We start from the raw sequence: 144,179 nt of genomic DNA, 5'->3' as shown, positions 1-144,179 counted from the left end.
GATGACTGTATAGTGCAGAGGGTGACAGATGGCTATGAAGCGGTCATAGGACATGACAGTTAGAATTAAGTTCTCCAACTCTACAAATAGCATGTAAAAATGCATCTGGGTGATGCAGCCTTCATAGGAAATGACTTTGCTCTGTGTCCTTATGTTCTGCAGCATCTTTGGGATGGTGGTGGAGATGAAACAGATGTCTACAAAGGACAGGTTGGAGAGGAAGAAGTACATGGGGGTGTGGAGGTGGCAGTCTGAGATGGTGGCAAGAATGATGAGCAGATTCCCAAACATACTGATCAGGAACATGGAGAGGAAAAGTCCAAATATGAGAGGCTGCAGTTCTAGTTCCTCTGATAATCCTAGAAGAATAAATTGTGCCATTCCTGTATCATTTCTTTGCATCATGTGGTGGTGATCACTACTAGGGAAGAAAAAAAGTAGCATGATTAATATCTACCTGTGTGCACATTAACACAGCAAAATGCAATGAATTACAATATTTAATCATCTTTAAGGAATCTACTGTGTCATCTATGATTAGAAATTCCTGTTTAACACTCAAGCTTTTTCCCAAGAGGTCATGATTATACAGTTTTATTTTTTTGTTTGTTTGTTTTCTTTTTTTTTTCCATTTATTTTTATTAGTTGTAGGCTAATTACTTTACAATATTGTAGTGGTTTTTGTCATACATTGACATGAATCATCCATGGATTTACATTATAAGCAAGGTGAAAAGACAGCCCTCAGATTGGGAGAAATTAATAGCAACTGATTATACAGTTTTAAAGCAAATGCCTTTCATATACTCTAAAAATTCATGTTGAGTACCAACCATCTTCTAGGGTAAATGTGTGAAGGTGCTGAGAACAAAACTTCCAACAATGCAAAGTTGAAGAAAGAATATGAGTGAGCCAATGGAAAAATATACATATGCTGTCTCATGTGGTAACAGATGATATGGGGAAAAAAAAAAAAAAAGGCAGGTATAAATTGCCATGCATGTATATGTTACATTTTAGTGATAGTTCAGGAAGATCTGCAAAGAAAGAGACCTGAAGTAAGACAATCCAGAGACATCAGTTTACCTGGGAACCTAGTGTGCCCTATTAGGAAAAGACTCTGCAAAGTACCGGAGGGTAGGGCTTGTTTCAAATATTGAAGACTCAAAAGGCAGCAAAAGTGTCAAGGGGAACAAGCAAGAGCGAGTGTGAGGAGAAATGGTATCAGAGGATGCTAAGGAACAAGGTCTTCCTGCTACAGCTGAACCTTCAGACACAAGGAGTCCCTCATCCACATGTTGTTACTTTCACATTTTTATATTTGTTTTGATTCCTGTGAATTAAAATGAATTGACTCCTTTATTTGCATCTTCTGGTTGACATTATTGTGTCTGTGTTTTAAGGGTAACATTTTGGAGTGGATAAATTTAAGTATCACTTCCCAGAGAATTGCTCGCTCCCCACAACACACACTTACACACATCATGTCTTACTGGGCTTGTTACTCTCTGGCTCTTCTCACTTTTGACCACAATAATTATGAAAGGAGTGATGAAAGAAAGTCATCATCCCTACATTACCTCTGCCCTAGATGTAGAAATAGTACCCAATTCTAGATGGTGTCATGCACTATATTCCACTCAAATATGACTACCTTGTGCTCTGTATTTGGCTTCCCCTGTGGTTCAGCAGTAAATAATCCCCTGCAGTACAGGAGATGCAAGAGACATGGGTTTAATCCCTGGGTTGGGAAGATCCCCTGGAGGAGACCATGGCAACACACTCCAGCATTTTTGCCTAGAGAATCCCATGGACTGAGGAGCCTGGTGGGCTACAGTCCATGGGCTTGGAAAGGGTTGGACATGACTGATGTATGCCAGATGTATGCACTAAAAAGAAAATTAAAAGTAGTTCAAAAAATTGAGAGAGTGAAAATTCCTGTGGAAGAAAATAAGGTCTACCTGTGGATCACATTCCTTAGTGGTTGCCTTGTCCTAGGGTACAGGTCTTGGGGTATGTATACCTCTGTTATGCAGACGTTTCATCCTCTAGGGCAAGTCTGATGGCATCAAGGATCTACACTATCGAGTCCCCCACAACCCTGTATTGAATATTTTCATTCTCAAAGCAAAATTTAATAAACTCAGCTGGTCCCTAAGAGACCACGGAAAAGAGGAAGATTCATTGATTCTGGTAGCTTTCCAACACCAGTTATATTACCTTGATGCTCAAAATACCTCATAAAATATCCTAGGGCAATTTATCAAAGCAGGAAGGAATAATCATTATAGGACAACAGGAGCATTCCAGTAGAAAGTGAGCAAAGGGAATAAGGGCTTCCTTGGTGGCTCAGATGGTAAAGAATCTGCCTGAAATGCAGGAGACCCAGGTTTGATCCTTGGGTCATGAAGATTCCCTGAAGTAGGAAGTGGCAACCCACTCCAGTATTCTTCCTTGGAAAAACCCATGGATAGAGGAGCCTGGTGGTCTACAGGCATGGGGTCACAAAGAGTTGGACACAACTGAGCAACTAACACTTCCAAGGGAATAAACCCACAACTGACAACAGAAAATAGACAATACACAATAATAGATGAGGATTTTAAAGGATAAATGGTAACAGACTTTTGTAAATGATCTTGAATACAAAGCTTTTGATTCAGAAAACTGACTTTTGAAACTCAGTGCTATCACATATTAGCCGTTTGAATGTAGTGGATCTACAGACCCATTCTGAGCATTAATGACCTAATTCAAATAGTGGGGAGAGTGTATCTATCCTCCTAATTTGGAAGGCAAATTTAGTCAATATTTGTAAAACTTTAGCATAGTTCCCTTCTGTTACTAAATTATTAAGTATCACAGAGATGTGAATTTGCTTGTTTTTTCCTTCTACCTTCCAAATGTCTCCCTTGCTTCCCTACCTCTTGGTATTTAAGAATTCCAAAGTAAGATTCCTTTTCATACCCCTCTTTGCATTCTAAGCACAATATTTTCCTGTGAATATCTAATGTGAGGAAAGATACTGTGAAATGTTTGTCTCAAGAACGCTATTGCAAGGCAATATATACTTCCATAGATGTGGCTCTTTCTAATAAAAATGGAAGGTACTCAAATACTTCCCAAATTTAAGAGTCTTTTTGTAAATGTGGATATTTCATTTCCCATGCCTCCAAACCAACTTTTCTTACTCTCCTTAAATGTATAACTGCTCTAACATGCTCTGATTTTACTGGAACCACTTTATGCTCCTCATTGCTTCCTCATCCTCAACCAACTGGCTTTCTATTCCCATCACTTAATTGTCAACACTCATTCTTGTGCTGCTGAGTTCATCAAACACTTCTTTAACATATTGAATAAGTGAATTGTAAGTTAATTAGTCAACCTAGTAAATAACAATGGCTAATATCTGAGCCCTGGTGTGGGCCAACTAGGCTCTCAAATGACCTCAGAAAAAGGTTTTCCACTTGTATTCTCTCTCAAACTTCCTTGAAGTGCCTATAGGACTCTCACACTCACCTGGATGGGGACGACAAGAGGAAAGTCCCCATGTGTATATCCAAGTTCCTCCGTGGATGGTTGACGATGAAGACTGCAGTTCTGTTCTTAGGCAGGTCAGAAGGAAAGAGGGAAGCATTGGTCCTTACTCAGATGTAGGACTCCAAAACCAATGACCATGCCCTTTGCACCCCAAGGTTGTACAGATTGAGGGATTCAGCCAAGGAGATTTTGCAGTTCCCCATGTCCGTTCATTAGGTACTGTTTCCATTTTTACTCCCACATCTGAGCTCAACACTTCCCTGTGGGACACTGTTCCAGTTAGGCAAATTATCCTGATGAGTCTCTTTTCCCAGAAGGATAATTAGAAGTCAGATGAATCTAGTTTTTATTACCCTCTCCCCATGAACTTGCCTGCCTTCCAGAAGTCTAACCTCCTTGCACTTTATCCTTGTGTGTGTTAAGTCGCTTCAGTTGGGTCCAATTCTTTGCAACCCTATGGACAGTAACCTGCCAGGGACCTCTGTCCATGGTATTCTCCAGGTAAGAAAAATGAAAAGGGTTGCTATGCCCTCCTCCAAGGGATCTTGCCAACTCACAGATCAAACCCACATCTCATGTATCCTGCATTGGCAAGTGGGTTCTTTTCCACTAGCACCACCAGGAAAGCCCATATCAACTATACTTCAAATGAAAAAATAACTTAAAGAAGCAAAAAATGGTATTGACATAATTATGTGACATAGATTAGTAATAAAATTGGCAAAAGAGTAGACATGCACTTCACTTCAGTCACTCAGTCATCTCTGACTCTTTGCAAACCCCATGGACTGCAGCAACCCAGGCTTCCCTGTCCTTCACCATCTCCCAGAGCTTGCTCAAACTCATGTCCATCAAGTCAGTGATGCCATCCAACCATCTCATCCTCTGTCATCCCCTTCTCCTCCTGCCTTAATCTTTCCCAGCATCAGGGTCTTTTCTAAGGAGTCAGCTCTTTGCATCAGATGGCCATAGTAATGGAGCTTCAGCTTCAGCATCAGTCCTTCCAGTGAATATTCAAGACTGATTTTCTTTAGGACTGGCTTGTTTGATCTCCTTGCAATCCAAGTAACTCTCAAGAGTCGACTCCACCACCACAGTTCAAAAGCATCAGTTCTTTGGTGTTCAGTCTTCTGTATAGTCGAACTCTATCATCCATACACGACCACTGGAGAAACTATAGCTTTGGTTAGATGGACCTTTGTTGACAATATAATGTCTCTGCTTTTTAATATGCTGTGTAGATTGGTCATAGCTTTTCTTCTAAGGAGCAAGCATCTTTTGATTTCATGTCCACACTCACCATATGCAGTGATTTTGGAGCCCCCCAAAATAAAGTCTCTCACTGTTCCAATTGTTTCTCCATTTATGTCCCATGAAGTGATGAAACTGGATGTCATGATCTTAGTTTTTCAAATGTTGAGTTTTAAACCAGTTTTTTCACTCTCCTCTTTCCTTCATCAAGAGGCCCTGTAGTTCCTCTTCACTTTATGCCATAAGGGTGATGTTCAGCATATCTGAGACTATTGATATTTCTCCCAGCAATCTTGATTCCAGCTTGTGCTTCATCCAGCCTGGCATTTTACATGATGTCCTCTGAATATAAGTTAAATAAGCAGGGTGACAATACACAGCCTTGACATACTCCTTTCCCAAGTTGGAACCTGTCTGTCATTCCATATCCAGTTCTAACTGTTGCATCTTCACCTGCATACAGATTTCTCAGGAGACAAGTCAGGTGGTCTGTGGTCTGGTGTTCCAATCTCTTGAAGAATTTCACACTGGTTGTTGTGATCAACACAGTCAAAGGTTTTGGTGTAATCAATAAAGCAGAAATAGATATTTTCTGGAACTCTCTTGCTTTTTCTATGATCCAATGGATGTTGGCAATTTGATCTCTTTTTCCTCTGCCTTTTCAAAATCCAGCTTGAATTTCTGGAAATTCATGGTTCATGGACTGTTGAGGACTGGCTTTGAGAATTTTGATTATCACTTTGCTGGAGTTTGAGATGAGTGCACTCGTGCAGTCATTTGAACATTCTTTGGCACTGACCTTCTTTGGGATTGGAAAACTGACCCTTTCCAGTCCTGTGGCCACTGCTGAGTTTTAACTATGTTCCTAGAAACAGTGCCACATAGTAGATGTTCAATTATTTGTAGAAAGAATCAAGAATAAGGTACAGTAGAGATGTACATTGGGCTTTCCAGCTGGCTCAGTCAGTAAAGAAACCACCTGCAATAAAGGAGACCCAGATTCAATTCCTGGATAGGGAAGATCCCTTGGAGAGGGAAAGGCTACCCACTCCAGTATTCTTGCTTGGAGAATTCCATGGACAGAGGAGCCTGACGGTTTACAGTCCCTGAAATCCTGAAGAGTAAGATATGACTAAACAACTAATATTTTCACTTTTCATAGTGATTTCAAGATAACTGAATGCAACAATATTGAATAAAAATCTACAATTAACTTCTATAAGGACATAAAATATTAACAATTTAGTGATATCAACATGGGCTACTATTTCAACTTAAATTCCCAAAGGCTTAGAAATAAAATAACTTAAAGGATTTTAAAATGTGGGAATATAGGATTACTCAAGTTACAATTTGTTCACATATTAATATATTTAGATTCAAATACACTTATAAAAGATGAAGGTGATCTTTTTCCAATGGCAAAGACAAATGCTTTCAGGGTGCTCAACAAAGGTGATACAACTTTTAGAAATATGTTTATTTATCATATTTGATAAATATATTGATAAATATGTTTATCAAGAAAGACTGATAAAAGCAATAACAAGTAAGAGATTTCTATGTATATAAATGTATAAAAGGTTATTTATTAGCACTATGCAAAAGAACATTCACTTTATTTTTTGTTTATAACAAGGATTTTCAAGTGACAAGTATTAAAATGACAGTTCAATTATTGAAGTAAAAAAAAAAAAAGCCAAAAAGTAGAAAAGCAATGGAAAGAACACCACATGACTAAGTAATATGGAACTAAAGAGCCTTTTGATGAAAGTGAAAGAGGAGAGAGAAAAAGCTGGCTTAAAACTCAGCATTCAAAAAATGGCATCCTGTCTCATCACTTCATTGCAAATAGATGGGGAAACAATGGAAACAGTGACAAAATTTATTTTCTTGGACTACAAAATCACTGCAGATGGTGACTGCATCCATGAAAATGAAAGGCGCTTGCTCCTTGGAAGAAAAGCTATGACCAACCTAGACAGCATATTAAAAAGCAGAGACATCATTTTGCCAAAAAATTCCATCTAGTCAAAGCTATGGTTTTTCCAGTAGTCAGGTAGGGATATGAAAGTTGAATTATAAAGAAGGCTGAGCGCTGATGAATTGATACTTTTGAATTTTGGTGTTGGAGTAGACCCTTGAGAGTCCCTTGGACTCCAAGGATATCAAACCAGTCAATCCTAAAGGAAATCAATCCTGAATATTCATTGGAAAGACTGATGTTGAAGCTGAAACTCCAATACTTTGGCCAGCTGATACAAGGAACTGACTCCTTAGAAAAGACCCTGATGCTGGGAAAGACTGAAGACAGGAGGAGAAGGGGATGAGAGAAGATGAGGTGGTTGGATGGCATCACCAGCTCAACGGACATGAGTTTGAGCAAGCTCCAGGAGCTGATGATCAACAGGGAAGTGTGGATTGCTGCAGTCCATGAAGTCGCAAAGAGTTGGACACAACTGTGTGACTTAGCTGAACTGAGTAATAAGAAGAACAACATATGACTGAGTATATGATATCAAACATTCTCACTAATACATCTACATACATAAAATAATTAAATTGCATGCAATAATTTTGTGAATAGATGAAACATCAAATTTTTGTTGAAAAGTGTGATCAAATATAGGAATGCAAGCAATCCAATCAAAGCATACAAAACAAAGGACTCTCACAGACAATGTTTTTTATCAAGAAAGTAAATGACTAAAAAAAGGAAATATATATACAGCATCATTGGTAATAAAATAATTGCAAGTGCTATAATTAATAGTAATTTAAGATCTTTAGTGTGCCCATTTTCATATAAAACATTTTATGTGAATATCCAGAGATAGAAAGGATACTGAGATATATAAGTTCCAAGAAATGCTGCAGTAGGCATGTATTTGCATAAATCCCTTGGTCGGGATTTATTTTTGCAATCCTTATTGTAAAATTCAGACTTAAATAGAAGAATGTAGGGAAAATCACTAAGTCATTCAGGTACAACCTAAATTAAATCCCTTGTGATCACACAGTGGAAGTGATAAATAGATCCAAGGGATTAGACCTGATAGAGTGCCTGAAGAACTATGGATGGAGTTTCATAACATGTCCACAGGTAGTGAACAAAACCATCCCCAAGAAAAGAAATGTAAAAAGGCAACATGGTTGTCTGAAGAGGCTTTACAAATAACTGAAAAGTGAAGAGATGCAAAAGGCAAAAGAGAAAAGGAAAGATATATCCATCTGAATGCAGATTTCCAAAGAATAGCAAGGAGAGATAAGAAAACCTTCCTCAATCATCAATGCAAAGAAATAGAGGGCAACAATACAATGGGAAAGACTAGAGTTCTCTTCAAGATGAGTAGAGATACTGAGGGAACAATTCATGCAAAGATGAGCTCAATAAAGGACAGAAATGGTATGGAACTAAAAGAAGCAGAAGATATTAAGACAAGGTGGCAAGAATATATAGAAAAATTATACAAAAAAAGATTTTTTCTGTTGTCCTCTAGGAATTTTTATTTGTTTATTTATTTTAAATTAATTAATTTTACTTTACAACATTGTATTGGTTTTGCCATACATTGACTTGAGTCCTCCATGAGTGTATATGTGTTCCCTATCCTGAACCCCTCTCCGACCTCCCTCCTCATCCCATCCCTCTGGGTCATCCGAGTGCACCAGCCCCGAGCATCCTGTAGACTCTTCAATACATCTGTGTCTCTTTTGCTGTCTCAAATACAGGGTTATCATTACCATCTTTCTAAGTTCCATATATATGTGTTATACTGTATTGGTGTTTTTCTTTCTGGCTAACTTCACTCTGTATAATAGGCTCCAGTTTCATCCACCTCAATGGAACTGATTCAAATGCATTCTTTTTTTTTAATGGATGAGCAATATTCCATTGTGTATATGTACCACAGGTTTCTTATCCATTCGTCTGCTGATGGACATCTAGGTTGCTTCCATGTCCTGGCTATTGTAAACAGTGCTGTGATGAACATTGGGGTACACATGTCTCTTTCGATTCTGGTTTCCTTGGTGTGCAAGTCCAGCAGCGGGATTGCTGGGTCATATGGAAATGACCCAGATAACCACAATGGGTGATCACTTGCCTAGAACCAGACATCCTGGAATGTGGAGTCAAGTGAGCCTTAGGAAGCATCACTATAAACAAAGCTAGTGGAGGTGATGGGATTCTAGCTGAGCTATTCCACATCCTAAAGATGATGCTGTGAAAGAGCTTCACTCAGTATTTTCAGGAAATTTGGCCACAGTGGCCACAGGAATGGTAAATGTCAGTTTCCATTCCAATCCCAAAGAAGGGAAATGCTAAAGGATGTTCAAACTACTGCACATTTTCACTCATTCCACATGAGAGCAAGATCATGCAAAAATCCTGCAAGATAGGCTTTAACAATACATGAACTGAAAACTCCCAGATGGACAAGCTGGTTTTAGAAAAGGCAGAGGAACCAGAAATCAAATTGCCAACATCTATTGGGTTATAGAAATAATAAGATAATTCCAGAAAAACATCTACTTCTGCTTCACTGACTACACTAAAGCCTTTGACTGTGTGGATCACAACAAACTGTGGAAAATTCTTCAAGAGGTGGGAATTTCAGACCACCATACTTGCCTCCAGAAAAATCTTTATGCAGGTCGAGAAGCAACAGTTAGACCTGAACTGGTTCCAAATTGGGAAAGGAATCCATCAAAGGTGTATATTGTCACCATGCTTATTTAACTTATACTCAGAGTACATCATGTGCAATGCTGAACTGGATGAATCACAAGCTGGAGTCAAGATTGCCGGAAGAAATTTCAATAACCTCAGATATGCAGATGGCACCATTCATATGCTAGAAAGTGAAGAGGAACTAAAGAGCCCCTTGATGAAGGTGAAAGAGGAGAGAGAAAAAGCTGGCTAAAACTCAGCATTCAAAAAACTACAATCATGGCATTCGGTCTCATCACTTCATGGCATCTGGTCTCATCACTTCATGGCAAATAGATGGGAAGCAATGGAAACGGTGACAAACTTTATTTTCAAGGGGGAATAAAAGCTATGACAAACATAGACAGTGTATTAAAAAGCAGAGACATTACTTTTGCTGACAAAGGTCCACTTAGTCAAAGCTATGGTTTTTCCGGTAGTCAGGTATGATTGTGAGAGTTGGACTATAAAGAAGGCTGAGTGCAGAATAGATGCTTTTGAACTGTGGTGTTGGAGAAGACTCTTGAGAGTCTCCTGGACTGCAAGGATTTCAAACCAGTCAATCCTAAAGGAAATCAATCCTTAATATTCATTAGAAGGACTGATACTGAAGCTGAAGCTCCATTACTTTGGACACCTGCTGTGAAGTCTGACTCATTTGAAAAGACCCTGATTCTGGGAAAGATTGAAGAGAGGAGGAGAAGGGAACAACAGAAGATGAGACAGTTGGATGGCATCATCGGCTCAATGGATATGAATTTGAGCAAGCTCTGGGAAATGGTGAAGGACAGGAAAGCCTGGGTTGCTGCAGTCCATGGGTTCTCAAAGAGTCAGACGCGGCTGTGGGACTTAACAACTTGTTCAGGACCTTTCTAATTAATATGAAAACCAAGGACATGGCTTAGCGAGTGAACATCAGTAACAACCTACTATAACCTACCTTAGAATGTTATTGTGATTGTCTGCAAAAATTTTTATTTGTGATGTAGTCATAAATAAATGTAGTCATCATACAACATTTATGATGCAGTCCCCTTATGCACTTCATCCCCCATTATATTAATGATACTCAGAAGGGTTTAATGTTATGCTCAGTGAAAGTGAAAGTGAAATTGCTCAGTCGTGCCCGACTCTTTATGACCCCATGGACCAAAGCCTACCAGGCTCCTCCATCCATGGGATTTTCCAGGCAAGAGTACTGGAGTGGGTTGCCATTTCCTTCTCCAGGAGATCTTTCCAACCCAGGGATCGAACCCAGGTCTCCAGCATTGTAGACAGATACTTCACTGTCTGAGCCACTAGGGAAGTGTTCAATATTTTAAACCAAATAAGAGATAGAGGCTTGATTGGAATCTCTCAGGAGGCTCCCAGTTTTCAAACACTGGAGCAGTGATTTTCAACCAAGAGTGATTTTTCAATTAAAGATATTTGGCAATATTTGAAGGGGTCCTACTGGACTCTTCTGATGTACAGGACATCATTCAGTGCTAGTAATCATACTTCCCAAATATCAACACTGAGAAGCTGATGAAACCTATTCTAGACTAGCACTTCTGAATCCACTGCTTCACAAATTACCAAGGATTGTATTTCAAATGTAAATTATTATTCAGTAGGCCAGATCAGGGGCCTGGGGACCTGCATTTCTAACAAAATCCTAAGTGTTATTTGATAGTCCAGGTCCTGGTCTGTGGATGTCAATTTAAGTACCAAGAAAGTAGTTCTGTGTTAGATTCAGGTGTAAGTAGTTTTAGGCCTTCACCCAGAATCCTCCATTCTTTCTTAATTTTGAAAGAAAAGATTTTTGATCACCTTTTAGGTAGTGATAAACTTTGTGTTCGATTTTTTATAGAAGTATTAAGTGACATCAAATCATATCTATTAGAATAAGATTTTGCAGTACTCACAATAAGATCCTCCAAAAGATGTCTACAGGAAAATCTCAAGAACCTTGGAATAGCCTAGTTTACATAACTAGTTTAATTACAATAGCAGAGGAAATAAGGTTGCTCATCATTGATCTTTATTTAAGAATATTAGCACAGATATCCAGGTCAGACTAATACAATTACGATGATTTTTCTAACCATGCAAGAGAGAGTAAGAGTTGGAATTAGAGAGAGAGTTAAAATGCCAGGCACCTGCATTTGAATATGGAGCAAGTACCCTGAACTATGGAATGGTGGTGGCCACTAGAAGTAAAACAGAAAATTAAATGTAACCTGTTTTGTAGTATCCATAAGGATCATAGTCTTATAGATATCTAAATTCTTGCTCAATGAGACTTCAGGCCTCTGACCTTACAGAATTTTGTGACAGGCACTTTTTTTAACACACAAGTGTGGTAATTTGTTATTCTAGCAATAGGAATCTAAAATGTATTTGTCCAATCATCACTATTTCTAGGAGCTCAGCTAAAGATTTTCGATTCACACAATAAGCTTCTCTTAAATAGGACATTTTGTGTTGAATGCCTACCATATATAGGAGGAAATCAGAGTCACCTTAGAGATCTTTTTCCCATTAGCTGATGCAAAGAATTTTTTTTATCTAAATGTAAATGTGGCTCTGATTTTGAGGCCTTTGAAATTGAAAATAGGAAAAGTACGTCATTATTGAAATTAATAACCTAGTTTAAATCTTTCTGTTAACATTTCTACATTCTAGTTTATGTTAATTCAAGCATTTTTTTTTTTTTCTTACTTCTATCCTTCCAACTTTCTCTCAAGTTTTCTTTCAACACAATCGGTAAGATTACTAATGAGACTGTGTGCAATACATGTATGTGAATGGGTTTATTTCAGAGAATGGTGTATACAGATGCAGGCACATATAAACATATATGTACTCCGAACCTTGAACATGGTTTGTGGACTCAGCAAATATTTCTATGCATTGCATACATACCTCACAATATCCAAGTGAAGCTAGAATTTATTATCTCATATTTTCTTATGAAATAAAAACTGAGGCTTAGTTCAGGTCAGGTCAGTTCAGCCACACAGTCGTGTCCAACTCTTTGCAACCCCATGAACCGCAGCACACCAGGCCTCCCTGTCCATCACCAACTCCCGGAGTCCACACAAACCCATGTCCATTGAGTCAGTGATGCCATCCAACCATATCATCCTCTGTCATCCCCTTCTCCTCCTGGCCTCAATATTTTCCAGCATTAGGATCCTTTCAAATGAGTCAGCTCTTCCCATCAGATGGCCAACGTATTGAAGTTTCAGCTTCAGCATCAGTCCTTCCAATGAACACCCAGGACTGATCTGCTTTAGGATGGACTGGTTGGATCTCCTTCCAGTCCAAGGGACTCTCGAGAGTCTTCTCCAACACCAGAGTTCAAAAGCATCAATTCTTCGGCGCTCAGCTTTCTTTATAGTCCAACTCTCACATCCATACATGATGACTGGAAAAGTCATAGCCTTGACTAGATGGGCTTTGTAGACAATGTCTCTGCTTTTTAATATGCTGTCTAAGTTGGTCATAATTTTCCATCGAAGGAGTAAGTGTCTTTTAATTTCACTGCCGCAATCACCATCTGCAGTGATTTTGGAGCCCAGAAAAATTAAGTAAGCCATTGTTTCAATTGTTTCCCCATCTATTTGCCATGAAGTGATGGGACCAGATGCCATGATCTTAGTTTTCTGAATGTTGAGCTTTAAGCCTACTTTTTAACTCTCTTCTTTCACTTTCACCAAGAGGCTCGTTAGTTACTCTTCACTTTCTGCCATAAGGGTGGTGTCATCTGCATATCTGAGTTATTGATATTTCTCCCAGCAATCTTGATTCCAGTTTGTGTTTTCTCCAGCCTAGAGTCTCTCATGATGTACTCTGCATATAAGTTAAATAAGCAGGGTGACAATATACAGCCTTGACGTACTCCTTTTCCTATTTGGAACCAGTCTGTTGTTCCATGTCCAATTCTAACTGTTGCTCCTTGACCTGCATATAGGTATCTCAAGAGGCAGATCAGGTGGTCTTGTATTCCCATTACTTTCATAATATTTCACAGTTTATTGTGATCCACACAGTCAAAGGCTTTGGCATAGTCAATAAAGCAGAAATAGATGTTTTTATGGAACTTTCGCTTTTTTGATGATCCAGCGGATAATGGCAATATGATCCCTGGTTCCTCTACCTTTTCTAAAATCAGCTTAAACAGTTGGAAGTTCACGGTTCATGTACTGCTGAAGTCTGGCTTGGAGAATTTTAAGCATGACTTTACTAGCATGTAACATGAATGCAATTGTTTGGTAGTTTGAGGATTCTTTAGGATTGCCTTTGTTTCGAATTGGAAAGAAAACTGACCTTTTCCAGTCCTGTGGCCACTGCTGAGTTTTTCAAATTTGCTGGCATATTGAGTGCAGCACTTTCACAGCATCATCTTTCAGGATCTGAAATAGCTCAACTGGAATTTCATCACCTCCACTACATTTGTTCGTAGGGATGCTTTCTCAGGCCCACTTGACTTCACATTCCAGGATATCTGGTTCTAGGTGAGTGATCACACCATCGTGATTATCTGGGTCATGAGTATCTTGTTTGTACAGTTCTTCTGTGTATTCTTGCCACCTCTTCTTAGTATCTTCTGCTTCTGTTAGTTCTATGCCATTTCTGTCCTTTATTGAGCTGTTCTTTGCATGTAATATTCCCTTGGTATCTCTAATTTTCTTGAGGCAATCTCTAGTCTTTCCCATTCTATTGTTTTCCTCTATGTCTTTGCACTGATCACTGAGGAAGGCTTTCTTATCTCTCCTTTCTATTCTTTGGGACTCTGCATTCAAATGGGTATATCTTTCTTTTTCTCCTTTACTTTTCCCTTCCCTTCTTTTCACAGTTATTTGTAAATCCTCCTCAAACAGTCATTTGACTTTTTTTCATTTCTTTTCCTTGGAGATGGTCTTGATTCCTGTCTCCTGTACAATGTCACATACTTGCATCCATAGTTCATCAGGCACTCTGTCTATCAGATCTAGTCTTTTAAATCTATTTCTCACTTCCACTGTATAGTCACAAGGGATTTGATTTAGGTCATACCTGAATGGTCTGGTGGTTTTCTCGACTTTCTTCAGTTTCAGTCTGAATTTGCCAATAAGGAATTCATGATCCAACCACAGTCAGCTCCTGGTCTTGTTTTTGCTGACTATATAGAGTTTCTCCATTTTGGCTGCAAAGAATATAATCAATCTGATTTCGGTGTCGACCATCTGGTGATGTACATGTATAAAGTCTTCTCTTGCATAGTTGGAAGAAGGTGTTTGCTATGACCAGTGCGTCTCTTGACAGAACTCTATTAGCCTTTGCCCTGCTTCATTCTGTACTCCAAGGCCAAATTGTTCTGTTACTCCAAGTGTTTCTTGACTTCCTATTTTTGTAGTCCAGTCCCCTATAATGAAAAGAATATCTTTTTTGGGTGTTAGTTCTAGAAGGTCTTGTAGGTCTTCATAGAACTGTTCAACTTCAGCTTCTTCAGCGTTACTGGTTGGGACATAGATTTGGATTACCATGATATTGAATGGTTTGCCTTGGAAATGAACAGAGATCATTCTGTCATTTTTGAGATTGAATCCAAATACTGCATTTCTGACTCCTTTGTTGACCATGATGGCTACTCCATTTCTTTTAAGGGATTCCTGCCCACAGTAGTAGATAAAATGGTCATCACAGGTAACTGAGGCTCAGGGAAATTATATTGTTAACAAGAGCATTATGAAGAAATTAAAATTTATTGTGCACCGTTTTAAATTATTCACAAGTGGAACCATATAGTATACTCTTAATTTTGGACATTTAGAAAACTGTATACTTTAAAAATGTGCAGTTCTTTATATGCAATTACATGTTAATGAATCAGCTAAAAATTAAACATTTCTAGTGCTGCGTGGTTTAAGGTAATATGTTAAGCACAGGTAGTTGAGTCACAGCTAAAATTGGTTGGAGATAGGAAGAAAGCAAAATGTCAATGTGTTTTATTTATATATTTTACATCACATATATCATATACATATGATATTTATATTATCCATTGACTTTTACTGATTATGAAAGAAATTAGAATGGAGAACATAATTCATTTAGAGCATAGGAAAAATCACATTCATAGGCTGCAGCAATGGAATTTTTTTCAAGCAGAAAAAGATACAATTACACCAAATAATCCTTCGCCCTAGTGATAAACCTCTTTACACACAGACAATGAAATGACATGCACCAATAAGTAAGTGACACCATTAAAAGAAGTTTGCCTAGAAATAATCTGACACAAGTTTTTGCTACATCATAATTAAGTTCCCCTCTGACTCTAGATTTTATAATGTCAAACTCTTACTGAAATTTTTGTTTCATGTACACACCAATTAGAGACATGTTTTTGATGCTCCCTTTTGCCAGTGACTCATGTGGGTAAAGTGGACACTGAGCTACATAGAAAACAGTACACTGTGAGGGCATAAAACCAGATGAAGTACTATGAAGCACACTATCTGTTAACGTCTACAATTTTTCAGAAAGAGCAATTACAGTGGTGATGTTTCAAGATACGATGAGCCAAAATGTGATAAAATGTAGTTTCATATTTTACTCTTCTATGAGATTATGTAATAGGTTTGGGTACAGTTTTTTTTCCATAAGCAAAATTCATGATTAATAAAATGAAAGAAAAAATACTCAGTATAAAGTATTTCATTTCAGAAGAATTTATTCTTAAGAAATGGGTGAAGTCTCATGAGATAAATGGAAATTTACATATATGTCACACAAGAAGTTGAGTCAATTTGAGAGAGTAGAAAAATGACAAAAAAAAACACTTAGATAACAGAGAAAATTTAAAAAAGGATATTTATAGGTAAGTTTAAATCAAAGAAATGGATATACCAGGCTATAAATTGAAGAAGCAATTACTATTATCACAATCTGAACAAAGAATCACAATATCTGCCTATGAGGCTTTGAGTCCTGCTGTCATGGGTATTTCTTCAGTCCAAGGGCAAATGGGCCTATTAAAAATTTTCCATCCCAAAGAACCTTTTCAGAGCCCTCTTTACATCTTTATTTCTCAGACTGTAGATGAAGGGGTTCAGCATGGGTGTGACCACAGTGTACATCACTGAGGCTATTGCACTTGCTTCTGAGCTGTGGGTATCAGAAGAACTAAGATACACTCCTAAACATGTAAAATAAAATAAGGAGACACCAGAGAGGTGAGATGCACAGGTGGAGAATGCTTTATACTGCCCCTGAGCAGATGAGATTCCACAGATAGAGGCCACTATCTTAGAGTAAGAGTAAATGATACCAGCCAGGGGAACGCCCCCTATAATTACAGATCCAAAATACAGCACTGTGTTATTGAGGAAAGTGTCAGAACAGGCAAGTTGGATCAGCTGTTGGATTTCACAAAAAAAGTGGTGGATTTCCAAGTCTGAGCAGAAGGACAATCGCAATATCATTAAGCTGTGTAACAAGGAGTTCAGGACACTAATGATCCAGGAGACTAGAACCAACCATCCACAGAGCTGGGCGTTCATGGTGACTGTGTAATGCAGGGGGTGGCAAATGGCCATGAAGCGGTCATAGGCCATCACAGTCAGGAGAATGTCATCTAATCCTGCAAAGAGAATGTAAAAATGCATCTGGACAATGCAGCCTTCATAAGTTATGACTTTGCTCTGTATCTGGACATTTTGCAGCATCTTTGGGATGGTGGTGGAGGTGAAGCAGATGTCTACAAAGGACAGGTTGGAGAGGAAGAAGTACATGGGGGTGTGGAGGTGGGAGTCTGAGCTGACAGCCAGGATGATGAGCAGGTTTCCAAATACAGTGATCAGGTACATGGAGAGGAAAAGCCCAAATATGAGGGGTTGCAGTTCTGGTACCTCTGAAAGTCCCACGAGAAGAAATTTTGAAATGTGTGTATTGTTCCCTGGTTCCATATGGTGAAGGTGACTCTTGGAAAAAAAGAGAACAACATGACTAATTTTTCATGAAATTCGCATAACTCGCATAGCTGAAGTACAATTATTTCTATTTTACTTGCAAGAAACTGATGTTAATATATTGTATGTAGATAGACCCTCCCTAAGGATGTATCCCCCTTCACCTCTCACCAGATATTTTTATCACATTGTCAGCATACTTTCAAAGAGTTCATGTATTTTCAGTTTTAATGAGAAATTATTTCAGATATTTGAGAAATATTTTATATTGAGGGCCAACATGCTCCAGGCACATATAGGGAATAAGTAGAGGTGCTGAAAAACAAATTTCCCACAATCCAAGGATGGTGAAAGATGATATTCAAATAGATATATTTTATGTCAGAATGTGGAAGATGTTTTATTTTGAAGAAAACAAAAACAGATATAAAGGAGCGAGTGCGGGGGAAATTTATTAGGTACTGAGTGTTCAAGCAAGGCCAACAAACAAGAGGTTATTTGAAGAGATCTTAAGAAAGAGACAGAAGGATACAGTATGACACCAGGAGAAGTGTGTGCCTGGAAGAGGCAACAGCCACTGCAAAGGTCCTGAGCAAGACACTTGTTCCACATGTTCAAATGCAAACAAGGAAGCCAGAGGAATGAGCAGGAGGGGGAGTGACTAGAGATGATGTCAGGGATGCTGAATAACAAGGTGGCCTCTCTGTTACAACTGACACCTCAGTCCACAGGGAATTCCTCCTTCCATGTTGTTCTTTGCACTTTATTAATTTTCTTGCGAACATGTCCTATGAATTATATTAGATCCCTTTCATAGTTCCATCTGTTGATTGAGTTCTGGCCTCTGTGAGCTTCTTATGTCAACTTAATATATGAGTCCAGGTGTCTCTGCTTTAAGAAGTGCTCTCACTTCACAAGGCACAGGCACACACACCCCACAGCCTCCTGAACTACATCACTGGCATGAATTTCTCATCCGGAACCAACCTCCTTGGGCCATGGGTGGTCGCAACTCAAGCTGGTCAGATCAGATTAACTTTCTCCTAAACAATGTTTTAATGGTACCCGGAAATTCTAGTTCATGAGCTTCTGAGAGAGTAACAAAGTTAGGGTTCCTTTTAACTACAACCACTTTCTGCCCTGTGTTTAAAGAAATATAAAAAGTATGGGAGAGAGAAATAAGATGAAGGGAAAAGATGATCTAACAAGCTCAAATCATCCCTGAGACAATGGGACAAAGAAAAGCCTCCTTGGTTTGACAACATTTCAACTTTAGCTACATCTCCTTGATGCCCAGGAAAAATCAGAAAGAAACATCTCTTTTCCAAGGAGAGAAACAGTTATGTCTAAATGATGTGAAAAACCAAAATCATACAGATTTAATTTCCCAAGAGAAAAATAAGTAAAGGTAGCAAACTCACAATTCAAAAATAAAAACACACAAAATATGACAAGTTTCTGATGTGTTACATGAAGCAGTACAAGATGTCTTTCCTGTGCTTTTCCATATGATCTGAACTTTTTTTGTGTGATCTGATACTGAATGAGGCAAGCCCTGTCTCTTTTTCTCTTATGAGTCATAATTTGTTTGCTACTGTTGGTCTTAATGTTTTCACTTTTTAAATTAATCCAATGGGCACACTTCAAATCTAGTTCTGATCTATGACCAACAGGCAAAGGCCTTTCCAGACCATACTCTATAAAGTCACAATAGGCCATGAAAATTCCTTCTTATTCTGGATAAATTTCTTTACATGATTTAAGCCTGAGGACTATATTTTATTTCAGTGTACTGTGACATTGTCTGTATATTGCGAGATGCTTATCATCAGAGACTTAAATTGCCTTGTTCAATTCTTATTTTCCCAGGCCTGTGACTATATTTGCATTTATTTAAAAAACACACAGAAAAAAATACAAATTATGAAATGACAAAATATGGCTAAAATAGAAAACCAGTTAAAAGGGTGATTTCACATAATTGTATTAAAGAAAACTGAATGGAACAGCAAAAGCTGACTGAAACACGATATATGTAATAGGAGTAATTAAGCACTTATGACATGAATTAATAATTAATTTAGAAAAGACCTTGACTCAAGAGAATATAACATAGAATGATCCAGAAATTTCTGGCAAGTAGAAAATGTTTTGCTATTATTTGTTGAATGATTAAGAATTAGGTCCCTTTAGATATGAACACTATCCTATGGGACAGTTGCATCCAATTTGGTTGGGAAAGGCAGGATTGTTGAATAAAAGCTGGAGTAAATGGACACCTATCTAGAAGGAAATTAAGTAGTTCCTTATCTGACACATCTTTTTTAAAGGGACTAAAGACCCCAGTGCAAAAGCGAGCAGTACTCTTTAGATGAATATATGAAAAACTACGCTGGAACTACTTTTCCACTGATATTAGAAACACGGATAACTTTTAACTCAGGATTCCTCAGTCTCTGCACTATCGGACATTCTCTGCCAGATTCTTCTCTGGGGTGGGGTCTGTCCTATAAATTGCAAGATGTTTAGAAGCATCCTTGCCCACCACTTACCCATCATCAGTGTGACAGTGAATAATGTCTACAAATATTGCGTAAAGGCTCCTGGGAGACACAGTTATCCTTGGTTGAGAAAAATAATATTAAATTAAGAATTGCAAAGTACTTTTGTAGCAGTGATATAATAGTCACTTATTGATAAATAATATAATAGACCACCAAATGTCTGAGTCACACAGTCACACCATGTGATATTATACAGATACGGAAATCATGGACCGGCATTATACTGGTTGATTGGAAGCAAGTCCCTGTGGTATTACTGAGAAAGAAACAAAATAGGGACGAATTGTAAAAAACATTAAACATAGTGATGATTTGTCACTAAAATATAAAGACCATTTATCATGAAATCAGAATTATATCTATCCATTTGTGTAAAAGTATAAAAGCATGTATAAGAACACATTTTAGAAAGAGATTTTTCAAAACCTAAGAACTTATGGAACAAAACATATTGGTGAGAGTGCAATTATGTTAAGTATATTGTTTCCTTAGCAGTATGCCATGTGCTAAGTAAGTAATGTCTGACCTCTTGTGACCGTATGGACTGCAGTTTGCCAGTAGCCTCCATCTGTCCAAAGGATTCTCCAGGCAAGAAGAGTGGAGTGAGTTGCCATGCCCTGCTCCAGGGGATATTCACAACACAGAGATCAAACCTGCATCTCTTAATTCTCCTGCATTGGCAAATGTGTTCTTTACCATTAATACACCTGGGAAGCCCCTTCCTGAACAATAGGATGTAATAAAATGGAAGGAAAATCTACAACTAACTGATAAAAAGGCACAAAAGAGTAAGCATTTAGCAATATTAACGTGGATCTCTAATTCAAATCAAATTGCCAGAGATTTGGAAGTGAAACAATATAACAGAAGAACATTTATGAAGTGAGGAAGGAGCAGTATCTAAGTTATAATTTTATCTTATATATAGACAGAGGAATTCAAATACGCTTATGTAATATAAGTCAAATGGTAAAGAATTATGATAAGAAGAGATGCAATATTAAGGAAAAAATTTAATCGGAAGGCCGAAAGGAATAATAAGGAATAACTGATGAGAAACTCTTAATAGAAGTAAATATGTATGAGTTGTCTATCACACTAAGAATGCTAAAGAATTCTCACTTTCCTTTCTTGCGTACAGCAAGAGTTGACACATTTAGAATATTAAAGTGACAAATTATTACAGTAATAAAAATAGCAATAAAGAACAATGAGCAGTATGTACTGTGCAGCATGGTGACATTAGTTCGTAACACTCTTTTTATCATAATTGAAAGTTGCATGAGAAATGCTGGGCTGGAAGAAGCACAAACTGGAATCAAGATTGCCGGGAGAAATATCAATAACCTCAGATACGCAGATGACACCACCCTTATGGCATAAAGTGAAGAGGAACTAAAAAGCCTCTTGATGAAAGTGAAAGAGGAAGAGTGAAAAAGTTGACTTAAAGCTTAACATTCAGAACACTAAGATCATGGCATCTGGTCCCATCACCTCATGGGAAATAGATGGGGAGACAGTGGAAACAGTGTCAGACTTTATTTTTGTGGTGTCCAAAATCACTGCAGATGGTGACTGCAGCCATGAAATTAAAAGACGCTTATTCCTTGGAAGGAAAGTAATGACCAATCTAGATAGCATATTAAAAAGCAGAGACATTACTTTGCCAACAAAGGTCTGTCTAGTCAAGACTATGGTTTTTCCAGTGGTCATGTATGGATGTGAGAGTTGGGTGGTGAAGAAAGCTGAGTGCCGAAGAATTGATGCTTTTGAACTGTGGTGTTGGAGAAGACTCTTGAGAGTCCCTTGGACTGCAAGGAGATCCAACCAGTCCACCCTAAAGGAGATCAGTCCTGGGTGTTCATTGGAAGGACTGATGCTGAAGCTGAAACTCCAGTATTTTGGGCACCTCATGTCAAGAGTTAACTTATTGGAAAAGACCTTGATGCTGGGAGGGATTGGGGGCAGGAGGAGAAGGGGACGTCAGAGGATGAGATGGCTGGATAGCATCACCGACTCAATGGACATGAGCTTGAGTAGACTCCGGGAGTTGGTGATGGACAGGGAGGCCTGTTGTGCAGCGATTCATGGGGCTGCAAAGAGTCGTAGATGCCTGAGCAACTGAACTGAACTGAACTGAAGAGATAGCATATCCTAAAATCTCCCCTCACAAGAAATAAATTGCAGCTATATGTGGTGACAGATGTTAAGGAGATTTACTATGGTGATCATTTTGCAGTATAAACAAGTATTAAATCATTGTTTTGTGTACCTGTAACTCATATATTGTCACAGGTCAAATACCCAAATTCTTTTGGAAAAGCAATGAAGAAAATGTTGGCAGATGTGACCAACAAAATTTATCAGTTCTTATACAATGTCACAAATATATCTATGCATATATAAAAGAACTACATCACAAATTTAAGGTTTTTGTTAGAAAATAATCCTTCCTGTCAAAGAATGCAATTTTAAAAAGGAATAACAACACTCTGATACCACTATATAAAACAAAATAGTTACAGAGACATTTTTTTTAATAGAGAAACACTGCATGACTAACAAATCCGTAGATCTATTTAGCCTCACAGATAATAAAATACTTGGAAAGTAAACCTCCCTAGCATACATCGTTTTGTTTACATAACTAAGTTTTTTTTTGTTTGTTTTCTTATGTGCACACAAGAGTGAGAGAAGATACTGTAATGTGTATGTTGCCTACTCAGCTGTTGAAATTGTGTATTTGCAAAGAGTCCTCAGTTTAGATCTTTCTCCTCTATGTGGAGGCACAGTCCAATATTCTCCATCTTACAATAAAATGAAATGCCCTCACCTCACTGACTGACCCTCTACAGTTAATACCCTATTTGTCTACTCCTGTTAATTAACAAGAACTTTAGACTCATGTTCCACTTTCACTGGATGCAGTTGATACCTTCCATTCATTCTTCTGTTGGACTTCCACTGAAAGTGAAAGTTGCTCAGTCATGTCCAACTCTTTGCGACCCCATGGACTATACAGTCCATGGAATTCTCCAGGTCAGAACATTGGAGTGGGTGGCCTTTCCCTAGCATGACTTAATTGTCAACACTGACACTCTCATTTTCAAGTGCAGTGTTCCTTTTACAGCATCGTAAAGAAAAACATTTTCAGGAAACCCAGCAAACAACCATGGTGACCTCTGCCTCTGGGATATGCTAGATTGGCCCTTGGGTGACCTCTGGTACATTCCTGGCTTCCATCCTCTCTGATCCTCTCCTGCAGTGTCTGTGGAGTGCTCAGACTCACCTATTTGGGAACTCTGTGAGGGAGGCTTCCTTGTGAAAGTCAAAATTCACCCCTAAGTAGCTGATGATGCAGATCCACGCTCTGTCTCCCCACAAGACAACAATAAGAGATCAGGCATTGTTCTCTCAGCCAATGTAGGTTTGCAAAAGCAACAACTACATTCTGTCCAACCAAAGAGGCACAGGCTGAGGGACTGCAGCAGAGGAGATATTTACATCTCCCGTGTCAGCTCATTAGACATGTTTTCCCTTTGTTATTCCAACCTCTAAGTACGTGATTTCCCTTGGAGAAGTGCTCTGAATAGAATGTATTTTTTCTGCTGATTCTCTGTTCCTAAGAGACTCCATTATAAGTCAGGTAAATTCAGCTTCCTTACTCCTGCACCATTACTTCTCCAGCTTCCAAAGCTCTAAGACTCCCAGCACCTCATCACATCCCTGAGTTCAAGTTTTCTAGAAAGTATAATATTGACAATTGTTCTTGAGTAGGTCCTTTGGGTCTTCAATGCTTTGATCTGTTGTGGGAACACAACCCAAGAATCTCTGAATATGACTATTTTTCCCTTTTTAAAACAGGGGATAACTTTGCTCCTTTAATACAAAATTTGGTTTCAAGCAAGTTTTGCAAAACCTAAAAAGATTTCCTTCTTACATCAGAAATGTTTGGAAACATAAGAGAGGTGGGCAGATAGGATCCCTGGGTCGGGAAGATCCCCTGGAGGAAGGCCTGGTAATCCATGTCAGTGTTCTGGCCTGGAGAATCCCATGGACAGAGGAGCCCGGTGGGCTACAGTCCATGCAGTCGCTCAGAGTCAGACACAGCTGAAGAGACTTAGCACAGCACAGCACACATCCTGCTCCTGGGAGTAGAGTTTAACCTTAGGAGTCAATCAGTGAACGTCCTTTACATAAGGTCATTTATGTTACACGCTGATCTTTCAGTCACTATGGACAGATTTTGCCCCCTTAGCTGGTACAGAGAATTTCACTTTTTATAAATGTAAATGTGGATCTGACTCTGAAGCCTTTGGAATTTAAGATAGGAAAAGTAAGTCATTGTTAAAATTAAGGTCACACATTCTACTTTAAATCTTCATATTAAAATTTCTACATTGTTTCTAATTTATGTTCATTTAAACGTTCTTTTTTTTCTTTTTTTTACTTCTCTCCTTCCAACTTCCTCTTATGTTTTCTTTCAGAACAATGGATGGAATTACAAATTAAACAGCGTGTTTAAATCTATCTATGTGTGCATGGGTATTTATTTCAGAGAAAATGTATAAAGATACAGATGTACATACATATTCCTAAGCATGAACAATGTTTGTGGGCTCAGTAAAGTATTTCTATGCACTTCATTCATTCCTCACAACATCCAAGTGAAGTTAGGATTTATCATCTGACATTTCCTTCTGAAAGATAAAACTGAGGCTCAGGGGAATTCCATTATAAACAATAACATGACAAAGAAATTAAAACTTATTGTGCACCCTTTTTAATCATATGCAAATGGAACTACATAATATACTGCTAATTTTTAAAATTCAGAAAGTTGAATACTTTAAAAATGTACAGTTGATTATAGGGAATTACACTCTAATTAATTAGCTAAGAGCTGAAACTTCCTGGCAGTACATTGTGAAGGGAAGTATGTTAAGCACAGGTGGTTGTGTCATACCTAAAATTGATGGGAGATAGCTCCTCTAATTAGGAATAAATTGAAGTGACACATATGAATTAGGAACAGTAAAACTTAAATAAAGCAATTAACATTTCAGAAACCTAGTGATTTCCCTATAAACGAGAGACTGAGCTAATATATAAAAGGAAGAAATTGACATAAAGTGGTCCAAGACAGAAGAGCACTACACTACACACCACACCATGGGCGATCCTTTAAAACAGAAAACAGAGCCTGCCAGCTGACAGCAGACCCAAGAGGAGACAATCGGAACTCAGATCAGCTGCCTGTCATAGAAACCATCAGACAAATCTTCATTATATTAAGCCATTTACTTTTAAGATGACTTGCTATGTAGCAACAGGTAAAGGAAACAGTAATCAAAATGAACAGAACTGGGGGGGAGGGTGTTATAATAATATGCTGCTTTTTTCTAGGCAACTGTTGTGATAACATTCATGATGACTCAAGTTTATGTCAGCTTTATAAAAAAGAGATTCCATTTAGGGTTCCATGTAGGTAAGCAAGAAAGGTTAAAAGGATATGCCTGTTTGAGGAGGATTCTATCAAACAGTTAGATGAGAGCTAATGCCTATCCTTCTAAATCTCTTTCAAGAAATTGTAGAGGAGGAATACCTCCGAATTCATTCTACAAGGCCACCACCTCATAGAATGATATCACCCTGATATGAAAACCAGATGAAGACCACACACACACACACACACACACACACACACACACACAACAACAACAACAACAACAAAAACCTACAGGGAAATATCAGTGAGAAATCTAGGTGCAAAAATCCTCAACTAAAGTTTAGCAAACTGAATTCAGCAACACATCAAAAAGCTCATACACCATAATCAACTTGGGTTTATTCCAGGGATGCAAGGATTCTTCAATATATGGAGATCAATCAATGTGATACCCCATATTAACAAAGTGAAAGATAAAAAGCATATGATCATCTCAAAAGAGGCAGAAAAAACCTCTGACAAAATAAAGCACTCATTTATGATTCAGTTCAGTTCAGTCACTCAGTCGTGTCCCACTCTTTGTGACCCTATGCACGCCGGGCCACCCTGTCCATCACCAACTCCCGGAGTCTACTCAAACTCATGTCCATCGAGTCGGTGATGCCATTCAGCCATCTCATCCTCTGTCGTCCCCTTCTCCTGCCCCCAATCCCTCCCAGCATCAGGGTCTTTTCCAATGAGTCATCTCTTCACATGAGGTGGCCAAAATATTGGAGTTTCAGCTTCAGCATCAGTCCTTCCAATGAACACCCAGGACTGATCTCCTTCAGGATGGACTGGTTGGATCTCCTTGCAGCCCAAGGGACTCTCAAGAGTCTTCTCCAACACCACAGTTCAAAAGCATCAGTTTTTCGGCACTCAGCTTTCTTTCCTGCCCAACTCTCACATCCATACATGACCACTGGAAAAACCATAGTCTTGACTAGACAGAACTTTGTTGGCAAAGTAATATCTCTGCTTTTTAATATGCTGTCTAGGTTGGTCATAACTTTCCTTCCAAGGAGTAAGTGTCCTTTAATTTCATGGCTGCAGTCACCATCTGCAGTGATTTTGGAGCCCAAAAAGATAAAGTCTGACACTGTTTCCACTGTCTCCCCATCTATTTCCCATGAGGTGATGGGACCAGATGCCATGATCTTAGTTTTCTGAATGTTAAGCTTTAAGCCAACTTTTTCACTCTCCTCTTTCACTTTCATCAAGAGGCTTTTCAGTTCCTCTTCACTTTCTGCCATAAGGGTGGTGTCATCTGCATATCTGAGGTTATTGATATTTCTCCCAGCAATCTTGATTCCAGCTTGTGCTTCTTCCAGCCCAGTGTTTCTCATGATGTACTCTGCATATAAGTTAAATAAGCAGGGTGACAGCAAACACGCTTGACGTGCTCTTTTTCCTATTTGGAACCAGTCTGTTGTTCCATGTCCAGTTCTAACTGTTGCTTCCTGATCTGAATACAAGTTTCTCAAGAGGTAAGTCAGGTGGTCTGGTATTCCCATCTCTTGAAGAATTTTCCACAGTTTATTGTGATCCACACAGTCGAAGGCTTTGGCGTAGTCAGTAAAGCAGAAATAGATGTTTTTCTGGAACTCTCTTGCTTTTCAATGATCCAGTGGATATTGGCAATTTGATCTCAGGTTCCTTTGCCTTTTGTAAAAACCAGCTTGAACATCTGGAAATTCTCAGTTCACGTATTGCTGAAGCCTGGCTTGGAGAATTTTGAGCATTACTTTACTAGCATGTGAGATGAGTGCAACTGTGCGGTAGTTTGAGCATTCTTTAGGATTGCCTTTCTTAGGGATTGGAATGAAAACTGACATTTTCCAGTCCTGTGGCCACTGCTGAGTTTTCCGAATTTGCTGGCATATTGAGTGAAGCACTTTCACAGCATCATCGTTCAGGATTTGAAATAGCTCAACTGGAATTCCATCACATTCACTAGCTTTGTTCATAGTGATGCTTTCTAAGGGCCACTTGACTTCACATACTAGGATGTCTGGCTCTAGGTGGGTGATCACACCATTGTGATTATCTGGCTCATGAAGATTGCTTTTGTACAGATCTTCTGTGTATTCTTGCCACCTCTTCTTAATATCTTCTGCTTCTGTTAGGTCCATAACATTTCTGTCCTTTGTCGAACACATCTTTGCCTGAAATGTTCCCTTGATATCTCTAATTTTCTTGAGGAGATCTCTAGTCTTTCCCTTTCTGTTGTTTTCCTCTATTTCTTTGCAATGATCGCTGAGGAAGGCTTTCTTATCTCTCCTGGCTATTCTCTGGAAATCTGCATTCAAATGGGAATATCTTTTCTCCTTTGCTTTTCGCTTCTCTTCTTTTCATAGCAATTTGTAAGGCCTCCTCAGACAACCATTTTGTCTTTTTGCATTTCTTTTCCATGGGGATGGTCTTGATCCCTGTCTCCTGTGCAATGTCAAGAACCTCCGTCCATAGTTCATCAGGCTCTCTGTCTATCAGATCTAGTCCCTTAAATCTATTTCTCACTTCCACTGTATAGTCATAAGGAATTTGATTTAGGTCATACCTGAATGGTCTAGTGGTTTTCCCTACTTTCTTCAGTTTAAGTTTGAATTTGGACATAAGGAGTTCATGATCTGAGCCACAGTCATCTCCTGGTCTTGTTTTTGCTGACTGTAAAGAGTTTCTCCATCTTTGGCAGCAAAAAATACAATCATTGTGATTTCAGTGTTGACCATTTGGTGATGTCCATGTGTAGAGTCTTCTCTTGTGTTGTTGCAAGAGGGTGCTTGCTATGACTAGTGCATTCTCTTGGCAAAACTCTATTAGCCTTTGCCCTGCTTCATTTCTTACTCCAAGGCCAAATTTGCCTGTTATTCCAGGTGTTTCTTGCCTTCCTTCTTTTGCATTTCAGTCCACTATAATGAAAAGGACATCTTTTTTGGGTGTTAGTTCTAAAAGGTCTTGTAGGTCTTCAAAGAACAGTTCAACTTTAGCTTCTTCAGAGTTACTGGTTGGGGCATAGGCTTGGATTACTGTGATATTGAATGGTTTGCCTTGGAAGCAAACAGAGATCATTATGTCGTTTTTGAGATTTCACCCAAGTACTGCATTTCGGACTCGTTTGTTGACTCTGATGGCTACTCCATTTCTTCTAAGGGATTCCTGCCCACAGTAGTAGATATAATGGTCATCAGAGTTAAATTCACCCATTCCAGTCCTTTTTAGTTTGCTGATTCCTAGAATGTCGGCATTCACATCTCCTGTTTGACCACTTCCAATTTGCCTTGATTCATGGACCTAACATTCCAGGTTCCTATGCAATATTGCTCTTTACAGCATCAAACCTTGCTCTATCACCAGTCCCATCCACAACTGGGTATTGTTTTTGCTTTGACTCCATCTCTTCATTCTTTCTGGAGTTATTTCTCCACTGATCTCCAGTAGCATATTGGGCACCTACTGACCTGGGGAGTTCCTTTTTCAGTATCCTATCATTTTGCCTTTTCATACTGTTCATGTGGTTCCCAAGGCAAGAATACTGAAGGGGTTTGTCATTCCCTTCTCCAGGGGACCACATTCTGTCAGACCTCTCCCCCATGACCCGACCATCTTGGGTGGCCCCACACAGCATGGCTTCATTTCATTGAGTTAGACAGGACTGTGGTCCTGTGATCAGATTGGCTAGTTTTCTGTGATTATGGTTTTAGTGTGTCTGCCCTCTGATGCCCTCTCGCAACACCTACTGTTTTACTTGGGTTTCTCTTACCTCGGAAGTGGGGTATCTCTTCACGGCTGCTCCAGCAAAGCGCAGCCGCTGCTCCTTACCTTGGAGGAGGCGTATCTTCACACGGCCGCTCATCCTGACCTTGAACATGGACTAGATCCTCTCAGCCCTCCTGCGCCCAGCAGCAGTTGCTCCTTAGAGGTGGTGTTGCTCCTCTCGGCTGCCGCCCCTGACCTCGGGAGTGTGGTAGCTCCTCTCGGCCGCCGCCCCTGACCTTGGAGGTGGGGAAGTTCCTCTGGGCCTCTGCTCCTGGGCTGTTGCAGCATGGCACTCTCGATCGCTACCGATAACCTTGTGGGAGGGTTAGCTCCTCACAGCCACCGTTTTGCGTGGTCCGTCACAGCCAATGCGCTTCTGAATGGTAAAGTTCTTCAAAAAATGAGCATAGAAGGAAACATAGTAATGGTCATACATGATAAGCCTACAGTAAACATTATTATCAACGGTGAAAAAATGAAAGCATTGCCCCTAAGATCAGGAACAAGACAAGGGTGTCCACTTTCACCACTATTATTCACATAGTTCTGGAAGTCCTAGCTACAGCAATCAGAGAAGAAAAAGAAATAACAGGAAACCATGTCAGAAAAGAAGTAAAGCTCTCACTGTTTGCAGATGACATGCTACTGTACATTTCTACATTTCATGTAGAAAACCTTAAATAGTGTATCAGAAAATTACTAGAGCTAATCAGTGAATGTAGAAAAGTTGCAAGATATAAAATCAATACACAGAAATCACTTGCATTTCTATATACTAACAATGAAAAATCAGAAAGAGCAATTAAGGAATTAAGCAATTAAGGAATCAATCCCATTCACCTTTGCAAAAAAAAAAAAAAAAAGAATTAAATGTCTAGGAGTAAACTTACCTAAGGAAACAAAAGAACTGTACACAAAAAATTATAAGACACTAAGGAAACAAATCAAAGATAACATAAACAGATGACAGATATTTCAGATTCCAGGGTGGGAAGAATCAGTATTGTGAAAATGAATATACTACCAAGTGCAATCTACAGATTTAATGCAATCCCTATCAAATTACCAATGGCATTTTTCACAAAACTAGAAAAAAAAAAAAAATTCACAGTTCATATGGAAGCACAAAAGACCCTGAATAGCCAAAGCAGTCTTGAGAAAGAAGAATGGAGCTGGAGAATTCAAGCTACCTGACTTCAGGTTATACTACAAATCTACAGTTATCAAGAAAGTATGGTCCTGGCACAAAAACAGAAATATAGACCAATGGAACAAGATAGAAAGCCCAGAAATAAACCCATGCACCTATGGGTAGCTTATCTTTGACGAAAGAGGTAAGAATATACAATGGGGCAAAGACAGCCTGTTCAATAAATGGTTCTGGGAAAACTGGACAGCTACTTGTAAAATAATGAAATTAGAACACTTCCTAACACCATACAAAAAATAAATTCAAAATGGATTAAAGATCTAAATATAAGACCAGAAGCTATAAAACTCTTAGAGGAAAACATAGGCAGACACTCTCTGACATAAATCAAAGCAAGATAACCCATGAGCCACCTCCTAGAGTAACGGAAATAAAAGCAAAAGTAAATAAGTGGGGTCTGATTAAACTTAAAAGCTTTTGCACAACAAAGGAAACTATAAGCAAGGTGAAAAGACAGCCCTCAGAATGGGAGAAAATAATAGCAAATGAAACAACTGACAAAGGATTAATTTCTAAAATATAGAAGCAGCTCATACCACTCAATACCAGAAAAACAAACATCCCAATCAAAAGGTGGGGAAAAGACCTAAACAGACATTTCTCCAAAGAAGACATACAGATGGCTACAAATACATGAAAAAATGCTCAACATCACTCATTCTTTGGTTCAGTTCAGTTCAGTTTAGTTGCTCAGTCGTGTCTGACTCTTTGTGACCTCATGGACTGCAGCACACCAGGCCTCTCTGTCCACCACCAACTCTCGGAGCTTACTCAAACTCATGTCCACTGAGTCAGTGATGCCATCCAACCATATCATCCTCTGTCATCCCCTTCTGCTCTCACCTTCAATCTCTCCCAGCATCAGGGTCTTTTCAAATGAGTTAGCTCTTCGCATCAGGTGTCCAAAGTATTGGAGTTTCAACTTCAACATCAGTCCTTCCAATGAACACCCAGAACTGAGTTCCTTTAGGATGGGCTGGTTAGATCTCCTCGCAGTCCAAGGGACTCTCAAGAGTCTTCTCCAACACCACAAAAGCATCAATTTTTCAGTGCTTAGCTTTCTTTATACTCCAACTCTCACATCCATAGATGTCTACTGGAAAAACCATAGCTTTGACTAAAAGGGCCTTTTGGCAAATTAATGTCTCTGCTTTTTACTATGCTATCTAGGTTGGTCATAATGTCTCTTCCAAGGAGTAAGCATCCTTTCATTTCATGGCTGCAGTCACCATCTGCAGTGATTTGGGAGCCCAATAACTAAAGTCTGCCACTATGTCACTCATTATTACAGAAATGCAAATGAAAACCGCAATGAGATATAACCTCACACGGGTCAAAATGGTCCTCATCAAAAAGTCTACAGACAACAAATGCTAGAAAGGGTGTGGAGAAAAGGGAACACTCTTGCACTGGTGGTGGGAATGCAAATTTATACAGCCACTATGGAAGACGGTATGGAGATTGGAGTTTTTCCTTAAAAAACTAGGAATAAAACCACCATGTGACCCAGCAATACCACTCCTAGGCATATACCCTGAAGAAACCAAAATTGAAAGAGACACATGTATCCCATTGTTCATTGTAGTGCTATTTATGATAACTGAAACATGGATGCAACCTAGATGTCCATCGACAGATGAATGGATAAAGAAGTTGTGGTATATATACACAGTGGAATAGTACTCAGCCATAAGAAGGAATGCATTTGAGTCAGTTCTAATGAGGTGGATGAACCTAGAACCTATTATACAGAGTGAAGTGAGTCAGAAAGAGAAAGATAAATACCATATTCTAACATATATATATGGAATCTACAAAAATGGTACTGAAGAATTTATGTACAGGGCAACAACGGAGAGACAGTCATAGAGAACAAAGTTATGGACATGGGGAGAGGGGATGAGAGGGTGAGATATATGGAAAGAGTAACATGGAAACTTGCATTACCACATGTAAAATAGATAGTCAACAGGAATTTGCTTTATGACTCAGGAAACTCAAAGAGGACCTCTGGATCAACCTAGAGGGGTGGGATGAGGAGGGAGACGGGAAAGAGTTTCAAAGGGAGGGAGTATGTGTATGCCTGTGGCTGATTCATGCTGAGGCCTGACGGAAAACAGCAAGATTCTGTAAAGCAATTATCCTTCAATTAAAACACATTAATTACAAAAGAGAAAAAAGGATATGCCTATTTGTAGAAACTTACACCTTTGTCACAGGACTAGATGGGAATTTAAGCTCTCTAGTGAGCCATGATTTTGAGATGTATATATATCTTGTATATCATATAAATGATGCTGATTTATTCATTCACTGTTACTTTTTTGGTTATGACAATTGGAATGGGGGAAATGTTTCTTTTAGAGCATTGGACGGTCCCATATATTTTAGGCACAATGGAAGTTTTCAAGCAGAAAGATATATTTATACCAAATAATCCTTCACTCCAACAATAAACTGTTTTACATACAGACACTAAACCACAGACCTCAATAATTTAATGGACACTATGAAAAAATACTTTGCATAGGAATAATCTGACACAAATTTCTGTTGCATCATACTTAAGGTCCTGTCTGACTCCAGGTCTTATTATGTCAAACTCTGTATTGAAATTGCTGTTTCATGTAGATGCCAATTAGAGACATGCATCTGATGCTCCTCTTTCTCAGTAACTCCTGTAGAGAATGTGACACTGAGCTAAATAGAGAATAGTACCCTGAGGAGTGTAAAATCAGCTGAACAAATATGAAACATACATCTGGGCATGTCTACATTTCCAGAAAGAGAAATTATGGTAGTGATGTTCCAAGGTATGATGAATTAAAAAGGAACAAATTGTGGTTGCATATTTTATTATCCTATGAAGTTATATAATGGGATTGGTTACCGAGTTAGATTTTTCATAGAAGTAGCACAAACTATGATCATTCTTTTAATAAAATGAAAAAGAGTTTACTCAGTACAAAGCATTTCATTTCAAAAAAAGTTATTCTTAAGAAATTGTGAATGCTCATGAGATAAATGGGAATTTACATATGTTTCACACAAGGTTTGAACCAATTTGAGAGAGCAGAAAAATAACAAAAGAAAAAACTTAGATGACAGAGAAGAGAAACATTAATAAAGGATGTTTTTAAAATTGTACATAGAAGTGAAATCGAAGAAATGGAAATACCAAGTATTAAATGAAGAAGCAGTTGCTATTACTATAATCTTAACAAAGAATCTCACTATCTGACTCTGAGGCTTTAAGCCCTGCTATCATTCTTCAGCTTGAGGTAAATGGACTTCTTCTAGACGTTTCCATCCCAAGGAATCCTTTTAGAGCCCTCTTTATGTCTTTGTTTCTCAGACTATAGATGAAGGGGTTCAGCATGGGTGTGACCACAGTGTACATCACCAATGATATAGCACTCGTGTGTGAGCGGTAGGTAGCAGTGAAGCTAAGATACACTCCTAAGGCTGAGCAATAAAATAAGGAGACAACCGAGAGGTGAGATGCACAGGTGGAGAATGCTTTATACTGCCCCCGAGCAGATGAGATTCCACAGATAGTGGCCACTATCTTAGAGTAAGAGTAAACGATACCAGCTAGAGGAACAACCCCTATAATTACAGATCCAAAATACACCACCATGTTATTGAGAAAGGGGTCAGAACAGGCCAGTTGGATGAGCCATGTGATTTCACAGAAAAAGTGATGGATTTCCAAGTCTGAACAGAAAGACAATCGCAAAATCATTAAACTCTGTAACAAGGAATACATAGAACTCAACACCCAGGACACCAGAACCAACAGTGCACAGACCCAGGGGCTCATGATGACCGTGTAGTGCAGTGGGTGGCAGATGGCCACATAGCGGTCATAGGCCATTACAGTCAGGAGAAAGTCATCTAATCCTGCAAAAAGTAAGTAAAAATACATCTGGATGATGCAGCCTTCATAGGTGATGATATCCCTCTGTGTCTGGATGTTCCATAGCATCTTTGGGATGGTGGTGGAGGTGAAGCAGATGTCTACAAAGGAAAGGTTGGAAAGGAAGAAGTACATGGGAGTGTGGAGGTGGGGGTCTGAGCTGACAGTCAGGATGATGGCCAGGTTTCCAAACACAGTGATCAGGTACATGGAGAGGAAAAGCCCAAAGATGAGGGGCTGCAATTCTGGTCCCTCTGAAAGTCCCAGAAGAAGAAATTCTGTGATTTTTGTACTGTTCCCTGGCTCCATGTGATGAAGGTGACTATTGGGAAAAAAGAAAATAGCATGAAGAATTTTCACCCAAACAGACACAACTCACATTACTGAAATACTATATTTTCAATTTTGTTGGCATGAAATTGATATTAATATGTTGTATATAAATAAATTCTCCATGATGTTATATGTCATTTCCCTCTGAATAAAAAGTTTTGTCCCATTCTCTATATATTTCCAAAGATTTCATGTATTTACACTTTTAATGAGAAAGTCTTTCATGCATTTGAGAAATATACTGAGAGCAAACATATTTCAAGCCATACAGACAATAAATATAAGTGTTTAAAAACAAATCTCTCACAATCCAAGGATGATGAAAGATGATATTCAAATAAATATATAATATGTTAGAAGGTGACAGGTGTTATGAAGAAAACAAAAACATGTATAAAGGAGAGAGTAGTCAGTGGCATTATTTTATACCAAGTTGCAAGGGCTGCAAACAAGGAGTTATTTGAAGACATGTCCAGGAAGAGAGAGAAGCACCTGGTGAGATACCAGGAGAAGTGTGTATCTGGCAGAGGGAACTGCCACTGCAAAGGACCTGAGGAGGATGCTGGATCCACATGTTCAAAGGCAAAGGAGAAAGCCAGTGGGGCAGAGGGATAATCAAGAGGGGGAGTGATTAGAGATGCTGTCAGGGATGCTGAAGAGCAAGGTGGCCTCCCAGATAGAGCGGACCCTTCAGTCCACAGAGAATCCCTCTTTTCACGGTGTTCCCATCACTCTATGGATCTAGTTGCAAAGGTTTCCTGTGAATTAAAGCAGATTCTCATCTCTGCACCATCTTTGATTGTGTTCTGACGTCAGTCACCTTACGCATGAGTCCAAGTGCCTGGCCTCTAAGACCTGCTCTCACTCCACAAGGCACAGACACACCATGGCTCCTGGGCTGTGTTTCTGTCACAAATTTCTCAACCAGACCCCCCTCCTTAGGCCAGCGGTGGTAACCACTCGAGCTAGTCAGATCAGATTAACTTTCTCCTAAACAATGTTTAAATGGTGCCCATAAATTCCAGATCATAAACTTCTGAGAAAATAATAAAATTGGGATTCCTTTTAGCTCCAGCCACTTTCTGCCCTGTTTTTAAAGAAATATAAAATATGAGGGGAGAAATAAAACGAAGGAAAAAGATCTAACAAGCTCATATCATTCCCGAAACAATTTGACGAAGAGAAGCTTCCTTGGATTGGCAACCTTCCAACTTCAGCTGTATCTCTTTGATACCCAGGAAAAATCAGAAAGAAATATATCTTATTTCCAAGGACAGAATCAGTGATACGTGTATGACGTGAAAAACCATCCAGATTTAATACCCCAAGAGAAAAATAAACAAAGGTCGTAAACTCAACAATTCAAAAAAAAAAAAAAAAAAAACATAGAAAATATGACAAAAGTTACTTATGTGTTATATGAGACAGTAGAAGATGTCTTTCCTGTCCTTTTCTATATAATTTGATCTTTTTTGTGTGTCTTCTGATACTGAATGAGGCAAGCCCTGTCTCTTTTTTTCTTATGAGTCGTAATTTGTTTATTACTCTTGGGCATAATGTTTTCACTTTTTTAATTAATCCAATGAGCACACTTCAATTCTAGTTCTGGCCTTTGTCCAGCAGGCAAAGGCCTTTCCAGACCATATTCTATAAAGCTTGAGAAGGTCATGAAAATTCCTCCTCTTTTTCTGGATAAATTTCTTTACATGATCTAAGCCTGAGGACACTATATTTCAGTGTACTGTGACATTGTCACTATATTGCAAGATACTAATCATCAGAGATTTAATTGCCTTCTTCAATTCTTATTTTCTCAAAGGTCTGTGAATATATTTGCATTTATTTAAAAAACACACTTAAGAAAATGAGAAATTATGAAATGACAAAATATGGCTAAAATATGAAACCAGTTAAAAGGGTGATTTCCTATATTTGTATTAAAGAAAACTGAATGGAACAACAAAAATTGACTGAAACTTGATGTATACTAGGGGTGACAGTGTAGTTGTTCTGCCGTGTCTGACTCTGCGACCGCATGGACTGTAGCCCACCAGACTCCTCCATCCATGGGATTTTCCAGGCGAGAATACTGGAGTGGGTTGCCATTTCCTTCTGCAGGAATCGTCCCGACCCAGGAGGGAATCGAACCCAGGTCTCCTGCATTGTAGGCAGACGCTTTACCATATGAGCCACCGGGGAAATAATAGGGGTAATTAAACATTTATGACGTTTATGACATGAATTAATAATTAATTTAGAAAAGACCTCAACTCAAGAGAACATGACATGGGACGGCCCAGACATTTCTGGCAAACGGCAGATGCCTTGTTATAATGTGCTGAGTGACTGGGGATCAGGTCCCTCATGAACACTACCCGTGGGACGGTTGTTTCCAACTTGGTTAGAAAAGGCAGGATTGTTGAGTAAAAGCTGGACTAAATGGTCATCTATCCAGAAGGAAGTTAAGTTGTTCCTTATCTGACACATCTTTTTAAAAGGACCTAAAGACTGCAGTGTAAAATTAAGCGGTCCACTTTAGACAAATATACAAAAAACTACATTGGAACTGCATTTCTACTGATATCAGAAACACAGATAGTTTTAAAATCTGGATTCCCCAGTCTCTGCACAATTGGACATTCTCTGCCAGATCTTCTCTGGGGTGGGGTCTGCCCTGTAAATAACAGTTTGTTTAGAAACATCCTTGCCCACCACGTACCACTCATCAGTGTGACAGCAAATAATGTCTATGAATATTGTTTAAAGGACCCTGGGGGAAACAATTACCCTTGGTGGAGAAATACAGTATTAAATTAAGAATTTCAAAATACTTCTGCAGCAGTGATGTAATAGTCACTTGTTGATAAATAACATTATAGGCCACCAAATCTGTGAGTCACACAGTCACACCATGCAATATTATACAGATATTAAAATAATGAACCACCATTATACTGGTTGATTGGAACCAAGTCCCTGAGGTATTATTGAGAAAGAAACAAAAGAGGGACAAACTGTAGAAAACATTAAACATAATGATGATTTGCCACTAAAATATAAAAACCATTTATGATGTATTCAGGATTCTATTGATGCATTTGTAAAAGTATATATGTATAAGGACACATTTTAGAAAGAGATTTTTCAAAACCTGAGAACTTATGGAACAAAATGTATTGGTGAGAGCGCAATTATGTCAAAGGTACTGTTTCCCAGGCAATGTACTATGTGCTAAGTCACTTCAATCATATCCGACTCCATGCGACCCTATAGACTGTAGCCAGCCAGTAGCCTCCATCTGTCCATGGGATTCTCCATGCATGAAGACTGAAGTGTGTTGTCATGCCCTCCCCCAGGGTATCTTCGCAACCCAGAGATCACAACTGCATCTCTTAATTCTCCTGCTTTGGTAGACAGGTTCTTTACAACTAGTACCACAATAACAAATTGAATAATAAAATTGAATGAAAATCTACAACTAACAGAAAAAAAGACACAAAAAAGTAAAAATTTAACCATATTAACATGGATCTCTAATTCAAGATCAAATTGCCAAAGAATTGAAAGCAAAACAATATAACAAAAGAATATCTACAATGTGATGAAGGAGTGGTATATAAGTTATAATTTTATCTTATATGTAGATAGAGGAATTCAAATATGGCTATAGAATATAAGTCAAATAGCAAAGAATTATGGTCAGAGGTGATACAACTTTTATGAAAAGATTTAATCAGAAGGCCAAAAGGAATAAAAATAAAAACATATAAGAAACTCTTAATAGAAGTATAAGAAGTTATGTATTAGCACTAAGGGTACTAAAGAACCCCCACTTTCCTTTCTGGCTTACATCAAGAGTTGACACATTAAGAACATTAAAGTGACAACTAAAGTACTAGGGTAAGAAAAATAACAATTGTTATTGTTGTTATTGTTATTGTTATAAGTTGCTAAGAGACAGTATATCCTTAAAGCTCTCCTCACAAGAAATAAATTGTAACTATGTGTGGTAACATGTTAAGGAGATTTACTGTGGTGATCATTTAGCAGTATAAACAAATATTGAAGCATTATGCTTTGCACCTGTAACTCATATATTGTCAAAGGTCAGTTATATTCAAATTCTTCTGGAAAAGCAATGGAGAGAATGTTGGCAGATGTGACCAAGAAAATTTATCAATTCTTATATAATCCCACAAATACATCTATGCATATATAAAAGAGCTAAATCACAATTTTAAGTTTTTGTTAAAAAATAATCCTTCCTATCAAAGAATGAAATTTAAAAAAGGAATAACAACACTCTGATAGCACTACATAAAACAAAATAGTTATAGAGACATTTTTTAAATAGAGAGACACTGCATGACTAAGAAATCCATACATCTAGTTAGCCTCACAGATAATAAAATAGTTGAAAAGTAAACCTCCCTAGCGTATGTCTTTTCACTTATATAACTAAGTTTATTTTTCTCTCTTAGGTAAACACAAGAGTGAGAGAAGATACTGTAATGTGTATGTTGCCTACACAGCTATTGAAAGTGTATATTTGCAAACAGTCCTCAGTTTAGATCTTTCTCCTCTAGTCTAATATGCCCCATCTTACAATAAAATGAAATGTCCTCACCTCACTGACTGACCCTCTACAGTTAATACCTTCTTTATCTACTCCTGTTAATTAACAAGAACTTTAGACTCTTGTTCCAATTTTACTGGATGCAGTTTACCCCTCCTATTTGTTCTTCTGTGGGACTTCCACTAACATGATTTAACTGTCAACACTGACAATCTCATGTTTGAGTTCACTGTTCCTCTTCAGCATCATAAATAAATATATCTTCAGGAAACCCAGCAAGCAACCACGGTGACCTCTGCCTCTGGGCTATGCTAGATTGGCCCTCAGGTGACCTCAGGTACATTCCTGGTTCCCATCCTTCTGATCATCTCCTGGAGTGTCTGTGGAGCTCTAAGACTCACCTGTTTGGGAAGTTGTTCTCACTTTGTCTGGGAGGTTTCCTGTGAAAGTCAAATTTCCCCCATAAGTAGCTAGTGATGCAGACCCATTTCCTGTTTCTGCACAGGACAGCTAAGAGATCAAGCATTGGTCTCCCATCCAGATGTAGGATCACAAAAGCAGTGAACATGTACTGTCCAACCAAAGAGGAACAGGCTGAGGGACTGCAGCAGAGGAGACATTTACATCCTCAATGTCAGCTCATTAGACATGTGTTCCCTTCCTTACCCCAACCTTTAAGTTCGTTATTTCCCCTGGTGACACTGGTCTGCACAGCATACATTTTTTTCTTCTGATTCTCTCTGTTCCTAAGAGACTCCATTATAAGTCAGATAAATTCAGTTTTCTCACTCCTTTGCCTTTACCTCTCCTGCTTCCAAAGCTCTAAGGCTCCCGGCACCTCATCAACCCTGAGTTCAAGTTTTCTCAAAAGTATAATATTGACAATTGGTCTTGACAAGGTCCTTTGGGTCTTCAATGCTGCGATCTGTTGTGGGAACACAACCCAAGAAATCTCTGTATATGACCATTACCCTTTTCAAAACAGGGGATAACTTTGCTCCTTTAATATAAAACTTGGCTATTATAATTATTGGTTACATGCAAGTTTTGCAAAGCCTAAATTGATTTCCTACTTACAGCAGAAATTAAACAACCCACATGCCAATGCAGGAAATGTAAGAGACACAGGTAGGATCCCTGGACCAGGAAGATCCCCTGGAGAAGGCCATGGCAACCCACGCCTGTATTCTTTCCTGGAGAATCCCATGGACAGAGGATCCTGGCAGGCTATGGTCCATGGGGTCACAGAGAGTTAGATGTGACTGAAGTGACTTAGCACAAGACAGCACACATACTACTCTTAGGAGTTGAGTTTAACCCTTTGGAGTCAATCAGTGAGCTTCCGTTATATACATCATTTTATGTTACACTCTGATTTTTAATAGAAGAAAATTTTAGTCATTCTGGATAAATTTCACCCCCTTAGCTGGTACAGAGAATTTCACCTTGTCTAAATGTAAATATGGATCTGACTCTGAGGCTTTTGGAATTTAAGATAGGACAAGTAAGTCATTATTAAAATTCAGGTCACACATTCTACTTTAAAATCTATGTATTAACATTTTTACATTTTCTCTAATTTATGTTCGTTCAAGCATTCATTTTTTTACCTCTATCCTTCCAACTTTCTCTCATGTTTTCTTTCAGCACAATGGATGGAATCACAAATGAAACAGTGCATTTAAATCTGTGTGTGCATGTGGGTTTATTTCATAGGAAGTGTATACAGATACAGACACATATACATATTCCTAAATTTGAACAATGTTTGGGGACTCAGAGAAGCATTTACATATATTTTGTGCCTTCATCACAACCTCCAAATAAAGTTAGGATTGATCATCTCACATTTCCATCTGAAAGATAAAACTGAAAGTCAGGGCATTTCCATCAATAACATTACAAAGAAATTAAAATTTATTGTGGAGCTTTTAAAATTATACACAAATGGAACCATGAAGTATAGTGCTGGTTTTTTAAATTTATTAAAATGTATGTTTTAAAAGTGTGTAGTTTATTATATTAATAATAGCTTTATTTATAATAGTTTTAGCTACAAAGCTAGTGGAGGTGATGGAATTCCAGTTGAGCTACTTAAAATCCTGAAAGATGATGCTGTGGAAGTGCTGCACTCAATGTGCCAACAAATTTGGAAAACTCAGCAGTGGCCATAGGACTGGAAAAGGTCCGCTTTCATTCCAATCCCAAAGAAAGGCAATCTCAAAGAATGCTCAAACTACCACACAATTGCATTCATCTCACACCCTAGTAAAGTAATGCTCAAAATTCTCCAAGCCAGGTTTCAGCAATATGTGAACTGTGAACTTCCAGATGTTCAAGTTGGGTTTAGAAAAGGCAGAGGAACCAGAGATCAAATTGCCAACATCCGCTGGATCATCGAAAAAGCAAGAGAGTTTCAGAAAAACATCTATTTCTGTTTAATTGACTATGCGAAAGCCTTGACTGTGTGGATCACAATAAACTGTGGAAAATTCTTCAAGAGATGGGAATACCAGACCACCTGACCCACCTCTTGAGAAACCTATATGCAGGTCAGGAAGCAACAGTTAGAACAGGACATGGAACAACAGACTGATTCCAAATAGGAAAAGGAGTACGTCAAGGCTGTATATTGTCACCTTGCTTATTTAACTGATATGCAGAGTACATCATGTGAAACGCTGGGCTGGAAGAAGCACAAACTGGAATCAAGATTGTGGGGAGAAATATCAATAACCTCAGATATGCAGATGACACCACTCTTATGGCAGAAAGTGAAGCAGAACTAAAGAGCCTCTTGATGAAAGTGAAAGAGGAGAGTGAAAAAGTTGGCTTAAAGCTCAACATTCAGAAAACTTAAGATCATGGCACCTGGTCCCACCACTTCATGGCAAATGGATGGGGAAACAATGGAAGCAGTGTCAGACTTTATTTTTTGGGGCTTCAAAACCTCTGCAGTTGGTGATTGCAACCATGAAATTAAAAGACGGTTACCCCTTGGAAGGAAAGTTTTGACCAACCTAAACAGCATATTAAAAAGCAGAGACATTACTTTGCCGACAAAGGTCTGTCTAGCCAAGGCTATGGTTTTTCCAGTGGTCATGTATGGATGTGAGAGTTGGGCGGTAAAGAAAGCTGAGCACCGAAAAATTTATGCTTTTGAACTGTGGTGCTGGTGAAGACTCTTGAGAGTCCCTTGGCCTGCAAGGAGATCCAACCAATCCATCCTAAAGGAAATCAGTCCTGGGTGTTCATTAAAAGGACTGATGCTGAAGCTGAAACTCCAATGCTTTGGCCACCTCATGTGAAGAGTTGACTCATTGGAAAAGACCCTGATGTTGGGAGGGATTGGGAGCAGGAGGAGAAGGGGACGACAGAGGATGAGATGGCTGGATGATTGAGCGACTGAATTGAATGAATTAGTTAAGAATTAAAATTTTCTGGTTGTGCATTGTTAAGGGTAGTATGTTCAGTTCAGTTCAGTTCAGTCACTCGGTCAAGTCCGACTATTTGCAACCCCATGGACTGCAGCACGCCAGGCCTCCCTGTCCATCACCACCTCCTAGAGTTTACTCAAACTCATGTCCATTGTGTTGGTGATGCCATCCAACCATCTCATCCTCTGTCGTCCCCTTCTCCTCCTGCCTTCAGTCTTTCTCAGCATCAGGGTCTTTTCCAAGGGTAGTATATTAATCACACTAATACTAGCAAAAGACAGCTCCTCTAACTGGGAAGAAAGCAAAGTAGTATATATGGATTTAGGAACAGTGAAACTTAAATAGTGTTTAACATTTGAGAAATAAATGTTTTTTTCTTTTTTCTTATAAACTAAAAGACTGTTGTTCAATGTCTAAGTCATGTCTGGCTCTTTGCAACCCCATGGACTGCAGCTTGCTAGGCTTCCCTGTCCTTCACCAATTCCCAGAGCTAGCTCAAATTCATGTCCATTGAGTCAATGATGCAATCCAACCATCTCATCCTCTGCCACCTCCTTCTACTTACCTTCAGACTTTCCCAGCTTCAGGGTCTTTTCTAATGAGTCAGTTCTTTACATCAGGTGGCCAACATATTGGCACTTAAGCTTCAGCATCAGTTCTTCAAATGAATATTCAGTGTTGGTTTCCTGTAGGATTGACAAGTTTGATTTCCTTGCAGACCAAGGGACTCTCATGATTATTCTTTTAGCAAAAAAAAAGAAAAATTAATCAGTATAAAGTATATCACTTCAGAAGAATTTATTCTTAAGAAATGTGTGAGCATCATGAGGTAAATGGGAATTTACATATGTTTCACACATGGTTTTGAATCAATTTGAGAGTTGAAAAAAAAAAAACAAGAGAAATATCTTAGATGATAAGGAACAGAAAAGTTAAGAAGGGTGCTTTTAAACTTTAAGAGAAGCTAAAAACAAAGGAATGGAAATACCAGGCTATAAACTGAAGAAGCAATTGCTATTATCACAGTCTAATCAAAGAATCACCTATGCCCCCATGAGGCTTTGACCCTACTATCATGGGCAGTTCTTCAGCCCAAGGGCAAATAGCCCTTTAACAAACATTTCCATCCCAAAGAATCTTTTTAGAGCCCTCTTTATGTCTTTGTTTCTCAGACTATAGACGAAGGGGTTCAGCATGGGTGTGACCACAGTGTACATCACCGATGCTATAGCACTTGTGTGTGAGCGGTAGGTAGCAGTGAAGCTAAGATATACTCCTAAGGCTGAACAATAAAATAAGGCGGCAACCGAGAGGTGAGATGCGCAGGTGGAGAATGCTTTATACTTCCCCTGAGCAGATGAGATTCCACAGATAGAGGACACTATCTTAGAGTAAGAGTAAAGAATACCAGCCAGGGGAGCACCCCCGAGAATTCCAGATCCGAAATACACCGCCATGTTATTGAGAAAGGGATCAGAACAGGCCAGTCTGATCAGCCATGTGATTTCACAGAAAAAGTGGTGGATTTCCAAGTCTGAGAAGAAGGACAGTCGCAAAACCATTAAGCTGTGTAACAGGGGAAAGAGGGCACTTACGATCCAGGAACCCAGAACCAGCAGTGCACAGAGCCGGGGGTTCATGATGACCGTGTAGCGCAGGGGGTGACAGATGGCCATGAAGCGATCATAGGCCATCATGGTCAGGAGAAAGTCATCTAATGCTGCAAAGAGTAAGTAAAAATACACCTGGATGATGCAGCCTTCATAAGTGATGACTTTGCTCTGTGTCTGGATGTTCCATAGCATCTTTGGAATGATGCTGGATGTAAAACTGATGTCTACAAAGGACAGGTTTGAGAGGAAGAAGTACATGCTTGTGTGGAGGTGGGGGTCTGAGCAGAGAACCAGGATGATGAGCAGGTTTCCAATCACAGTGATCAGATACATGAAGAGGAAAAGCCCAAATATAAGGGACTGCAATGCCGGCTCCTCTGAAAGTCCCAGAAGGAGAAATTCTGATATTTGAGTCTTGTTCCCTGATGCCATGTGATGGGAAAAAAGAAAATAGCATGAATAATTTTCAAACAGGTGTAACTCACATAGCTGACCTTCTGTAATTTCTATTTTGCTGGCAAGAAATTGATGTTAATATGTTGTACATAGATAAACTCTCCTTGAAAGTATACTCCATTTTACCTCTAATTAGATACTTTTGTCTCATTCTCAGCATATTTCCAAGGATTTCATGCATTCACAGTTTTAATGAGAAAGTCTTTTATGCATTTGAGAAGCATTATGCTGACAGTCAACATGTTCCAAATACATACAGGGGATAAATAGAGACACCTAAAAACAAATCTCTCACAATCCAAGGGTGGTAAAAGATGATACTCAAATCAATATAGAATATGTTAGAAGGTGACAGGTGTTATGAAGAAAACCAAATTATGTATAAAAGAGAATTTAGTAGGAATATTATTTTGTACCAAGTATTCAGGCAAGGCTTACAAACAAGGGGTTCTATGAAGAGACATCAAGAAAAAGAGAGAAAGTCCTAGCATGATACCAGCAGAAGTGTGTGCCTGGCAGAGGGAATGGCCACTGCAGAGTAATCAAGGAAGAAGCTGGTCACATGTTCAAATGCAAACAAGGAAGCCGGTGGGATGGAGGAATAAGCAGAAGGTGGGGGTGGTTAGAGATGTTGTCAAGGATGCTGTGGAACAAGGTGGCTTCCCTGCTACAGCAGAACCTTCAGCCCATAGAGAATCCCTCCTTCCATGTTGTTCCCAGAACTTATGGATTTAGTGGCAAAGGAATCCTGAAAATTATATCAGATCATCTTCTTAGCACCATCTCTGATGGAGTTTTGGCCTCTGTCACCTTATTACGCCACCTTAATATGTGAGTGCAGGTGCCTTTGCTTTAACAACTGCTCTCACTCCACAAGGCACAAGTGTACACACAGACCGTAGCCTCCTGGGCTGTGTTATTGTCATGAATTTCTCACCTAGCACCACCTTCTTTAAGCCATGGGTGGTGACACCTCAAGCTGGCCAGATCAGATTAACTTTCTCCTAAAGAATGTTTAAATAGTACCCAGAAATTCCAGTTCACAAGCTACTGAGCAAATAATACAGTTGAGGTTCCTTTTAGCTACAATGACTTTCTGCGCTATATTTGAATAAATATAAAAAGCATGGGAGAGAGAGAGATAAAGTGAAAGGGAATGATCTAACAAACTCAAAAGTTCCCTGAGACAATGGGATGAAGAAAAGCGTTCTTGGTTTGGCAACATTTCAACTTCAGCTATATCACTTGATACCCAGGAAAGATCAGAAATAAAAACATCTCTTTTTCAAAGACAGAAGCAGTGGTATCTGGAGTGTGTGAAAAACCATGCCAATTTGCCCTGTCTCTGTTTTCTTTCCTTTTTTTTTTTTTTTTTGGTTGTGGGCCATTTTTAAAGTCTTTATTGAAAGTGTTACAATATTGTGCCTATTTTTAAAGTCTTTATTGATAGTGTTACAATACTGCCTGTTTTATGTTTTATGTGCCTTTAGCTGTGAGACATGTGGGATCTTAGCTTCCCAGCCAGGGATCGGCCCATACCCCCTGCACTGGAAGGCAAAGTCCTAACCACTGGGCAGCCAGGGAAGTGCCTTTATCTCTGTTTTCTTATGAGATATATTTCGTTTGTCATTCTTGGGTTTAATGTTTTTAGCTTTTTTCGTAAATCCACTGGGAACATCTTAATTCCAGTTCTGATTTTGGACAGCATGCAAAGACCTTTCCAGACCATACTCTGTGAGTCCATGAGGTCATGAGAATTCATTCTCTTATTCTGAATAAACTTCTTCGCATGATTTAAGCCTAAGGACACGGTTCTATTTCAGTATACTGTGATGTTGTCACTATAATGCAAGATCCTAAGCATTAGTGATTTCAGCTCCCTTGTTTACTTCTTATTTCCCCATAGGTACATGGATACATGTGCATTTATTTTAAAAACACAGTTAAGAAAATTATAAATTATGAAATAGAAAGAATGGCAAAAATGTTAAACCAGTTAAAAGAGTGATTTCATATAAGAGCATTAAACAAAACTGCATGGAACATCAAAACCATTATGTTTCAATCGATTTTTGATGTTCCATTCAATTTTTAGCAGTAACAGAACAATCACAACAATCATTAATAATGAATTAATAACTAATTTAGAGAAGACCTTGTCTCAAGATTAACCTCACTGCTATGCCGTGCTGTGTTTAGTCGCTCAGTCGTGTCTGACTCTTTGCAACCTGTAGCCCGCCAGGCTCCTCTGTCCATGGGGATTCCCCAACTTATAGCAATATTGAGTTAATGGTTTCTCCAAATCTGAGACTGTGGAACCTTTGTTGAGCAGGTTCCAAGGGCCTCCAAAGTATTGTCTTATTATGGGAAAGTCTCCTGAGATTTCTAGTAAATTGGATTCTCTTCTCTAACAAGAGAGAGATAGAAGTATGTTCCTTTGCTTAAATACATGAGTATTATAATCCTTGGCTTCATGAGGATTTCAATAAATCAACTAGGACATTTATGCTAGTGATACAAGTTAAGAAGTGTCATTTAGTGTTTCATTTTTTCTTAAACATCAGTTAGATGACATGTTTAGATCTAATAATGGTGCATCATACACTGAGCCTGAAATCTTATGCAGATTGTCTTATTTTATTTTCATGAAGCTTTTTTCGCTGATGTTTGCACTATGATGTATTAACACCTCATTCTACACTTGCAAAAATGGGACTCAGCAGAATGAAAGGATCTGCCTAAAGTTGTGAACAGTACATTTGATGTAAGAGGTATCTGAATGTAAGTGAAAGTCACTCAGTCATGTTTGACTCTTTGCAACCCCATGGACTATACAGTCTATGGACTTCTCCAGGCCAGAATACTGAAGTGGATAGCCTTTCCCTTCTCCAGGGGATCCTCCCAACACAGGGATTGAACCCAGGCCTCTTGCATTGTAGGCAGATTCTTTACCAGCTGAGCCACCAGGGAAGCCCAAATATACTGGAGTGGGTAGCCTACCCCTTCTCCAATGGCTCTTCCTGATCCAGAAATCGAACCTGGGTCTCCTGCATTGCAGGCAGATTCTTTACAAGCTGAGCTACTATCTGGCTCTCAAACACAAATACAGCAGGATACACATATTCTTGAATGAACATCTGTATGCCTTCCTTAAGAAAATGCCTATTGAGTATCATCTGCCTGTTTTCACTAGAATTGTTTGCTTTTTAATATCAAATTGATTGACTCCTTTATGTTTTTGATAACAACCCATTATTGGATATATACATTGTAAATATGCTTTCCCATGGATAGTTTGCTTTATCGGTGGTTTCCTTCACCGATATTTCCCTTCACTTTATTTCCCTTGTCTGAGTAGATACACACAAAAACATTGCTAAGATCACTGTCGAAGAAGTGTCACCTATGTTTTCCTGCAGCTTACTGAATAACTTTGTGACATTATCTTGAATTCTCTATTAGTTTGATAGCAATCTTCCATGACATTAAGATTGGTTTCTGAAAAATTGTCATTTTATATTTTCAAAAATTTTTGAGTGTAGTTAACTTAAAATGTTGTGTTAGTTCCTGCTATACAGCAAAGTGTATCAGTTACACACACACACACGCAGACACACAGCACACACACACAGCACACACACACAGCACACACACAGCACACACACACAGACACACATTTATACATGTATCTATATATAGAGAGAGACACACACAAATTGACACTTGACAAGGAAGTTACGGGTTCAAACTTTTCATAGTCAGAAATCCTCCTGTAACCTGACAGCTATTTTTCTATATCACTGATACAACCAACTGTAATAAAAATAATATAAATTCTCCTGGTTGTGAAGTGTATTTTTAAATGATTAATGCAACTCATAACTATTACTTCAGGGAAATGGGAGAAAAATGCTTTGGATGATATGTGTCATTTAAGAAGCAATTATTGTTAATAAATCTATGATGCACCATCAAGTAATAGAATCTCCAAATGTTTTGACCCAAAGGGAGGAAAATTTTGAAGTAGGAAAAAATAAAAACTGTCTATACATAAGACTAAGGAAAAAACTTAAGAAAGAGAGCTTCTAAAATTGCATAAAAATGCTGAGTTCAAAGATGAAAAGACAAATGCAAATCCCAGGAAACAAATAGGCGAAAATTTTATTCCACAGTGATCAAAAAATTACAGTTTCTGGTTCCAAGGCTTTGAGTTATGCAATCCAGGGGACTAGGGTATTTGGTCTTTTAAAGTTGGCATGAAGTAGAATCTCTTCAGAGCCTCTTTTATATCTTGATTTCTCAGACTGTAGATGAAGGGGTTCAGCAGGGGTGTGACCACAGTGTACATCACCGAGGCAATTGCACTTGAATGTGAGGTGTGGGTAGCAGCAGAGCTAAGGTAAACTCCTAAGGCTGTAAAATAAAATAGGGAGACAACCAAGAGGTGGGACACACAGGTAGAAAATGCTTTATACTTCCCCTGAGCTGATGAGATTTTACACACGCAGGAAACTATTTTAGAGTAAGAGTAAAGAATACCAGCAAAAGGACTGAAACCCACCAGGACAGCTGCAAAATACATCACTATGTTATTAAGAAAGTTGTCAGAAGTGGCAAGTTGTACCACCTGACTGAGTTCACAGAAAAAGTGGGGGATTTGCATTTCTGGACAGAAGGACAGTTGCAGCATCATTAAGCTGTGTAGCAAGGAATACAAGGCAATCAGCACCCAGGATATCAGAACCAGCAGTACACAGAGGCGGGGGCTCATGATGACGGTGTAGTGCAGTGGGTGGCAGATGGCCACATACCGATCATAGGCCATCACAGTCAGGAGAATGTCATCTAATTCTGCAAAGAGAATGTAAAAATACATCTGGGTGATGCAGCCTTCATAGGTGATACCTTTGTGCTGTGTCTGGATGTTCCACAGCATCTTTGGGATGGTGGTGGAGGTGACACAGATGTCTACAAAGGACAGGTTGGAGAGGAAGAAGTACATGGGAGTGTGGAGGTGGGAGTCCGAGCTGACAACCAAGATGATGAGCAGGTTTCCAAACACAGTGATCAGGTACATGGAGAGAAAAAGCCCAAATATGAGGGGTTGTAGTTCTGCTTCCGTTGAAAGTCCCAGAAGAAGAAATTGTGAAATTTGTGTTTTGTTACTTGGTTCCATGGGATGGAGGCGACTACCAGGAAAAAGGAAAATAACGATAACTTTCACTCATACTAATTGACATAGCTGAAATGCTGCAATTTCTATTTAGCCCTCAAGAAGTTCATGTTAATATTTTATTTGCAGATAAGTTGTCTTTTAGAGTATATGTGTATGTTGAGCCACTTCAATTGTGTCTGACTATGTGTGACCCCAAGGACCATAGCACACCAGCCTTCACTGTCTATGGGATTTCCCAAGAAAGAATTCTGGTGTGTGTTGCCCTGCCCTCCTCCAGCGGTTATTTCCAGCACAGGGATTGATCCTGCATCTCTTGAATGGGTACTGCATTGCAGGCAGATTCTAAACCACTGAGTCACTGTGGAAGCCCCTTGATGCTATACTTCATTTCATTTCTGACTAGGAATTTTGTCCCATTCTCATCACATTTGTTAAGAGGTCATATATTCTAGAGTTTTAATGTGATATTCCTTCATTCTTTTGAGAAATACATGTTTAGTGCTAACCACCTTCCAAGAACATGGAGACAAGACGTAGAAACTGATGAAAAGCAAACCTCTAGCAATTCAATGATGGTTATGCTAATAAATGTTATGCTAATAAAATATGATAGAATATGTCAGAATGTGATAGATGCTATGATGAAACAAAGTCAGGTATAAAAGTGAGGTAAGGAGGTGTTATTTTGTCCTGAGTGTTCAGGAAAGTCCAGCAAACTAGATGATGTTGAACAGATTCTTAATGAAAGACAGACACGGAGCTATGCTGATGTCAGAATGTGTGCCTGGAAGAGGGAGCTGCCAGTGCTAAGGACCTGAGGAAGATGCTTGTCCCACATGTTCAAGTGCAAACAAGGAAGCCAGTGGGCCAGAGGGATAAGCAGGAGGGGCAGTGATTAGAGATGGTGTCAGTGATGCTGAGGAACAAGGTGGCCTTCCTGCTACAGCTGAACCTTCAGTCCACAGAGAATCCCTCCTTCCATGAGGTTCCTTACACACTATCAATTTAGCTATAAAACTGTCCTATGAATTATATCAGATTCACCTCTTGGTTCAACCTGTTGCTCTGACCTGTGTATATAAGTCATTTAGCACATGGGTCCTGGTGCCTCTGCTGTAAGAACTGTCCTCCCTTTCAAGACAAAAGCACACACACACACACAGCACACACACACACACACAGCACACACACACAGCACACACACAGACACACAGACACACAGAACACACACACACAGCACACACACAGACACACAGACACACAGAACACACACACACAACACACACAGACACACAGAACACACACACACAGCACACACACACACAGAGAACACACACACATACACACACAGATACACACACAGAGCACACACAGACACACATACACACACACAGCACACACTCACACAGATACACACACACCACACACACACACAGCACATACACACACACAGCACACACACACACACAGCACACACACACACAGAGCACACACACACACACACACACACAGAGCACACACACAGCACACACACACAGCACACACAGACACACAGAACACACATACACAGCACACACACACATAGCACACACACACAACACACACACACAACACACACAGACACACAGAACACACACACACAGCACACACACACACAGAGAACACACACACATACACACACAGATACACACACAGAGCACACACAGACACACATGCACACACACAGCACACACTCACACAGATACACACACACCACACACACACACAGCACATACACACACAGAGCACACACAGCACACACACACAGACACACACACACACACAGCACACACACACACACAGCACATACACACACAGAGCACACACACACACACAGCACACACACACACAGAGCACACACTCACACAGATACACACATAGCACACACACACAGCATACACAGAGCACACACACACACAGAGCACACACACACACACAGTACACACACACAACACACACACACACAGCACATATACACACACAGCACACACAGCACACACACACAGCACACAGCACACACACAGCACACACTCACACAGATACACACATAGCACACACACACACACAGCACACATACAGCACACACACACACACACAGCACACACACACACAGAGCACACACAGCACACACACACAGTACACACACACAGCACACACACACACAGCACACACACACACAGCACACAGCACACACACAGACACACACACATACACACACAGCACACACACAGCACACACACACACACAGCACACACACACACACACAGAGCACATACAGCACACACACACAGTACACACACAAAGCACACACACACACAGCACACATACACACACAGCACACACACACAGCACACGCACACACACAGCACACACAGCCCATGCACACACACACAGCACACACACACACACACACGTTCTGTGTTGTGTCACCATCATACATTGGTCACCAAGATTCACCCTTTTACGGCTATGAGTGGTTACAGCTCAGCAGGTCAGGTCAAATAATTATTCCCCAAAAGAGTATATAATTTTTACTGTGAAATTCCAGTTTATAAACTTCTCATGGAACAATAAATGTGGGGTTCATTTTTGGTATAGTCAATCTCTGCTTAGTATTTAGTGAAGAATCAAATGTATGAGAGGGAATAAAACAGAGAGAAATGAAATGGATATATGGACATTAAGGGAAATGAAATGGATATATGGACATTAACAGAAAATAATATCCAATATACTCAATGATCCCTGAGACAATGCAATAAAGAAAGGTTTCCTTGCTTCATCAACATTCCAACTCCAGTGACATCTCTTTGATGTCTGGAAAAATAATAAAGAAAAATATCTTTTGTTCAAGATCATAAAAAATGATATACTTATGACATGGAACATTTTACAGTTTGAATATCCAAAGAGGAAAAGAAAAAATTGGAATATAAGCTACCAATTCAATATCAGAAATAGACAAAATACAACAGAAGTTGGATGTGTTTTACATGAATCATATAAAGCAGTAGATTTCTGTTTCTTAAGGACTTTGCTTAGTTATTTCCTCTTGCTCATAAATAAGGTCCTTATACTTATTTTCTACTTTTACTGGAATCATTTTATGCCTCCTATTCCTTCTAAAGAGCTTTTCTTGGTGGCTCAAAAAGTAAAGAATCTGCTTGTCAATGCAGTACACATAGGTTCAATCCCTGGGTAAACAACATCCCCTGGAGAAGGAAATGGCAACTCATTCCAGCATTCTTGTCTGGGAAATCCCATGGACAGAGGAGCCAGGTGTCAGACTGTCCCCCAGGACAGTCCACAGGGACACAGAAGTTGGAGCAACTCAGGGACTAAACCACTAACATCATTCCTTCTGGGCTTCCGCTATTGCCATTTAATTGTCAAGATTGACACTTGCAATTTCAAGTGCAATGTTCATTTTATTTTTAGACCATAAATGAGTACATTGCTGCTGCTGCTACTGCTAAGTCGCTTCAGTCATGTCTGACTCTGTGCGACCCCATAGACGGCAGCCCACCAGGCTCCCCCATCCCTGGGATTCTCCAGGCAAGAATACTGGAGTGGGTTAACATTTCCTTCTCCAAAATAAGTACATTAATATTAGGAAAATCAGAAAACAACCACAATGACCTCTGGTCTCTGACCTCTGCAAGATTAGTCCTCAGGAGACCTCAGGTACACATTCCGGGCTTCCATCATCACTGACACTCTCCTTCAGGGTCTGTGGAGGTCTCAGACTCACCTGCCTGCAGATTGAGAGAAAAGGCTTTCCCTGTAGAAGTCAACATTCCTCCCTAAATGACTACTGACGCAGAGATAATTTTTGTCCCCAAATAAGAAAACAGGAGCTGATAAAAAGCAAGCATTGTTTCCCAGACAGATGTAGAACTTCAGAAGCAAGAACCAGGTCCTCCCCAAAGTGGCAGAGACTGAGGGACTGCAGCAGAGGAGATATTAGAGCGTCCTGTGTCAGCTCATTAGTCATGCTTCCTCCAGTTACTCCAACCTCTAAATACATGATTTCCCATGGGGACACTTTTCTGGACAGAATGGATTTTTTCCCCTGCTAATTCTCTGTTCCTAAGACACTGCATTATAAGTTAGGTGAATTTATTTTTTTATTACTCCTTCCTCTTAACTCTCTTGATTCTAAATCCCTACGATTCTCAGCATGTCATCACATCCCTGAGTACAAAATTTTCTTTAAATTGTAACATTCAGGATTTGTCTTGACTAGGTCCCTCAGGGCTTTAACCCTTTGGTTTGGGACAGAGACAAAACCACTGAAATCTCTAAACATTATCATTCTTCTCTTCAAAAAGGGGAATGGCTTTGTTACTTTAAAATAAAACCTCGGTCAATAAACTCCTTGGATGCATGATAGTTTCTCCCAGTCAATTAGAAATTTCCCAGTTATATCAGAAGTTAAGAGCTATCCTTTATCCCCTCACTACTAAATCCTTGTACTGATGACATGTACCATGAACTGTCTTAGCGCATTATATGTGTGTGTGCTGTGCTCAGTCACATTTGAGTCTTTGTGACCCCAGGGGCTGGAGCCTGCCAGGCTTCCTCTGTCTGTAGGATTTGCCAATCAAGAATACTGGAGTGGGTTGCCTTTCCATTCCCCTGGGATCTTCCCAATGCACAGGTCAAACCCACATGTTGCATTGAAGGCAGGTCCACTATGTAGATCAGACAGTAAAGAATCTGCCTGCATACAGGAGGTACAGTATATACAGATATACAGATATATAGACATAGATATAGATATTGTGTGTGTGTCTGTGTGTGTGTAGGTGTGTGCCACAACCTGAGATGAGTGGATGCTTGGGAACCTGGCTGTGAATCACAGCAGAGGGTCAGACATGAAGCAAGGTCTAAGCAGGGCCACAACCTCTATTACTGGTGCTTACATGGACTTCACATCAGAAGCAACCCCAATCAGTGACTCCAGCTGTGTTCCACAGCCCACACCCCTATCCATACCAGAAGTCCATGCAAGTCCCTGCTCCCTGGATTTGCAGCCCATACCATAATGGGAACAGCAGCTCTACTGTAGTGACAAGAGAGCTTCAGACCCAAAGATGCTTCTGAGCAGGGGAGGGCCAACTCTTGGTGGTGCTTACAGAGACAGTGCCTCAGATGCAGTCTGCATCTCAAGCTCTGCCCAGGCCAACAGGTCCAAGCCCCACCACACGTTGAGTGCCTCACACTAGCACTTCTTGCTCCAGCACTGCTCCTCTCTGGGTCAACCAAGCTGGTGCAGGAGTGGGGGAGCACACACTGAGGGGGAACAAGGTCAGCTCAGACATGACCCTCAGGGCTTCTACTGTAGCAACTTGGTACCTATCTCCCTCCCTTTAGGCCAATATTGACCACACATCAAAGAGGAAGCCATACCTCATACCTGATTCAAGCCCTAAAGACATGCCTAAAAAACAGCTAATGAAAGAGAAACAAACAGTTTACCAGATTTGGAATCAGTGCATTAGTAAAATGATATAAAACTCCATTTTCTCAAGCTAAAAAGATTCAAGGAATCTTCCAAAAGAAGTTTTATTTCCAGCATTCACCCTGTGCATTTTGTTAATAAAGGGAAAGCCATAAAATATTTAATTCTCTGAAAAAAGGACTGATGAAGCAGTGATCATGTTAACAGGGAACTATAAAATAAAAACTAGTTAGAACTGAACACTACAATAAAGGAAATGACCAACAGCTAGAAGTAGTTAATAGTATACCAGGTAATACAGAAGAATGCATAGGTTAACTGAAATAGAATCATGGAAGTGACTCCATCAGAAAAGAAAGAAGCAAATTAAAAACAAGAATATTTTGAAGGATGTTTGACTACATTAAGAACACCAACACTGGCATGACTGGAGTGTCCAGGAAGTAAAAGACAGAAGGAGAGATAGTCAAAAGGTATTTGAGAAAATTATGGCTGAAAACCTTCTCAAACATGAATAAAAAACCAGAATCAGGTACCAGAAGATATAAAAGTGTCCCCCAAAAATGACAGCAACAAGAACCACACCAACATCCATCCATGAAAACTGCAATATTAAAGATATGGGTTTCTAAAGGAAGCAACAGAAAAGCAGCATTGTATAGAAAAGTGCCCTATAAGTCTATCAAATGATTTCCCTTGCCCCTTTGTTTTGTAGAAACATTACATGTCAGATGGGAGAAACCTGATATATTTAAAGGGATGAGTGGGAAAAATCTGCAAACTAGGGCATACTGCCCAGCAAGACTATCATTTAGAATCAAAGGAGAGATAAGGAACTTTTCAGACAAGCAAAGACTGTAACAATTTATCAATTCTAAGCCTACTCAACAAGGAATGATGTAGAATCTTCTCTAAGAAGAAAAGAAAAAGGCATACCAAGTGGGAAGAAACTACACAAAAGGCAAACCCCCACTAGTAAAGGCAAATGTGTAGAAAGGCTGAAGATCACATCACTTAAGCTAGAATGACAATTTCATAGACAAAAAGAATTTCTAAAGTCAAGTATAGCTACAATTAGAATTAAAGAGATAAATAGTGAGGTGTTAAACATGACAACAAACACAAATGTAGCTCAGGAAGTGAAAATGTAGTGAATATTTGAAAGTGCAGGAACTTAAAAGACAGCCTGTTTTAAAAAGAAAATACATCTCTCCTGCCCTGGTAACAATGGCCCTATATGCAGGGCAGAAGAAAAGACACAGAAGTACAGAACAGACTTTTGAAGTCTGTGGGAGAAGGTGAGGGTGGGATGTTTCGAAAGAACAGCATGTATATTATCTGTGGTGAAACAGACCACCAGCCCAGGTGGGATGCATGAGTCAAGTGCTCGGGCCTGGTGGGCTGGGAAGACCCAGAGGAATCGCGCGGAGAGGGAGGTGGGATGGGGGACCGGGATGGGGAATACGTGTAACTCTATGGCTGATTCATATCAATGTATGACAAAACCTACTGAAAAATAAAAAATAAAAATAAATAAATAAAAAGAAAAAGAAAATACAGCTGTAGGTCATCACATAAAAACTCATTGTTTAACATACATCAAAAACACTACACTGGATACACAAAAACTAGAGAGAAAGAAACACAATCATTATTACTTTGCTGTCTAGTCACCCAGTTGTGTCTGACTTGCTCCCTCCCATGGACTGCAGTACGCTAGGCTTCCCTGTCCTTCAACATCTCCCAGAGCTTGCTCAAAGCATACCACTCAATAAAACATGAAACCTAAAAAAACACACAGAAGGAAAAAATAAGAACTACAACAGCAAGAAAAGAGAACACACTGGCAATAAGCAATACCTATGGATAATGTCTATCAGTGTCAGCAAACTAGATGTTCTAATAAAAAAAGACATGATGCTTAACAAATTTTTCATAAATCTATGATAGCCCACCAAAGAAATGAAATTTCCAAACATTTTTCTTCAAAGGTACATAAATTGTGGAGTAGGAAAAAATAAAAATTGCTGTGCATAACACTGAGAATAAAGCTTAATAAAGAAAGTGCCAAGATTGTATAAAGATGCTGAATCCAAAGAAGGAAAGAAAAATGGAAATTCCAGATTATACATACAAGGAGAAAATTTTATTCCACAGTCATGAAAGAATCACAATTTCTGGTTCTGAGGCTTTGAGATATGCAATCCAGGGAAATATTATAATTCGTCTTTTATACTTGGTGTCAAACATAAACTCTTCACAGCCCCGATTATATCTAGATTTCTCAGACTGTAGATGAAAGGGTTCAGCATGGGTGTGACCACAGTGTGCATCACCGAGGCAATTGTACTTGAATGTGAGGTATGGGTAGCAGCAGAACTAAGGAACACTCCTAAGGCTGTAAAATAAAATAGGGAGACAACCAAGAGGTGGGACACACAGGTAGAAAATGCTTTATATTTCCCTTGAGTTGATGAGATTTTACACATGCAGGAAACTATTTTAGAGTAAGGGTTAAGGATGCCAGCAAAAGGACCAACACCCACCAGGAGAGCTGTAAAATACACCACTATGTTATTAAGAAAGTTGTCAGAACTGGCAAGTTGTAGTTCACAAAAAATGTGGGGGATTTGCATTTCTGGACAGAAGGACAATCACAGCACCATTAAGCTGTGTAGCAAGGAATGCAAGGCAATCAGCACCCAGGATATCAGAACCAGCAGCCCACAGAGGTGAGGACTGCAGATGACCGTGTAGTGCAGGGGATGGCAGATGGCCACATACCGATCATAAGACATCCCTCTCAGGAAAATGTCATCTAGTCCTGCACACAGTATGCAAAAATACATCTGAGTGATGCAGCCTTCATAGGTGATACCTTTGCTCTGTGTCTGGATGTTCCAGAACATCTTTGGGATGCTGTTGGAAATGAAACAGATGCCTACAAAGGACAGGTTGGAGAGGAAGAAGTCATGGGGATGTGTATGTGGAAGTTCGAACTGACAGTCAAGATGATGAGTAGGTTCCCAAGCACAGTGACCTGGTACATGGAGAGGGAAAGCCCAAAGATGAGGGTAGTTAGCTTCCTTTGAAATTCCCCAAAGAAGAAATCCTGAAATCTGTGTATTATTACTTGGTTCCATGGGGTGTAGTTGACTACCAGGAAAAAGGAAATAATGACAATTTTTTGTGGTATAATTCACAAAGCTGAAATACTGAAATTTCTATTTAGCCCTCAAGAAGTCAGTGTACTATTTTATTTTCAGATAAATTCTCTTTGAGCATATGTGTGTATGTTTAGCAGCTTCAGTCTTGTCCAACTCTGTGCGACCCCAAGAAACATAGCGCGCCAGCCTCCACTGTCCATAGGATTTCCCAAGAAAGAGTTCTAGAGTGGGTTGCCTTGCTCTCCTCCAGGGGTTCTTCCCAAACCTGGGATTGAACCCATGTTTCTTAATGGCTGCTGCATTGAAGGCAGATTCTAAACCGCTGAGTCAAGAATCCCCTATGAGGGTATACTTCATTTCATTTCCATCTAGGGATTTTTGCCCCATTCTCATCGCATTTGCTAAGAGGTCATATATTCTAGAGTTTTAATGTGATATTCCTTCATTCCTTTGAGAAATATTTAGTGCCAAGCATGATCAAAGCACATGGAGAGAAGAAAAATAAAGTGCTGTAAAGTAAATCTCTCTCAATCTAAGGATAGTGAATGAGGATATTCAAATAAAATATCATAGAATATGTCAGAAAGTGATAATTGCTAAGAAGAAAACAAAACCAGATATAAAGGAGAGTGGTAGGAGGTGTTATTTTGTCCTGAGTGTTTAGGAAAGTTCAACAAACTAGGTGATGTTTCAACAGATTCCTAATGAAAGAGAGACAAGGAGTTAGTGTGATGTCAGAATTGTGTATGTGGAAGAGGGAGCTGCCACTGTTAAGGACCTGAGGAAGATGCTCGTTCCACATGTTCGATAGTAAACACGGAAGCCAGTGGGGCAGAGGGAAAATCAGGACAGGGAGTGATTAGAGATGGTGTCAGGGATGCTGAGGAACACAGTGGCCTCCTTTCTACAGCTGGACCTTCAGTCCAAGAGAATCCCTCTTTCCCTGTGCTTCCTTGCACATTATCAAATTAGCTATAAATCGGTACTGTGAATTATGTCAGCTTCTGTTCTTAGTTCCATCTATTGACTGAATTCTGAGCTGTGTATATATGTCATTTAGCATATTAGTCCAGGTGCCCCTGCTTTAAGAACTGTTCTCACTTTCAAGGCACAAGTGCACACACAGACACACACACAAGCACGCAGAGACACACACCTTGTTCTTTTGGGTTGTGTCACTGCCATGTTTGGTCACACAGATTCACACTCTTTACACTGGCTGGTTACAGCTCAGCTGGTCAGGTCAAATTATTATTCTCCCAAGGAATATATCATTTTTACCATGAAATTCCAGTTTATAAACTTCTCATGGAACAATAAATGCGGGTTCATTTTTGGTATAGCCAAATTCTGCTTGGTATTTACAGAATAAAGGAAGAGAGTGAAAGAAACAGAGAGTAATGAAATGAACCTATGGATATTAAGGGAAAATAATATCCGATATACTAACATGACCCCTGTTCAGTTCAGTTCAGTTGTTCAGTTGTTCAGTCATGTCCGATTCTTTAGGACCCCATGAATCTCAGCAAGCCAGGACTCCCTGTCCATCACCAACTCCAAGAGTCCACCCAAACCCATGTCCATTGAGTCGGTGATGCCATCCAACCATCTCATCCTCTGTCATCCCCTTCTCCTCCTGCCCTCAATCTTTCCCAGCTTCAGGGTCTTTTCCAAAGAATCAGCTCTTCACATCAGGTGGCCAAATATTGGAGTTTCAGCTTCAACATCAGTCCTTCCAAAGAACACCCAGGACTGATTTCCTTTAGGATGGACTGGTTGGACTCCTTGCAGTCCAAGGGACTCTCAAGAGTCTTCCCCAACACCACAGTTCAAATGAATCAATTCTTCACTGCTCAGCTTCCTTTATAGTCCAACTCTCACATCCATACATGGCTACTGGAAAAACCATAGCCTTGACTAGACAGACCTTTGTTGACAAAGTAATGTCTATGCTTTTTAATATGCTGTCTATGTTGGTCATAACTTTCCTTCCAAGGAGTAAGCGTCTTTTAACTTCATGGCTGCAATCACCATCTACAGTGATTTTGGAGCCCAGAAAAACAAAAGTCAGCCACTGTTTCCACTGTTTCCCCATCTATTTGCCATGAAGTGATGGGACCAGACGCCATGATCTTAGTTTTCTGAATTTTGAGCTTTAAGCCAACTTTTTCACTCTCCTTTTTCACTCTCATCAAGAGGCTTTTTAGATCTTCTTCACTTTCTGTCATAAGGGTAGTGTCATCCACATATCTGAGGTTATTGATATTTCTCCCAGCAATCTTGATTCCAGCTTGTGCTTCCTCCAGCCCAGTGTTTCTCATGATGTACTCTGTATATAAGTTAAATAAGCAGGGTGACAGTATACAGCCTTGGCATACTCCTTTCCCTATTTGGAACCAGTCTGTTGTTCCATGTCCAGTTCTAACTGTTACTTCCTGAACTGCACAGATTCCTCAGGAGGCAGGTCAGGTGGTCAGGTATTCCCATCTCTTTCAGAATTTTCCACAGTTTATTGTGATCCACACAGTCAACGACTTTGGCATAGTCAATAAAGCAGAAATAGATATTTTTCTGGAACTCTCTTGCTTTTTCGATGATCCAGCAGATGTTGGCAATTTGATCTCTGGTTCCTCTGCCTTTTCTAAAACCAGCTTGAACATCTGAAGTTCACAGTTCACATATTGCTGAAGCCTGGCTTGGATAATTTTAAGCATTACTTTATTAGCATGTGAGATGAGTGCAATTGTGTGGTAGTTTGAGCATTCTTTGGGATTGCCTTTCTTTGGGAATGGAATGAAAACTGACTTTTCCAGCCCTGTTGGCCACTACTGAGTTTTCCAAAATTGCTGGCATATCAAATGCAGGACTTTCACAGCATCATCTATCAGGATTTGAAACAGCTCAGCTGGAATTCCATCACCTCCACTAGCTTTGTTCATAGTCATGCTTTCTAAGGACCACCTGACTTCACTTCCCAGGATGTCTGGCTCTAGCTGACTGATCACACCATCATGATTATCTGGGTCTTGAAGATCTTTTTTGTACAGTTCTTCTGTGTATTCTTGCAATCTCTTCTGCTTCTTTTAGGTCCCTACCATTTCTGTCCTTTATTGAGCCCAATTTGCATAAAATGTTTCCTTGGTATCTCTAATTTTCTTGAAGAGATCTCTAGTCTTGCCCATGCTATTGTTTTCCTCTATTTCTTTGCATTGATCGCTCAGGAAGTCTTTCTTATCTCTCCTTTCTATTCTTTGGAATTCAGCATTCAAATGGGTATATCTTTCCTTTTCTCCTTTGCTTTTTGCTTCCTTTCTTTTCACAGCTATTTGCAAGGCCTCCTCAGACAGCCATTTTGCTTTTTTGCATTTCTTTTTCTTGGGGATGGTCTTGATTCCTGTCTCCTGTACAATTTCAGGAACCTCCGTCCATAGCTGATTAGGTACTCTGTCTATAAGATCTAGTCCCGTAAATCTATTTCTTACTTCCACTCTATAGTCATAAGGGATTTGATTTAGGTCATACCTGAATGGTCTAGTGGTTTTCCCTACTTTCTTCAATTTAAGTTTGAATTTGGCAATAAGCAGTTCATGATCTGAGCCACAGTCAGCACAAGCTCGGGTGGCCGCGAAGTCGCACAAGCATGGCTGAAAGGTGCTACCCCAGGTCCGAGGTCAGGGGAGGCGGCCAAGAGGAGCTACCCCATGTCAAAGGAAAGGAGCAGCGGCTGCACTTTGCTGGAGCAGCCGTGAAGGGATGCCCCAGATCCAAGGTAAGAGAAAACCAAGTAAGAGCTAGGCACTGAGAGAGGGCATCAGAGGGCAGGCAGGCTGAAACCACAATCACAGACAACTAACCAATCTGATCACATGGACCACAGCCTTGTCTAACTCAGTGAAATTAAACCATGTTGTGGGGGACCACCCAAGATGGATGGGTCATGGTGGAGAGGTCTGACAGAATGTGGTTCACTGGAGAAGGGAATGGCAAACCACTTCAGTATTCTTGCCTTGAGAACCCCATGAACAGTGTGAAACGGCAGAAAGATAGGACACTGAAAGAGGAACTCCCCAGGTTGGTAGGTGCCCAATATGCTACTGGAGATCAGTGGAGAAATAACTCCAGAAAGAATGAAGGGATGGAGCCAAAGCAAAAACAACACCCAGGTGTGGATGGAACTGGTGATACAAGCAAGGTTAGATGCTGTAAAGAGTAATATTGCATAGGAATCTGGAATGTTAGGTCCATGAATCAAGGCAAATTGGAAATGACCCCTGAGACAATGCAATATAGAGATATCCTTGCTTCATCAACATTCCAACTCCAGTGACATCTCCTTGATGTCTGGAAAAATAATAAAGAAAAATATCTTTTGTCCAAGTACATAAAAAATGAAATGACATGGAACATCTTACAGCTTGCATATCCTTATAGGAAAATAAGCAATGGGAATATAAATTACTAATTCAATATCAGAAACAGGCAAAATGCAACAGAAATTCGATATGTTGTATATGAAGCATATGAAGCAGTAGAAGGCTTCTTTTCCTTAAGGACTTACCCTATTTGTTTCCTCCTGTTTATTTAAAAAAAAAAAAAATCCCTATACTTACCTTATACTTTTACTGGCAGCATTTTATGCCTCCCATTCCATCTAACAGGATTTCCCTGGTAGCCAGAAAGTAAAAAATCTGCCTGTTAATGCAGGAGAGGTGGGTTTGATTCTGGGTCGAGAAGACCCCTTGGAGAAGGAAATGGCAACCCGATCCAGCATTCTTGCCTAGGAAACCCTAAGGATAGTGAAGCTGGGTGGGCTGCAGCCCATGCGATTGTCATGGAGATGGAAACACGTAAGTCTATCCGCTGAGTTTTCCTTTCTTCTTCTTTCAGAAACTTTGTACAATATAATGGGGAGGCATGGCACGTTTAAAGTGTTGAGAGGGGAAAACATGCAAACTCGGGCATTCTACCCAGAAACACTAACATCTAGAATTGAAGGAGAGATAAGGAACTTTTCAGACAATGAAAGACTAATTGGACTCATCAATTCTAAATGCACTCTACACGGAACATTATAGGACCCTCTCTAAGAAGGAAAGAAAATGGCATAAATTGTGGGAAGAAACTATAAGAAGAGGAAACCCTGCGATAGTAAAGGCAGGCTCAGAGAGAGGCTGTGGGTCAGATCACTGAGCTTGTGTGAGAAGTCAACAGACAAAGTAATCAGAATATCAAGTATAGCTGCAATAAGAATGAAAGGGATAACTAGGGCGTTATCAAATGTGACTTAAAAGACACAAAATGTAGGGCAGGGAGGGAGAATGTAGTGCTATTAATATGTGTATGAACTATTCATGTCAATGTATGACAAAATCCACTACAATATTGTAAAGTAATTAGCCTCCAACTAATAAAAATAAATGAAAAAAAAATTGAAAAAAAAAGACCACTTGTTTTTAAAAGTAGACATCATTGTAGGTCATCATATGAAGACCCTTTGTTTATCGTACATCAAAAATCTACACAAGATAAAATCTACATAGATAGGAATGCAAGCATATCACTAAATAAAATCATCAAATCATAAGAAAAGAAACACAAAGAAAAAAGAAAAACAAAGAACTACACTAACAAACAGAAAACAAGTTAACAAATTGGCAATAGGTAATACCTACCAAAAACCTCTATAATTGCCAGTAGATTAAAAATCTCCTAAAGAACCGACTTAAGACTAAATATTAAAACAACTAAGACCATAGCATCTGGCCCCATTACTTCATGGCAGATAGAACGGAAAAGGTGGAAGCAGTGACAGATTCTTCTTCCTGGGCTCCAAAATCACTATGGATGATGACTGCAGCCATGGAATCAGAAGATGGTACCTTCTTGGCAGGAAACCGATGATAAACCTAGACAGTGTGCTGAAAAATAAAGACGTTACTCTGCCAACAAAGGTCCACATAGTCAAGGCTATGGTCTTCACAGTGATCACACATGGTTGTGAGAACTGGACCATAAAGAAGGCAGAATGTGGAATAGTTGACGCCGTTGAACTATGTTGCTTGAGAAGACTCCTGATAGTCCCTTGAAAAGCACGGAAATCAAACCAGTCAGTCATAAGGGAGATCGACCCTGAATATTCGCTGAAAGGACTGATGCTGAAGCTGAAGTTCCAGCATTTTGGTCACCTGATGCAAACAGATGACTCACTGGAAAAGTCCCTGCTGCTGGGAGAAATCAAGGACAGAAGGAGAAGAAGGCATCAGAGTATGAGATGGTTGGATGGCATCACCGATGCAATGAACATGAACATTGGCAAGCTCTGGGAGATGGGGAGGGACAGGCAGGCCTGCCGTGCTGCAATCTGTGGGGTCACAAAGAGGTGGGCACAACTGTGTGACTGACCAACAACAGACTAAACGCTCTGATGAAAAGACATTCCTCCTGATGAAGTCTCCATGATTCTATGATACTCCATCAAAGAAATGGATTTCCAAACATTTTGGATCCAAAGAGAGGAAAATGGTGGGTAGGAAAAAATAAAAACTGTCTCTAGAGAAGACTGAGAATAATGCTTAAAAAGAGAGTTTCTAAACTTCTATAAAGATACTGAATTCAAAGAAGGAAAGAAATATAGAAATCCCAGGAAATAAGGGCAAAGAGCAAAATTTCTTTCACAATGATCAAAGAACAATTCCTGGTTTTCATACTTTGAGTTATGCAATCCAGAGCACTAGTATAATTGGTCTTTTATACTTGGCATCCAATACAATCTCTTTAGACCCTCTTTTATATCTCGGTTTCTCAGACTGTAAATGAAAGGGTTCAGCATGGGTGTGACCACAGTGTACATCACAGAGGCAACTGTACTTGAATGTGAGGTGTAGGTAGTCCCAGAGCTAAGGAACACTCCTAAGGCTGTAAAATAAAATAGGAAGACAACTGAGAGGTGGGACACACAGGTAGAAAATGCTTTATACTTCCCCTGAGCTGATGTGATTTTACATATGCAGGAAACTATTTTAGAATATGAGTAAAGGATACCAGCAAAAGGGCCACCACCCACCAGGACAGCTGCAAAATACATCACTATGTTCTTAAGAAAGATGTCAGAACTGGCAAGTTGTACCACCTGACTGAGTTCACAGAAAAAGTGGGGGATTTGCACAAGTGGATAGAAGGACAATCGCAACACCATTAAGCTGTGTAGCAAGGAAATCAAGGCATTCAGCACCCAGGATATCAGAACCAGCAGTCCACAGAGCCGGGGGCTCATGATGACGGTGTAGTGCAGGGGGTGGCAGATGGCCACATACCGATCATAGGCCATCACACTCAGGAGAATGTCATCTAATCCTGCAAACAGTATGTAGAAATATATTTGGCTGATGCAGCCTCCATAGGTGATACCTTTACTCTTGTTCTGGATGTCCCACAGCATCTTTGGGATGGTGGTGGAGGTGAAACAGATGTCTACAAAGGACAGGTTGGAGAGGAAGAAGTACATGGGGGTGTGGAGGTGGGAGTCTGAACTGATGACCAGGATGATGAGCAGGTTTCCAAACACAGTGATTAGGTACATGGAGAGGAAGAGCCCAAAGATGAGGGGCTGCAGTTCTTCTTCTTCTGAGAGTACTAGAAGAAGAAATTCTGAAATTCGTGTATTATTCCCTGGTTCCATGGGGTGGAGGTGACTACCAGGAAAAAGGAAAATAACATGACTAGTTTGCAGACAAATTGGCATAATTCACATAGCTGAAATACTGCAATTTCTATTTAGCCCTCAAGTAATTGATCTTAAGATCTAATTTACAGAAAAGTTCTCTTCCAAAACATGCTCCATTTCAACTCTGACAAAGAAGTTTTGTCCCATTTTCATCACATTGACAAAGAGCTCATGTATTCTAGAGTTCTAATGAGGTATTTCTTCATTTATTTGAGAAATACATATTTAGTGCTGACTCAGTAGCAAGTGATGAAAAATAAATCTCTCGCAATCCAAGGATGGTGAATGAGGATATTAAAATAAAATATGATAGAATATGTCAGAATGTCACAGATGCTATGAAGTAAACAAAACCAGGTATAAAGGAGAGAGTGGCATGCGGTGTTATTTTGTCCTGAGTCATCAAAGAAGAGCTTCAAACTAGGTGATGTTTGAAGATTCCTGAAGAGAGAGAGAAGAAGCCTTTGTGACATCAGAAGAAGTGTGTGTCTGGCAGAGGGAGCTGCCACTGCTAAGGACCTGACAGAGACGCTTGTTCCACATGTTCAGTGCAAACAAGGAAGTCAGTGGGGCGAAGGAATAAGTAGGAGGGGGAGTGATCAGAGAAGGTGTCAAGGATGCTGAGGAACAAGGTGGCCTCCCTGCTACAGTTGAACCTTCACCACATAGAGAATCCCTCCTTCCCTGCGGTTCCTTGCACTTTATGAATTTAGTTTAAAACCATCCTGTGAATTATACCAGTTTCCCTACTTAGTTCCATCTATTGACCAACTTCTGACACCTGTATAAGTCATCTTAACATAAGAGTACAGATGCCTCTTCTTTAAGGTTTGGTCTCTCTTCACAAGGCACAGGCAAACATGCACACAGGCACACACGATGCTTTTGGCTTGTGTTACTATAATAAACTGGTCACCCAGATCCACCCTCGTTAGGCCATGAATGGTTACACATCAAGCTGGTCAGATCAAATTATAATTCTCCAAAAGAATACATTATTTTTACACAGAGGCTCCAGGATTTTTTTTTATGTGTCTAGTTGAAGGATATTAACTTTAAAGAATATTCTCATTTTCTGTCACACCTCACGATGAATCAGCCGTAGGTATACATATATCTCCTTCTTTCAGAATCCCCCTCTTGTCTCCCACCCATCCCACCACGAAATTCCAGTTTGTAAACTTCCCATAGAATAATAATTTGGGGATTCAACGTTGGTATGGCCAATTTCTTCTCAGTATTTAGAGAAGAATGAAGAGCATGCGAGAGAAAGTAGAAAAAAAAGAGAAATGAAGTGGACATAGGCAAATTAAGAGGGAAAATATCCAATAAACTCAAATGAGTCTTGAGACAATGCAACAAAGAAAAGTTTCTTTCCTTCATCAATATTACAACTCCAGTGGCATCTCCTTGATGCCCAGAAAAAATAATAAAGAAAAATATATTTTTCCAAGGACATAAACAGGGATATACTCATGATGAGATATATCTTACAGTTTAAATATCCCAAGAGAATAAGCAAATGGAATATAAACTACCAATTCAAAAGCAGAAATAAATGAAATACAACAAAATTTGGATATATTTTATATCAAGATGGAGAATACTTCCTTTTCTTGAAGCGTTTTCCTACAGGCTTACTTCAGTTTGTAAATAAGATTATTATGCTTATTGTCTACTTTTACTGGAAGCCTTTTACACCTCCCAATCCTTCTAACGGGGCTTCCTTAGTGGTTCATTGCAAAGAATCTGCCTGCAATGCAGGAGGCCAAGGCTCAATCCCTGGGTCAGGAAGATCACCTGAAGGAGGAAATTGCAACCCATTCCAGTATTCTAGCCTGGAAAATTCCATGGGCAGAGGAGCCCAGTGGGCTACAGTCCATGGAGTCAAAAAAAGGTCAGACCCAACTTAGAGACTAAACCACCACCACCACCTGTTCCTTCTAACTGAGCTTCCTCTGTTACCATTTGTCAACATTGACGACTGAAGGGGTCACTTTACTTTTAGACCTAAAGAGATATACTAATATTAGAAAAGCCAGAAATAACCACAGTGACCTCTGGCCTCTGGATATGCTAGATTGGCCCTCAGGTGACCTCAGGTACATGATCCTGGCTTCCGTCCTCTCTGAACCTCCCCTGAAACGTGTGCAGAGCTCTCACCTGCCTGCAGACTGAGAGAGAAGGCTTTCCCTGTAGAAGTCCAAGTTCCTTTCTAAATGATTAATGATGCAGACTGAATTTTTGTGCCTAAACAAGACAACAGGAAGGGATAAAATCAAGCATTGCCTCCCAGACAGATTCAGGAATCTAAATTAAGAACTAGGTCCTCACCAATCAAAGTGGCATAGGCGGATGGGCTGCAATAGAGGAGACATTACCAGCTCCTTGTGTCAGCTCACAGGGCTTCTCCGGTGGCTCAGTAATAAAGAATCCACCTGCAATGCAGGAGTCACAGGAGATGGGGGCTTGATCCCTGAGTCAGGAAAATCCCCTGGAGGATTGCATGGCAACCCACTCCAGTATTCTTGCCTGGATAATCCCATGGACAGAGTTGCCTAGAGGGCTACAGTCCATTGGTCACAAAGTGTTTGACAGGACTGAAGGGACTTAGCAAGCATGCACACAAGTCAGGCTAATTAGGCATATTTTCCTTTTGTTACTCCAGCCTCCAAGAACATGATTTCCCTTGGGGACACTGGGCTGGACACAATGCAATTATTCTTCTATTGATTCTCTGTAACTAGGTGATTGTGTTATAAGCTGAGGTACTCAGTTTTTATCACTCCTTCCCCTTTAATTCAAAGCACTAAGACTCCCAGAACCTCATCATATCCCTGAGGTCTAATTCTTCTTTAAATTATCACACTGAGGATTTGTCTTAACAAGTTCCCTTGGGTCTTCAAAGATTTGATTTGTGGTAGAGAAAAAAATACAAAAACAAAGAACTAATATTTCCCTCTTCAGAACTGGGGACAACATTGCTCCTTCAGTATAAAATTGTGGGTATTATACTCCCTGGATTTATGCTAGTTTTTCCAAGCCAATTACAAGTTTCTCAGTTATATCAGAAGTCAACAGCTGCCCTTTAGTCTCTCATTATAAAATGTTTATATCTTTAAGAAAAATATTTATATGTTGATATGATACGTGAAAATCGCTCAGTCCTGTCTGACCCTTTGCCCCACTTGGACTATACAGTCCACGAAATTCTCCAGGCCAGAATCCTGGAGTGGGTAGCCATTCCCTTCTCCAGGGGATCTTCCCAACCCAGGGATCAAATAGAGTCTCCCACATTGCAGGCACATTATTTACCGGCTGAGCCACAAGGGAAGCCAAGGAATCCTGGAGTGGGTAGCCTATCCCTTCTCCAACGGATCTTCCCAACACAGGAATTGAACCAGGGTCTCCTAAATTACAGGCAGAGTCTTTACCAACTGAGTTATCAGAGAAGTCTGATATGATATTAACATGACCATAAACCAGGCTTCCCAGGTAGCTCAGTGGTAAAGAATATGCCTGCCAATGCAGGAGATGTTAGAGATGCAGGTTTGATCCCTGGGTCGGGAATATTCACCAGAGGAGGAAATGGCAACCCACTCGAGTATTCTTCCTTGAGGTATCCGATGGACAGAAGAGACTGGCAGGCTACAGTTCATGGGGTTGTAACCAGTTGGACACAACTGAGTGACTAACACATGACCATTAAACTATCTTAGCATGTTATAGTGATTGTCAGATTTAATTTTTTAAATAGTGCGATTTTTGAGGTAACACTTTTATGAACTCCATTCTCCATTGTCAGATTGGAACTCAGAAGGATTTTGTGTTCTGCTTAAAAGTACAAACCAAGCAATGACTGGAGTCTGGATTGAGGTCTTTTAGTTCTGGAGCTCTGGCCCAGTAATTCTCAACCAGATGCAATTTTGACACTGGAGATACTTGGCAATATCAGAAGGGATGCTACTAATCTCCTATAAATCACAAAACAGCACCCAATACAAATAATTCTCCTGCCCAAGGCAGCATAAGAATGTGAGAAATCCTATCCAGACAAGCATATCTATAAGTTCATTGTTCATACAAATCACCAAGGTCTGCGGTTCCAATGCAGACTTGGATTCCTCAGAACTCTAATGGTCCAGGAACTGTGTTTCTGATAACTTGAGCCGGAATATCAGATTCCAGTTCAAATTCTTTACACCCTGAAATAAAGGGAACTTCTTTAACACGACCACTGGTGGTCCTTTGATACTTGCCACTCCAAATAATCTTTTCGGATCCCTTTGCATGTCTTCATACTTAGACTATAGATGAAGGGGCTCAGCATGGGTGTGATCACAGTACACATCACTGAGGCGATTGCACTTGACTCTGAGCAGAAGGGCATGAGTAGCCACAGGGCTGAGGTCCACTCAAAGCCTGTCCAATGAAACAAGGATACAAGTGAGGGGTGAGATGCACAGGTGGAAAGCACTTTGTACTTCCCCCAAGCTGATGGTGTTCCAGATAGAGAGGAACCTACCTTAGAGAAAAGGATCCCAGGTAAGATATTTGTTGTTCAGTCACTCAGTTGTACCTGACTCTTTGTGATCCGATGGACTGCAGCATGCCAGGGTTCCCTGTCCCTCACCACATCCTGGAGCTTGCTCAAACTCATGTCCATCGAGTCAGTGATGCCATCCAACCATCTCATCCTCTGTTGTCCCGTCGCCTCCTGCATTCAATCTTTCCCAGCATCAAACTCTTTTTTAACAAGTCAGCTCTTGATCAGGTGGTCAAAATATTGGAGCTTGAGCTTCAGCATCAATACTTCCAGTGAAAATTTAGGATTGGTTTCCTTTAGTATTGACTTTTTTGACCTCCTTTCAGTCCAAGGGACTCTCAAAGGTCTTCTCCAACACCACAGTTCAGAAGTATCAAATCTTCAGTGCACAGACTTCTTTATGTTCCAGCTCTCACATCCATACATGACTACTGGAAAAACCATAGCTTTGACTAGATGGACTTTTTTCAGCAAAGTCCCTGCTTTTTAATATACTGTCGAGGTTTGTCAAAGCTTTTCTTCCAAAAAGCAAGTGTCTTTTAATTCTGTGACTGCAGTCACCATCTGCAGTGATTTTCTAGCTTAAGAAATACAGTCTCTTACTGTTTCCATTTTTTCCCCATCTCTTTCCCTTGAAGTGATGGAACCAGATGCCATAATCTTAGTTTTTTGAATGTTGAGTTCTAAGAATGCTTTTTCACTCTTATCTTTCACTTTCATCAAGAGGCTCTTTAGCTCCTCTTCACTTTCCGCCATAAGGGTGGTGTCATCCGCACTTCTGAGGTTATTGCTATTTTGCCTGGCAATCTTGAATCTAGCTTGTGCTTCATCCAACCTAGCATTTCTCATGATATACTCTGCATAATAGTTAAATAAGAAGAGTGACCATATACAGCCTTGATGTACTCCTTTCCCAATTAGGAACCAGTCCATTAAACCTGAAATATAACAGTTTCAAATTACATCATGTCATTAAGAAAGGTGTCACAATTGACTAGTTGGACCTATTATTTGCTTTTACAGGAAATGTACAGAATTCCAAGAAGGTACAGAAGGACATTTGCAACACTGTTAATCTTTGTAACAAAGAATGTAGGGCACCCATGCACCAAACACCAGAACCAGCAGTCCACAAAGTGGGGGGGGGGGAGGGGGGAGGGGGGTTGGGTGATGTTCATGGGGACAAGGTAGTGCAGAGTTTGACAGATGGCCATGAAGTGGTCATAGGTCTTTGTGGTCAATACAATGCTGCCCAAATCTACAAAGAGTAGGTAATAGTATATTCGCAGGTTATGGCTTTGCTTTCTTTGGGATGGTGGTGAATGTGAAACATATCTTAAAAGAACAGATTGGAAAAGAAGAATTACATGGGTGTGTGGAGGTAGGAGTCAGAGATGGTGGCCAGGATAATGGGCAGGTTTCTAAGCACAGTGATCTGGTCCATGGAGAGAAAATGTGGAAATACAAGGAGCTGCAGTTCTGATTTCTCTAATTGCAGAAGAAGAAATTTTGAAATCCGTGTATCCATTTCCTGGTCTCATGTGGCCCTCATCAACTTGTCGATTTTTTCTCTTTGATAATAGCTATTCTTCCTGTGGAAGATGTACCTCATTGCCATTTTGGTTTCTGTTTCTTTGAAGATTAATGATGGTAAGCCTCTTTTCATGTGTCTGTTGGCCATTTGTATGTCTTCCTCGGGAAAAAATGCCTGTTGAGGGTCGTCTACCCATTTTTTATGGTTCTTTATTTATTTTTTGAATTGAGTTGACTTAGTCTGATATACAGTTTAAGTTTTCTGTTTCTGCCTATCAACTTAATCTTTGGGTACTTTTGCCTTCTCATTTCAAGTAGAAGAGAACACTTCAACTTTGCGTATAAGACAGTTCTGGGTGCTGACCTCCCTCAGCTTTTCTTTATCTGGGAGAGCCTTTATTTGTTCTTCATGTGCAAATGATACCTTTGCTGGATGGAGGATTCTTGGCTAGCAGTTATTATACCACCATTGTTTGAGAATGACATTCCATTCTCTCTTGGCCTGTGGAGTCTCTGCTAAGGAATTTGTTGATAACCCAATGCAGCTATCTTTGCAGGGTGCTCACTTTTTTTTTCTGGGTACCTTTAATATTCTTTCTTTTTAATAACTTTATTGAAATGTAATTGATTTACAGTGTCATATTAGTTCCAGGTGTACAGCAAAATTATATATATATTCTTTTTCAGATTCTTTTTCCAGTATAGATTATTACAAGATATTGCATTTATTTCCCTCTATTTAATTCCCTAGGTCCTTTTTGATTGCCTATTATATATATATATGTATATATATATATATATATATATATACATATATATATGTATATAAAAGCAGCATTCTTTCACTGACTTAAAAAAAAAATTCTTTATTTATTTGCTGTATTTCTGGCTGCACAGAGTCTGCCTTGCTCTGCGGGGCCTTTCCCTGGTTGTGGAGGTGCAGGCGCTATTCTTCACGGCGGTAGGAGGACCTCTCACCGCACTGACCTCTCCTGCCGCAGAGAACCAGCTCCACAGGACAGGCTCAGCAGCTGCGGTGCCCCGGCTTCGCGACACTGTGGCATGTGGAAACTTTCCAGACCAGGGATCAACCCAACACCTGTTCCCACCTTGGCGGGCAGATTCTTACCTACTGACCCACCAGGGAAGTCTTTTCTTTCATTGACTTTTGACAGTTTTAATACGTGTGTGTTGGAGAAGGTCTTTTGTGTTGAAACATTCATGTGTCCTATGATAATACCTCTGTGTATGTGTGCATTCGATTCCTTCCAAAGACTTGGAATCTTCTCAGCTGTTATTTCTGAACATAATCTCTCTGTTCCTGTCTCCCTCTCTTCTGCTTTTGAGACACCCAGTATACTTCTTACCTCTTCTAATAGAGTCAAAATTTGATTCTGTATTTTCACACTTCTGTGATTAAATCTGCTCTTTGGATCTCAGGGAAGACCTAACAGGCTAAACTTCTCAACACACTAGATGAAGGAGACAGAGGAGGGTCTCTCTCTAGGAAGACCCCACAAGGTCCTGCTCAGTTTCACAACAACTAACTGATAGAATAATAAAATTGAATTGAATTGAATGTAATTGTAATAATCTCATTCTGCTTGTTTGAAGCATTTATTTTGATGCATGAAGATAACTGTCATGACTACACTGCTATTCACCGTTATTTTATATAAAACATGAAATAAAAAATGAAACAGTGACTTTATTGCTATCCCTTTGAGGTCAGGTGGAGAGGGTGGGAGAATATGTGTGCTTGTGCAACAGGATTCCAAGCTTTCCAGGGGCTCATCCTTTAATTTTGAGGATGATATATAGTGGTTGATATAAATACCATTCATTTTCTACCCTTTAGTGGTTTTGAGAAAATTCTGAGGAGTGGAAGAGATTTCACTTTGAGGAATGGAAGGAATCATATTTTGTGGAGGCAGTGGAAATTTCAAACAGACACAAGACAATAATTTATTAAAAACCAGAACATGCCTACAGTCCTTCAGCTTAATGAATACACCTTATAAATGAACACTGACAGCCCACATGTTAATGAGTACATGAGCTGCCTGAACCATGCATCTTTCTCACAGATTTAATATCTGTCTCACCACACTTAGGTTTAACCCGACTCCAGGGCCTGAGTGCTCCGTTCCTCTATCATGTCCTGCTCTTTGTGCACTGTGGACCTCACCCACCAGGCTCCTCTGTCCATGGGGTTTTCTAGGTAAGAATATTGCAGTGTTTTGGCATTTACTTCTCCAGAGGATCTTCCAGACCCAGGAATCAAACCTGCATCTCATCTCCTGCATTGACAGGTGGGTTCTTATAACTAGCATTATCTGGAAAGTCCACTCTAAAGCCATACTATATCTATTTATTTCTTTATAGGTAATTTCAGAGTAAATTCCACTTGGAGTTGTATTTTATTGCCAATGACTAATTGCTAATGACTGTGGTAGACCAAATAGACACAAGGATGTACAGAAGACCAAAAGCCTAGTGAGAAAAATACCCTTGACTAGTGACAACAAGCACTGTGTTAAGTTTGAATTACCAAAGAGAGCATTAAGGGAGTGATATGTAAAGAACTATTTTCACAAAAGTCAGAAACCGTGGTCTCAGATTCGTTTGCCAGGAAGTAATTTCCCAACTTATGGGAATGGTACATCTCATGACTATTTCTTTTAGTCAAACAAAAGGAAAAAATACTCAGTATGACCTATTTTATTTTATAGGAAATAATTATTAAGAGATCCATGTAGACTCCTGAAATAAATGTGTGTATTTTCAAATACTTCACCTCCAAGATTGGAAATGTAATTGGGAGAGGACGAAAATGAAAAAGGGAAAAATCAAGTATATCAGAAACATCACAAAATACATAAATTGTATAAAATCAAAATCAAAATAGAAATGACAAATAGAAGAGAGAAAGCTCTACTTCCACAATTTGATCAAAGACTAACAATATTGACCTCAGGCTTTGAGTTCTGCTATCATGGGCCCTAGGACAAGAGGGCATTTACAGTCACCTTTCAAAGATTATTTTCAGATCCCTCTTTAAGTCTTTATTTCTCAGGCTGTAGATGAAGGGGTTCAGCATGGGTGTGACCACAGCGTACATCACTGAGGCTGTTGCAGTTGAGTGTGAGCTGTGGGTAACAGCAGAGCTAAGGTACACTCCTAAACCCGTACAAAAAAACAAGGAGACAACTGAGAGGTGAGATGCACAGGTGGAGAATGCTTTATACTTCCCCTGAGCTGATGGCATTCCTTGTATGGAGGAAAGTATCTTAGAGTAAGAGTAAAAGATGCCAGTGAGGGGACCACCAGCCAGCAAGAGAGCTACAGAATACATCACCATGTTATTGAGAAGGGCAGTTGGATCATCTGATTGAGTTCACAGAAAAAGTGGGGGATTTCTAAGACTGTGCAGAAAGCCAGATGCAACACCATTAAGCTTTCTAACAAGGAATTCAGGACGCTGATGACCCAGGACATCAGCACCAACAATCCACAGAGCAGGGGGTTCATTATGACCGTGTAGTGCAGGGGGTGACAGATGGCCACGAAGCGGTCATAGGCCATCACGGTCAGCAGTAAAACGTCTAGTACTACAAAGAGTGTGAAAAAATACACCTGGGTGATGCAGCCTTCAAATGTTATAAGTTTGCTCTGAGTCTCGATATTCCATAGCATCTTTGGGATGGTGGTGGAGGTGAAGCAGATGTCTACAAAGGACAGGTTGGAGAGGAAGAAGTACATGGGGGTGTGGAGTTGGGAGTCTGAGCTGACGGCCAGGATGATGAGCAGGTTTCCGAACACAGTGATCAAGTACATGGTGAGGAAAAACCCAAATATGAGAGGCTGCAGATCTGGTTCCTCTGAAAATCCCAGAAGATGAAATTTGGAAACCCTTGTTAGGTTTTTTGGTTCCATTTGGTGAAGGAGACTACCAGGAAGGGGGAAAAATGACATGACTAATTTTCTCACAAACGTGCAGTACTCACATGGGTGAATTGCTGCCTTTTATATTTTGCCATCCTAGAATATTTTAAGAAAGCAAGGATTTTTGAAATTATCACTGGTATTTATGCTCACCAATCTATCAAATGACTTCCCCAACGGTTCAGATGGTAAAGTGTGTGCCTACAATGCGGGAGACCTAGGTTTAATCCCTGGGTCGGAAAGATCTCCTAGAGAAGGAAATGGCAACCCTCTGCAGTACTCTTGCCTGGAAAATCCTATGGACAGAGGAGCCTGGTAGGCTATAGTCCATGGGGTCAAAAAGAGTCAGACACGACTGAGTAATTTCACTTTCACTATAAAGATATTAACTCCAAAATTTTGTTCATAGATTTTGTGCACTTTGGGGAACCACTTGAGTCATCTCTAACTAGCAAACTTGGGTAACTATCAGTGTTTCAACCAAGATGTCATGTATTCGAGTTTTAATGAAAAATTATTTCATGCATCTTAAAAATTTAAATTGAATAGTGACAAAGTCTCAATATTTTCATTGCAGGAAATGCAGCGTGCTTAAAACAAAAGCTCCTAAGATCCCATTTTGGTGACAAAATATAAGCCAACAAAAATTATATAGCCTGTCAGATGGTGGCAAATGATATGAAGAGAAAAAAAAGAGGTATGATGTAGAAAGTCAAAAGAGAGTATGATTTTTCATGTATATTTAGGTAAGGCCTGTGAACAAGGTGATATTTGAACAGAGATCTTAAGGATGACAGAACTAGGGCCATGAGCATACCTGGGACAGTGCATCTTGGCAAGGCAGCAGCTAATTTGAAGGTCCTGAGGAAGGTGCTTGTTTTAGATGCTCCAGTCCAGAAAAGGAAGCCAGTCTGGTGAGGGACATGAGCCGGAGGGAGAGTGAGGAGAGATGGTGTCAGAGGATGTTGAGGAACAAGGCAGTCTCCTTCCTGCTGCTGAAACTTCAAGTCACAAGGGGTCCTTCATCCATGTTTTTTACCTTCTTCACTTTGTGAAATTCAATATTAATAAAGCCATCTGAGAGACAAATGATGAAAAATCCAAACCCAATTTCTAAAGAAAAGGTTATGATAGTTATAATTTATATCACTAATTCAATTTTTTATTTTTATAACAAAAGACATTGAAGGAGATACTATGACAGCAAGTTGTTATAATATGAAATAGAAGCACTGTCTGAGTTAGAGTTTCTTCTTACTTAGAAACATATGGATTCCAATATGCATGTGGAAGATAAGGGTGACATTTATTCAAATGCAAAGAAGAGAAGTTTTCAAATAAAGGCTGAACATGATGTAACTTTTAGAATAGATTTAGAATGAAAGGACCATGAAGAGTAAGAGATGTGGAAGTAGTTCAAAATATGCAAAAGAGTGAGGTATTTGCACCATGTATGAAGAAGAACATTCCTTTTCAGTTTTTGTTTAAGGCAAGGATTTGCAAGTGAAGAATATTTGAGTGATGGCTCAATTCCTTCAGTTAAAAAAATATTGGAGAGAGCATGAGATGACTGACACAGGTTTTACCACACAAAATTTAAAATTCTCAGAAATTCTGCACAAACAATTTTATACATTATGACATATCTAAGGGCAAACAACAATCTTGATAATGAAAATCCAATTCTTAGTTTGAAAGCATATAATAATTGACAAAAAAAAAGGAGCAAAAATATGCTGAATTTCCTATATGAAAGCAAAGAACTTGACTGGTCAGTTTTTAAAGGTGTCAGTAATGGGTTAACAATTCTACCAGATCAAATCAGTGAATTAAAGGATATCAGTCCTGAATATTCACTGGAAAGACTGATGCTGAAGCTGGAACTCCACTACTTTGGCCACCTGATGCAAAGAGCTGTCTCACTGTAAAGACCCCTATGCTGGGAAAGATTGACGGCAAGAGAAGGGAATGACAGGGGATGAGTTGGTTGGATGGCATCACCGACTTGATGGGCATGATTTTGAGCAAGCTCTGGGAGTTGGTGATGGACCGGGAAGCCTGGCGTGCTACAGCCCATGTGGTCACAAAGAGTCAGACATGACTGAGCAACTGAACTGAACTGAATTATTCAACACATATATTTAATATTATGCATAATGAATTAATTGCAGGATAAGCTCTTTGGCATGCAATTTTGATGTAATATATATTTTTTAATTTTAATATTAGAGGGATGGGATGGGGACGGAGGCAGGAGGGGGGATCGGGATGGGGAACACATGTAAATCCATGGCTGATTCATGTCAATATATGGCAAAACCACTACAATATTGTAAAGTAATTAGCGTCCAACTAATAGAAATAAATGAAAAAATAAATAAATAAAAAGTCTCTCTCTCACACACACACACACACACACACACACAAAGAGAGAGTGGAGACACTGAAATGTATGCCCCATCAAGGGCTGTTTCAGGGGAAAAGTTTGCCAGCATTCTAGATCTTATTCTTCATAGTTAAATATGCTTCTGATAGAAAAACAAGCTGCACCACTATACAACCCTCCACAGCTAATACCCTATAACTCTTCTTCAGTTAATGGCAGACGTGCTTGGACTTAGGTTCTACTTTGACTGAAAACACTTTGCACATCACACTCCCTCTTCCAAATGGGCCTCTATGGCCATCATTTAATGGCTAACACTGACCCTTGCATTGTCAAGCTCAGTACTCACTTCTTTTTTCAGCATCATGAAATAATACATGATTAATTAATCATGTATTAATTAATTAATCATTAATTTATCAGTCAAGACAACAAACAAACTCAGTGTTCATGGCTCTGGTTTAGTCTGCATTGGCTCTCATATGAACTGAGGTGAATATTCTTGGCTGCCATTCCCTTTGGCCATATCTTGCAGTATTTACTGGGCTCCTGGACTCACCTGGGTGGAGTTTCTGAGAGGAAAGTCTCAATATAGATGCCCCAACTCCGCTTGGATGGTTGATGATGGAGATAGAAACTCTGTCTACAGATAAGACAGTGGGATGGAGTCAAGCACTGGTCCCCCAGCTAGAGTTTTGACTCTGCAAGCATCAACCATGCCCCAATCTAGTCCAAGGTTGCACAGGCAGAGGGACTGCAGCACAGGAAATATTGATGGCTCTTTATGTCTGCTCATTAGCATGATTCCCTTTTGTAACTACCACCTCTAATGACTGATTTCCCTGAGGGACACTGGTCTGGTCAGAGAGGAAAAGATTCCTGTTCATACTCTGTGTTTAGGTTACAGAGTATATAGCTTTACAATTTCTGCACACCAAATTGCCTTCACCTGAACTTTTGAGTGAAAGTATATGCATTCATTCCAGATGTGTGATCAATTTTATTATTTCTATGCAAGGACTCATGAATCACACCAAATAATATATATCTGAAAAAGTTTGAATTGGTATTTTCAAAGAAAATTGGTATTTTCAAATACTTAAAATCAATTTTTTTTTTAAATTTTAAACTCAAGACAAATTAAAAGGGATTAATAAATTAAAAGGTATTATTGTTGTTTTGTTGTTAAGTCATTTCTGACTCTTTGCAACCCCATGAACTGTAGCCTGCCAGATTCTTCTGTTCCTGGGATTCCCCAGGCAAGAATACTGGAAAGGGTTACTTCTATATTGTACATTAATTGTCCATTTATTCCCATAATCTTGATAGGAATATAAACTGGTGCAGCTACCATGTAAAAGAGTAGGGAGACTGCTCAAAAATTAAGTATAAAATTACCTTATGATCCAGGTATCCCAATTTGAGTATTTATCCTAAAAATACAAAAACATAAATGTGAAAAGATACATGCAACCCTCACTCCATCACAACATTATTTTCAACAGCCAAATATGGAAACAACCTAAGTGGCCATTAATGAATGAATGGATAAAGAAGAAGTCATATATGTAGGTAAAATGTAATGCTACACAGTTATACAAAAATGATGGAATCTTGGAGGGGAAGACTAAGATGGCAGAGTAAGAGGATGGGGAGCCCACCATGCCCAAAGACACATCAAAAGTAATCTACATGTGACATATGCACACAACTGAGTTTAAAGTAGATAACTAACAAGGACCTACTGTACAGCACAGGGAACTCTATCCAATACTCTGTAATAGCTTACGTGGGAAAAGAAGCTAAAAACATCAGATATACCTACATGTATTGCAGATTCACTTCTCTGTACCCCTGAAACTAACCCAGCAATGTATATAAGTTATACCACAGTAAAATGTTTAAAACATAGTTGCAGAAATAAAAACATGTGAGAAAGTTCAACATCCATTCATGATATAACAATCTTCATCAAAGTGGGTATAGAGGGCACATATCTCAACAAAATAATGGCACTTACGACATAAACACAACCAACCTCACATTCTACAGTGAAAAGTTGAAAACACTTCCTATAATTTAGGAACAAGACAAGGATATCTACTCTCTCTACTTTCAATATTCACTCTTAATACTTCAAATTCCTTACAACATTTCCCACAGAAATAGAATTAATATCCCTAAAATTCAGGGCTTCTCTGGTGGCTCAGATGGTAAAGAATCAGCCTGCAATCGTGACTGCAGGCTGGTATTGCGGGTCCATCAACCCCTGGGTCAGGAAGATCCTCTGGGGAAGGGAATGGCTACCCACTCCAGTGTTCATGCCTAGGGAGCCCCATGCATAGAGGAACCCTGGCAGGCTACCATCCATGGGGTTGCAAAGCAATGGACACAACTGAGGGACAGACACACATGCGCGCCTAAAATTCATATGGAACTACAAAAAAACCTGAATAGCCAAAGCAATTGGAAAACAAAATCAAACAACTAACCAAACAACTCTCCCTCCTATGACAACAAAGCTGGGCTTATCATTCTCCTAAACTTCAGGCTATACTGCAAACTGCAGACATCAAAATGGCATGGTACAGGCACAAACAATCAATGGAGCAGCATAGAGAGCCAAGAAATAAACCACACACTTATGGCCAATTAACCCAGACAAAAAAGGTAAGAACAATAATAAAAAACAAAAGAGTCTTTCAGCAAGGGTGCTAGTAAAACTGGACAGCTACGTACAGAGAATTAGATTAAACTATTTCTCACACCATATGCAAAAATAAACACAGTTGGATTAAAGACTTAAATGTAAGACTGAAAACCATAAAAATCATAGAAGATAACTAGGTAGAACAGTCTTCGAGCTAAATAATAGCAATATTTTTTAGATCAGTCTCCTAAAGCAAATGAAATAAAAGCAAAAATAAACAAATGTGACCTAATTAGACTTGAAAGCTTTTGCAAAGCATAGAAAGCCATTGAGAGCTTATTGATATAACAATCAAAATAAACAAATGTGAAGGCAATTGTAAAAATCTGCGACTTCTTATTTTGGGCATTTGCACCAATATTGGAGACAGCATTCATGCTCATTCTATTTTTCAAGTAACTTCAAAAAACTGTATTAAAATGTGGTCCTATTGAGGTTAATTTTCAGGAAACCAGGGGAAATTGTAATAAAATAAATACTTGTGGAGAAAAATAGGTAAGCATGAATTACAGGCTGGGCAAGAATTCAACCTCTCTTGTCAGTTGCCCTTTGATCATAAAAATGGAAGAGATCTCTGATTATAATGAGAATTTATAATGGATGATATTCAAATGGACATGCATTGATTCTTTTATTATTATGGCTAACTTTAGAAAAAAGTGAGATATTTAATTTAGAGCTATGGAAAGATGCATGAGTGGGAAGTACTGTAAATTTTCAAGGGAAAACAGGAATATAATACAGCACGTCTCCTAGATATAAATGAGTTCTTTTCCAAGAGTGTATTCTTCAGTCCAATTTGTTCACAAGTCCAACAAAGTTGGCCTAGGTACCCAGCTAGCACAATCAGTTACATAGTACTATAATCAGTTTCCCTGGAGAAATGGCAACCCATTCCAGTATTCTTGCCTGGGAAATCCCATGGAGAGGAGAACCTGGTAGGCTACAGTCCACTGGGTCACCAGAGTCGAACATGACTGAGTGACTAAACCACAGTCATCACTGTAATAGGTTTATACTATTTTTCACACAAATAGCACATAAAAAACAAGTGCAAAACATAAAGAAAACTTTCTCAATCTTACTGTACAGTGCCTTGAAAAGTACAGTGGTAGAGAACAGCAGCTGGCACATAGGGGTTGGTGTTGAGTGAATAGACAGAATTATTGACTGGAGGAGGGAGAGGAGATGGACGAGGGCAGACAAGAAGGACCATTAGCAGTACGAGATGGAAGTTGAAATATCACTCATGCCTGATGTTGATGGCACAGGTTCTGGTTCCTTGCTGGATTCATTTGATCTACCCTCTTGGAAAAACTTCCCAGTAGCTCCCGGACTACTCTGGTAGCTCAGTTGGTAAATAATCCACCTGCAATGCAAGAGATCCTGGTTCAATTCCTGGGCCAGGAAGTTCCCCAGGAGACAGGATAGGCTACCCATTCCAGTATTCTCTGCCTTCCCTGGTGGCTCAGATGGTAAAAAATAGATAAATAAATAAAATCCACCTGCAATGCAGGAGACCTGGGTTCAATCCCTAGGTTGCGAAGATGCCCTGGAGGAGCGCATAGCGACCCATTCCAATATTTTTACCTGGAGATTTCCATGGACAGAGGAGCCTGGTGGGCTACAGTCCATGCAGTCATAAAGAGTTGGACACAGCTGCACGACTAAGCACTTGAAAAAACAATCTGCTGATGTCTTGATGTAGCTTTTTCTCCTATCAGAGATGACACGGCAGCACTGGATTGCATTTTGAACAGCTGCTGCAGCCTTCGTGTACCATTCTGCAATCCTAGGTCCCATGCATCAAAAGCTCATTTGTTCTTGTGGTTCAGTTGCTCAGTCATGTCCAACTCTGTGAGACCCCACGGATGGCAGCACACCAGACTTTCCCATCCATCACCATCTCCCAGTTTGCTCAGACTCATGTTTATTGAGTCAGCGATGCCATCCAACCATCTCATCCTCTGTCACCCCTTCTCCTGCCCTCAATCTTTTCCAGCATCAGGATCTTTTCCAATGAGTTGACTCTTCTCATGAAGTGCCCTCTCAAATAAAGAAATTCCCTGACTATTTCCTGTGTCCTGGATCTCTCCTGTTCTTCAGTTATATATTCTTCCTCTTGTCTCTTTTATTAGTTTTGCTGGCCCTCCAATTCCTTCTTTTCACCTCACTCCACTGTCTCAGATTTTTTTGTTTCCATCATTATTACTCGGAGCTTTTTAGCTGTACCAGCAATATCATGACTGCTTTTATGCTTGCTTCTGGACATCCTGGGCTTGAAATAAAGATAGAGTACTACTGTACCCTATATAATACTCTACAAACACACACACACACATTATGTCACCTAAAGGTCTTTTGGTCAAAAAGAGCATGTGTGAATATATATATATATATATACACATTTATACATGTGTCTATATATAGAGAGACACTCACAAGTTGACACTTAAATAAGAGAGTTAAGGGTTCTAGCTTTTCACAGTCTGAAATCCTCCTGTAACCTGACAGTTATTTTTCTATATCCCTGATACAACCAACTGTGATAAAAGTAATATAAATCCTCCTGGTTGTTAAGTGTATTTTTAAATGATTAATGTAACTCATAACTATTACTTCTGGGAAATAGGAGAAAAATTGTTTTGAATGGCATGTGTCATTTAAGAAGTAATTATGGTTAATAAATCTATGATGCCCCATCAAATAATAGAATCTCCAAATGTTTTGACCCAAAGGTAGGAAAATTTTGAAGTAGGAAAAAATAAAAACTACCTATAGATAAGAAAAGAAAAAAAGCTTAATAAGGAGAGTTCCTAAAATTGCATAAAGATGCTGAGTTCAAAGGTGAAAAGACAAATGTAAATCCCAGGAAACAAATAGGAGAAAATTTTATTCCACAGTGATCAAAAAATCATAGTTTCTGGTTCCAAGGCTTTGAGTTATACAATCCAGGGGACTAGGGTATTTGGTCTTTTAAAGTTGGCATGAAGTAGAATCTCTTCAGAGCCCATTTTATATCTTGATTTCTCAGACTGTAGATGAAGGGGTTCAGCAGGGGTGTGACCACAGAGTACATCACCGAGGCAATGGTACTTGAATGTGAGGTGTGGGTAGCAGCAGAGCTAAGGTAAACTCCTAAGGCTGTAAAATAAAATAGGGAGACAACCAAGAGGTGGGACACACAGGTAGAAAATGCTTTATACCTCCCCTGAGACGATGAGATTTTACAAATGCAGGAAACTATTTTAGAGTAAGAGTAAAGGATGCAAGCAAAAGGACCGACACCCATCAGGACAGCTGCAAAATACATCACTATGTTATTAAGAAAGTTGTCAGAAGTGGCAAGTTGTACCACCTGACTGAGTTCACAGAAAAAGTGGGGGATTTGCATTTCTGGACAGAAGGACAGTCGCAGCACCATTAGGCTGTGTAGCAAGGAATGAAACGCAATCAGCACCCAGGATATCAGAACCAGCAGTCCACACAGCCGGGGGCTCATGATGACTGTGTAGTGCAGGGGGTGGCAGATGGCCACATACCGATCATAGGCCATCACACTCAGGAGAATGTCATCTAAATCTGCAAAGAGAATGTAAAAATATATCTGGGTGATGCAGCCTTCATAGGTGATACCTTTGCTCTGTGTCTGGATATTCCACAGCATCTTTGGGATGGTTGTGGAGGTGAAACAGATGTCTACAAAGGACAGGTTGGAGAGGAAGAAGTACATGGGGGTGTGGAGGTGGGAGTCTGAGCTGACAGTCAAGATGATGAGCAGGTTTCTAAACACAGTGATCAGGTACATGGAGAGAAAAAGCCCAAATATGAGGAGCTGTAGTTCTTCTTCCTTTGAAAGTCCCAGAAGAAGAAATTGTGAAATTTCTGTATTGTTACTTGGTTCCATGGTGTGGAGGTGACTACCAGGAAAAAGGAAAATAATGACAATTATTACACCTACTAATTTACATAACTGAAATACTGTAATTTCTTTTTAGCCCTCAAAAAGTTGATGTTGATATTTTATTTGCAGATAAGTTCTCTTTTACAGTATGTGTGTATGTTGAACCCCTTCAGTTGTGTCCAACTCTGTGCGACCCCAAGGACCGGAGCACACCAGCCTCCACTGTGTATGGGATTTCCCAAGAAAATATTCTGGTGTGGGTTGCCATGCCCTCCTCCAGCAGTTATTTCCAGCACGGGGTTTGATCCTGCATCTCTTGAATGGGTACTGCATTGCAGGCAGATTCTAAACCACTGAGTCATTGTGGAAGCTCCTTGAAGCTATACCTCATTTTATTTCTGACTAGGAATTTTTGACCCATTTTCATCACATTTGCTAAGAGGTCATATATTCTAGAGTTTTAATGTGATATTTCTTCATTCTTTTGAGAAATACATATTTAGTGCTAGCCATGTTCCAAGATACTTTGGCCACCTCATGCAAAGGGTTGACTCCTTGGAAAATACCTTGATGCTGGGATGGATTGGGGGCAGGGGGAGAAGAGGAGGACAGAGGATGAGATGGCTGGATGGCATCACCGACTCAATGGAGAAGAGCTTGGGTAAACTCCGGTAGTTGGTGATGGACAGGGAGGCCTGGTGTGCTATGATTCATGGAGTCCCAAGGAGTCGGAGATGGCTGAGTGACTGAGCTGAACTGATATTCCAAGAACATGGAGACAAGAAGTAGAAAATGCTGTAAGTAAACCTCTAGCAATCCAAGGATGCGGAATGAGGTTATGTGCATAAATATGATAGAATATGTCAGAATGAGATAGATGCTATGACAAAACAAAGCCAGGTATAAAAGAAAGAGGTAGGAGGTGTTGTTTTGTCCTGAGTGTTCAGGAAAGTCCAGCAAACTAGGTGATGTTTGAAAAGATTCTTAATGAAAGAGAGACAAGGAGACAGTGTGACATCAGAATTGTGTGCCTGGAAGAGGGAGCTGCCACTGCTATGGACCTGAAGAAGATGCTTGTTCCACATGTTCAAGTGCAAACAAGGAAACCAGTGGGTCAGAGGGAAAAGCAGGAGGGGGAGTGACTAAAGATGGTGTCAGGGATACTGAGGGTCAAGGTGGCCTTCCTGCTACAGCTGAACCTTCAGTCCACAGAGAATCCCTCCTTCCATGAGGTTCCTAACACATTATCAATTTAGCTATAAAACCATCCTAGGAATTATATCACATTCGCTTATTGATTCTATCTGTTGCTGTGATCTGTGTATATAAGTCATGTAGCATATGGGTCCTGGTGCCTCTCCTGTAAGAACTGTCCTCCCTTTCAAAACAAAAGCACACACACACACATACACTCACACACATAGCACACAGCAATCACACACACACACACACACACACACAGAGTGCACACACACACATACACACACAGCACACACAGGGCACACACACACATACACACAGCACACACACACAGAGCACACACACACACAGAGCACACACACACATACACACACATAGCACACACAAACACACACAGCACGCACACACGCAAACACAGACACACACATACACAGTGCACACACATACACATAAACACACACATCACACACATACACACACATACATATACACAGCACACAGCACACACACATACACACACAGCACACACACACAGCACACACATACACACACAGCACACACGCATACACACACACAGCATGCACACACACAGCACACACACATACACACACAGCACACACACACAGCACACACACACACATGTTCTGTGTTGTGTCTCCATTATACACTGGTCACCCAGATTCACCCTGTTTAGGCTGTGAGTGGTTACAGCTCAGTTGGTCAGCTCAAATAATTATTCTCCAAAGGAATATATAATTTTTACCATGAAATTCCAGTTTATAAACTTCTCATGGAAGAATTAATGTGGGGTTCATTTTTGGTATAGCCAATGTCTGCTTGGTATTTTGAGAATAATTATAAGGATGAGAGTGAAAGAAACAGGGAGAAATGAGGTGGATATATGGACATGAAGGGGAAACTCTATCCAATATACTCAATGACAGCTGAGACAATTCAATAAAGAAAGATTTCCTTGCTTCATCAATATTCCAACTCCAGCAGCTTCTCCTTGATTTGGAAAAATAATACAGAAAAATATCTTTCATCTAAAAACATACAAAAATGATATACTTATGACATGGAACATCTTACAGTTTGAATATCTCAAGAGGAAAAGAGAAAAATGGAATATAAGCTACCAATTCAATATCAGAAATAGACAAAATACAACAGAAGTTGGATATGTCTTATGTGAAACATATAAAGCAGTTAGAAGTTTTTCTTTTCTTAAGGACTTCCCCTATTTGTTTTCCCTTGTTCATAAAAAAAGGTCCGTATACTAGTTTTCTACTTTTACTGGAAGCATTTTATGCCTCCTATTCCTGCTAAAAGGGTTATCTTGGTGGTTCAGAAAGTAAAGAATCTGCTTGTCGATGCAGGACACATAGGTTCAATCCCCGAGTGAAGAAGATCCCCTGGAGAAGGAAATGGCAACTCACTCCAGCATTCTTGCCTGGGAAACCCTAGGGACAGAGGAGCTGGATGGGTTAAAGGCCATGGGGTCACAAGAATTGGAGCAACTTAGCAACTAAACTACTAACATCATTCCTTCTGAGCTTTCACTGTTACAATTTAATTGTCAAGATTGACACTTGCACTTTCAAATGGAATGTTCACTTTATTTTTAGACCATAAATAAGTACATTAATATTAGGGAAACCAGAAAACAACCACAATGACCTCTGGCCTCTGGGCTATGCAAGATTGGTCCTCAGTGATCTCAGGTACACATTCCAGGCTTCTATCATCACTGACACTCTCCTGCAGGATCTGTGGATCTGTCAGACTCACCTGCCTGCAGATTGAGAGAGAAGGCTTTCCCAGTAGAAGTCAAAATTCCTCCTAAATGATTACTGATGCAGACAGAATTTTGTTCCCAAAACAAGAAAACAGGAGCAGATAAAAATGAAGCATTGGTTCCCAGACAGATGTAGAACTTCCAAAGCAAGAACCAGGTCCTCCCCAACCAAAGTGGCAGAGGCTGAGGGACTACAGCAGAGGAGATATTTGGAGCTTCCTCTGTCAGCTCATTACGCATGTTTCCTCTGATTACTCCAATCTGTAACTACATGATTTCCCTTGGGGACACTTTTCTGGACAGAATGGATTTTTTCACCTGCTGATTCTTTGTTCCTAAGACACTGCATAAAAGTTAGGTGAATTCATTTTTTATTACTCCTTCCTCTTAATTCTCTTGCTTCCAAAGCCCTAAGGTTCCCAGCATGTCATCATATCTCTGAGTACAAGATTTTCTTTAAATTGTAACATTCAGGATTTCTCTTGACTAGGTCCCTTGGGTCTTTAATGCTTTGACTTGGGGCAGGGAAGGGGTCACTGAAATCTCTAAAAATTACTATTCTCCTCTTCAAAACAGGGGATAACTTTGCTACTTTAGAATAAAACCATGGCTAATATACTCCTTGGATGCATGCTAGTTTCTCCAAGTCAATTAGAAATTTCTCAGTTATATCAGAAGTTAAGAGCTATCCTTTAATCCTTCATTACTAATGCTTATACTTATGAGAGACATTTATATGCTGATATGCCATAAACTATCTTAGCGTATTAGTGTGTGTGTGTGTGTGTGTGTGTGTGTGTGTGTGTGTGTGCTCAGTCACATCTGAGTCTTTGTGACCCCATGGAATGTAGCCTGCCAGTCTCCTCCATCCATGCAATTTTTCACGCAAGAATACTGGAGTGGAATGTCATTTCCTTCTGGCCTCTAGACAAAGAGGAAGCCATGTCTCATACCTGACTCAAGTCCAAGCCCTCCAAACCTCTTAGCAAGATGACTGCAATCAGTATAACCCCAAAGAAAGGCATGAATTGTGATAGCATCAGATCTAGCTCTTCCAGTAAAGTCACTGGGCACACATCAACTGCATATAACTCTTCCCACAAAAAGATACAACTCTAAGACAGCAAGAGTTAACTGTGGCACATAATTTCAGAAGACAGACAAAGATAAATAAAATGAAAATACAGAGGAATTTGTCCCAACTTAAATAAAAAAGATATCATACCTAAAAAACAGCCAATGAAAGAGAAACAAACAGTTCACCAGATTTGAATCAATGCATTTGTAATTATATAAAACTCAATTTTCTCAACCTAAAATGATTCAAGAAATCTTCCAAAAGAAGTTTTATTTCCAGTATTCACCCTGTGCATTTTGTTAATAATGGAAGACGATAAAATATTTAATTTTTTGTAAAAAAGACTCTTGAATCGTTATAATTTTAATAGGGAACTATAAAATAAAAACTAGTTTGAACTCAACATTCCATTAATTGAAATGAACAACTAGAAGTAATTAATAATATACCAGGTGATACAGAAGAATGCATAATCTAACTGAATTATATATAGAATTATGGAAATGATTCAGTCAGAAAAGAAAAAAACAGATTATAAAAGGGAATAATTTGAGGGATGTTTGAATGCAGTAAGAACACCAACACTGGCATAACTGCAGTGTCCAGGAAGGAAAAGGCAGAAGGAAAGGTCATCAGAACTTATGTGATAAACTTATGTCTGAAAAGTTCCTAAACCTGAGCAAAAAAGCAAATTCAGGTACCAGAAGCAAAAAGAGTCCCCCAAAATGACAGTAACAAAACCTACACCAAGATACAGCAATTAAAGCCACAAAGTTAAAGATATGGTTTTCTAAAGCCAGCAAAAATAAAACAGTGTCATGTAAGATGGAAGCACATAGGTCTATCAGCTGATTTCTCTTTTTTTTTTTTTTGCAGAAACTTTGTACGATATAATGGGGAGGCATGATATATTTAAAGTGTTGAGACGGAAAAACGTGCAAACTAGGGCTTTCCGCCCAGAAAGACTAACATCGAGAATTGAAGGAGAGATAAGGAACTTTTCAGACAATCTAAGACTAATAGAATTTATCCATTCTAAACGTACTCTACACAGAACATTATAGGACCTTCTCTAAGAAGGAAGGAAGAAAGGCATAGTAAGTGGGAAGAAACTGTAAGAAGAGGAAACCCTGCGAGTAAAGGCAGACATGGAGAGAGGCTGAGGGTCAGATCACTGAGCTGATGTGAGGACTCAATAGACCAAAAAGTCCTAAAATCAAGTATAGCTCCAATAAGAATGAAAGGGATAACTAAGGAGGTATCAAATGTGACTTCAGAGACATAAAATATAGGGCAGGTAGTGAAAATGTAGTGTGATTAGTATGTGTATGAACTTAAAAGACAACTTGTTTTTATAAGCAGACAGCATTGTAGGCCATCATATGAAGACACTTTCTTTATCATACATCAAAAATCTACACAAGATAAAACCTAGAGAGAAAGGAACACAAGCATATCACTAAATAAATCATCAAATCATAAGAAAAGAACCACACACAAAAAAGAAAAACAAAGAATGACACTAACAGAAAACAAGTTAACAAATTGGCAATAAGCAATACCTACGAAAAACCTCTTAAACTGCCAATAAATTAAATGATCTCCTAAGAGACAACTTAAGATTAAATATTGAAACCACTAAGATCATTGCATCTGGCCCCATTACTGCATGGTAAATAGAAGGGGATAAGGTGGAAGCAGTGACAGATTTCCTCTACTTGCACTCCAAATCACTGTGGACGATGAGTGCAGCCATAGAATCAGAATATGACTGCTTCTTGGCAGGAAACCGACAACAAACCCAGACAGTGTGTTGAAAATCAGAGACATTACTCTGCCAACAAAGGTCCACATAGTCAAGGCTATGGTCTTCCCAGTGGCCACATGTGTTTGTTAGAACTGGGCCATAAAGAAGGCAGAAGGTGGAATAATTAATGCCTTTGAAATATGTTGCTTGAGACGACTCCTGATAGTCCCTTGGACAGCAAGGAGATCAAACTAGTCAGTCTTTTTTTTTTTTTTTTTTGCATTTATTTTGATTAGTTAGAGGCTAATTACTTTACAATATTGTAGTGGCTTTTGCCACATTGACATGAATCAGCCATAGATTTACATGTATTCCCTATCCCGATCCCCCCTCCCACCTCCCTCTCCACCGGATCCCTCTGGGTCTTTCCAGTGCACCAGGCCCGAGCACTTGTCTTAAGGGAGATCAACCCTGAATATTCGCTGAAAGGACTGATGCTGAAGCTGAAGTTCCATCATTTTGGTCACCTGATGCAAACAGATGACTCATTGGAAAAGCTCCCTGCTGCTGGGAAAGATCAAGGACAGAAGGAGAAGAGGTCATCAGAGGATGAGATGGCTGGGTGGAATCACAAGTGCAATGAACATGAACTTCGGCAAACTCTGGGAGATGGGGAGGGCCAGGAAGGCCAGCCATGCTGCAATCCGTGGGGTCACAAAGAGGTGGGCACAACTGTGTGACTGATCAACAACAGACTAAACGCTCTGATGAAAAGACAAAACTCCTGATAAAGTCTCCATGATTCTGTGATACTCCATCAAAGAAATGGATTTCCAAACAATTTTGAAACAAAGATAGGAAAATGGTGGGTAGGAAAAAATAAAAACTACCCATATATAAGACTGAGAATAACACGTAAAAAGAGAGTTCCTAAAATTCTATAAAGATACTGAATTCAAAGAAGGAAAGAAAAATGGAAATCCCAGAAGATAAGGGCAAGGAGCAAAATTTCTTTCACAATTATCAAAGAACAATTTCTGGTTTTGATACTTTGAGTTATGCAATCCAGAGCACTAGTATAATTGGTCTTTTATAATTGACATCAAATACAATCTCTTTAAACCCTGTTTCATATCTTGGTTTTTCAGACTGTAGATGAAAGGGTTCAGCATGGGTGTGACCACAGTGTACATGACCGAGGCAATTATACTTGAATGTGAGGTGTAGGTAGTCCCAGAGCTAAGGTACACTCCTAAGACTGCAAAATAAAATAAGAAGACAACTGAGAGGTGGGACACACAGGTGGAAAATGCTTTATATTTCCCCTGAGCTGATGAGATTTTATATATGCAGGAAACTATTTTAGAATATGAGTAAAGGATACCAGCAAAAGGACCACCACCCACCAGCACAGTTGCAAAATACATCACTATGTTATTAAGAAAGTTATCAGAACTGGCAAGTTGTACCAGCTGACTGAGTTCACAGAAAAAGTGGGGGATTTGTATTTCTGGACAGAAGGACAATCGCAACACCATTAAGCTGTGTAGCAAGGAATTCAAGGCAACAAGCACCCAAGATATCAGAACCAGCAGTCCACAGAGCTGGGGGCTCATGATGACCGTGTAGTGCAGTGGGTGGCAGATGGCCACATACCGATCATAGGCCATCACACTCAGGAGAATGTCATCCAATCCTCCAAACAGTATGTAAAAATACATCTGGGTGATGCAGCCTTCATAGGTGATACCTTTGTTATTGTTCTGGATGTTCCACAGCATTTTTGGGATGGTGGTGGAGGTGAAGCAGATGTCTACAAAGGACAGGTTGGAGAGGAAGAAGTACATGGGGGTGTGGAGGTGGGAGTCTGAGCTGATGGCCAGGATGATGAGCAGGTTTCCAAACACAGTGATTAGGTACATGGAGAGGAAGAGCCCAAATATGAGGGGCTGCAATTCTTCTTCTGAAAGTCCCAGAAGAATAAATTCTGAAATTCGTGTATTATTCCCTGATTCCATAGGGTGGAGGTGACTATCAGGAAAATGGAAAATAACATGACTCGTTTGCACACAAACTAGCATAATTCACATAGCTGCAATTCTGCAGTTTCTATATAGTATATAGCCCTCAAGTAATTGAACTTAATACCTTACTTACTGAAATGTTCTCTTCCAAAGTATACTCCATTTCATCTCTGACAAAGAATTTTTGTCCCATTTTCATCACATTGGCAAAGAGCTCATCTATTCTAGAGTTCTAATGAGGTATTTCTTCATTTATTTGAGAAATACATATTTAGGGCTGCCCTAGTAGAAAGTGCTGAAAAGTAATCCTCTCCCAGTCTAAAGATGGTGAATGAGGATATTCAAATAAAATATGATAGAATATGTCAGAATGTCACACATTCTATGAAGAAAACAAAACCAGGTATAAAGGAGAGCCTGGCAGGAGGTGTTATTTTGTCCTGACTGTTCAAGGAAGAGCTTCAAACTAGGTGATGTTTAAGATCCTGAAGAAAGAGAGAAGCCTTTGTGATGTCAGAAGAAGTGTGTGCCTGGCAGAGGGAGCTGCCACTGCTAAGGACCTGACAGAGACGCTTGTTCCCCATGTTCAAGTGTAAACAAGGAAGTCAGTGGGGTGAAGGAATAAGTAGGAGGGGGAGTGATCAGAGATGGTGTCAAGGATGCTGAGGAACAAGGTGGCCTCCCTGCTATAGTTGAACCTTCACCACATAGAGAATCCCTCCTTCCCTGCGGTTCCTTGCACTTTATGAATTTAGTTTAAAACCATCCTGTGAATTATACCAGTTTCCCTACTTAGTTCCATCTATTGACCAACTTCTGACACCTGTATAAGTCATCTTAACATAAGAGTACAGATGCCTCTTCTTTAAGAACTGGTCTGTCTTCACAAGGAACAGGCAGACACACACACATACACATACACGATGCTTCTGGCTTGTGTTACTATCATAAACTGGTCACCCAGATCCACCCTCGTTAGGCCATGAAGCTGGTCAGATCAAATTATTATTTTCCAAGAGAATGTATTATTTTTACCCAGAGGTTCCAGGATTTTTTTTAAATTAATGTGTCTTTTAGTTAAAGAATAATAACTTTACAGAATTTTATCATTTTCTGTAACACCTCAACATGAATCAGCCATAGGTATATATATATCCCCTCCCTTCTGAACCCCCTCCCATCTCCTTCCCCATCCCACCATCAAATTCCAGTTTGTAAACTTCCTATAGAACAATACATTTGGGATTCAACATTGGTATGGCCAATTTCTTCTCAGTATTTAGAGAAGAATGAAAAGCATGAGAGACAAAGAAAAAAAAAGAGAAATGCAATGGACATAGGCAAATTAAGAGGGAAAATATCCAATAAACTTAAATGAGCCCTGAGACAATGAAACAAAGAAAATTTTCCTTCCTTCATCAATATTCCAACTCCAGTGGCATCTCCTTGACACCCAGAAAAAAAATAATAAAAAATATATTTTTCCAAGGACATAAACAGAGATATATATTCATGATATGATATATCTTACAGTTTAAATATCCCAAGAGAATAAGCAAATGGAATATAAACTACCAATTCAGTACTATTGAGATGGATGAAACTGAAGCCCATTATACAGAGTGACGTAAGGCAGAAAGATAAACACCAACACAGTATAGTAATGCATATATATGGAATTTAGAAAGATGGTAATGATAACCCTATATGCAAGACAGAAAAAGAGACACAGATGTATAGAACAGACTTTTTGGACTCTATGGGAGAAGGCGAGGGTGGGATGATCTGAGAGAACAGCATCGAAACATGTATATTATCAAGTGTGAAACAGATCGCCAGTCCAGGTTGGATGCATGAGACAAGTGCTCGGGGCTGATGCACTGGGATGACCCAGAGGAATGGGATGGGGAGGGAAGTGGGAGGGGGGATCAGGATGGGGAACACATGTAAATCCATGGCTGATTCATGTCAATGTATGGCAAAAACCACTACAATATTGTAAAGTAATTAGCAATATAAATGAAAAAAAAAGAAATAAATACAACAAAAGTTGGATATATTTTGTATCAAGATGGAGAATACTTCTTTTTCTTGAGGCGTTTTCCTACTTGCTTACTTCAATTCATAAATAAGATGATTAGACTTATTGTCTACTTTTACTTGAAGCCTTTTATGCCTCCAGTCCTTCTAAGGGGCTTCCTTGGTGGCTCATTGGAAAAGAATCTGCCTGCAATCCAGGAGGCCAAGGTTCAATCCCTGGGTCAGGAAGATCCCCTGGAGAAGGAAATTCCAACCCACTCCAGTATTTTGGCCTGGGAAATTCCATGGACAGAGGAGCTTGGTGGGCTAAAGTCCATGGGGTCACAAATGGTCAGACACAACATAACGACTAAACCACCACCACCATTCCTTCTAACTGAACTTCCTCTGTTACCATTTATCAACATTGACTAGTGAAGGGTTCACTTTATTTTTAGACCTAAATAGATACACTAACATTAGGAAAGCCAGAAATAACCACAGTGACCTCTGGCCTCTGGATATGCTAGATGGTCCTCAGGTGACCTCAGGTGCATGCTCCTGGCTTCCATCCTTTCTGAACCTCCCCTGAAATGTGTGCAGAGCTCTCACCTGCCTGCAGACTGAGAGAGAAGTCTCTCCCTGTAGAAGTCCAAGTTCCTTTCTAAATGATTAATGATGCAGACTGAATTTTTGTGCCTAAACAAGACAACAGGAAGGGATAAAATCAAGCATTGGCTCCCAGGCACATTCAGGGATCTAAATTAAGAACTAGGTCCTCACCAACCAAAGTGGCACAGGCGGAAGGGCTGCAGTAGAGGAGATATTTGCAGCTTCTGTGTCAGCTCACAAGGCTTCTCCAGTGGCTCAGTGATAAAGAATCCACCTGCAATGCAGGAATTGCAGGAGATGGGGGCTTGATCCTTGGGTCAGGAAAATCCCCTGGAGGACTGCATGGCAACCCACTCCAGTGTTCTTGCCTGAAAAATCCCATGGACAGAGTTGCCTAGAGGGCTACAGTCCATGGGTCACACAGAGTTGGACAGGACTGAAGGGACTTAGTGACATGCACACATGTCACCTAATTAGGCATATTTTCCTTTTGCTATTTCAGCCTCCCATAACATGATTTCCCTTGCGGACACTGGGCTGGACACAATGCAATTATTTTTCTGTTGATTCTCTGTTACTAGGTGATTGAGTAATAAGTTGGGTGATTCAGTTTTTATTAGTCCTTCCCCTTTAATTCTCCTGCTTTCAAAGCACTAAAGATCCCAGAACCTCATCACATCCCTGAGATCTAATTCTTCTTTAAACTATAACACTGAGGATTTGTCTTGACAAGTTCCCTTGGGTCTTCAAAGTTTTGATTTGTGGTAGAGAAAAAAAAAAAAAAAACTACTGAAATCTTTAAAACAACTATTTCCCTCTTGACAATGGAGGACAACATTGCTTCTTCAGAATAAAACTGTGGGTATTATACTCCTTGGATTTATGCTAATTTTTCCAAGCCAATTACAATTTTCTCAGTTATATCAGAAGTCAACAGCTGCCCTTTAGTCTCTCATTATAAAATGCTTATAACTATAAGAAAAATATTTATATGGTGATATGATAAGTGAAAATCACTCAGTCATGTCTGATTCTTTGCCCCACGTGGACTATGCAGTCCATGGAATTCTCATGGACAGAAGACCCTGGCAGGCTACAGTTCATGGGGTTGCAACCAGTTGGACACAACTGAGTGACTAACACATGACCATTAAACTATCTCAGCATGTTATAGTGATTGTCAGATTTAATTTTTTAAATAGTGTGGGTTTTGAGGTAGCGCTTTTAAGAACTCCATTCTCCATTGTCAGATTGGAACTCAGAAGATTAATGTTCTGCTTAAAAGTACAAACCAAGCAAGGGCTGGAGTCTGGATTGAGGTCTTTCAGTTCTGGAACTCTGTCCCAGTGATTCTCAACCAGACATGGTTTTGACACTGGAGATATTTGGCAATATCAGAAGGGAAGCTACCAATCTCCTATAAACACAGAAAAGCTCCCAATACAAACATTTCTCCTTCCCAAGGCAGCATAAGAATGTGAGTAATCCTATTCCAGATAAGAATATCTATAAATTCACTGTTCATACAAATCACCAAGGTCTGTGGTTCAAATGAAGATTAGGATTCCTCAGGTCGCCAGTGGTCCAGGGACTGTGTCTCTGATCATTTGAGCCAGAATATCAGATTCCAGTTCAAATTCTTTACACCCTGATAAAAAGGGAACTTCTTTAACACTACCCCTGGTGGTCCTTTATACTTGCCACTCCAAATAATCTTTTCAGAGCCCTGTGTATGTCTTCATACTTTAGACTATGGATGAAGGGGCTCAGCGTGGGTATGATCACAGTGTACATCACCGAGGTGATTGCACTTGACTCTGAGCAGAAGGGCATGAGTAGCCACAGGGCTGAGGTCCACTCAAAGCCCATCCAATGAAACAAGTATACAAGTGAGAGGTGAGATGCACAGGTATAAAGCACTTTGTACTTCCCCCAAGCTGATGGTGTTGCAGATAGAGAGGAACCTATCTTAGAGAAAAGGATGCCAGGTAAGACATTTGTTGTTCAGTCACTCAGTTGTATCTGACTCTTTGTGACCCCATGAATGGCAGCACACCAGGCTTCCCTGTCCCTCACCATGTACTGGAGCTTGCTCAAACTCATGTCCATCCTGTCAGTGATGCCCTCCAAACAAGCCATCCTCTGTTCCTTTCTCCTCCTGCCTTCAATATTTCCCAGCATCAAAGTCTTTTTTAACAAGTCACCTCTTCGCATCAGGTGGCCAAAATATTGGAGCTTGAGCTTCAGAATCAGTGTTTTCAGTGAATATTCAGGATTGGTTTCCTTTAGTATTGACTCATTTGATTTCTTTTCAGTCCAAAGGACTCTTAAGAGTCTTCTGCAACACCACAATTCAGAAGTATTATTTCTTTGGTGCACAGATTTCTTTATGTTCCAACTCTCACATCCATACCTGACTACCTGAAAAACCATAGCTTTGACTAGATGGACTTTTTCTGGCAAAGTCCCTGCTTTTTAATATACTGTCGAGGTTTGTCAAAGCTTTTCTTCCAAAGAGCAAGTGTCTTTTAATTTCGTGACTGCAGTCACCGTCTGCAGGGATTTTGGAGCCTAAGAAAATAGTCTCTTACTGTTTCCGTTGTTTCCCCATCTCTTTCCCTTGAAGTGATGGAACCAGATGCCATGATCTTAGGTTTTTGAATGTTGAGTTCTAAGAATGCTTTTTCACTCTCCTCTTTCACTTTCATCAAGAAGCTCTTTAGTTCCTCTTCACTTTCTGCCATAAGGTTGGTGTCTTCTGCATTTCTGAGGTTATTGCTAGTTCTCCTGGCAATCTTGATTCCAGCTTGTGCTTCATCCATCCCAGCATTTCTCATGATGTACTCCGCATATAAGTTAAATAAGAAGAGTGGCAATATACAGCCTTGACACACTCCTTTCCCAATTTGGAACCAGTCCATTAAATCTGGAATACAACAGTTTCAAATTATAGCATCATGTCATTAAGAAAGATGTCACAATTGACTAGATGGACCTCTTATTTGTTTTTACAGGAAAAGTACAGAATTCCAAGAAGGTACAGAAGGACTGTTGCAACACTGTTCATCTTTGTAACAAAGAATGCAGGGCACTCAAGAACCAAAAACTAGAACCAGCAGTCCACAAAATGTGTGTGTTGGGGGCGGAGGGATGTTCATGGTGACCAGGTAGTGCAGAGTTTGACAGACGGCCATGAAGTGATCATAGGTCTTTGTGGTCAGTATAATGCTGCCCAAATCTACAAAGAGTAGGTAACAGTATATTCACTGGTTATGGCTTTGCTTTCTTTGGGATGGTGGTGAATGTGAAACATATCTTAAAAGAACAGATTGGAAAAGAATTACATGGGTGTGTGGAGGTGGGAGTCAGAGATGGTGGCCAGAATAATGAGCTGGTTTTTAAGCACAGTGATCTGGAACATGGGAGAATATGTGCAAATATAAGGCGCTGCAGTTCTGGTTTCTCTGATTATTGCAGAAGAAGAAATTGTGAAATTCGTGTAACATTTCCTGGTCTCATGTGGCCCTCATCAGCTTGAAGATTTTTGTCTCTTTGTAATAGCCATTCTTCCTGTGGAAGGTGTACCTCTTGCAATTTTGGTTTCTCTTTCTTTGAAGATTAATGATGGTAAGCCACTTTTCTTGTGTCTGTTGGCCATTTGTATGTCTTCCTTGGGAGAAAATGTCTACTGAGGGTCCTCTACCCATTTTTAATATGGTTGTGTGTTCATTTATTTAATGGAGTTGACTTAGTCTGATATATAGTTTAAGTTTTCTGTTTCTGCCTATCAACCTGATCTTTTGGGTACTTTTGCCTTCTCATTTCAAGTAGAAGAGAATACTTCAACTTTGCTTATAAGACAATTTTGGGGGCTGAACTCCCTCAGCTTTTCTTTATCTTGGAGAGTGTTTATTTCTTCTTCATATCTGAAGAATACCTTTGCTGGGTGGAGTATTCTTGGCTAGCTGTTTTTACATCACGATAGTTTGAGAATGATATTCCATTCTCTCCTGGCCTGTGGAATCTGTGCTAAGAACTTTGTTAATAATCCATTGTGAGTATCTTTGCAGGGTGTTCACTTTTTTTCTGGGCACCTTTAATATTCTTTCTTTTTAATAACTTTTACTGACATGTAATTGATATACAGTTTCATATTAGTTCCAGGTGTACAACAAAATTGTATACATACATACATATATATATATATATAGAGAGAGAGAGAGAGAGAGAGAGAGAGAGAGAGATTCTTTTTAGATTCTTTTTCCATTATAGATTATTACAAGATTTTGAGTTTATTTCCCTGTATTTAATTACCTAGTCCTTTATAGACTGCCTATTTTAAATATATATACTAGTATATGAAAACAGCATCTTTCCACTGACTTTTGAAAAAAAGAATTTATTTATTTATTTGCTTTATTTCTTTTTTATCCATTTATTTTTATTAGTTGGAGGCTAGTTACTTTACAATATTGTAGTGGGTTTTGCCATATATTGACATGAATCAGCCATGGATATACATGTATTCCCCATCCGGATCCCCCCTCCCACCTCCCTCTCCACCCGATCCCTCTGGGTCTTCCCAATGCACCAGGCCCGAGCACTTGTCTCATGCATCCCACCTGGGCTCGTGATCTGTTTCACCCTTGATAATATGCATGTTTCGAAGCTGTTCTCTCAAAACATCCCACCCTCGCCTTCTCCCACAGAGTCCTAAAGTCTGTTCTGTACATTTGTGTTTCTTTTTCTATTTTGCATATAGGGTTATCGTTACCACCTTTCTAAATTCCATATATATGTGTTAGTATACTGTATTGGTCTTTGTCTTTCCGGCTAACTTCACAATGTAAAATGGGCTCCAGTTTCATCCATCTCATTAGAACTGATTCAAATGAATTATTTTTAATGGCTGAGTAATATTCCATTGTGTATATGTACAACAGTTTCCTTATCCATTCATCTGCTGATGGGCATCCAGGTTGCTTCCATGTCCTAGTCCAGCCGCTATGGAGAACAGTGTGGAGATTTCTTAACAAACTGGAAACAGATCTGCCATATGACCCAGCAATCCCACTTCTGGGCATTCTCACCGAGGAAACCAGATCTGAAAGAGACCCGTGCACCCCAATGTTCATCACAACATTGTTTATAATAGTCACTGATTTTTTTTTTTTTAAATATCATTTTAATAGTTGGAGGCCAATCACTTCACAACATTTCAGTGGGTTTTGTCATACATATAATAATCACTGATTTTTAAACAACATTTTCTTTATTTATTTGCTGTATTTCTGGCTGTCCTGAGTCTCCCTTGCTCTGCGGGGGCTTTCTCTGGTTGCAGAGGTGGGGGCGGTACTCTTCATGGCGTAGGAGGACTTCTCAACGCGCTGACCTCTCTTGCCGCAGAGCGCGGGCTCCACACTGCAGGCTCAGCAGTCGCGGTGCCCCGGCTTCCTGACTCTGGGGCGTGTGGAATCTTTCCTGACCAGGGATCAACCCAACGCCTGTTCCCGCCTCGGCAGGCAGATTTTTACCTACTGACCCACCAGGGAAGTCTTGTCTTTCATTGATTTTTGACAGTTTTAATATGTGTGTGTTGGAGAAGGTCTTTTGCTTTGAAACCTTTATGTGTCTTATTATAATACCTCTGTGGATGTGTGCATTCGATTCCTTCCCCAGACTTGAGAAATTCTCAGCTATTGTTTCTATGCATAATCTCTCTGATCCTTTCTCCCTCTCTTCTGCATTTGAGACACCCAGTATCCTTCTTATGGTTCTGGTAGAGTCAGAAGTTTCTCAGAGAATATCTTCATTTAAAAAAAAAAAAAAATCTTAGTTCTGTCCTCACATCTACCTGAATCATTCTATCTTTGAACTCAGTCTCTCTACTCCATATGGTCTCCACTTCCAGTGCTTTGCAATTCATCCTTCATCTCAGTTACTGAGTTCTTCAGCACCAGAATTTCTGTTTACTTATGTTTAAGAGATTTCATCATTCTGGAAACTGTTCCTTATGGTCATTATTTTTATTCCTCAGCTAACTGAAATGTCTTTGTGAGTTTTCTTGTAGCTTGTTGAGCTTATTCATGACACTATTTTGAATTCTCCACTTGCTTGATCACAATCTTTCCTGCCTTTAAATTAGTTCATGGAAAACTGCTGTTTTTTTTGTGATTCCATGTTGCTGTGGTTTTTCATGGTGCTCAGTGGGTTGCTCCTCTGTCCATGCATTTGAAGGAGCAAACAGTTTTCTTATGTAGGTAAAGCCTTGTACACTTTTGATTCTAACAATTCAGCAGATTGCTAACAGAGGTCCTTGTATGCTTTTCAATTAAGTGACTTTGTGGCACAAATTTTTGGTTTCGTTCACATGAGCTGCCTCTGGCTATATTTGAGGATCTGCATGCTTTGCATTTCATGGCCTCTTCCAGAGGTGTTGTCATTGTCTTGCCATCAAGGTTTGTGCCTCCAGCATCACTGGTGACCTGGTGCTGTCAGTGTCCCTGATGTGCTGGCGTCTTTGCTTGGGGTCTCAGAGTGGTAGGTGCTATTGCCACATTCAGGGTGACCTTGCTTGAGGGCCCCCCCACCACTGATGCCAGGTTCCCTGTGGCTGCAGGTGCCGCTGCATCCAGGAGGCCAGGGTTACAGGCACCACCTCCGGGGGTACTACCAGGTGCTCTGGGACTGCGGGCTCAGTTGCCTCAGCCACGGGGCTGGGATCAGCATCACTACCTCTGCTGTTCTCCTGGGTCCACCTCCTCTACGTGAAAAATCTGCTCAGCTTCAGATGTCCAGGTGTGTGTATATCTGGTGTGCTGATGTGTTGGGTAGAAAAAACTTTAGTTATGGATGATGTTATCTACAAGTTGTAGATTGACGGGGAGAGACAAAGGGAGTGTCTTCTGCCACCACAATACTGGTGTCACCAATGATAAACAATTCTCCACAAGCTATTAGATTAAAATTGGGACTTCCCAGGAGGCTCAGTGGTTAAAAATCCACCTGCCAATGCAGGAGATGCAGGTTCCATCCCAGGGTCAAGAAAATGCCCAGAAGCGGAAATTGCAACCCAATCCAGTATTCTTGCCTGGGGAATCCCATAGACAGAGAAGCCTGGGGAGCTACAGTCCATGGGGTCACAAAGATCAGACACCACTGAGGACATATGAATAAGCATAAGATTAAAATACACAAATAAATGGAGTAGACTATCATATATTAGTGAGGAAAGAATTGCTACATGGCTCCATACAACCTCATGGATGAGCTTCAGAGTTCCAACCTATAGAACTACAGAGAAACATAGGCTCACGAGAAACTGAGCAGAGATCAGAACAATTCCTTAATATTAAATCTCATTTGATAATAAAGAGATCATATTAGAACAGTTCCTGTTAGGATGAGTGGTTATGTAGCAACAAGTAACTGAATAAAATACAAAATGGTATAGAACTGAGATCAACTTTAATAATGTCTTTCTATGCATTTATTATAATATTTAAAGATAGCATCCACTACTCTATTTTTTTTTTTTATTGTATTACAGATAATTATATTAAAAAACTATTCCATTACAGTTTCCTCCCAGGTAAGCAGGATATTGGCAAGCATGTTTGCACAAACTGTGACCTGAACCACATGACTGGGTAGGTGGTCAAGCTCTCTAGTGAGTCATCTTTGATCATGAGGTATATACACATACTATACATATAGAAAGATTTGACCCTTGAATAATGCAGACTTTGGAGCAATGGCACCTTGTGCAATTGAAAATCTGCCTTTAACACTGAAATCAACCCCCCTTATGCATAGCTTCACACCATATGATTCAGCCAACCCTTTTATAAAGTTATATAAATTGCCTTGAATTTCACTTGTACACTTTTTTTTTAATTTAAATCATTTATTTATTTTACTTTACATTGTATTGGTTTTGCCATATATTGACTTGGATCCGCCATGGGTGTACATGTGTTCCCCATCCTGAACCCCTCTCACAACTCCCGCTCCATCCCATCCCTCTGGGTCATCCCAGTGCACCAGCCCCGAACATCTTGTATCATGTATCGAACCTGGACTGGTGATTCGTTTCACATATGATAATTTACATGTTTCAATGCCATTCTCCCATATCATCCTGCTCTCGCCCTCTCTCACAGAGTCCAAAAAATTGTTCAATATATCTGTGTCTCTCTTGCTGTCTCGCATACAGGGTTATTGTTACCAGCTTTCTAAATTCCATATATATGTGTTAGTATAATGTATTGGTGTTTATCTTTCTGGCTTACTTCACTCTGTATAATAGGCTCCAGTTTCATCCACCTCATTAGAACTGATTCAAATATATTCTTTTTAATGGCTGAGTAATATTCCATTGTGTATATGTACCACAGCTTTCTTATCCATTCATCTGCCGATGGGCATCTAGGTTGCTTCCATGTGCTGGCTATCAAAAACAGTGCTGCAATGAACATTGGGATACACGTGTCTCTTTCAATTCTGGTTTCCTCAGTGTGTATGCCCAGTAGTCGCATTGCTGGGTCATATGGGAGTTCTATTTCCAGTTTTTTAAAGAATCTCCACACTGTTCTCCATAGTGGCTGTACTAGTTTGCATTCCCACCAACAGTGTAAGAGGGTTCCCTTTTCTCCACACCCTCTCCAGCATTTATTGCTTGTAGACTTTTGGATAGCAGCCATTCTTACTGGCATGAGATGGTAACACGCTGTGGTTTTGATTTGCATTTCTCTAATAATGAGTGATGTTGAGCATCTTTTCATGTATTTGTTAGCCATCTGTATGTCTTCTTTGGAGAAATGTCTGTTTAGTTCTTTGGCCCACATTTTGATTGGGTCTTTTATTTTTCTGAAACTGAGCTGCAGGAGTTGCTTATATATTTTTGAGGTTAATTCTTTGTCTGTTGCTTCATTTGCTATTTTTTTCTCACATTATGAAGGCTGTCTTTTCCCTTTGCTTATAGTTTCCTTTGTTGTGAAGAAGCTTTTAGTTTTTTTTTTTTTTTTTTTTTTTTTTTTTTTTAATATTATTTTATTAGTTGGAGGCCAATCACTTTACAACATTTCAGTGGGTTTTGTCATACATTGACATGAATCAGCCATATAGTTACATGTATTCCCCATCCCGATCCCCCCTCCCACCTCCCTCCCCACCCGACTCCTCAGGGTCCTCCCAGTGCACCAGGCCCGAGCACCTGACTCATGTATCCCACCTGGGCTGGTGGTCCGTTTCACCACAGATAATATACATGCTGTTCTTTCAAAACATCCCACCCTCACGTTCTCCCCCAGAGTTCAAAAGTCTGTTCTGTATTTCTGTGTCTCTTTTTCTGTTTTGCATATAGGGTTATCGCCACCATCTATCTAAATTCCGTATATATGTGTTAGTATACTGTAATGTTCTTTATCTTTCTGACTTACTTCACTCTGTATAATGGGCTCCAGTTTCATCCATCTCATTAGAACTGATTCAAATGAATTCTTTTTAACGGCTGAGTAATATTCCATGGTGTATATGCACCACAGCTTCCTCATCCATTCATCTGCTGATGGGCATCTAGGTTGCTTCCATGTCCTGGCTATTATAAACAGTGCTGCGATGAACATTGGGGTGCACGTGCCTCTTTCAGATCTGGATTCCTCAGTGTGTATGCCCAGAAGTGGCATTGCTGGGTCATATGGCAGTTCTATTTCCAGTTTTTCAAGAAATCTCCACACTGTTTTCCATAGTGGCTGTACTAGTTTGCATTCCCACCAACAGTGTAAGAGGGTTCCCTTTTCTCCACACCCTCTCCAGCATTTATTGCTTGTAGACTTTTGGATAGCAGCCATCCTGACTGGCGTGTAATGGTACCTCATTGTGGTTTTGATTTGCACTTCTCTGATGATGAGTGATGTTGAGCATCTTTTCATGTGTTTGTTAGCCATCTGTATGTCTTCTTTGGAGAAATGTCTGTTTAGTTCTTTGGCCCACATTTTGATTGGGTCTTTTATTTTTCTGAAACTGAGCTGCAGGAGTTGCTTATATATTTTTGAGGTTAATTCTTTGTCTGTTGCTTCATTTGCTATTTTTTTCTCACATTATGAAGGCTGTCTTTTCCCTTTGCTTATAGTTTCCTTTGTTGTGAAGAAGCTTTTAGTTTTAATTAGATCCCATTTGTTTAATTTTGCTTTTATTTTCAATATACTGGGAGGTGAGTTATAGAGGATCCTGCTGTGATTTATGTTGGACGGTGTTTTGCCTATGTTTTCCTCTACTAGTTTTATAGTTTCTGGTCTTACATTTAGATCTTTAATCCATTTTGAATTTATTTTTGTATATGGTGTTAGAAAGTGCTCTAGTTTCATTCTTTTACAAGTGTTTGACTAGTTTTCCCACACCACTTGTGAAAGAGATTGTCTTTTCTCCAATGCAAATTCTTGCCTCCTTTGTCAAATATAATATGTCCATAGGTGCATGGATTTATCTCTGGGCTTTCTATTCTGTTCCATTGATCTATATTTCTGTCTTTGTGCCAGTACCATACTGTCTTGATGACTGTGGCTTTGTAGTAGAGCCTGAAGTCAGGCAGGTTGATTCCTCCAGTTCCATTCTTCTTTCTCAAGGTTGCATTGACTATTTGAGGTTTTGTGTATTTCCATACAAATTGTGAAATTATTTGTTCTAGTTCTCTGAAAAATACGATTGGTAGCGTGATAGGGATTGCATTGAATCTATAGATTCCTTTGGGTAGTATACTCATTTTCACTATATTGATTCTTCTGGTGCATGCGCATGGTATATTTCTTCGTCTATTCTTGTCCTCTTTGATTCCTTTCATCATTGTTTTATAGTTTTCTGTATATAGGTCTTTTGTTTATTTAGGTAGATCTATTCCTAAGTATTTTATTCTTTTCGTTTCAATGGTCAATGTAATTGTTTGTTTCCTTAATTTCTCTTTCTGTTTTCTCATTGTTAGTGTATAGGAATGCAAGGAATTTCTGTGTATTAATTTTATATCCTGCAACTTTACAATATTCATTGATTAGCTCTAGCAATTTTCTGGTAGAGTCTTTAGGGTTTTCTATCTAGAGGATCATGTCATATGCAAACCATGAGAGTTTTGCTTCTTTTCCAATCTGGATTCATTTTATTTCTTTTTCTGCTCTGATTGTGGTGGCCATAACTTCCAAAACTCTGTTGAATAGTAGTGGCAAGAGTGGGCACCCTTGTCCCTTGTCTTGTTCCTGACTTTAGGGGAAATGCTTTCAATTTTTTACCATTGAGGATATTATTTGCTGAGGTTTTGTCATATGTAGTTTTTTTATGTTGAGGTATGGTCCTTCTAGTCCTGCTTTCTGGAGGGCTTTTTTTAAAAAATCATAAATGAATGTTGAATTTTGTCAAAGGCTTTCTCTGCATCTATTGAAATAATCATATGGTTTTTATCTTTCGATTTGTTAATATGGTGTATTACATTGATTGATTTGCATATATTATAGAATCCTTGCATCTCTGGGATAAAACCTACTTGGTCATGATGTATGAGGTTTTTCATATATTGTTGGATTCTGTTTGCTAGTATTTTGTTAAGGATTTTTGCATCTATGTTCATCAGTGATATTGACCTGTAATTTTTTTTGTGTGTGACATCTTTGTCAGGTTTTGGTATTAAGGTGATTGTGACATCATAGAATGTGTTTGGAAGTTTACCTTTTTCTGCAATTTTCTGGAAGAGTTTCAGTAGGATAGGTTTTAGCTCGTCTCTAAATTTTTGGTAGAATTCAGCTGTGAAGCCGTCTGGTCCTGGGCTTTAGTGTGTTGGAAGTTTTCCACTGCAGTTTGAATTCCATGCATGTGATGGGTCTGTTGAGATTTTCTATTTCTTCCTGGTTCAATTTTGCAAAGTTGTACTTTTCTAAGAATGTGTCCATTTCTTCCAAGTTGTCCATTTTATTTGCATTTAGATGCTGATAATAGTCACTTATGATTCATTGTATTTATGTGTTGTCTGTTATGATCTCTCCATTTTCATTCCTAATTTTGTTGATTTGATTTTCCTCCCTTTGTTTCTTGATGTGTCTGGCTACTGGTTTTTCAATTTTATTTACGTTCCCAAAGAACCAGCTTTTGGTTTTGTTAATTTTTGCTATGGTATCTTTTGCTTCTTTTGCATTTATTTCTGCCCCATTTTTAATATTTCTTTCCTTCTACTAACCCTTGGATTCTTCATTTCTTCCTTTTCAAGTTGCTTTAGGTGTAGAGTTAGGTTATTTATTTGTTTTTTTCTTGTTTCTTGAGGTATGGCTGTGTTGCTATGAACCTTCCCCTTATTACTGCTTTTACAGTGTCCCATAGGTTTTGGGTTGTTCTGTTTTCATTTTCATTCATTTCTATGCATATTTTGATTTCTTTTTTGATTTCTTCTGCGATTTGTTGGTTGTTCAGCAATGTGTTGTTCAGGCTCTATATGTTGTAATTTTTAATAGTTTTTCTCCTGTAATTGACATCTAATCTTACTGCATTGTGGTCAGAACAGATGCTTGGAATGATTTCATTTTTTTTTTTTTTAATTTCCCAAGGCTAGATTTATGGCCCAGGATGTGATCCGTCCTGGAGATGGTTCTGTGTGCACTTGAGAAAAAGGTGAACTTCATTGTTTTGGGGTGAAATGTCCTATAGATGTCAATTAGGTCTAACTGGTCAATTGTATCATTTGAAGTTTGTGTTTCCTTGTTAATTTTCTGTTTAGCTGATCTATCCATAGGTGTGAGTGGAGTATTAAAATCTCCCATATTATTGTGTTATTGTTAATTTCCCCTTTCATACTTATTAGCATTTGACTTACATAATGTGTGTACACTTTTTTATATGAGTAATATATCTCATGACAGTTTTTTTTTTTTTTTTTTCCAGAAAGCAAAGCAAAAATTACTCGGGATGACATTTGTCATTTAAGAAAGTATTATTCCTCAACTTACTCCACAAAAAAAATTGAAATGTCCAAATATGTCTTATGCAGAGTTTGGAAAATTTTGAAGTAGAAAAAGGCACAACTTTAAAAAAAACACCTAAATGATAGTATGAAAAGAAAGTTTAATAATGTGAGTAACAGAGATTATATAGAAAAGATGATTTTCTATAAAAATGGATATCCAAGTAAATAAGTAGAAGGAGCAAATTTCATTCTACACTGAGAAGAATGTCACAACTACTGATTCTCAGGCTTTGAGCAATGCAATCAAGGGCACTTCATCTGCCCCAGGACAGTTGGCCTTTTTATACCTACTATTCCACAGACTCTCTTCAGATCCCTCTTTATGTCTTTGTTCCTCAGGCTGTAGATGAAGGGGTTCAGCATGGGTGTGACCACAGTGTACAACACAGAGGCTGTTGCACTTGAGTGTGAGCTGTGTGTAGCAGCAGAGCTAAGGTACACTCCTAGACTCATACAATAAAATAATAAGACAACTGAGAGATGAGATGCACAAGTGGAAAATGCTTTAAACTTTCCCTGAGTTGATGAGATTCTTTGTATGGAAGAGACTATCTTAGAGTAAGAGTAAATGATACCAGCAAGTGGCCCCCCAGCTAGAAGCACTGATGCCGAACACATCATCATGCCATTCAGAAAGATGTCAGAACAGGCAAGTTGGACCATCTGATTGAGTTCACAAAAAAAGTGGGGAATTTCCACCTCTCTACAGTAGGTCAGTCCCAAAACCATTAAACTTTGTGACAAGGAATTCATAGAACTCATCATCCAGGACACCAGCACCAGCAGTGCACAGAGGCAAGGGTTCATGATGACTGTGTAGTGCAGGGGGTGGCAGATGGCCGCAAAGCGGTCATAGACCATCACTGTCAGGAGGAAGTCATCTAATCCTGCAAAGAATATGTAGAAACACACCTGGATGATACAGCCTTCATAGGTTATGACTTTGCTCTGGGTCTGGATATTCTTAAGCATCTTTGGGATGGTGGTGGAGGTGAAGCAGATGTCTACAAAGGACAGGTTGGAGAGGAAGAAGTGTGTGAAGGTGGGAGTCAGAGATGGTGACCACGATAATGATCAGGTTTCCAAACACAGCAATCAGGTACATGGAGAGGAAAAGCCCAAAGATGAGGGGCTGCAATTCTGGATCCTCTTGAGAATGCCAGAAGGAAAAATTTAGAACATTGTGTATTGTTACCTGGTTCCATGTGGTGGAGGTGACTACCAGGAAAAAAGAAAATAACATGAGTAATTTTCACACAAATTGGCATAATTCACATAGTGCAATTTCTATTTTGCTCTCAATAAATTAATTTTAATATCTTGTGTTTAGAAAAGTTCTGTTTCATCTCTTCTTGGGCATTTTTGACCCATTCTCAGCATATTCCCAAAGAAATCATGCATTCTACAGTTGTAATAAAAAATATTTTCATACATTTCAAGAATGTATATTGACTGTCAACCATGTTCAAAGCACATATTGCTTAGTTGCTAAGCCAGATCTCTCACTTTTGAGACCCCCCGAACTGTATGTAGCCTGCCAGGCTCCTCTGTCCACAGGATTTCCCAGGCAAGAACACTGGAATGGGTTGCCATTTCGTTCTCCAGGGGATCTCAACCCAGAGATTGAACCCATCTCTCTTGCATTTCCAGGCAGATTCTCTACCACTGAGCCACGTGGCAAGTCCCTCCAAACAAATACAGGTAACAAATATTTGGAGCTGGAAAACAGAAGTTTTCACAATCCTGTGCTGGTGCAAGATGATTTGCAAATATAATACAATATGTCAAGTAATAGCAGTTGCTCTGAAGAAAACAGAACTAGATATAAAAGGGTGTAGTAGGAGGTATTTTCATGTACTGTGTGTTCAGGTAAGGCTAGAAAACAAGGTGATAATTGAACAGATAGCTCAAGAAAGGGTGAGAAGGAACTAGAATGATATCAATAGAAATATGTGCTTAGCGAGGGAATGGCCACTTCAAAAGACCTAAGGAAAATGCTTGTTCCTTGAACTTTATGAATTTAGTTGCAAAAGCACCCTGTGAATTAAAGCATCTCCCATCCTTAATACCTTCTGCTGACTGAGGTCTGGGCTCTGTTATAAGGCACCTTAATATATAAGTCCAAGCACCTCTGCTTTAAGAACTGCTCTCAAGGCACAAGCACACGCGCGTGCACACACATACACACACACACACACACACACACAAATAGGCACAGACACACACACACACATACACACTCACACCATAACCTCCTGGGCTATGTTCCTACCACACATTTTTCACCCAGAACCACGCTGCTCACAACATATACCATTATAACTCAAGCTGATCATGTCAGATAATCTTTCTCCTACATAATTTGTAAATGGTACCCAGAAAAGTGGGCAAAGAAAATAAACCAAGAAAAATGAATAGCCAAAGGAAAACAGCAAAAGCTAAACATGTTTTATAGAAAGCAATAGAATACATTTTCCCCGATCCTTTCTATTTATTTGACCAACTTTTTACTGTTCTATAGGGAAAGAGGTAAGCTCTTTCCCAGTTTCCTTCTGGGGCATCGTGTGTTTCTTATTCTTCAAGTTTATGCACTATCAAATTTTAAAATAAATCTGATGAGCATACCCCAATGCTTTTCTAGTCTTTGTTCAACATGCAAAAGGTTTTTCAAACTATACTCTGTAAACTTTACAGACACCATCTCAATCAATCCTTTTGTCCTGAATAAATTTTTTCACAGGATTCATGCCTGAAGATGTTATATTATATTATAATAGATGCTCATTGTACTGTTACTTCACCATGACGATGCAAAACCCTAATCATCAGAGACTTCAACTGCTATGGTCACTATTGTACTTTCAGAAAGATATGTGAACATCTGTGCACTTATATAGAAACATGAGCTTTCCAGGTGGTGCTAGTGGTAAAGAAGCTGCCTGCCAATGCAGGAGGCATAAAGGAGGCAGGTTCAATTCCTGGGTCAGGAAGATCCCCTGGAGGAGGGAATACAAACCACTCCAGTCTTCTTGCCTGGAGAATCCCACGGACAGAAGAGCCATGTATGGCTACAGTCCATGCGGTCGCAAAGAGTCAGATACAACTGAAGTCACTTAGCATGCGTGCAGGCAATCAGAAACGTATTTAAATATATGTGAAGTTACAAAATAAAGAGGGTTGCAGGGAATATAATTGAATAAATTAGTTCCAAAGCAATTGTATTTTTTAAAAATTGAATGGAGTTTCACACACTAACTCAAACAATATTAAAATAGCAATGATTTACTGATATCCAATGGAATAATAATCAAATTGGGAAATATGTAAACATGAATATAAAATATAATGTTCCTGAAAATTATGGCATATATTAGATTCTGTTATTATATATTGAATGAATCAGGATTTACCTCTCAATTATAGATTTCATTAAATACATATAAGATTTTACTTCAATTTGGGAAGATTAGATTATTGAATAAATCAGAGGGATTATCTATCCAATGTAAAAACCAGTCCTTTCTGGTGAATACCTAGAAAACTACACACTAAAATCCACAAGTGTGCCGAACTATCTTAAAGCAAGAAATCCGGCATAAGATAGATGTATTTAACTAAGTAAAATGAAAAAGGAATTTTATGGCAAAACAATCCCCAAAAGGTCAACTGAGAAACAACAATTCTTAAAAATCATTTCAAAAGCTGATAGTGCTCTAATAAGAGGTTTATATCATATGGGCATATAATAATAAAATCGACACATCAAAATGACAATTCAAGGTATTATTTTTTAGCAAACTCAGTAATAGTTAAGAAAAGAATACTTTTCACAACCATCCATCTGGGGAAATACTTAGAGTTGTCACACAGTTTACAGTGGTACTTTGAAACAGGGAGCAAAGGTGCACTATCTGTATTTGCAGACAGAAATTTAAAATGTTGCACTGTTGGGAAAATCATTCGAACAATCGCACAGATAGTAAAATACAGAGAAGCTCTTTACCTGGAGGCGTCTCAGTCTCAGCACTGGTGACATTCTCGGACAGGCTGTTCTCTGTGGTGGGGTCTACTCTGGGTCTTCAGGATGCCTAGAGCATTCCTGACCTCCACCCACTGTTCCCAGAGTAACAGACAGATATTTCTACAAACATCGTTCAGTGTTCCCAGGGAAACAAAGTTGCTCTCGCTTAGAAACACACTTTAAATTTAACAATCTCAAATATTTTTGTAGGAATGATATAATAGCAACCTGAAGATAAAGAGTAGGAAAGACAGTCTGCAGTGTGAGAAGCACAGCCTCTTATGAAATACTAAATATCTATTGAAATAATCAACCCATGTTACATTGAATACTAGTTGATTGGAAGAAAATCCCTGGGGCTTTATTGACCCATAAAGGAAAAGGGACACAGATAGAAAAAAAAAAAAAAGACTGCACTGAATCAAGAGTATCTGTGATGTGCATAGGATTCTATAGAAAGTATATGAATAGGTGTTTGTACCTAATATAGAAAGAAAAGTTTAAAAGAAACCTAGCATATGTGGGACAATATGACTGAGAATAAATCTGGGTTAAGTGATAGCAGTTTTAAAATAACTGAATGTAACAAGATTGAATGAATATCTATAACTAAGTTTCATAAAGACCTGAACAGTAATAATTTAATGATAACAACATTCACCACTAATTCAATGTTAAATTGCCAAAGACTTGAAAATAAAATAAGAGAAGATAGTTTAAATGCAATGAGAAAGCAGTATTCAAGTTAATTTTTTTTTCTTAAATAAAGATACATGGATTCAAATGTGTACATGAAAAACAAAGGTGAAATTTAATCAAATGATTTTAAAATTATTTCTACATGATGTCCAATGGTAATACAACTTTTAGAAATGCATTTAATCACAAAAGATTAAAAGGAACAACAAGGAAGAAGAGAGTAAAAGTTAGAAATATGTTTAATAAGTGGTTGTGTGTGTGTGTGTGTGTGTGTCTGTGTCTGTGTGTTAAGTTGCTAGACTCATGTCCAACTCTGCAACCCTATGGACCAGAGCCCACCAGGCTCCTCTGTCTATGGGATTCTTCAGGCATGAATACTGGAGTGGGTTGCCATGCCCTCCTCCAGGGGATCTTCCAGGTCCAGGGATCCAGCTATTTCTCTTATGTCTCCTGCATTGGCAGGTGGGTTCTTTACCACTAGCATCACCTAGGAAGCCCATAATAAGTGATTAATTAACACTAAAAAATATGCAGGAAAAAAATCACTGCCATATTTTCAAAACAAATATTGTCAAGTGAAGAATATTACAGTGACAGCTCAATTCTTTCTTTTTTTTTTTTTTTTTAAATATTATTTTATTAGTTGGAGGCCAATCACTTCACAACATTTCAGTGGGTTTTGTCATACATTGACATGAATCAGCCATATAGATTTCAATAAAAAATGTAAAAAGCAATGGATACCATATGACTGACTGACCACACAAATTTCATAAATTACAAAACATTCTCACAAATACATCTATATATACATAAAATAGCTAAATGGCAAGCATTTTGTGGAAAGAAAATAAAGTCTCCATTTTGAATAATCTGAGCAAAGACAGGAATAAAAACACTCCAACTGCAGCTTATAAAGGGTTCTCACAGACAATTTTTCATCAACAGAGTAAATGTGTAACACAGATAAATATATATGTGTATGTGTGTGTTTGTGTGTGCTCAGTCATTTCCAACTCTTTCAATATAAGAATGCATATAAAACTTTTCAGCAAAGGTCTTTCCCAATTGCCCAGGGGGTAAAGAATCTGCCCACAATGCAGAAGACAAGGGAAATGTGGATTTGATCCCTGGATGGAGATGATCCCATGGAGGAGGAAATGGGAACCTACTCCAGTATTCTTGCCTGGAGAATCCCATGGACAGAGGAGATGGCAGGCTACAGTCCATGGGGTTACAGAGTCAGACAGGATTGAGTGACTGAATATTATAACAAAGAGAATGTACTATCCATTAAGAATATTTTTTTTTAATTTATTTATTTTTAATTTGAGGATGATTATTTTACAATGTTGTATTGGTATCTGCCCTACATCAACATGAATCAGCCATGGCATACATATGTTTGCAGGGATATATTTTCATGAAGCCCTTGGTTAATATCTTACTCATTAATATGGAAACAGTCAAATATGACCCATCTTTTTTAAAAAATCCTTACTTCAACGTACATCTGCCCACATCTAATAACTTATTTTTCTACTCTTGATACTTCATGTTGTCATTAGGCTTATGTTCAAATTTTACTGGAAACACTTGATGCCTCCCATTCTCTCTTCTACCTGAACTTCCATTTTTATCATTTAATTCGCAACACTGAGCCTTACCTTACTCAGGTCAGTTTTTGCTTCCCTTTTGTGTGCCTGGTCAGTCGCTCATGTGTCCGACTCTTTGCGAGCCTGTGGACTGTAGCCCACCAGGCTCCTCTGTCCATGGAATTCTCCAGGCAAGAATCCTGAAGTGGGTTGCTATGCCCTCCTCCAGGGGATCTTCCTAGCCCAGGGATCAAATCCCTGTGTCTTATGTCTTCTGCATTGCCAAGCAGGTTCTTTACCACTAGTGCCATTTGCGAAGTCCTTGCTCCTCTTTTAGTCCTAAGTAAATACATTTATTTATGAACTAGGGTTTCCTGAGTGGTGCTAGTATTAAAGAATCCACTGCCAATGCAGGAGATGCAAGATACTCAGGTTCAATCTCTTGGTTGGGAAGATCCCCTGAAGGGGGAATTGGCAACCCTCTCCAGTATTCTTGCCCGAAAAATTTCATGGACAGAGGAGCCTAGCAGGCTACAGTCCATGGGGTTGCAAGGAGTCGAACATGACTGAGTGAATAAGCATGCACACCCAATAAACAAGAGTGCAAACTTCCTCACTAATCTCCGGTGTCTGAGCTGGGCTGGACTCAATCACAGGTGACCTCAGATAGATGCTCAAGGTTTGCACTGTATTTCTCTCCCACAGTGTCTCTGGGCTCTCAGACTCACCCAGATGGAAACTGAAAGAAAGGTCTTTGTGTGGAAGTTCAAATGCCTCCTGGAGGGTTGATGATAGAGACTGATGCTCTGTCTCCACAAGACAGCTGGAGGGAGTAAAGGACTGATTTCCCAGCAAAACTCAGGTTTTCAAAGGAAACATGTTCTGTGGCGTCCAAGATTTCTCAGGCTGAGGGGACCACAGCAGAGGAGATTTTATAGCTGACCTGGCTTCCCATTAGGCATCTTTCTGCTGTAACACCCATACTCTATACCTGATTTCCCTGGGGGACAGGGGTAGGGCAGAAAGGAAAATTTTCCAGTTCATTCTTTGTTCCTAAGAGACCAGGTTACAAGGCAGGTGAATTCTGTTTTTATTCCTCCTTCTCCTTAATTCTTCTGTGTCCAGAGGTTTAAACCATGCCAGCAATGTATCCCAGTCTAAGCTAAAGTTTCCTCAAAGTCTAAGGTTAATAATTCTCACTTAATTTAGTCCCTCAGATCTTTCAAGTTTTCACTAGTGGTGAACACATAACTCCTGAGAGTTCTAAAAAATATTTTATCAGTATGATAACTTTGTCCTTTCATATAAAACCTTGGGCACTACACTCCTTGGTTTCCTGACATTTTTGGCAACCCAATCAGGATTTTTATGCTTATATCAGAAGTAAAGAGCTGTCCTTTAGTACTTCATTCTAATTGTTTTTAATTCTGAGACAAATTTAGATATTTTTGTACACTATAACCTAACTTAGCACATTATAGGGACTGTCTGCTTTAATTTTTATAGACATTCATGCTGTGATACAGTCTTCTTATATATTACGACTTCATCCTCTAGTATAGAAATAAAACACAGAGGGGTTTAATGTTCTGCTCCAAGGTATGACCAAGAAAGGGATGGAGTCTTGAATAGGTGTCTTGATTGTCAGAATGCTTTCAGTTCATAAATTCTGTGGCAGTGATTTGCAATCAGAAATGACTTTGCAGCTGGTTATATTTTTCAGGATCTAAAGAGATTCTACACATGTATTGCATAGGATGGTATCCAGTACTTATAATTGTGCTTCCTCAAATACCATCAGTGAAAAGGTATAAAATTTATTCTAGTCCAGCTTTTTTCTAAATTGACTCTTCTTAAAAATTACCAAGATCAAATGAAAACTCTGATTCAGCAGTCTGATTCAAGGTACCAGAGATTCTGCTTTTCTAACAAGATCCTACATGTTCTTAACACTGCATATCCTTGTCTGAGTAGCAAGAACATGATTCTGTTACTTAATTCTGCAAATTTAGATTTTTTTATACACCTGGTGGCTCAGACAGTAGAGAATCTGCCTTCTGTGAGACCTGGATTTGATCCTTCGGTTGGGAAGATCCCCTGGAAGAGGACATGGCAACCCACTCCAGTATACACTTGCCTGGAGAATCCCCATGGACACAGGAGCCTGACAGACTACAGTCCATGGGGGTCACAAAGAGTCAGACATGACTGAGCACCTAAGCACAGCACAGCTCAAACACTATAACCTAACTTAGCACATTACAGGGACCATCTGCTTTAATTTTTATACTAGTTACTTCTGTGCTGTAGTCTCCTATGTTCTTCATTCTCCATTATAGACATGAGACACAGGGAGGTTTAATGTTCTCCTCAAAAGTGTAAACCAAGAAAGCCTTGATTGGGAGTCTCGATTATCAGAACACTTTTAGTTCACAAGTTCTGTGGCAGTGATTCTCAATCAGAGATGACTTTGCAGCTGGGCATGTTTTTCAGTATCTAAAGGGATCCTACAAATGTAATGCATAGGACAGCATCTAATACAAATAATTAAACTGCCTCAAATACCATCAGTGAAAAGAAATAAAACTTATTCTAGTATAGCACTTTCTTAAGTTGACTGTTCTTAAAAATTACCAAGGACTATAATTCACATGCAAATTATGATTCAGCAGGTCTGATTCAAGGTACAAGAGACTCTGCATTTCTGACAATGTCCTACACGGTCTTGACGCTGCAGGTCTTTGTCTGGTTAGCAAGAAAATGATTCTGTTGGAGTCAGGCAGAAACAGTTTTAGGTCTTCATCAAGAATCTTCCATGTAAATAATTTTGAGCATCTCACTCACTTTTGCAAGCAGTGGTAAATTCTGTTTGATTTTTTTTAGTGAGAGAAGCCAAGGGTGGGATCCTTTGAGAAACTAGCATTGAAATATGTACATTACCATATGTAAAACAGATGACCAGGGCAAAATCGATTCATGAAACAGGGCCCCCAAAGCCAGGGCACTGGGACAACCCAGAGGGATAGAGTGGGAGGGAGGTGGGAGGAGGTTCAGGATGGGGGGGACACGTGTGTACCTATGGCCCATTCATGTTGATATATGGCAAAACCATCAGAAGTATTGTGTGGTAATTATCCTCCAGTTAAAATAACTTTTTAAAAAGAACTTTTGAGTGACATTGTGATGTATATCTGAGAAAAGACACTTTATTTTTTTTTCAATTATTTTTATTAGTTGGAGGCTGAAAAGACACTTTAATAGCAGAATGAGATACTCAAAAGATAACCACACACCATTCCCAAGACCTTTTGAATATCGTATCTAGGTAGCAAGGGAGATACTCGAGTGGGTAGCCTATCCCTTCTCCAGGGGATCTTCCCAACCCTAGAATTGAACCAGGGTCTCCTGTGTTGCAGGCATATTCTTTACAAGCTGAGCTACCAGGGAAGCCTGAGATTATATTAGTAAATGGAATAAAGTGGATAATCATTGATCTTGATATCAGATAAGCATGTATATTCAGCTTGGAGTAATGTAATCACAGTGATTCTCTAAATACGGAAGAGAAAGGAAGACGAATTAGAGTCAGATAGATATTTTTAAATGCTCTGCCCCTGTGTTTGAAGATGGAGGAAAGATCATGAACCACGGAATGCTGGTGGCAACTAGAGGTAAAACAGCAAAGGGAACGCATTGTCCTCTGGAGTGTTCAGGAGGATCACAGTCCTGCAGACATCATAATTTTAGCTCAGTGAGACTTCAGACTTCTGAAGAGTTTTAAGACACAAGCATGGTAATTTGTTACAGAACTTTAAGACAGGTATTTGTTTTAAGCCTCTAGTGTGGTAATTTGTTACAAGAGCATGCATGCATGCTAAGGCACTTCAGTGGTGTCTGACTTTTTGAAACCCCATGGACTATAGTCTACAGGGCTCCTCTGTCCATGATGATTCTCCAGGCAAGAATACTGAAGTGAGTTGCCATGCCCTCCTCCAGGGAGTCTTCCCAAACCAGGGATGGACCTGCGTCTCTTGCAGGGGCAATAGTAATCTAATACAGATATGTGTCCAATCAGATATTGTTGTTGGAGCTGAATTTAAACCTTTCAATTCAATCAGTGGGCTTCCCTTATCTAAAGGTATTTTGTGGTGAAATCCTACCTCAAACAGCAGGAGACAACTGAGTCCTTTTTGAGGTATTCAGACTCATGAGCTGCTAGAGAGAATTTCTCATTGCCTAAATGTAAATACAGTTCTAACTGTGAGGTCTCTGAGGATTGAAGATGAGAAACGTAAATCATTATTAATATTATGGGCACACATTCTGCTTAAAAGCTTTCTGACAAAATTTCTAAATCCTTTCTATTTTCTGTTATTTCAAGCATCTGTTCGCTTCAATAACTCTAACTCCCTCTCAAGTTTTCTTTCAACTTGGAATGGCTTACAAATGAGAATGTAGGCATGAGCATACAAGTGTGAGTGTATTTGTTTCGGAGAAAGGTGTATACAGATGCAGGGACATATATACATACATATACATCTAACCTTAAACTTAGGTTGGAAAAGCCAACGACTTTTCTAACAGAAATGACTTTTCTAAAAGAAAGGACTCAGCAAAGTGTTTCTATACATTTCATTCATTCTTCACAGCATCCATGTGAAGTTTGGATTTGTCATCTCAACTTTTCTTCTGAAGTAATTAAACCTGAGACTCAGGTCAATCACATTATTAACAATAACCTTTGAAAGAAATTAAAACTTGTGCATTTTTGAGCTATTAAAGAAATGAACCAGGTAGAATTTACAGCCAATTTTTGAAATTCAGCAAATAGTATGCTTTAAAACCTGGTGGTTTATTGTATATAATTACTCTTCAAGGGATGAGAGTTAAAAACATCTGGCTTTGCATATTCAGGGTAACAAGGAAAGCCCATGTTGTTGAGTCTCACACACACAAAAAGTGTTATATATGGATATAAGAATAGTGATACTGATATGAAGAAATTATCATTTGATACCACTTGACACTGAAGCACCATTTCAGCTTTTTTCTTGTAAACCAAAGATGGATCTATGTATATAAAAAGAATAAATTGGTATAAAATGGCTCAAAACAGAAGAGTACTACAACTGCACACACCATCATGGAGGAGACTTTAAAATACAAAATAGAGCCAGACAGCTGACAGTAGACCCATGAAGAAGAGACTATCAGAACTCAGATCAGATCCCCATAGTGTATTCTTGTTTGAGAGTAAAGACATTATGTTAAACCATTTGCTTTCAGGATGCAATTTTAACTTGTTATGAACAGAACTGAGTGAAATTATAATCATGTATGGCTTCTCATTCTAGGCATTTGTTATGATATTTGAATAACATTTATAATTACTCATTTATTCAAGTCTATTTCATATAACTGAATTAAAAAGTGATTCCATTGAGGTTTTCCTGTAGGTAACCATGCCAGGTTAAAAGGATGTGCCTGTTTGTTCAAAAATCTGTGACTGTGAATCATAGGACCAGAAGGAATTTAAACTCCCTAGTGAACTGGATTTTGGAGATATATATACAAACACACACACTCACAATCACACAATCACACGAACACACACACTTATATATGATATTTATATTGCTCATTCAGTATCCTTTAGTGGTTATGATAAAATTTAGAAAGGGGAAGATATTTCATTTAGAACAATGGAAGGAATCATATTTGTAGCAAACAACATATCTAAGAGCAAACAACAATCTTGATCATAAAAATCCAATTCCTAATTTGAAAGCATATAATAATTAAAAACAAGAGCAAAAACATGCTGAATTTCCTACATGAGAGCAAAGAACTTGACTGATCAGTTTTAAAAGGTAACAGTAATGGGCTAATGATTCTACCAGATCAAACCAGTCAATCCTAAAGGAAATCAGTTGTGAATATTCATTGGAAAGACTGATGCTGAAGCTGGAGCTCCACTACTTTGACCACCTGATGCGAAGAGCTGACTCACTGGAAAAGATCCCTATACTGGGAAAGATCAAAGATAGGAGAAGGGAATGACAGAGGATGAGATGGTTGGGTGCCATCACCGACTTGATGGACATGAGTCTGAGCAAGCTCCACGAGTTGGTGATGGACAAGGAAGCCTGATGTCCTGCAGTCCATGTGGTCACAAAGAGTCAGACACAACTGAGCAACTGAACTGAAATGAATGATTCTACACACATATTTAATATTATTGGAAATTAAATAATGGCAGGGTAAGCTCTTTGGCATAAAATTTTGATGTAATAATTTTTTTTAATTTGTATATTAAGAGGGTGGAGACACCGAAATGTATACCTCATCAATTGCTGTTGCAAGGGAAATGTTTGCCAGCATTCTAGGTCTGGATCTTATTCATCATAGTTAAATATGCTTCTGCTAGAAAAACATGCTACATCACTGTACATCCCTCCACAGCTAATACCGTTTAATCTATTTTAATTAATGACAAACATACTTGGACTTAGGTTCTACTTTGAATGAAAACTTACATTGTAAGTTTACAATATAAACTTACTAGCTTACAAACAGTTGGAGGACATTAAAGTTGCTTGCTCAGATGACTAAGGCTTTACTGCTTGTAAGGCCTGACTGAGGGAGCGGTTTGAATTTTAAAGCCGCCGTTTTCTCCCCTTGGTTTTAGGTCTCACCCTATTGAGCTGTCAGGCTCAGTCTCAGGTCCTTGTGGAGTGTATTGATGAGAATACTGGAACTGGCTTGAAAACCAGTTCTCAAATATTTTCATGTGCAGGTTGATATAAGCTTATGACCTAAGACACTTTTTTAATAGGAATGAAACCTCTTTAGTTTGCTTAGAACTCTTTTCATGCAGTATCTTTAGCACTTAATAAGATGATCCTATTTTGGGGATGATTTTTTTTCTACTTATTTGCTCTACTTGCAAGCAGAGATAAGAAAGCCTTCTTCAGTGATCAATGCAAAGAAATAGAGGAAAATAGCAGAATGGGAAAGACGAGAGATCTCTTAAAGAACATTAGAGATACCAAGGAAATATTTCATGCAAAGATGGGCTCGATAAAGGATAGAAATGGCATGGACCTAACAGAAGCAGAAGATATTAAGAAGAAGTGGCAAAAATACACAGAAGAACTGTACAGAATAGATTTTCATGACCCAGATAATCATGATGGTGTGATCACTCACCTACAGCCAGACATCTTGGAAGGTGAAGTCCTTAGAAAGCATGACTATGAACAAAGCTAGTGGAGGTGATGGAATTCCAGTTGACCTATTTCAAATCCTGAAAGGTGATGCTGAGAAAGTTATGCACTCAATATGCCAGCAAATTTGGAAGACTCAGCAGTGGCCACAGGGCTGGAAAATGTCAGTTTTCATTCCAATCCCAAAGAAAGCTCAAACTACCACACAGTTGCACTCATCTCACATACTAGTAAAGTAATGCTCAAAATTCTCCAAGTCAGGCTTCAGCAATACGTGAACCATAAACTTCCAGATGTTCAAGCTCATTTTAGAAAAGGCAGAGGAACCAGAGATCCAATTGCCAACATCCACTAGATCATCAAAAAAGCAAGAGAGCTGCAGAAAAACATCTATTTCTGCTTTATTGATTATGCCAAAGTCTTTGACTGTGTGGATCACAATACACTGTGGAAAATTCTGAAAGAGATGGGAGTACCAGACCACCTGACCCACCTCTTGAGAAATCTATATGCAGGTCAGAATGCAACAGTTAGAACTGGACATAAAACAACAAACTGTTTCCAAATAGGAAAAGGAGTATGTCAAGGCTGTATATTGTCACCCTGCTTATTTAACTTATATGCAGAGTACATCATGAGAAACGCTGGGCTGGAAGAAGCACAACCTGGAATCAAGATTGCTGGGAGAAATATCAATAACCTCAGATATGCAGATGACACCACCATTATGGCAGAGAGTGAAGAGGAACTAAAAAGTCTCTTGATGAAAGAAAAGAGGAGAGGGAAAAAGTTGGCTTAAAGCTCAACATTCAGCAAACTAAGATCATGGCATCTGGTTGCATCACTTCATGGCAAATAGATGGGGAAACAGTGGCAGACTTTATTTGGGGGGGCTCCAAAATCACTTCAGGTGATATAGATTATTATATATTAATCTATAAATTAAAAAGGGCTGATTCATGTCAATGTATGACAAAAACCACTGCAATATTGTAAAGTAGTTAGCCTCCAACTAATAAAAATAAATGAAAAAAAAAAAAAACACCCCCCCCAAAAAAAATAATAAAATAAAATAAAAGATGCTTGCTCCTTGGAAGAAAAGCCATGACCAAACTGGACAGCATATTAAAAAATAGAGACATTACTTTGCCAAAAAAGGTCCATCCAGTTAAGGCAATGTTTTTTTCCAGTAGTCATGTATGGAAGTGAGAGTTGTAGTATAAGGAAAGCTGAGCACTGAAGAATTGATGCTTTTGAACTGTGGTGTTGGAGAAGACTCTTGAGAGTCCCTTGGACTGCAAGGAGATCTAACCTGTCCATCCTAAAGGAAATCAGTCCTAAATATTCATTGAAAGGACTAATGCTGAAGCTGAAACTCCAATACTTTGGCCATCTGGTGTGAAGAACCGACTCTCAAAAGACCCTGAAGCAGGGAAAGATTGAAGGCAGGAAGAGAAGGGTAAGACAGAAAATGAGACAGTTGAATGGCATCACTCACTCAATGTACATGAATTTGAGCAAGCTCTTTCTCCTTTTCCTTTAGCTTCTTTTCTTTTCTCAGCTATTTGTAAGGCCTCCTCAGACAACCATACCCTCTAGGTCTAGCCATATTGTTGCAAATGGTAAGATTTCACTGTTTTATGCCTAAGTAGTATTCTACTGTATAGAACACATCATCTTTGTCCACTCTTCTGTCAATGAACACTTTGGTTGAAATCATATGTTTATTATCTTAACTATGTGGCAATGGATATAGCAATACATATTATTTAGTGTTTTTACATCTTTTGGATAAATACTCAGAAGTGGAATTGCTTAATCACAGCATAGTTCTATTTCTAGTTTTGGAGGAACTTCTGTACTATTTTCTATACTGGCTGCACCAATTTACTTTCCTACCAACAGTGTACAGGGTTTCCTTTTCTTGAGATCCTTTTCAAAATTCATTAATTGTAGACTCTTTGATGATGGCTATCCCCACAAGTGCAAGGTGACATCTCATGCTTTTTTGGTTTGCATTTCTCTAGGAATTAGTGATACTGATCAAACGTCCATGTGTTGGTTATCCATCTGTGGGTTTTCTTTAGGGAAAAAATGTCTATTCAGGTCTATTGCCCAATTTTTTTTAAATTGAGTTGTTTATTTTTTGTATTGAGTTGTATAGGCTGTTTATATATTTTGGATTGTGAGCCCTGCTAGTGATATAATTTGCAAATATTTTATCCCATTCCATAGATGTCTTTTCATTTCTTAGATGGTTTCCTTTGCTGTGAAAAATCTTTTAAGTTTAATTCAGTTCCATTTGTTTATATTTGTTTTTATTTCCTTAACCGAAAGACAGAGATCCTAAACAATATTGTGATGATTTATGAAAAAAATGTACTGTCCATGTCCTCACTCCTCAGAATTTTATGATTCAGGTCTTCCATTTAGGTCCATAATCCATCTTGAAATTTTTCTTCATATGTGGTGTGAGGAAATGTTCTAATCTCATTGTTTTATACGTGGCCGTTTAATTTTCACCAGCTTCCAAAGTGGCTCAATGGTAAAGAATCTGCCCACCAGTACAGGAGACACAGGTTCTATCCTTGAGTCAGGAAGATCCCCTGGAGAAGGAAATGGCAATCCACTCCAGTATTCTTGCCTGGGAAATTCCACCCACAGGGAAGCCTGGAGGGCTCATCCACGAGGTTGCAAAGAGCTGGTCAGGACTGAGCGTGCACAAATGCCCATTCAGTTACGGCAATGCAACTTGTTGAAGAGACTGAGCTTTTCTCCATGTTGCATGCTTGCCTCCTCCCTTGTCATAGATTGATTGGTCACAACTGTTTGGGTTTATTGCTGGGGTCTCTATTCTCATCTATTGATTCATGAGTCAGTTTTTGTGCTGGTACCATGCAGTTCTGATCATCATGTCTTGGTGTTGAGAGTACAGTCTGAAATCCGGGATCTACATGACTCCAGCTTTGTTGTTGTGGTTTCCCCAGGACTGCTTTGACAATTCTGGGTCTCTTGTAGTTTCAAGCGAATTTCAGGATTTTGTTCTACTTCTGTGAGAAATATCATGAGTATTTTGATTCAGAGTGCACCAAATCTGTAGATTGTTTTGGTTGTATGGCCATTAGAATATTACTTCTTCCACTCCAAGAGCATAGGAATGTCTTTTCATTTCTTTGTATTGTCTTTGATTTTCCTCCTCAATGTTTTATGCATTTTTGAATACAGATCTTTCACCTCATTGGTTAAGGTTATTTCTAGGCATGTTTTATATGATTTCAGATATACATACATACATACATATATATATATATATATATATATATATATATATATATATATATATATACATACACATTTTAACCTTTCTCCTTCTCATAGTTGATTTTTAGTGTTTAGGGAGGTATAGACTTCTGTGTTTTAATATTTTATCTTGCAACTTTTCTGATTTCATTTAATAGTTTTGATACACTTTTGGTGGAGACTTTGAGTTTTTGTATTTAAAGTATCTTGCCTTCTACATCATGGCTTAATAAAAGACTCCTTTTGTCTCTCTCCTTCAATCAACAGCCAAGAAAACTTTCACAACACAGGAAAGGTGCCTCTGCACAACCTACCAGTTTATCAAGAATTCCACAAACCTGTACTTTTAAGGTGGGGACATACAGGAGAAGCGAACTACCTACAAGAGGGTGATAGAGCCTGTGACTCAGGATTTCTCAAGCCCATTAGGAAAGCCTGCATCCCTGTGGCCTGGAAGCATACTGGTAACTGTGACAACAAGCAAGGTACCCACTGAAAGAACATCTTTGGCAGAGGTTGGAAAGTGCATACTTTCAAATGATAATCAAGGGCTGCTCAGGTAGGAAGGTTGAAAAACCAAGAGAAAAAAGAAAAAGTTATGCCACGTAGTGGATTAAAAACCAAAGCATTTTAATTTAGTAGAAGGAAAGGGAAAACTGCTCCCTTCTTCAAAGGCACCACCTGAGAGGAACAGCACATCAAACCCGAGAAAGAACCACAGAAACATGACCACAGAAAGAAAGCAACAACTGCCCAGCAGCCAAGCTTCAACGCTGTCGTGAAGAAACTCAATTCAAGGAAACCGAGAAAGGCAGCTGAATGAACCCAGGAATAAAATTAATGACCAGAAGGAATGCTTTCCAAAATATTGAAACTTTAAGATAAAACTAAACAGAAATTCTAGAGCTAAAAGGGAAACAATAAGCCAGATGAGGAATGCATTAGAAATCATTGGAAACAGGACAGAGTTAGTGAATTTGAAGATGGAAATGTAGACATGATACAAGTAGAAGAAGAAAGAGAAATGAGATATTAAACAATGAGGCTATTCAAGGAGAGGTAACTAACTCTTGAAAGAAGGGCCACTTTAAGGTAGTGAGTGTCTGAAAAAGAGAAGAGAAAAAAGAAATGTGTAGAGAGTTTATTCAGATAAACAAAACTGAGTATTCCCCAAACTTGGACAAAGAATTGGATATACGAGTCCATAAAGTTAAGACCATCTAATTACCTCAATGCACAAAAACCTTCCCCAGGACACATCATACTAAAGTTGTCAAAAATCATTAACAAAAAATAATTTAGAGGCTGAGACAGAGAAAGCAGGATGATAGCCTTCATGAAACACTCATTAGACTCAAAGATTTCACGGCAGAAATCCTACAAGCCAGGAGGAAGTAGCATGGCATTCTCAAAATTCTGAAAGAGAAAACCTTTCACCCCAAAGTAGTCTATCCACAAAAATTATCATTAAGATATGAAAGAGAAGTCCTTTTCCATACAAACAAATGCTAAGCGAGTTTAGCAACACTAGACCTAACCTACAAGAAAAAGCTCTTCAACATGAAACAAAAAAGGCAAAAACACACAAAACTTTCAGTAAAGTGACAAATAGACAGAGTCATAAAATCATAAATACTGCTGGAATAGATTTTTAAATACCTTATTATAGTGTAATGTGCAAAGAGGACAAAAAGCAGAAAACAATTATGGCTACTTCAATTAGGCAACAAGCTCACGACATAAAAAGGCAACTAAGACACAAAACGGGAAGAGGAAAACTAAGGAACCCATGTGTGCAACAAAAATATGATGCTATCAGTGAGAAAATGACTATTTTTACCTATGAGACGTTTGCCACAAATCCATGGTGATCACAAAACATAAATCTAGAAGACTGAAAACATCAAAAAAGAGGAAACTGATCAAAACAAATCATAGAAAAATGGCCAAATTTAAATGGCAGACAGAAAGTCAGGAAAAAGGAAGAAGGGAGGTGGGGAATAGAATAACCAGAATAGAAAAGATAAAAGAGTAGTACTAAATCCTCATCTGTCAATAATCATTCTAAATGTGTTGAATGCACCTATCAAAAAAAACAGAGTGTCTGGATGGATTAAAATACAAGACCCACATACATACTAAACCCAAGAGACTCTTCATGTCTAAAGACATAGATTTAAAATTAAGAGACAGAAAAAGATACCCCAAGCAAATGGTAACATATAAGGTGTAGCCGTAATCATATCAGAAAAAATTGGATTTCAGGACAAAAGGGGAGCCAAAAGACAAAAATGGACAGTTCATCAGGAACACTTAATTTTTTTTCTTTTATTTATTTATTTATTTTACTTTACAATATTGTATTGGTTTTGCCATACATTGACATGAATTCTCCATGGGTGTACATGTGTTCCCCATCCTGAACCCCCCTCCCACCTACCTCCCCATCCCATCCCTCTGGGTCATCCCAGTGGACCAGCACTCAGCACCCTGTCTCATGCATCGACCTGGGCTGACGATTCGTTTCACATATGATAATTTGCATGTTTCAATGTCATTCTCCCATATCATCCTGCCCTCGCCCTCTCCCACAGAGTCCAAAAGACTTCGATACATGTCTGTCTCTTTCGCTGTCTCGCATGCAGGGTTATCGTTACCATCTTTTTAAATTCCATATATATGCGTTAGTATACTGTATTGCTTTTTTCTTTCTGGCTTACTTCACCCTGTACAATAGGCTCCAGTTTCATCCACCTCGTTAGAACTGATTCAAATGTATTCTTTTTAATGGCTGAGTAACATTACATGTACATATATACCACAGATTTTTTATCCATTTCTCTACTGATGGGCATCTAGGTTGCTTCCATGTTCTGGCTATTATAAACAGTACCATAATGAACATTGGGGTGCTCCTTCAATTCTGGTTTCCTCAGTGTGTATGCCCAGCAGTGGGATAGCTGGGTCATATGGCAGTTCTATTTCCAGTTTTTTTTAAGGAGTCTCCACACTTTTCTTTAGTGGCTGTGCTAGTTTGTATTCCCACAGAGTAAGAAGGTTCCCTTTTCTCCACACCCTCTCCAGCACTTACTGCTTGTAGAATTTTGGATAGCAACCATTCTGATTCGTGTGAAGTGGTACCTCATTGTGGATTTGATTTGCATTTCTCTGATAATGAGTGATGTGGAGCAACTTTTCATGTGTTTGTTAGCCATTTTTATGCCTTCTTTGGAAAAATGTCTGTTTAGTTCTTTAACCCATTTTTTGAATGTGTCTTATTTTTCTGGAATTGAGCTGCAGGTGTTGCTTGTATATTTTTGAGGTTAATCCTTTGTCTGTTGCTTCATTTGCTATTTTTTTCCCATTCTGAAGGCCATCTTTTCACCTTGCTTACAGTTTCCTTTGTTGTGCAGAAGCTTTTAAGTTTAATTAGGTCTCATTTGTTTATTTTTGCTTTTATTACCAATATTCTGGGAGGTGGGTTATAGAGGATCCTGCTGTGGTTTATGCTGGAGAGTGTTTTGCCTATGTTTTCCTCTAGGAGTTTTATAGTTTCTGGTCTTACATTTAGACCTTTAATCCATTTTGAGTTTATTTTTGTGTATGGTGTTAGAAAGTGTTCCAGTTTCATTCTTTCACAAGTGGTTGACCAGTTTTCCCAGCACCACTTGTTAAAGAGATTGTCTTTTCTCCATTGTATATTCTTGCCTCCTTTGTCAAAGATAAGTTGTCCATATTTGGGAGGATTTATCTCTGGGATTTCTATTTTGTTCCATTGATCTATATTTCTGTCTTTGTGCCAGTCCCATGCTGTCTTCGTGACTGTGACTTTGTAGTATAGCCTGAAGTACCACAGGTTGATTCCTCCAGTTCCACTCTTCTTTCTCAAGATTGCTTTGGCTATTCAAGTTTTTTTTTTTTGTATTTCCATACATATTGTAAAATTATTTGCTCTATCTCTCTGAAAAAATACCGTTGTTAGCTTGATGGGAATTGCATTCAATCTATAGATTACTTTGGGTAGTATACTCATTTTCACTATATTGATTCCTCAAATTCATGAACACGGTATATTTTTCCATCTATTTGTGTCTTCTTTGATTTCTTTCACCAGTGTTTTACAGTTTTCTGTATATAGGTCTTTTGTTTCTTCAGGTAGATATATGCCAAAGTATTTTATTTTTTTCGTTGCAATGGTGAATGGAATTGTTTCCTTTATTTCTCTGTTTTCTCATTTTTAGTGTATAGGAATGCAAGGGATTTCTGTGTTAATTTTATATCATGCAACTTTATTATATTCATCAATTAGCTCTAGTAATTTTCTGGTGGAGTCTTTAGGGTTTTCTATGTAGAGGATCATGTCATCTGCAAACAGCGAGAGTTTCACTTCTTTTCCAATCTGGATTCCTTTTATTTCTTTTTCTGCTCTAATTTCTGTGGCCAAAACTTCCAAAACTATGTTGAATAGTAGTAGTGAGAGTGGACACCCCTGACTTGTTCCTGAATTTAGGGGAAATGCTTTCAATTTTTCACCATTAAGAATAATGTTTGCTGAGTCTTTGTCATATATAACTTTTATTATGTTGAGTTATGTCCCTCCTATTCCTGCTTTCTAGAGGGTTTTTGTCATAAATGGATGCTGAATTTTGTCAAAGGCTTTCTCTGCATCTATTGAGATAATCATGTGGTTTTCATTTTTCAATTTGTTAATGTGGTGTATTACATTGTTTGATTTGCAGATATTGAAGAATCCTTGCATCCTGGGATAAAGCCCACTTGGTCATGATGTATGATCTTTTTTCATATGTTGTTGGATTCTGTTTGCTAGAATTTTGTTAAGGATTTTTGTATCTATGCTCATCAGTGATATTCGCCTGTAGTTTTCAATTTTTATGGCATCTTTGTCAGGTTTTGGTATTAGGGTGATGGTGGCCTCATAGAATGAGTTTGGAAGTTTACCTTCCTCTGCAATTTTCTGGAAGAGTTTGAGGAGGATAGGTGTTAGTTCTTCTCTAGGTTTTTTGTAGAATTCAGCTGTGAAGCTGTCTGGTCCTGGGATTTTGTTCGTTGGAAGATTTTTGGTTACTGTTTCACTTTCCGTGCTTGTGATGGGTCTGTTAAGATCTATTTCTTCCTGGTTCAGTTTTGGAAAAGTTGTACTTTTCTGAGAATTTGTCCATTTCTTCCAAGTTGTCCATTTTATTTGCGTATAGTTTCTAATAATAGTCTCTTATGACCCTTTGTATATCTGTGTTCTCTGTTGTGATCTCTCCATTTTCATTTCTAATTTTGTTGATTTGATTCTTCTTCCTTTGTCTGTTGATGAGTCTGGCTAATGGTTTGTCAATTTTATTTATCTTTTCAAAGAACCAGCTTTTGGTTTTGTTGATTTTTTTCTATGGTCTCTTTTGTTTTGCTTGCATTTATTTCTGCTCTATTTTTTTTTTTTTTTCATTTGTTTTTTTTTTTTTTTTAATTTTATTTTATTAGTTGGAGGCCAATTACTTCCCACCATTTCAGTGGGTTTTGTCATACATTGACACGAATCAGCCATAGAGTTACACGTATTCCCCATCCCGATCCCCCCTCCCACCTCCCTCTCCACCCGACTCCTCTGGGTCCTCCCAGTGCACCAGGCCTGAGCACTCGTCTCATGCATCTCACCTCACATTTCGGCTCTATTTTTAAAGATTTCTTTCCTTCTACTAACCCTGGGTTTATAATTTCTTCCTTTTCAACTTGCTTTAGGTGTATAGATAAGGTTATTTATCTGGCTTTTTTCTTGTTTCTTGAGATAAGCCTGTATTGTTATGAACCTTCCCCCTAACACTTCTTTTAAACAGTGTCCCATAGGTTTTCGGTTGTTGTGTTTTTATTTTCATTCATTTCTATGCATATTTTGATTTTTTTAAATTTCTTTTGTGATTTGTTGGTTATTCAGTAGCGTGTTCTTCAGTCTTCATATGTTGGAATTTTTAATAGCTTTTCTCCTGTAATTGACATCTAATCTTACTGCAGTGTGGTCAGAGAAGATGCTTGGAATGATTTTAATTTTTTTTTCAATTTACCAAGGCTAGATTTATGGCCCAGGATGTTATCTATCATGGAGAATGTTCCATGTGTGCTTGAGAAAAAGGTGAAATTCATTGTTTTGGGGTGAAATGTCCTATAGATATCAATTAGGTCTAACTGGTCCATTGTATCATTTAAAGTTTGTGTTTCTTTGTTGATTTTTAATTTAGTTGATCCATTCATAGGTGTGAGTGGGATATTAAAGTCTCCCACTGTTATTATATTATTGTTAACTTCCCCTTTCATACTTGTTAGCATTTTTCTAACATATTGTGGTGCTCCTATGTTGGGTGCATATATATTTATGATTGCTATATATTTTCTTGGATTGATCCTTTGATCGTTATGGAGTGTCCACCTTTGTCTCTTCTCACATCCTTTGCTTTATAGTCTATTTTATCTGATATGAGTATTGCTACTCCTGCTTTCTTTTGGTCTCTATTTGCATGGAATATCTTTTTCCAGTCCTTCACTTTCAGTCACTTTCCTGTTTAGTGAAGCTTGCACCGGTGTTCTGGTGGGTGGAGTTGGATTTCTTCTCTCTAGAGTGCAATGAAGTGTCCAGTAATGGGTTTTGAGATGTCAGTGGGTTTTGTGTGACTTTGGTCAGGCTGTATATTGAGGCTCAGAGTCATGTTCCTGTGTTGCTAGAGAATTTGCATTGTATGTCTTGCTCTGGAGCTTGTTGGTCCTTGGGTGGTGGTTGGTTTCAGTGTAGGTGTGGAGGCGTTTGATGAGCTCCAATCAATCAATGTTCCCTGGATTCAGGAGTTCTCTGGTGTTCTCAGGATTTGGACTTAAGCCTCCTCCCTCTGCTTTTCAGTCTCATTCTTACAGTAGCCTCAAGACTTCCTCATCTATACAGCACCAATGAGAAAACATCTAGGTTAATGATGAAAAGTTGATCCACAGTGAGGGACATCCGGAGAGGCACACAGAGTTACATGGAGAAGAGAAGAGGGAGGCAGGAGACAGAGGTGGACAGGAGGATGAAAGTGGGAGTCAAAAGGAGAGAGACAGATCCAGCCAGTAAAACGTTCCCTAAATGTTCTCCACAGCCCGGAACACACAAAGAGATTCACTGAGCTGGGTAGAGAAGAAAAGGGGGAGGGGGGAGATAGAGGCCACTTGGTGGAGGAAAATAAGAGTCAAAAGGGGGACAGAGCAATCAGGCCTGTGATCTCACTCCCAAGTAAAAATGGGTACTGAAGATTGGGTTCTTAAAGGTACAAAGCTGATAACAAATACCAAAATGCAACGATTAAAAATCTAGTGTAGAAGTTAGATTCTCAAAAATACAATATTAAAAAAAATCAAAACATAATATCAACAACAAAGTCACCAAAATTATAAAATATATATACATATGAAGTTTGCCTTTAAAAGTAGGGTCTTCCTTTCTTTTTTCCCCAAGGTAATATTAGGCTATAAAAATGAAAATTAAAGGAGTAATGGGGACTTAAAATTTTTAAAAAATCATTACATTTTTTATTTAATTTAAATTATGATAATAGTAAAAATATATCTAAGACTTTCTCTGGAGCTGTTGCGAGCAGTGTGGGGTCAGTTCAGTCCAGTTTGGGGTCTCCTAATGTTCGTTGGAAGGACTGAAGCTGAAGCTGAAACACCGATACTTTGGTCACCTCATGCGAAGTATTGACTCATTGGAAAAGACCCTGATGCTGGGAGGGATTGGAGGCAGGGGGAGAAGGGGACGACAGAGGATGAGATGGCTGGATGGCATCACCGACTCAATGGACATGAGTTTGAGTAAACTCTGGGTGTTGATGGACAGGGAGGCCTGGCGTGCTGTGATACATGGAGTCACAAAGAGTTGGACATGACCGAGCGACTGAACTGAACTGAACTGGACACAGGAGCACAAAACATATAAAACAGTAGTTAACATACCTAAAGGGAGTAATTGACAGTAACACAATAATAGCCCATGACTTTAACAATCCTGATAGATGAATAAATATCATCCAGCCAGAAAGTAAAAAAAAAATAAGTATCAGCTAAATTAAATATAAGGCCAGATGCATTTGATATATTTATATAGAACATTCCATTCTAATGCAGAAGAATATATATATTTCTCAAGTGCACATGGGACATTCTCAAGAATACGCCACGTTTTGGGGACACAAAACTAGCCTCAATAAATTTAGGAAGTTTTGAATCACATCAAGCTTCTCTTCCGATCACTAGGATATGAAACTAGAAATCAAATAAAAGAAGAAAGTTGGAAACAAAAAACAGAACTCTGTGAAAACTGAAACACATGCTACTGAACAACTATCAGGTCAATAAAAATGCTAAAGGAGGAATAGAGAATCACCTGAAGACAAATGAAAATAAAAATATCACATATTTAAATCTATGAGATATACTAAAACTGAACTAAGATAGAAATATTTGGCAATACAGGTCTACCTCGGGCACAAGAAAATTTCGAGGTAAACAATTTTTATTTGCAACAGAAAAAAGAACACCATACCATTTCATGGTAGCAAAACATGTCAGATTGTTTGCTTTCATAATGGCTTGTTGTGAACACCATATGATATCACTTACATAGGAAATCTAAAATATGACACAAATGTCCTTATCTCTGAAACAGCAACAGATTCACACACATAGAGAACAGACTTGCAGACTGTGAATAACACTTAAAAGAGTTCCTAAAATTCTATAAAGATACTGAATTAAAAGAAGAAAAGAAAAATGGAAATCCCAGGAAATAAGGGCAAGGAGCAATTTTATTTCACAATGATCAAAGAAGAATTTCTGGTTTTGATACTTTGAGTTATGCAATCCAGAGCACTAGCATAATTGGTCTTTTGTACTTGGCATCCAATACAATCTCTTTAGACCCTCTTTTATATCTCGGTTTCTCAGACTGTAGATGAAAGGGTTCAGCATGGGTGTGACCACAGTGTACATGACCGAGGTAATTGTACTTGAATGTGAGGTGTAGGTAGTCCCAGAGCTAAGGAACACTCCTAAGGCTGTAAAATAAAATAGGAAGACAACTGAGAGGTGGGACACACAGGTGGAAAATGCTTTATACTTCCCCTGAGCTGATGTGATTTTACATATGCAGGAAACTATTTTAGAATATGAATAAAGGATGCCAGCAAACGGAACACCACCCATCAGGACAGCTGCAAAATACATCACTATGTTATTAAGAAAGATGTCAGAACTGGCAAGTTGTACCAGCTGACTGAGTTCACAGAAAAAGTGGGGGATTTGCACAAGTGGACAGAAGGACAATCGCAACACCATTAAGCTGTGTAGCAAGGAATACAAGGCAACAAGCACCCAGGATATCAGAACCAGCAGTCCACAGAGCCGGGGGCTCATGATGACCGTGTAGAGCAAGGGGTGGCAAATGGCCACATACCGATCATAGGCCATCACACTCAGGAGAATGTCATCCAATCCTGCAAACAGTATGTAAAAATACATTTGAGTGATGCAGCCTCCATAGGTGATACCTTTGCTCTTGTTCTGGATATTCCACAGCATCTTTGGGATGGTTGTGGAGGTGAAACAGATGTCTACAAAGGACAGGTTGGAGAGGAAGAAGTACATGGGGGTGTGGAGGTGGGAGTCTGAGCTGATGGCCAGGATGATGAGCAGGTTTCCAAACACAGTGATTAGGTACATGGAGAGGAAGAGCCCAAAGATGAGGGGCTGCAGTTCTTCTTCTTCTGAAAGTCCCAGAAGAAGAAATTCTAAAATTCGTGTATTATTCCCTGGTTCCATGGGGTGGAAGTGCCTATCAGGAAAAAGGAAAATAACATGACTCGTTTGCACACAAACTGTCATAATTCACATAGCTGAAATACTGCAATTTCTATTTAACCCTCAAGTAATTGATCATAATACCTTATTTATAGAAAAGTTCTCTTCCAAAGTACACTCCATTTCAACTCTGACAAAGAATTTTTGTCCCATTTTCATCACATTGGCAAAGAGCTCATCTATTCTAGAGTTCTAATGAGGTATTTCTTCATTTATTTGAGAAATTCGTATTTAGTGCTGACCCAGTAGAAAATGCTGAAAAATAAACCTTTCCCAGTCCACGGATTATGATTGATGATATTCAAATAAAATATGATAGAATATGTCAGGATGTCATGCATGCTATGAAGAAAACAAAACCAGGTATAATGGAGAGCCTGGCAGGAGGTGTTATTTTGTCCTGAGTGTTCAAGGAAGAGCTTCAAACTAGGTGATGTTTAAGATGCTGAAGAGAGAAGCCTTTTTGATGTCAGAAGAAGTGTGTGCCTGGCAGAGGGAGCTGCCACTGCTAAGGACCTGAGGAAGATGCTTCTTCCACATGTTCAAGCGCAAACAAGGAAGCCAGTGGGGTGAAGGAATTAGTAGGAGGCGGAGTGATTAGAAACAGTGTCAAGGATGCTGAGGAACAAGGTGGCCTCCCTGCTACAGCTGAACCTTCAGCACACACAGAACCCCTCCTTCCATCTGGTTCTGAAAGGTTGTTGCTGAATGATAAGACGCTGGGATTCTTGGCCTCCAGAGGAGACGAATTCAATCTGGGGCCAGAGACAAGGCTGGATCACTCAGAACTTTTGTGTAATAAAGTTTTATTAACGTATAAAGGAGATAGAGAAAGCTTCTGACATAGGCATCAGAAGGGGGTAGAAAGAGTACCCCCCTGCTAGTCTTTAGCTGTATGCCATATAGTCACTCGCAGTCTGTTAATGAAAAGAAAAGAATGTCATAAAATTTAGTATGGCACCAGATAATTCATCTCCGGCCATAAACGATTGACTTGAATCTTGTAGAAGGGCAGTTTACCAAGCAAATAATTTCGTTTACATAGATAAGGGGAACAATATCTGAGTATAGTTTGAGCCATTTTGGTGGAACTTAGAGTCTGGGGTAAATGCATAGCACATTAACATAGCTTAAGACAAACATTTCCATAAAAAAAAGAAATGTATTGGTTAACTCAAGGTTTGAGAATAGTTAATTTCAGGTGAAACCAGGTGTCATGGCAACACAGCATTTTAATAGAAACCTCCTTTTAAATTTGTATAAAGAAAAATATATCAAAGGTTGGTTTCCTCCTGCTGCTTAAGAGAGATAAAAATGTCTGGCACTTGCAGCCTATTTCCTCCGTTTGGAGACCCCTGGCCTTCTTGCCTGTTAACCTCTCAGTTCCTTGCACTTTATGAATTTAGTTTAAAATCATCCTGTGATTTATGTCAGTTGGCTACTTATTTCCATCTATTGACCAAATTGTGACCTCTGTTTTATAAGTCATCTTAACACATGAGTACAGATGCCTCTGCTTTAAGAATTGGTCTCTCTTCACAAGTCCCAGGCAAACACACACACACACACACACACACACATGATGCTTCAGGATTGTGTTACTATCATAAACTGGTCACCCATATACACCCTCGTTAAGCCATGAATGGTTACACATCAAGCTTGGCAGATCAAATTATTATTCTCCAAAAGAATGTAAAATTTTTACCCAGAAGTTCCAGGGTTGTTTTTGTTTTGTTTTTAATTTATGTGTTTTTTAGTTGAAGGATAATAGCTTTACAGAATTCTGTTGTTTTCTGTCACACCTCAACATGAATCAGCCATAGGTATACATATATCCCCTCCCTTCTGAAACCCCTCCCATCTCCCTCCCCATCCCACCCCTAAATTCCAGTTTATAAACTTCCCATAGAAAAATAAACTCCGGGTTCAATATTGGTATGGCTAATTTCTTCTCAGTATTTAGAGAAGAATGTAAAGCATGAGAGAGAAAGAAAAAAAGAGAAATGAAACGGACATAGACAAATTAAGAGGGAAAATATCCAATAAACTCAAATGACCCCTGAGACAATGCAATGAAGAAAAGTTTCCTTCCTTCATCAATATTCCAACTCCAGTGACATCTCCTTCACACCCAGAAAAAAATAATGAAGAAAAATATTTTTTTCCAAAGACATAACTGGGGATATATTTATGATGTGATATATCTTACAGTTTAAATATACCAAGAGAATAAGCAAATGGAATATAAACTACCAACTCAAAATCAGAAATAAATGAAATACAACAAAAGTTGAATATATTGTGTATGAAGAAGCAGAATACTTCTTTTTCTTGAGGAGTTTTCCTATTTATTTACTTCTGTTCATAAATAAGATTATTAGACTTATTGTCTACTTTTACTGGAAGCCTTTTATGCCTCCCATTCCTTCTAATGGGGCTTCCTTAGTGGCTCATTGGTAAAGAATCCACCTGCAATACAGGAAGCCAAGGTTCAATCCCTTGGTGAGCAAGATCCCCTGGAGAAGGAAAGTGCACCCCACTCCAGCATTCTGGCCTGGGAAATTCCATGGACAGAGGAGATTGGTGGGTTACAGTCCATGGGGTCACAAAAGGGTCAGACACAATTTAGCAACTAAACCACCACCACTGTTCGGTCTAACTGAGATTCCTCTGTTACCATTTGTCAACATTGAGGAGTGAAGAGGTCATTTTACTTTTAGACCTAAAAAGATACACTAAAATTAGGAAAGCCAGAAACAACCACAGTGACCTCTGGCCTCTGGATACACTAGATTGGCCCTCAGGTGACCTCAGGTACATGCTCCTGGCTTCCGTCCTCTCTGACCCTCTCCTGAAATGTGTGCAGAGCTCTCACCTGCCTGCAGACTAAAAAGGCTTTCCCTGTAGAAGTCCAAGTTCGTTTCTAAATGATTAATGATGCAGACAGAATTTTTGTCCCTAAACAAGACAACAGGAAGGGATAAAATCAAGCATTGGCTCCCAGACAGATTCAGAGATCTAAATTAAGGACTAGGTTCTCACCAGCCAAAGTGGCACAGGCGGAGGGGCTGCAGCAGAGGAGATATTTGCAGCTTCTTGTGTCAGCTCACAGGGCTTCTCCGGTGGCTCAGTGATAAAGAATCCACCTGCAATGCAGGAGTCACAGGAGATGGGGGCTTGATCCCTGGGTCAGAAAAATCCCCTGGAGGACTGCAAGGCAATGCACTCCAGTGCTCTTGCCTGGAGAATCCTATGGACAGAGTTGCCTAGAGGGCTACAGTCTGTGGAGTCTCAAAGACTTGGACAGGACTGAAGGAACTTAGCAAGCAAGCACATATGTCAGCTAATTAGGCATATTTCCCTTTTGTTACACCAACCTCCAAGTACATGATTTCCCTTGGGGACACTGGGCTGGACACAATGCAATTATTTTTCTGTAGATTTTCTATTACTCGATGATTGCATTCTAAGTTGGTGATTCAGTTTTTATCACTCCTTCCCCTTTAATTCTCCTGCTTTCAAAGCACTAAGGCTCCCAAAACCTCATTACATCACTGAGATCTAAATATTCTTTAAACTATAACACTGAGAATTTGCTTGATGAGGTTCCTTGGGTCTTCTAAGCTTTGATTTCTGGTAGAGAAAAAAAAAAGTCCATATGGTCTCAGAGTCTGATACAAATGAAACCATTTAGCATGCATGCTGTCAAACAGAAACTTATTTAAATATATGTGAAGTTATAAAATAAAGGGAATTGCAGGAAAAATAATTGAATAAATTAGTTCCAAAGTATTTGTATTTTTTAAAAATTGAATGGAGTTTCACACACTACTCAAACAATATTAAAAGAGTAATGATTTGCTGATATCCAACTGGACTAATAGTAATTAAATTGGGAAATGTGTAAACATGAATATAATATATATAATATATTATGTAACAGATTTTGTTAAAGACATATAAGAAATGTATTTCAATTTGGGAATGTTAGATTATAGAATAAATCAGAGGGATTATCTATCCAATATAAAACCAGTCCTTTTCAGTGAATACCTAGAAAACAATACACTAAAATCCACAAGTGTGCCAAACTGTCTTAAAGCAAGAAATCCAGCATAAGATAGATGTATTTAGCTATGTAAAATGAAAAAGCATTTTTATGGCAAAACAGTCCCCAAAAGGTCAACTGAGAAAGAACAATTCTTATAAATCATTTCAAAAGCTGGTAGTGGTAGAATAAGAGGTTTATATCATCTGGGCATGTAATAATAAAACTGACACATCAAAATCACAATGCAAGGCATTATTTTTTATCAAAGTCAGTAACAGTTAAGAAAAGAACACTTTTTCACAACCATCCATGTGGGGAAATACTTAAAGAGTTGTCACACAGTTTACAGTGGTACTTTGAAACAGGGAACAGATGTGCACTATCTGTTTGCAAACAGAAATTTAAAATGTTGCATTGTTGGGAAAGCCATCTGAACAATGGCACAGATAGTGAAAGTACAGAAGCTCTTTACCTGGACGCCTCTCAGTCTCAGTGCTATTGACATTCTTGGACAGGCTGTTCTCTGTGGTGGGGTCTGTTCTGTGCTTTCAGGATGCCTAGAGCATCGCTGACCTCCACCCACTGCTCCCAGAATAACAGACGGATATTTCTACAAAGCATCGTTCAGTGTTCCCAGGGAAACAAAGTTGCTCTTGCTTAGAAACAAAGTTTAAATTTAACAATCTCAAATATTTTTGTAGGATTGATATAACAGCAACTTGAAGAGAAAGATTAGGAAAGACAGTCTGCAATGTGAGAAGCACAGCCTCTTATGAAATACTAAACAGCTATTGAAATAATGAACCCATATTACATTGAATACTAGTTGATTGGAAGAAGGTCCGTGGGGCATTATTGACCAGTAGGGGAAAGGGAACACAGGTAGAGGAAAAAAAAAAGACTGCACTGAATCAAGAATATCTGTGATATGCACAGGATTCTATTCATACATTTGTAAAAAAGTGTATGAATAGCTGTTTGTACTTAATAAGAAAGAAAAGTTTAAAAGAAACCAAGCATATGTGGGACAATGTTACTGAGAATAAAACTAGGTTAAGTGATAGCGGTTTTAAAATAACTGAATGTAACAAGATTGAATGAATATCTATAAGTTTCATAAAGACCTGAACAGTAATAATTTAATGATAACAATATTCACCACTAATTCAACGTTAAAGTGCCTAAGACTTGGAAATAAAATAAGAGAAGATATTTTAAATGCAAGGAGGAAGCAGTATTCAAGTTCAGTTTTTTTCTTAAATAAACATAGATGGATTAAAATATGGTCATGAAAGACAAAGGTGACATTTAATCAAATGGTTAAATAATTGTTTCTATATGATGTCCAAAGGTGATACAACTTTTAGAAATACATTTAACCACAAAAGATTAAAAGGAACAATAAGGAAGAAGAGAGTAAACGTTAGAAATATGCTTAATAGGTGGTTGTGTGTGTGTGTGTGTGTGTTAAGTTGCTACAGTCATCTCCTACTCTTTGCAACCCTATGGACCACAGCCCAGCAGGCTCTCTGTTCATGGGATTCTCCAGGTATGAACACTGGAGTGGGTTGCCATGCCCTCCTCCAGGGGATCTTCCAGATCCAGGGATCCAGCTATTTCTCTTATGTCTCCTGCATTGGCAGGTGGGTCCTTTACCACTAGTGTCACCTAGGAGGCCCATAATAAGTGATTAATTAGCATTAAAAAATATACAGGAAAACAATCACTGCCATGTTTTAAAAACAAATATTTTCAAGTGAAGAGTACTACAGTGACAGCTCAATTATTTCAATAAAAATGTGAAAAGCAATGGAGAGAACACCATATGACTGACTGACCAAATACATTTTATAAATTACCAAGCATTGTCACAAATACAACTATATATACATAAAATAACTAAACGGCAAGCATTTTGTGGAAAGAAAATAAAAGCTCTAATTCATCTTGAATAATGTGAGCAAACACAGTAATAAAAATACTCCTCCAAAAAAACAAAAACAAAAACAAACAAAAAAAATACTCCAACTGCAGCATACAAAGGGTTCTCACAGACAATGTTTGATCAACAAAGTAAATGTGTAACAGAGATAAATATATATGTGTATGTGTGTGTTTGTGTGTGCTCAGTCATTTCCAACTCTTTCTATATAAGTATGCATATAAAACTTTTGCATGTGTGCACAGACACATACACACACAGCACACACACACATACACACACACAGAGCACACACACACACACACAGCACACACACAGGGCACACACACACACAGCACACACAGCAAACACATACACACACAGCACACACACACATAAACACACACAGCACACACACACACACAGCACACACACAGCACACACGCATACACACACAGCACACACACACAGTACACACACGCACACACACGCACACATGTTCTTTGTTGTGTCTCCATTATACACTGGTCACCCAGATTCACCCTGTTTAGGCTGTGAGTGGTTAGAGCTCAGCTGGTCAGCTCAAATAATTATTCTCCAAAGGAATATTTAATTTTTACCATGAAATTCCAGTTTATAAACTTCTCATGGAACAATTAATGTGGGGTTCATTTTTGGTATAGCCAATGTCTGCTTGGTATTTTGAGAATAATTATAAGGATGAGAGTGAAAGAAACAGGGAGAAATGAGATGGATATATGGACATGAAGGGGAAACTATATCCAATATACTCAATGACTATGAGACATGCAATAAAGAAAGATTTCCTTGCTTCATCAACATTCCAACCCCAGCGGCTTCTCCTTGATTTGGAAAAATAATACAGAAAAATATCTTTCATCTAAAAACATAGAAAAATGATATACTTATGACATGGAACATCTTACAGTTTGAATATCCCAAGAGGAAAAGAAAAAAATGGAATATAAGCTACCAATTCAATATCAGAAATAGACAAAATACAACAGAAGCTGAATATGTCTTATGTGAAACATATAAAGCACTAGAAGCTTTTTCTTTTCTTAAGGACTTCCCCTATTTGTTTCCCCTTGTTCATAAAAAAGCTCCTGCTAAAAGGGTTATCTTGGTGGTTCAGAAAGTAAAGAATCTGCTTGTCGATGCAGGACACATAGGTTCAATCCCCGAGTCAAGAAGATCCCCTGGAGGAGGAAATGGCAACTCATCCAGCATTCTTGCCTGGGAAATCCTAGGGACAGAGGAGCTGGGTGGGTTAAAGGCCATGGAGTCACAAGAATTGGAGCAACTTAGCAACTAAACCACTAACATCATTCCTTCTGAGCTTTCACTGTTACAATTTAATTGTCAAGATTGACACTTGCACTTTCAAATGCAATGTTCACTTTATTTTTAGACTGTAAATAAGTACTTTAATATTAGGGAAACCAGAAAACAACTACAATGACCTCTGGCCTCTGGGCTATGCAAGATTGGTCCTCAGTGATCTCAGGTACACATTCCAGGCTTCTATCATCACTGACACTTTCCTACAGGGTCTGTGGATCTGTCAGACTCACCTGCCTGCAGATTGAGAGAGAAGACTTTCCCAGTAGAAGTCAAAATTCCTCATAAATGATTACTGATGCAGACAGAATTTTGTTCCCAAAACAAGAAAACAGGAGCAGATAAAAATGAAGCATTGGTTCCCAGACAGATGTAGAACTTCCAAAACAAGAACCAGGTCCTCCCCAACCAAAGTGGCAGAGGCTGAGGGACTACAGCAGAGGAGATATTTGGAGCTTCCTCTGTCAGCTCATTACGCATGTTTCCTCTGATTACTCCAATCTGTAACTACATGATTTCCCTTGGGGACACTTTTCTGGACAGAATGGATTTTTTCACCTGCTGATTCTTTGTTCCTAAGACACTGCATAAAAGTTAGGTGAATTCATTTTTTATTACTCCTTCCTCTTAATTCTCTTGCTTCCAAAGCCCTAAGGTTCCCAGCATGTCATCATATCCCTGAGTACAAGATTTTCTTTAAATTGTAACATTCAGTATTTCTCTTGACTAGGTCCCTTGGGTCTTTAATGCTTTGACTTGGGGCAGGGAAGGGGTCACTGAAATCTCTAAAAATTACTATTCTCCTCTTCAAAACAGGGGATAACTTTGCTACTTTAGAATAAAACCATGGTTAATATACTCCTTGGATGCATGCTAGTTTCTCCAAGTCAATTAGAAATTTCTCAGTTATATCAGAAGTTAAGAGCTATCCTTTAATCCTTCATTACTAATGTTTATACTTATCAGAGACATTTATATGCTGATATGCACCATAAACTATCTTAGCGTATTACTGTGTGTGTCTGTGTGTGCGTGTGTGTGTGTGTGTGTGTGTGTGCTCAGTCACATCTGAGTCTTTGTGACCCCATGGAATGTAGCCTGCCAGTCTTCTCTGTCCATGGAATTTTTCAGGCAAGGATACTGGAGTGGGATGCCATTTTCTTCTGGCCTCTAGACAAAGAGGCAGCCATATCTCATACCTGACTCAAGTCCAAGCCCTCCATTCCTCGTAGCAAGATGACTGCAATCAGT

At 39.1% G+C, this 144,179-nt stretch overlaps 7 protein-coding genes and 2 pseudogenes across 7 annotated transcripts in view; all 9 read right to left on the bottom strand.

The window, feature by feature from the left end:
* LOC136155776 (olfactory receptor 7A17-like) overlaps positions 1-381 on the bottom strand; it is a 945-nt gene extending 564 nt beyond the window's left edge. Inside the window, exon 1 of the mRNA XM_065917879.1 lies at positions 1-381. This exon is cut by the window's left edge and continues 564 nt beyond it. Within this exon, the coding sequence (XP_065773951.1) occupies positions 1-381 (381 nt within the window).
* A 16,128-nt stretch (positions 382-16,509) lies between these two features.
* Positions 16,510-34,691, bottom strand: LOC136155772 (olfactory receptor 7A10-like). Its single transcript, XM_065917864.1, has 3 exons — positions 34,195-34,691; positions 19,908-19,918; positions 16,510-17,432 (listed from the first exon to the last, which is right to left on the bottom strand). Exons 1-3 carry the CDS (start codon positions 34,689-34,691, stop codon positions 16,510-16,512), a joined length of 1,431 nt encoding a protein of 476 aa, XP_065773936.1.
* Positions 34,692-43,801: 9,110 nt separating this feature from the next.
* Positions 43,802-49,973, bottom strand: LOC136155766 (olfactory receptor 7A17-like). Its single transcript, XM_065917850.1, has 2 exons — positions 49,469-49,973; positions 43,802-44,763 (listed from the first exon to the last, which is right to left on the bottom strand). The coding sequence occupies exons 1-2, from the start codon at positions 49,971-49,973 to the stop codon at positions 43,802-43,804; spliced, it is 1,467 nt and encodes a 488-aa protein (XP_065773922.1).
* A 7,719-nt stretch (positions 49,974-57,692) lies between these two features.
* Positions 57,693-58,619, bottom strand: LOC136155759 (olfactory receptor 1571-like; annotated as a pseudogene).
* A 6,754-nt stretch (positions 58,620-65,373) lies between these two features.
* Positions 65,374-66,321, bottom strand: LOC136155753 (olfactory receptor 7A17-like). Its single transcript, XM_065917825.1, has one exon. The coding sequence runs from the start codon at positions 66,319-66,321 to the stop codon at positions 65,374-65,376; it is 948 nt and encodes a 315-aa protein (XP_065773897.1).
* Positions 66,322-75,470: 9,149 nt separating this feature from the next.
* On the bottom strand, positions 75,471-76,381 carry LOC136155749 (olfactory receptor 7A17-like; annotated as a pseudogene).
* An 8,064-nt stretch (positions 76,382-84,445) lies between these two features.
* On the bottom strand, positions 84,446-93,231 carry LOC136155745 (olfactory receptor-like protein OLF4). The gene is made up of 2 exons (XM_065917800.1): positions 92,738-93,231; positions 84,446-85,406 (listed from the first exon to the last, which is right to left on the bottom strand). Exons 1-2 carry the CDS (start codon positions 93,229-93,231, stop codon positions 84,446-84,448), a joined length of 1,455 nt encoding a protein of 484 aa, XP_065773872.1.
* A 15,877-nt stretch (positions 93,232-109,108) lies between these two features.
* LOC136155739 (olfactory receptor 7A17-like) lies at positions 109,109-109,900 on the bottom strand (the record flags this gene model as incomplete). Its single annotated transcript, XM_065917786.1, has 1 exon — positions 109,109-109,900. A coding segment is annotated over one exon (792 nt), but the record flags the coding sequence as incomplete, so codon positions are not given.
* Positions 109,901-134,604: 24,704 nt separating this feature from the next.
* Positions 134,605-135,552, bottom strand: LOC136155733 (olfactory receptor 7A17-like). Its single transcript, XM_065917772.1, has one exon. The coding sequence runs from the start codon at positions 135,550-135,552 to the stop codon at positions 134,605-134,607; it is 948 nt and encodes a 315-aa protein (XP_065773844.1).
* Positions 135,553-144,179: the final 8,627 nt, after the last annotated feature.

The sequence above is a fragment of the Muntiacus reevesi genome, chromosome 1 (assembly GCF_963930625.1).
Source record: "Muntiacus reevesi chromosome 1, mMunRee1.1, whole genome shotgun sequence".
In the NCBI taxonomy this organism is placed as follows: domain Eukaryota; kingdom Metazoa; phylum Chordata; class Mammalia; order Artiodactyla; family Cervidae; genus Muntiacus; species Muntiacus reevesi.
Note: the sequence above shows the minus strand (reverse complement) of the source record. Positions and strands in the feature narration are given on the sequence as shown.

Excerpts from the sequence above, each read along its gene's own strand:
- LOC136155772 (XM_065917864.1), bottom strand. The coding sequence starts at position 34,691 with ATGGAGCCAGGGAACAGTACAAAAATCACAGAATTTCTTCTTCTGGGA.
- LOC136155766 (XM_065917850.1), bottom strand. The coding sequence starts at position 49,973 with ATGGAACCAAGTAACAAAACACAAATTTCACAATTTCTTCTTCTGGGA. Across the intron at positions 44,764-49,468 it reads GATGCTGCAACTGTCCTTCT|GGAACAAGACTCAAATATCA; the intron begins GTCCAGAAATGC and ends ACATGGCATCAG.
- LOC136155753 (XM_065917825.1), bottom strand. The coding sequence starts at position 66,321 with ATGGAACCAGGGAATAATACACGAATTTCAGAATTTCTTCTTCTAGTA.
- LOC136155745 (XM_065917800.1), bottom strand. The coding sequence starts at position 93,231 with ATGGAATCAGGGAATAATACACGAATTTCAGAATTTATTCTTCTGGGA. Across the intron at positions 85,407-92,737 it reads AGCTTAATGGTGTTGCGATT|TCACCTCCACACCATGGAAC; the intron begins GTCCTTCTGTCC and ends TTTTCCTGGTAG.
- LOC136155733 (XM_065917772.1), bottom strand. The coding sequence starts at position 135,552 with ATGGAACCAGGGAATAATACACGAATTTTAGAATTTCTTCTTCTGGGA.